The 144,179-nt window shown below is 35.3% G+C and overlaps 6 protein-coding genes and 1 non-coding gene across 7 annotated transcripts; 5 read left to right on the top strand and 2 right to left on the bottom strand.

Annotated features, from left to right (window-relative positions):
• The first annotated feature begins 4,721 nt into the window (after positions 1–4,721).
• LOC133301607 (zinc finger protein GAI-ASSOCIATED FACTOR 1-like) lies at positions 4,722–7,725 on the top strand. Its single transcript, XM_061501254.1, has 4 exons — positions 4,722–5,046; positions 5,139–5,535; positions 5,625–5,845; positions 6,423–7,725. Exons 1-4 carry the CDS (start codon positions 4,923–4,925, stop codon positions 7,202–7,204), a joined length of 1,524 nt encoding a protein of 507 aa, XP_061357238.1. The 5' UTR covers positions 4,722–4,922; the 3' UTR covers positions 7,205–7,725.
• Positions 7,726–23,762: 16,037 nt separating this feature from the next.
• LOC133301609 (probable protein phosphatase 2C 55) lies at positions 23,763–28,520 on the top strand. The gene is made up of 4 exons (XM_061501255.1): positions 23,763–24,493; positions 24,880–25,204; positions 25,707–25,856; positions 26,558–28,520. The coding sequence occupies exons 1-4, from the start codon at positions 24,195–24,197 to the stop codon at positions 26,867–26,869; spliced, it is 1,086 nt and encodes a 361-aa protein (XP_061357239.1). The 5' UTR covers positions 23,763–24,194; the 3' UTR covers positions 26,870–28,520.
• Positions 28,521–51,359: 22,839 nt separating this feature from the next.
• Positions 51,360–53,607, top strand: LOC133301610 (scarecrow-like protein 15). Its single transcript, XM_061501256.1, has one exon. It carries the CDS (start codon positions 51,448–51,450, stop codon positions 53,122–53,124), a length of 1,677 nt encoding a protein of 558 aa, XP_061357240.1. The 5' UTR covers positions 51,360–51,447; the 3' UTR covers positions 53,125–53,607.
• Positions 53,608–75,113: 21,506 nt separating this feature from the next.
• Positions 75,114–80,895, bottom strand: LOC133301605 (G-box-binding factor 1-like). The gene is made up of 12 exons (XM_061501252.1): positions 80,595–80,895; positions 78,533–78,695; positions 78,402–78,449; positions 78,206–78,295; positions 78,033–78,119; positions 77,668–77,834; positions 77,505–77,562; positions 77,238–77,286; positions 76,929–77,140; positions 76,607–76,684; positions 75,615–75,740; positions 75,114–75,494 (listed from the first exon to the last, which is right to left on the bottom strand). Exons 2-12 carry the CDS (start codon positions 78,587–78,589, stop codon positions 75,444–75,446), a joined length of 1,023 nt encoding a protein of 340 aa, XP_061357236.1. The 5' UTR covers positions 78,590–78,695; positions 80,595–80,895; the 3' UTR covers positions 75,114–75,443.
• Positions 80,896–105,228: 24,333 nt separating this feature from the next.
• Positions 105,229–107,101, top strand: LOC133301611 (uncharacterized). The gene is made up of 4 exons (XM_061501257.1): positions 105,229–105,450; positions 105,696–106,309; positions 106,471–106,696; positions 106,772–107,101. The coding sequence occupies exons 1-4, from the start codon at positions 105,229–105,231 to the stop codon at positions 107,099–107,101; spliced, it is 1,392 nt and encodes a 463-aa protein (XP_061357241.1).
• Positions 107,102–123,891: 16,790 nt separating this feature from the next.
• LOC133301606 (homeobox-leucine zipper protein ATHB-40-like) lies at positions 123,892–125,919 on the bottom strand. The gene is made up of 3 exons (XM_061501253.1): positions 125,826–125,919; positions 125,393–125,709; positions 123,892–124,131 (listed from the first exon to the last, which is right to left on the bottom strand). The coding sequence occupies exons 1-3, from the start codon at positions 125,908–125,910 to the stop codon at positions 123,892–123,894; spliced, it is 642 nt and encodes a 213-aa protein (XP_061357237.1). The 5' UTR covers positions 125,911–125,919.
• A 16,491-nt stretch (positions 125,920–142,410) lies between these two features.
• On the top strand, positions 142,411–142,517 carry LOC133301613 (small nucleolar RNA R71). The gene has a single exon (XR_009750227.1). It is a non-coding gene; the product is annotated as a small nucleolar RNA R71 (small nucleolar RNA).
• The last annotated feature ends 1,662 nt before the right edge of the window (positions 142,518–144,179 follow it).

Below are 144,179 nucleotides of genomic sequence, written 5' to 3'. Positions count from 1 at the left end.
AGCACTGAGTTCACTACAGTGCCCAGCGAACTTGCCCATGTGGCATATTGAAAAATAACATTGTTCGCATGGCATTTAGGTCAAAAACTTGATAAACAGTGGCATTTTGATCACTGTTCCGTGAAAATATACTCCAGGACAACATTAGGAGTTAAAGGTGAGTGATTATTCAAAGCTTTAGAGAGCTCAAAAGTATATAACTAATCTTCGAGCTCAACTTTTGATGTATGACCCTCTTTGTCCTAAGTCTCTGGACTGCTTTTCTAGAAATATAAGTTCTCTACTCTGTGCTCTCTTATCTAGCAATAGCAGATTGTTTGAGGTAGAGAAGTAATTTTTTTTTTCTCATATGATATGTATGCATGAAATGTGCAATGCACAAACAACCTTGATGTTGCAAAGTATAAATAGCTCATATGAGGTCAGATCTTTGCTTGCTTGGATTGAAGTATTAGGTAGTCAAATCATGCAATTTGAAGGATTAGGTATACTTTGATATTTTGGAATTGAACTTCTCTCGTGAAACATGAATTTTTTCAAAATAAATTATTTATTCTCAAATTCCAAAATGATGTTAAGAGAAACACTAAATTCATCTTTTAATATCAGTCATGTCATATCTGCTTGAAGTAATACTAAAAATAAAATATTATCATCTAAAAACTAATCAATTTTTAAATCATGAAAAATATAAATTAAAAAAGCAGCAAACCTAGAAACCGCCAACCAAAGCCTTTTCGACCATAATAAAGTGTTTCACCAAAAAATATACTTGGTTAATGAACCTCTAGTCGAAACTCATGGAGAAAAAGATGAAGAGTGAGAACTTTTTCACTTTATTATGGTCGAAAAGCCGCCCATAAAAACAAGATAGATATTCATGATGATAGATGTAAGTAATCTCCTTTTTTATGAGAATTTGATATTATTCTTTTGAATTGAATGGTTTATCATTAAAACTAAATGATGCCAATTTATAATTAATAAAATAGTGAGGTGTGAATTGTTTTATGAGTATTGATTTGTCATGCACAAAATAATAGAATAATATCAAAATCGAAAGAGGTAGCCAGCTTCCCCTTCCACTGTAAATACAGTGTCTACACCCAAGTTTGGACCGAGCTACTAGCTATTTGCTAGCCAAGGGGAAGGGGGCGCATAAGCTGGCAGATCCATGTGCTGCATTGACAAAGAGAGAAGCATTTATGAATGCCATTTTCCCCCACCTTAAATTTCTATTTGTTCCCTCAACTCATTATCACCAAAGGTACGTAACAGCAATGTATTGGCATTAACTCCATGTTTCATTAGTTTATTTTAAAGTTACTTTTTATTATAATTTTATGATAAAACGTATAAAAAAATAGTAATTATTTTTTGAGAAATCATTTTCTCATGCTCTATAAGAAAAATTATCTCATGTAGCATAGACCTATGTTGCACCGACACTGGCATGTGATACGGGACACGACACGACACTCTGACATGTTAATTCTAAAAAATATTAGATTTCAACACGTTAGGATACGTTTTAATATTAAATAATATATTTAATTTATGTAGTGTATATTTATATTTAATATTCAATAATTTTAAAAAAAATGAAGCTAAACTTATAATACCTATCAATTTTGTAAAGGAATATAAGATATCCCAAATATTTATATTATACTCAATAAAATGGTAATCGTAATCCAACAAATCTAATAGTTAGAACTAAAAATGCAACGCAACGTAAACTTTGAACCTTCTTTTGAATCTATGCAATGCGTGTTAAAGTGTCGGGCACGATACGTCAGAATTTTTGAAATGTCGATGCATTATACGCAGAGACAATATTACAAGCGAGACCTATAGATAAGAAAAGAGAGAGAGAAAACATATGTGTGACCTACCTCTGTTTTATGTGTATAGGAACTTGACTTCTTTCACGTGAAATGAGAGAAATATAACTCTTATTTTTTTTAGTAAAAAAAGCTTTTCCAAGCATGCTTTTAAATGTATCATCTTTATCCAAAAAAAATAATGTATCATCGAATATAATCTAATTCCAATATTTCATGTCCCTAAAAGAAAGAAAATTAAAGACCTCATTTCCTTTTTTTTTTTTTTTTGGGTCTATGGGATGCAACTCAAAGTTAATAAACAAAATTTATGTTTAAGTTACGAGATATTGGACAACAAATTCCAGCTTCTGGTGTGTCAAACAAGCTTAAGGTAGGAAGGGAACAGAGCATGCAACATGGCTCTCATCTATTGACGTCAGGGTATACGAGAAAATCAAAATATAGACTGAGATAAAGTTAAGAATTTTAATTTTAAAGGGACGAAGATCAGGCAAAACAGAGATATGTATTTAAAGATTTAATAAAGGAAATGAGACATTTAATAATAATAATTATATGAATATAAAATTATATGTGTGTGTGTGCTTATAACATCATTTAAAAAAATCTTCAAGAATCCGAAGAGTAGTTAATAATTGAATTTTTAAGAATTTGTTTAGGTCATGAGTTTAAATTTTATCTCAAGTAAATTCTTGAAAAATTGTTGGAGCAAGGGGATATGTCTCTTTTTCTGAATTAGTCTCATTCTTTCTCCGATGACAAAATTTAATGCACCCCTGTTTTAATGAGGGATAGGCAGTGGAAAATTTTTAGGGATGAGAGAATGTGTCTCATTCCTCGAATGAAGAATTAGGGTGTGCATACAACTTTCTCGGAGTCAATTTTTTTTTTAATTTCTGTTTTCGGAAACAGAAATGGATAGAAAACTCGTTTGTTAAAATCGGTTTATTTTTTTGTTCCCGGGATGAACCGATTTAATTTTTGTGCTGGGAAACAGAAAAAAGAATCAAATAAGTTCTGCTTTTTGTTCCCGGGCACAAAATGAGAAACATTTATTTCTCTCAATTACTCTCCACCACTATCATCAATATCATCACCACCACCATCCCGTTACTACCACCGCCACCATTCGCCGGCTGTCGTTGTACCACCAATATCGTCGTCACCACCACCATCGCCATCACCACAACGCCACATTCACTAACCACCACTACCATCGCCGCAGCCACTGCCATTACCACCACCACCGTAGCCACTGCCATCACCACCACCACAACTGTCACCAACCACCACCACCACCGTAGCTACTGCCATCACCACCACCACCACCATCGCCAACCACCATTATCGCAGTCACTGCTGTCACTACCACCACTGCCGCCACCAACAACCACCACCATCTTTGTAGCCACTGCCATCACCGCATCCACCGCCGTCACTAACACTACCATCATCACGCCACCACCACCGCAGTCACCAACCACCGTTATCGCCGCCACCACTGCCACCACCACCATCTTCGCAGCCACTGCCATCACCGCCACCACCATTACCACCACCACTATACCATCACCAATATCACGATCATCACCGCATCCATTGTCGTCATTACCCCTACTATCACCACGCCACCACCACTACTACCACTGTTGCTGTCACCACCATCGCCATCATTACCACCACCACCACCACATAATACGAAAAGAAAAGTGATAATTCAAAAAAATTATGCTTAATAGGAATTATTTTTTATTATATTATTTGTTGTGTTATCAAACACAATTCTTATTCTCAGAATAAAAATAGAACTTGTTATCAAACACAATTTTTTTCTCAGAAACAGTTCCAAGGCACATAATAGAAAAGAATTATTTCTTTTCAGAAATAGTACCTGGGAATAGAATGATTGTCATACACACCTTTAGTCTCATTCTTTTTCGGTGGCAAAATTCGATATATATGTTGCTCTAATGAGGAGATAGGTTGCACTCCGAAAATATAACGACAGGAGGAAATTGAATTGTATATTTTCAAGTTATAAAAAAAAATAAAAAAATTGAAGCACATGCAAAATAAATAATAATAAGCAAAAAGGAACGTGCAATTCCCGTACCGGTTGTAAAACACTGAAAGCTTTTGTTTCTTTCATAGATTAAAGTTCTTTGACTTTATTTCTCTTTGAAAATTGGTTTTAAACAATATTTTATTGATTGTTCTGTTCGAGGCCTGTCGGTCTCTGTCGGTTTCTACAGAATACGGATTCAAACGATAAAGACTCAAAGAGCAAAACGACACAGTACCAAAAACAAAAAAGAGCAAAACGACAAACATGGGAGTAAACACCCGTCCACCACTGTTCCGTGTGCCTACTAAGCATTTGACTCGACAAGTGGAGGCTACGAATTTAGACACCAAAAGTTTTACCCAGCAAAGCCTCTGTCTCTCTCACTCTGAATCCTTCTTCTAATTTCCACGACCGAATCCAGAAAATAAAGGAAAAATGTCATAACCATGTTCATTACTACTAATTAATCAAACTCAACACCTAATTTTTATTGCCCTGCGGCTTTCCCATTTTCTGCCCTCTGAAAAAACTAAGTTAACTTCGGATAAAGAAAGAAAGGAATACAAGGAGATTGAGGATCCTGTCTGTGATGTTTCAATATTTGATCTTTGGGTCACATTATGGTATTGGAATATTGGGTTTAAGGGTTTGAGTTCTTATGCTAATGTGAATTTTGGTGTGTTTGTGTGTGTGAGAGAGAGACAGAGAGTCATTATTGGAGTGGTAGGTGGTGTGTGTAAATGAGAGAAACGAGGTGAAATAAAAAATAACAATAAAAAAAGAAGAAAACTTTGCAGGTTGACCGGTGGATATAGATATAGATATAGAAAGAGGAGCTAAGAAGATAGGAGAGTGGAATAGAAACCCTACAAAACAAGAGAGGAAAAAAAAAAAAAAAAAATCAAAACTTTATTCGAAAAGTTTGCTTTGGGATGCCCCTAAGATTTTCCCTCTTTGTCAATAGATTTGGAAGAAACCCCTATTCAATTCAAAGTTGTAGCTAGGTTCCCATGCCTGTTGATTTTGACAATGTTTCCACAGCTTCAGGGGAAGCTAGCGTTTCTTCCTCTGGCAATCACATAGCACCTCCAGAACCCACTACCAAGAAAAAACGAAACCTTCCAGGAATGCCAGGTAACAACAAATTAACCATATTTGTGAACAAGCTTTAATTTTATTATATTAATCATCTCCCTGTTTTTTTTTTTTTTTTTCTCATTTTTTAGATCCAGAAGCAGAGGTGATTGCTCTATCTCCGAAGACCCTTTTGGCGACGAACCGATTCGTGTGTGAAATTTGCAACAAAGGGTTTCAGAGGGACCAGAATCTGCAACTTCATCGAAGGGGTCACAATCTGCCATGGAAGCTGAGGCAAAGGTCGAGCAAAGAGGTGAGAAAGAGGGTCTACGTTTGTCCTGAACCAACGTGCGTTCACCATAACCCTTCAAGAGCATTGGGTGATCTCACTGGAATCAAGAAGCACTTCTGCAGAAAGCACGGCGAGAAGAAGTGGAAATGCGACAAGTGCTCCAAGAAATACGCTGTTCAATCAGATTGGAAGGCTCACTCCAAGGTTTGCGGCACCAGAGAGTACAAATGCGATTGTGGAACTCTGTTTTCGAGGTTCTTTTTTCTTTTTCTCTTCATTTTCCACTCTGTTTCTCTCTGCTGTGGTTCTGAATTTTTTTTTTTTTTTGGGTTCTGATTTGAAGGAGGGATAGCTTCATCACGCATAGAGCTTTTTGCGATGCTTTAGCAGAAGAGAGTGCAAGATCTCAGCCTCAGACTTTTGTGAAGGCTAATTCAGAGTCTGACTCCAAGGTTTTCACTGGTGATTCATCGCCGCCTGCGGCGGCTCCGGCGCCGGCAGCGGCTACTACTACTACTCAGTCAAACAGTGTCATGTCCTCTCCTTTGCAGACACAAAACCTAGGTAGATAATATCCCGAATCGGGAAAATATACAATCTTTTCTGGTTCGGTTTTTTTTTTTTTTTTTGTCCCGTGTGATGTGGTTAAACTAGACAACAAAATTAAACCTATGCTTTTTGTTGTTTCTGTCTCTTTGATCTTGGAGCTTAGTAGTTATTTGTCTGGTATTGTCTTTTGGTACCACTTGCCTGTTTGTATCATAAGTCATAATAGGATCAAGTGATCTAAGATTCGGGAAGCTAATTAAGTAAAGAAAAGAAACCACATAAAAGGTGTTCTTCGGGACTGTGGATTGTAAATTATGCAATTTTTGACAAAGAAAATTCAAAGATTCAAAAGCTACAAAGAGGAAATATTTTTTTTTTGGAGTGTTGGGGGTGGATTTCAAGAGAGGAGAAAACTATTATTTTGTTCTTTTCTTGAACTTTAACATAAAAAGTAAGGCACCAACTTTCCGAGTCTATGTGTTTTAAGTGGCTGCTTTTGCTCTTCTTTACTTCTCCTATTAATTAATAATAATTCATTATAATAATGTTGTTCTTGCTCTGCTTTTCCTTATTCTCGGTTCTGATGTTACAGAGTTGCCAGAAAACCCCGAACAAATCATGGAGGAATCACAAGCTACCACTGCTTTAAATGGGAGCTGTAGCAGCAGCACCAACTCAACAAGCAATAGCGGTGCTACGAGTACTACTAGCAGTAGTGTTTTTGCAAGTTTGTTTGCTTCCTCAACAGCATCAGGGAACCTACAATCTCAAACACCAGCATTCACTGACCTAATTAGGGCCATGGGGTGTCCAGATTCTGGTCCTTCATCATCGGAGGCAATTTCTCTCTGCCTCTCCACCAATCATGGATCATCAATTTTTGAAACAGGAGGGCAGGAGTGCCGTCAATATGCCCTGCCATTACCACCACCACCGCAACCGGCTATGTCTGCTACTGCATTGCTGCAGAAAGCTGCTCAAATGGGTTCAGCTGCCACAAATGCCTCTTTGCTTCGAGGGTTTGGAATTGTATCATCTTCGGCTGCATCTTCATCAGGCCAGCAAGATAGCCTGCAATGGGGTCAGGGGCAAGTAGAACCAGATAGTGCTTCTATTCCTGCAGGGCTTGGACTTGGGCTTCATTGTGATGGTGGCTCTGGATTGAAGGAATTGATGTTGGGGAATCCTTCCATGTTTGGTCCTAAACAGACCACTCTTGATTTTCTAGGATTGGGTATGGCTGCTGGTGGCACTGCTGGTGGAGGCTTATCTGCACTCATCACATCTATTGGCAGTGGTCTTGATGTTACTGCTGCAGCTGCATCCTTTGGTAATGGAGAGTTCTCAGGCAAAGATATTGGGAGGAGCTCGTGATATTTTGCTCCAAGAACTGTATTTATCAAGGCCAAGAGTTTTGGTTGTAGAGTTACATGTTGTCTTTTCGTACAATCTGAATTCTGAAAGTTGCAATGCACAGTGCAGATAGACTATTAGCAATATGCACCGAGCAATGCAACAGGCGATTCATAAATGAGGCTATTTTTGGATTGTCTTGCCCCCTCTAATGCGAGGGATAAAGACAATATATTATATAGAAAAAGAAAAGGTGGCATGCACAAGTTACAATATGCTTGATCCGAACGATAGGCTGTGGTTAACTAAAGGGTGTCTGTGCAAAGGGTTTGATATGATGCCTGTGTGGTTGTCGTAGGTTTAAGTGGCGCGTTTGAATCTTTTGGCTTCTTGGGCATCTACAGTTTCGATCAAATTATGAATACTTGCCAATGGATGATTTGGTCCGTTGCTGTAGACATAAATCGGGAAAGTTGATGTAGTTTTCTTCAAGTTCTGATTTATTGTTACGAGGTGCTTTTCCACGTTTGCAAATTGTTTGGTAGTTAATGATTGATTGAATGTTGGTAAGTAATGTCTTTGTGTAAATGTTACAAAGAATTGTATTCCTTCCCAATTTTAGCTTTATTTAGTTACCGAGTAGCATTACAGCATATAATTCTTTATAAAGTTTTTTCTTTAAAAAAGATCACAAGTTAATAACGTGTTAGTTATATTTACTTGACCTTGGTTATTATTACAATTTTTTTCCCGCTTAGAATGCCTTAGAAAGAGCATGTATTGGCGTAAAAGTTCAAATGAATAAAATATTAATAAGCTTAAGTTATTTTCAAAAGTAATATATCAAACTTTTTGTCTAAAATGAATATATATATATATATATATATATATATATATATGAGGTAAAAAAATTTGATACCAGTGTCAAATTTAAAATTTGATACACACATATATATATGAGGTAGGATCTTTTGACACCGGTGTCAAATTTGAAATTTCACACCTCATCTGATAGCCGTTAGATAAAAAAAGATCAATAGTATCACATGCTTATAAATTAAAGTCGGTGATCTTTTTCGATCTAACGGCTCTCAAATTCGGTGTCAAAGGATCCTACCAATCAATATATATATATATATATATATATATATATATATATAGGGGCAGGATATTCTTACACCGGTGGAAGAGTTAGAAGTCTTACACTCAATCTTGACCATTGATCCACTTGTATCCAATGGCTCACATTATTAAAAAATTATAGCCCTTAGATATAAATGAGATCAACAGACAAGATTAAGAGTGTAACTTATATTGGTGTAAAATAATCCTGACCCATGTATATATATATATATATATATATATATATATATAGGGTTTGATTTTTGTCATTTTAAATGACATAAGTTATGTCATTTAAAGAGAGATAGACACAAGAAATGAAAATCATGAGAGAGAAAGTGACTGGTTTTTTTTTAATTTAAATTTTAAATAAAAAAATATTATTTTGCGTCAATCACTCTTAAAATTACATAAATTTATGTCATTTAAATTTAAAATGGCAGGTGCATGGTTACGATTCCTCACATTTAATGCTTTCATCCTTTGTATAGTTATGATTCCCCGCATTTAATGCTTTCAAATATATATATATGGCAAGAATTTGATTGCTGCACGTACAACAACTCTGCAGAAATGTAAACCCCTATATATATATATATATATATATATATATATATATATATATATATGGTAAAATCATTTCTGCAGCTGCTTTACGTACAGCTAGGGGTGAAACTGGGCCAGGCCGGCCTGCAGGGGCTTACGGCTCGGCCTACGTCAGGCCATACCTGACCTAGTATATTTTGTTAAATAGGCCGGGCTTGGGCCTTGAAAAAGCTTGTTTAATGAAAAGGCCGTAGGCCCACTTTCACAATGCCTGGCTTATAAGCCTACAGGCCGGCCTATATTGTATTATTTATTTTAAATAAAATAAAATAGAATAAGTATGCCTTGAAGAAAAAATAAAAGATATAAATTCAATCAATTGCAGTTATTTATAACTTAATTATATTCGATTATGTTATCAGAAAAAAAAAAATTATATTCGATTATATCTTAATAGAAATCTGACTTTATTTCTTATGTAGGAGGAGGCAACATCTCAACATATTAGATTGTGTATATGAGTATATTAAAAGGTTTTGGGGAGAGGTTATACTTACTACAAGAATTATGATGTGTTTGTTGAATTCATGTAGTTATTTTAATTTACATAGTATGGATTTGTTTGTCGGATCTGATGAAATATATGTTATTTAGTTTGAACATTTTTCTTTTGAAAGTGACTTAAATGTACATTGTATGAGTTTTGTTGTGATTCATGATTCTGTTTGGACGTTGAAATTATGATTTTTGGTTTAGCAACGGAATTTGAGTATTTTGTAAAGTTTGATTCATGGTTCTGCTTTGAAATTAAAAATTAACAGTTAATGGTTAGGCCAGACCATTTGTTTTTTTATAAATGGGGCAAGCCAGGCTATCAGTTAGACTCATACAAGGTTTGAGCCAGGCCAAATTAAAAATTTTTGGCGTAGGCTTGGGCTTTTCGGGGCAAAGCTTGACCCAGCCTAGCCCATTTTCACCCCTACGTATAGCAACGACAGGTGTATGGTTATGATTCTCCGCATTTAATGCTTTCAAGTACATATATAACAAGTATTTGATTGCTTTACGTGCAGCAGCTGCAGAAATGTAAACCCCTATATATATATATATATATATATATATATATATATATATGAGCCTTATCGTTTCTCAAGCTGCTTGAGACAATGTTATCTTCGGCTACTAAATCATAACCGTACAAAGTTGGATCAATGGTGATAAAGGAAGAGAGAGAAAAAGGGAATCATAACCATTCAAAGGTGAATCAATTAATATAAGAAAATAAATAAACAAAACGACGTAGTTTTGGGGTGGCCGAAGATAAACTCAAGCAGTTCGAGAAATGTTTTCCCATATATTTATATATATATATATATATATATGTATATATATATATATATATATGGATAGCATCTTTTGATACCGGTGTCAAAGAATATGTTATCTCTCTATATATATATATATAGGTCAAATCATTTCTATAGCCATTTTACGTACAACAATGATAGTTGTATAGTTATGTTTTTCCATATTTAATGCTTTCACGTATATATATGGCAAATATTTGACTGTTGCCTGTACAACAGCTGTAAAATTGTAAACTTATTAATTACTATTAATTCCAATAAATGATAATCATTGATTGGCGAAAACCAACGGATATGATTTGGTGTCAAATTTCAAAATTTGACACCGATGTCAAAGAATCTTGTCACACACACACACATATATATATATATATATATATATATATGATTTTGATCATTTTATACCAGTGTAAGTTACATTCTTAATCTTGACCGTTGATCTTATTTATCTTCAATGGCCCTAATTTTTTTAGTAATGTGAGCCATTAAATACAAGTGAATCAAAGGTTAAGATTGAGTGTGAGACTTCTTACTCTTACGCAGATGTAAGAATATCTTGATATATATATATATATATATATATATATATATATATATATATAGGGGAGGTTTACATTTACAACTTTTTTTGTTTACAACTCTTACAACCTCAACTATGTCAAATGATCATATCTCTCTCTATATATATATAGAGAGATATGATCATTTGACACCGATGTCAAACTTTGAAATTTTACACCAAATTCTAATCGTTGATTTTTGTCAATAATTAGTTATCATTTATTAGGAATTAATAATTAATTAATAAGTTTGATTCCCAATAAATGTAACCGTTATTGGTGAAAATAAATGGTTAGGATTTCATATCAAATTTTAAAGTTTGACACCAGTATCAAAAGATGTTTGCCCTATACATATATATGTATATATATAGCTAGGATTAATTTCACCAGTATAAATAATAAATTTTAACCGTTGATTTCTGTGAATCAAAATGTCGTAATTTATTGTGTCACACTTATTAATTATTAAATTTTTAAAAATCATAATCGTTAGATACAATGAAACAACGGTTAAAATTTAGTGTAAGACATAGTATTCTTATATTAGTGTGTGTGTGTGTATATATATATATATATATGGTAATATGGATAAACTATTCTTATGTTACATGAGGTAAGTTTTTCTTCTTACATATCTTTCGATAATTGTGCAGCTTTTTTTAAAAAATTCGAATAAAAGCACTCATATAGTTTACCAAAAAAAGAAAGAAAGAAAAAGCACTCATATATTTATGTTGAACCAAAGAAGTTTATTGACATTTTAATCATTTATATTTTTACTCATTTTCAAAAGAAAAAATTATAATTCTGATGCATTTTAAACTTATAAACATACTCAAATATCTAAAAATAAATGAAATTTTTTTCAAATATTTTAATATAAAAATAAAAAATCACATATTATTATCCAATAAAGGATCAAACAAAAATATAATGATCGTGATACGGAACTTCAGGTTCTGTAAACGACACCTCTAACTATAAATTAAATCAAATTTTTCTGCTTTGTGCATAATTGAGATAATATTTGTGTTGTAGGTACATAACTTATGTAAGTCAATAAGCAATAAAATATTCAAATATGTCCATTATTATTATTATTTTGAAAAAAAAATTGGAATTTTTTTATGGGATCGAACCGGGTCACCGGTTTTCATGAAAACCGGCCGGGTCGCATCGGTTCTTATGCATGGCCAGTCCGTTACTTCAATCGGACCGGTTTATCGATTTTTGAGTCAGTCCGATTTTATCAAAATTGGTTATACCAAAAAAAAAAAAATACAAACCTTTTTCCCTATTTTTAATGGGGAATATTATTCTCATGTTACATAAGAGTAGTTCTCTCATGCTATAGAGTGAATCCAAATAGGGCCCACCAAACTCAATATGATCACAATGGGCTAGTTAAAATAATACAATTGGAATATTCATTAACCCAATTAATTTTAAAAACACAAAACTAATTAATTAATATTGGCCACATAAATAAAATTTTCCAACATTCTCCCACTTGAGCTATATTAATTAATTTGATATTATTTTGAAAATAAATTTATTTTAAAAAAGACTTTTTTTTTTTTTGATAACATTAAAAAAGACTTTATCGGGTTAATAACTAGAAATTATTTTACGTGGCCACGATTTAAAAAAATAATATTCCAATTCCAATTCCAGCATCTCAACACAATTCAATTCAACATAACCTTATCATAGGAACGTGGTGGTCAATATACCGAAAATATCATAGCATACAACCTTCCATACTCATATACAATAGGTATTACATCTACATGAATCATAAGCCTAGTAGTGTAGTAAGAATTAGTGCCAAAATGTGATCAACGATATAACACACTAATTCTTATCGGTCCTCAATATAATTTCTCAACAACATGAAATTACATTAATACAATTTCCAAGCAACATGAAATTACATTCCATAATGCAATTTCTCAACAATATGAAATTACATTACCGCAATTTCTAACATCATGAAATCGCCTTTTCAATCCAATTTCTTAACAACATGAAATTGAATTAACGCAATTTCCAAGCGACATGAAATTGCTCAAGTTAAATAAACCAACATGTCACAATACAACATAAGATCTCAAAAGTTGTGACATACAGACACCTTTAAGCTCATAACATGCTTAAAGATACTATTTCATACATATATTTCTCAATTGACAGGAGAAACAACAATAATGACCATCAATAAAATTCAAACAAAAGTCACAAAATAATCATCAGTTTGCATACAAAAGTGACAAGAAAAGCAAATTGATTACAACTTACACTGATCAAGGGAATCAAAATAATCTAAAATACTCAAAATAAAGCCTCAACTACAACTCTCACTAATTAAGGGAATCAAAATAATTTAAATTACTCATGTTCTATATACAACTACTTCAAGATATTTTCTATCAATGCTTTTAGATAAAAAGCTCTTGTTTCATTCACATCTTACTGGAAAATAAAATGTCATTTACATAAAGTACTAAGAATATACATCTACTCCTACTTACTTTCATGTGAATGCACTGGTCAAATATATTTAAATTAATTTAAAGGAATTAACAAAAGATTCACTGTTAAGGAAAAATGAATGCATTAGAATAAACTATAGGGCAAAATACAACTTTAATTAAAGCAAGTTATTACAATGAGGCCAACAAAACAATACATTCCCCTTGGGCATAATACACATACCAAGGTTTAAACCAAGGACAAACCCTCAGATGAATCAATCAGTAAGCATATATTGGTTTAAGAGATCTATCCCCTTTGGACAGACAGATCACCTAGACCAATGCATCCCCAATAACTTTACTGTAGACAAGCTTCTAATTAAAACACATAATAACCCCCTTTGGACAGGAAATTGCATGAAATAACTAGAAGCTTCCTCAAATTTACAAAGAAATTTCCATGACTAATAAACCAATCCCACTTTGGTGGTAATCACCTATAGTAATTCGCATAAACTTTTACAAATCTTGCTCAAAATCATGATGCATTCCACAAGAAGGTGTAACACCTTCACTGATCATGAATTCAAATACAATAACATTCTCTAAAAAGGTTTTGCTCTTAAACAGTTCAAGCGGAAGCATATAACTCAATAAATAAATATATTCTATAAATCATACATCTCCATTTTTTATTATTTGACATAGTCAATAACTCAACAATGGCATGGTTGTTGTTAATGGCAAAAATAACTAATTAACATACATAATGCAATAAGATTAAATCTGGGCAACAACAAAATAATTTATATATCATAAACCCCCTTTGGGCAAGGAATATAATATACAAATATTTCTCATCACATGAAGATTTGAACAACAAGGAGAATTATATACAATTATAAAAGTTTATCCCCTTTGAGCAGCATATTTCTTCATAATACCACATGCAATTCAAAAATAATTTATTCCCTTTGGGCCGATAAATATTTTTAAATCACGTATTCTCATCAATAATTTCTTCATGCAAGTTTTCAAATTATTATATATAACAATCCCTTTTGGGCAGATAATTAACATATAATAATTTAAAATGATAAATCAACAAATAACGCCCAACAACGTGAAATACTTCACTACATGTGTTTCTAACAATATGAAACATTTCACAACATGTGTTTCTAGAAATTATATTGCATTTGTCAATCCAACAAATTTTGCCATAAATTTTCAGCATTTAACATTAAAGTATAAGACAAAAATTACTAATTATGATTAAGTAAGAGAGAAACAACAACCTAAGTCAATTTGAGGAAAGTGAATATTCTCATCAAGTTCATCAATCAACATAATATTTCAATAATTTAGATTCTCAAAAGTCAGGCGCGCGCGCGCACACACACATATAAAATTAAATATTGAACAAAACATAATAATTCCAGAAAAAATATTGAGTAGAAAAATTATAACAAATATACCAAGATTTCACAAATATTCCAAGGATCATGCTGTTAAAATTTCATGAACTTTTGTTTAAAATTGAGTGCACACCTCGAGTGGGATTTAGTAACAAACTGAAATGGGTCTGCTTGTTCTTTTGGCGGTCGACCCAGCGAAAATTGGCTCCAATATTTTTTTTATCTTTGAGGCTAATCTCTAGTTAAATAAAATTATATGGATCACTCAACATTAAATTCCAAACCCAAATTATTGCTTTAAACCATAGACAATAATATTAATTATCGAAATACTCAAATTATCCATCTCATCCAATTTTAATTTCTCTTTAATTGCCAACAACATATCCAAAGACCAAATGATACAAAAGTTTAATAATATAGATGCCCAATTCAAAGTTTAAACATAACTTTAAAGACAAAGACCCAATTCTAACAAATGATAGTAGCGAATCAGTAACGCTATTAATGTTGAAAACTTGATTCCCGAAATTGAAGCAACAATGAACTTCAAAATCTGAAAAACCAAAAGTCCATATCACGGATACCAAGTATTTCACTAAAAGCCCAAATGTGAAACTAATGTGAAATTGGACCAATTCAAAAGTTTTAACAAGACATTATTTCACTAAAAAGCCAAAATCATCAACTCGTTTTAACTAATGAAATATTGGAACAAAAATAGACAAATTTTAACTATGAACAGTACCAGTTTCAAGAATTTCAAAATTTAAACAATACATGAATAGTACTAAGGTCCAAATAATATAAAATGTAGAGGCCCAATCCAATGGAAATAATAATTCACTGAAAGATGCTAACAGTAACATCACGTGAAATACCAGAACAACCGATGAATGACAAGAGTGGTGCAGTATTTCAAGTTGACAATGGGAAGTTAAATAAATAAATAAATAAATATTTACCAAAAAAAATAAAAAAATAAATAAAAACACAGCTTCAAGTTGAAATGAATGACATTCAGATTCCAAACAAGAAACAAAATGCAAAATTTGTACCATGGAATCATGGAAGCTTAGGACTTGATTAGTTATAACATTATAAGTATTGTGCAACCTAAAACCTCAGCAAACAACTTTTGGAAACTAAAAACATATTTCATGTTTACAAACTGGTAAATAAAAAATTATACATTCCGAAAAAAGTGAAAGTGACATTGACTGCCAACAAAGACACGGGAACTTCAAATATTATCTAGCATGTACACATGCACAAATGCCCCTTTGCTTGGCTGAAATTGCAAGAAATCATTAGCCTATTTCATACATAGCCACGTGCCTCATATAGGGATACACCATAACTTGTATTGTATGCATTGAGGTCCTTAACCCCTACTGGAGAAACCTTTACAAAAAACCCTCTACAGCTGTCAAATAATAATCATAATTTGATTGCTTGCTGCATAGGCCCCCATCTAAGAAAAAACACCATAGAAAATAAAATATCTAAAACCAAACTCAATATCATAAACCATATAGACCTGACAACCACATACAATAACCTTACACATAAGGAAAGAAAACAAGAGAATAGTGATGTCTTTCAATGGTTGTCCATGTTCGTCAAGCTGATAAAGCATTTAAAACCACAAGCTTCTTTGACTAAACTTGGATTAAATTTCAAATATTATACAATTGCATGGTTCAATATGTCGGACATGGTTAATTAGTATTTTTCACATTAATAAACCGCCTTCCAAAAGTTAACAATTTCTAAAGCTAATAAAACCTGACAGCTATAAGACATCACATATATGCACAGAGTTCCGCAAGCAATTATGGCGCACTGGATTTAAAAGCAAAAATTGATTACTAAAATTTGAGAATATAAATTTTTCTTCAATATTCCACAAAAACACACATAATACATCAATGGAAGGATCTTGACATGAAGAATAAAAAGCCCTAAGTTTCTCAATTCAATTAAACAAGTTCATGAATTAATGAATAAAATTTCAACCTTTAATAAAAAATCCCAATTTCTTTGATTCCATTCAACAACACGGAATCTATAATCATATACACATAAGGCTATTATACTAAATGAAAGAATTAATTTTATGGATTCGTGTATATGATTAAAAAATATCAAACAATATGAAATCAAAGTTGAGATTGTGCTTATCTTGTTGGATCATCACAATACCAGAGGAAAGAAGGGACTACATGCAAGGATCTTCCTCCTCTGTATCACCTATTCCGAAAGTGACAGTCTCAACGATGGGAGCATGATGGCTCATTGGGCTTAACCCCAAATATAAATAGGCTAGAGATGAGACCTAGAAAAATACCCTGAAAAAAATATTTGTGTCCACTAGGTTCACCCATCACGAAAAATCAGGGTCACACTAAAGCCTACACTACTGTCTAACTATGCTTAATACCAACAGATGCCATAAGCTTCACTCAATATGATCACAATGAGCTAGTTAAAATAATACAATTGGAATATCCATTAACCTAATTAATTTTAAAAATACAAAACTAATAATTAATATTACTAACATAAATAAAATTTCCAACAAAAATATATGCTCTCACACCATATTAAAATTATAAGGATTTAGGTAAAGAGAAAGAAAGAAATAATAAATATTTTGAATAATATACTCGTGTAAAATGAAATGATATAATGTTACAAATGACAAATTATTAAACTTTATTTATATAAATAAAAGATTCTTAATCCTTCTTAAATAAAAGAAATCATAAAATATAAGAAATATGAAAATTATTCTTCAAAGATAATTTTAAAATATTATAAACTATTTTTAGATACAATCATAATATAATGACATATCATTTACATATTCTAATATCAAAATGTTAATATATTTAATTAAAAATAAAAAATATGAAAATAAAAATATTTTCATTCCTTTCAATTTATTAATTCTTTAGATAATTGAAAATATCATTTGAATAAATAAACAAAAAATATGCCATAAATATATTTCTTTAATCACACAAGTTCATATATAATTTAAGAGATTTATGAATATTATGTTATATGATGAAGCTTACATCATGCTACACTCACAATGCAAGTAGGCCCCACAAGTTTTTATCAAAAAACAAAAAATAAGAAAATGGTGGGGCCCACTTGCATTGTGAGTGTAACATGTTGTAAGCTTCGTCATGTAACATAATATTCATAAATCCCATAATTTAAATAAGGGAAAAAAGTATCTAATGTTACTTTAGATAATTTTGTCTAATGTTCATTAAAACGACGTCGTTTTAGAGTTGAAAAATAAAAAATTAGAATGATAAAGACTATTATAACCTTGAAATAAATTAAAATTACAAAAACACCATGATTTCCGCCCCAAAACGACGTCGTTTCGGTGAACATTAGATAAAATTATCTGAAGTAACTTTAGAAAAAACAAACCCTCTAAATAAATATATATTGATCCTTGTGAAGATGATCAACTTGAAAGTTGTAAAATGTCAAATTTAAGTAACACAATTACTTTAGTGGCTAATGTTAGTCAATTTCAATGAAAAAAACCTAAATAGTAATGGCTTTATCAAGCAATATACTAAACTCATACAAATATATTAAAAAAAATAAAAACAATTCCCAATTCAAATTAACAAGAAAAACAAACTAAACTCACCTTTCAAACAAGGCCTTAGAGAAAAGAGAATTTTACTTCTCAATGAAAGATACATCATATATTAGGTACTTTATTTAATATATATATATATATATATATATATATATATATTAAATAAAGAATAAATCTATTAAGGGGTAGATGATAACGTAGGAGAAAATAGCTATACCATTTTCCACTTGAAGAAAAGCTCTGCATCTCTCTGGTTAACAACGTTCATTTGACTCTCTAGCTTACCGTTGTGTGGAGAAAAGTTCACTGTGGCAAGATCAAAACCTTGGTATACATAAAGCTTTTTTGCTGTAATGTTAGTATCACCATATTCCATCACATGAAAACTGATAACATAGTTGTTAAAATTTGAAGTCCGTTTATTTATTTATCTTTCTCTTTTATTGATCTATTTTTATTTTCTCTATTTATTTATTTCATTATTTTTTTCTATCATCTTATTTATTTTTATTATTTCGTTATTTCATTACAACATACAAGCAGAGGAAAAGAAATAATTTGACAAAATCCATTTTCAACTCTTTGGGTACTGAAAACAAGTAAAAGTTTAATTTTCTCACCTGCATTAGAATATAAATTTTTATTCAAATATTAGACGAATTAGAAGAATACCTGAAGGTAACACCGATCATTGCATGGTTTCTTGTCACCTTCAGGCTCAGACCAAACTGTTTGTTTTCCCCTCTATGAAGTAAACCATCCAATTAACTTTATGTATGAAATTTTGGAGACATAAATCAATTATTGACCCTGTCGTGCTGAGACAGGAAGGGACATGAGAGGCCCATCAGGAGGCAGAGGCATCTGTCCATGGGGGACGCATGAGGCAGCCGGTGGTAGAGATTGCTAGGTCAGCAAGACCGCCTATGTTTGACCGAGAGATCAGAGAGCGTATGTTGAATGCTTTCAGGAAGCATTCCCCACCTCACTACAAAGGTGGGAGAGACCCCATAGCCGCACTAGAGTGGCTCCAGGAGATGGAGCATATTTTTTAGGTTATGGAGTGTGAGGCCAACATGAAGCTTCTGTATGCCGTGTATATGTTACAGGGAGACACCGTAGATTGGTGGAACACCGTCAGGCACCCACTTGAGAGCCAAGGGTATGCCATTACTTGGCCACTTTTTGATAGGCATTTTCTGATGAAATACTTCCCTGAAAAAGCTAGGGAAAAGAAAAGAAGTGAATTTGAAGACCTCAGACAAGAAGGCATGATAGTGGATGAGTATCTGAACAAGTTCAACAGGTTAGCAAAGTATTCTTTGTATGGTAGAGCTCCCCTCACTCCAGAAGACAAATCCTATAGATTCAAAAAGGGCTTGAATGAAATAGAAGCGGTTGCATGAGATCCAGTTTTTGGGTCACGTCATTTCGTCTGCAGGAGTGGTTGTTGATCCGAGTAAAATAGAAGCGGTGTTGGATTGGGAGAGACCCAAGAGTTTCAATATGTCGACGAAATTTCTACGTTGCAAACGACAAATTTTTTTTCACAAAATTATTTTTTCGTCAGAATATTTTTCGTAGAAAAGCGACGAAAATTTTTCTCCGATAAAAATTTTCTCAAAAATAAATTTTCTATCTAAATTTTTGACAAAATTTAGTTTTCGTCAGAAGTTTTGACGAAAATGATTTCCTGCATCAAATGTTTAAAACGAAAAAAGAATTCCGTTAAAAATTTTGACAGAATGCTTTCCGTTCAAAATTTCGATGGAAATGTGTTATGATAAAAATTTCGACGAAAATTGTTTTGTCAAATTTTTTAGGAAAATGTTTCATTCGAAACTTTTGACGAAATTTATATTATGTAAAAAATTTTGACAAAATATTTAGTCCGTCAAAATTTTTTACGAAATAAATTTTCAACAAAATTTTTTACGGAAATATTTTCTGTCAAAATTTTTTGACAGAAATGTGTTCTGTTGAAAATTTTGATGGAAATGTGTTTTATCAAAAACCTTGACGAAAATATTTTTCGTCGAAAATTTTTGATGGAAATGAGTTTCGTTAAAAATTTCGACAATAATTTTTTTTGTCAAAAAGTTTAACGAAATTTCTGTCGTAAAATTTTTACAAAATTTTAATTCTGTAAAGAATTTTGACGACATTTTTTTTCTGTAAAGAATTTAAGGTGGAAATGTGTTTTGTTGAAAATTTTGAGGAAAATATTTTTCGTCAAAATTTTTGATGAATATGTTTTTTGGTTAAATATTTTAAGGGAAATGTTTTGACGAAATTTAGATTTCTTAAAGAATTTTGACAAAAAAAATTTCCTTTAAAATATTTTACAGATATGTTTTTAGTCACAATTTTTAAGGAAATATTTTTCGTCGGATATTTTTGCGAAATATTTTGTTGAAAATTTATTTCGTAAAAAATTTTGACGTAATTATTTTACGTCGAAACTTTTCGATGGAAATGTGTTTCGTCAAAATTTTGGATAAAAATATTTTCGTTGAAAGTTTTGACGGAATTTGATTTTATCAATAATTTTGACTGAATTTTTTTCCGTAAAAAATTTATGTCACTGATTATGGCAAAATTTGGTTCCGTCTCTAATTTCGTCTTTAGTTTTGATGGGAATTTTTTGACGTATATGATTTTCATAAAAAATTTCATCACTATTTTTGACGAAATATTTTTCGTCGATAAATTCTATTAGTATTTTAGACTTTTCTAATAATGTCACATTTAAAAATGATTCACATTTATGTAGTTTTTACAATATAATGCTAAGGGTAGATAAGTAATTTTTAATATTTTTCCCTTCAAACCCCACAATTTGGGAAAACTTTAATTTTTAAGAAAAAAAGAAGGTTTCAGAGGGTTTAGTAAAAATTCCTAATTCCTTCCTCTCATTTTTTAAACTCACAAATAAAAGAAGGACTTTCTAAAACTCTCATTTTCCTTTCCTTTCCCTGCTAAAACCAATTTCCAAACAAAGCCTTAGTGGAATAGTTGGCTAGTTATTTTATTCTTCATTCCTTGTAACTGTATTATCTAACTGCACGAACTGAACTTGGTTGTATTTTCCTATTTAAGGGGACTATTTATTGGAGTAAAAGACATCAGATTAAGCCTTATTTCTTCCATCGTTTGAATTCTTTAAGCTTATCCTTTGTTGTTTAAAAGGAACATATCTTGTTATCAAAAAAAAAAAAAAAAAGAACATATCAAACTCGGCTTTTTGACCCTTATAACCCTTTATTATTAATTAATTACCGATTTGACCTTGATTATAAACTATTTCAAAAATTTAACTCCCTCAAAAAACATAACACTAATCTGCCCCTGTTTGACCGTTGACCACCAAGCCTACCCGGGTACACCCCTCCCTACCCGGGTAGACAAAATTTTTCAAAAAATACCCGGATAGGAAGGGGTGTACCCGGGTATTGTTCTTCGCACTGAGAAATTGCTTGAAGTTTTTACCCGGGTAAGGAGGGGTGTACTCGGGTACAATCAACTTATCACACCACTTATATTTCAAGAATGTTCACCCAAGTTCCATGATAGAAGAACGAAGCACAAAAACAGAGGTTATAGGGTATACCATAGAAGGCACCAAAAAATGGAAGTCACTAGCCAAGATCAAGGTAAAATAGGAAGAAACCCTCGTTTTTCTTCTATTCTCACCACAACTTCTCGAACTTTGATCTTCTACTAAGCAGACAATGCATCCTTTTATTGCTTTCACGAATTTTGTTCAAGGAAAGAAAGCTATTAAGAACGATGTGTAGACCAGTGGGTTTACTCAAAAGAACTTGAAGTCTCTAGAATATTTTTTAGGAATGGCGTAAAACTCTCAAGAATTGTTTCACTCAGTCACGGTATTTGCTCGCAAAAAATATACCGAGATGATGATTCTTGAAGAACTCTTAGGTTTGTTTGATGACCTCTTTGTCTCATCGTGGTGCCATTGAAGATGTGGTGGAATTGTTTAGTTTAATGGTCGATGAAGGTCTTATGCCAGATGAAGTAACCTTATCCACCACACTTAAGGCATTGTCGGTATCTGCTTCATCAAGCTTCACGAGCTCCCAATTACCCGGGTACACCCTTCCTTACCCGGGTAAATAATTCAAGCAATTTCTCAGTACGAAGAACAATACCTGGGTACACCCCTCCTTACCCGGGTAGATAAAAATTTTCAAAAAATACCCGGGTAGAGAGGGGTGTACCCGGGTAAGCTTGGTGGTCAACGGTCAAACAGGGGCAGATTGGTGTTATGTTTTTTGAGGAGGTTAAATTTTTGAAATAGTTTATAATCAAGGTCAAATCGATAATTAATTAATAATAAAGGGTTATAAGGGTCAAAAAGCCTATCAAACTCCCACCCATGGAAGCTTGGATAAAGGCTATATTTCTACTTTTTGGCTCAGAACCTCATCAATGATCCTCCAAGCTAGAGCCTTATGTAGCCTTTGACCATAACTCGGTCAACGGTTTAAATTCAACAAAGAGCTTGTTTGTTTTGATTTCTCAAAAAAGTAACTTTTATCTTTTTCTTATTTTTGAAGTGATTTTTTACAAAAATCAAAGTTATTTATATTTTTATAAGAATATTTATATTTTTATAAAAATATTTATATTTTGAAAAAAAAAATTTGACTTTTGACTTCTATTTTTTTAGAAGTTAAAATTTTTAACTTCAGAAAAAAAGTAAGTATTTGACTTTTTTTGTGATTTCTATTTTTTAAAAAATAAACATCTAAATGAACTAAAAATAAAAAGTGATTTTTTTCAAGAAAAAAATAGCTTTTAGAGAAAAAAAATCCATCCAAACGGTCCTCTAGTACTCTCACAATGTGTCAATCTAGGCATAAAATTTTTTCTCAAAATGGGAAACCCTTAACTTAATCTTAGTAGAAATAAATATTAGATACATCAAATAAAAAATGCTAGAGACAATTTCAATAGGCTGTAATCCTACTTAGGAATAAAGCTCATCATTAAAAAAAATAAAATAATAATAATAATTATCACCAACTTTCCTTGAAAACTAAAGAACATGAACGAGGCAAGTATCTTCACTTTCTTTCTCTCATTAACATGTCTAGGTCTAGAACTCACCCGGCCTTAGTTTGAAAATTTTGCATGAACATCTAACACCTTTCGTGGGGCCTTGGTAAAACATTTCCCAAGCCTTAGTCATATCTTCAACAGAAATTTTCAAAACAACATGGTGAGAACCAAAGCCTTCAAATTTCAATATTGGTGAAGTAGGTAGAGAAGAGTAGGAAGACCACAATAGCCCGCTTTTATAGCACCTCGCAGCGACAGTGGACGTTACAATAAGAAAATCAACAAATATAGGAACAACTTTTACAAATATTTATTCTCGCGAAGGCAAGAAAAAAAAAAAAAAAAAAGACATAACAATTTGAAATTTTAATTTTGAAAAGAAAATAAATACTCACCGGTATATTCGTTGAGCATTTGGATTACAAGTTGAAACTCTATCTCCCACGCATTTTAGGTATTTGCGGAAATCTGAGAAGAAGCGCCGAAAAATCCCATTCCTTCTATATCCCATATGTCCACCTCTACCGTGGTTTATCTTAGATCTCAGATTCTCAATCTCCGTTCTCTGCTGTCACTATCATTATCTGGTAATTCTGAATTCCTCTTTTACCAAATTTGAAACCTCAATTGCTAAAACAAACCCTCCCTCCGAATTTGTCTTATCGATTTAGGAATCAGGGTTCAGTAAGATGCCATCTGGCATTCTCCCAAACATGAATGGTGCCATATTTGCTCTTGGATTCGTGAAGCAATAACAAGGAGGGAATTTAGCTCTGTCTCTAATCTTTGTATTCAACTTCAATCAATGGCTGCTTCGGCTTCGAATGCATTGCTGCTGGGAGATGACGTAATCGCCAAGCCAACTGGCGTTTACTTCAGAGACCGAACTCGTAAAGGATGTTTGAGAGCTACCGTGAATCTCAGAAGATCACAGCCGTTGATTAGTGTTGTGAATTTTATCTGTTCCACGTCAGATGCCAGTTGGAGGATTAGCAATTTGAGTTCGCTTCATCAGCTCAAGAACTCTTCTTTTGCTTGCTATTCTGCTGAAGCAGCTCGTGATGTTGAACAGCTTCCAAGTTCAAACTTTTCAATTGACCAGCAGTATGTGTTTATGTTGTTCTTTTTTGTTATTTAATTCTGCATAAACACTTGTTTTAAAACAATTCAATTTATATGCTCATAGAAGATGACCACATGTATGTTGTTTAAAATTGAAGCTGATGATACTGCAGTGAACCCCAAAAGTGAGTCTTGATGTTATCATTTCCACATGGAATCCAATGTTTCTTTTTTCACCAGCTAAATGAATAGCATGGTAATGGAAGAGTGTAACATTGAGTGGGTATATATTAGGTAGCCTTACCTTGTGTTTGTAAGAGGCTAACTACATGAATAGAACATGTGACCTGGGTGGAAGAGTATACTTATAAATTAGTTTATCTTTCTCACAGCTACTGCTTACTTATCATTGGTAATGTTTTTTTCAGAACCAATGTTGGTCGAAAGAGTTTGACGCTGTTTTCGGGGTCATGTTACCTACCGCATCCAGATAAGGAGGATACCGGTGGAGAGGATGCTCATTTTATTTGCACAGATGAACAAGCAATTGGTGTTGCAGATGGTGTAGGTGGCTGGGCAGATGTTGGTGTTAATGCAGGATTGTTTGCCCGAGAACTTATGTCCAATTCAGTTAGAGCAATTGCAGAGGAGCCTAAAGGTTCTATTAATCCGGCAAGGGTCTTAGAGAAGGCTCACTCAAATGCAAAGGCCAAGGGTTCATCAACAGCTTGTATCATTGCCCTTACGGATAAGGTATAATGTTTTTCATTCTATGGTTTTTTACAAGCAAAATATTTTTCTCCATTTTCTTTAGAACTAATTAGCGAGACATAAAACTAGATACTTTATCATGTCTGTATTGTTAGGTATCTATAAAAAAAAAAAAAACAAATATTATACAATAAAACTAGATACTTTATCATGTCTGTACTCTTAGGCTCTTTTTTTTTTAAAAATAAAATAAAATATTAAGGGTGTGTTAAGATAAGCTTTGCCAGCATATTTTTCTCTGTGTTGATGATATTTTTCTCTACTGTGCCCATGGACCCATGAGGGCACGAGAACTTGCACCCACATAACTAATTCTTATGTCACCTGCTCCTAAGTTCTTAAACTTGATGTTTGATTGGTGTTTTGACCTGCAGCTAGTAAAATTAGTTCTGCTGGTAAATTTGGGTAGTTTTCTTTCTTGAGTATAAAAGGAAAAGTAAATTCACATTAATTTGCATTCCATGTGTTTGGTCTCTTGGTCCAGGGACTACAAGCTATTAATTTGGGTGACAGTGGGTTCATTGTGGTTAGAGATGGATGCACCATTTTCAGGTCCCCTGTTCAACAGCATGACTTCAATTTTACGTATCAACTGGAGAGTGGCAATGGAGGTGATTTACCCAGCTCTGGTGAGGTAAGTTCTCACATGTCATTTCACATAAGACTTACTTCTAGTGCTCTTTGCTTTTACTTTCTGTAGGTGTAAGGAGGAAAATATTACATTAACAATATGGGAATCTCAAAATTAAGGCACAAATTTGTTGACAGTACATTTTTACCTGTTTCTGATAGCATCCATACCAAGGAATACTTATTCAGACAGTCCAGCATTACCTGTTTCTGACAGTATAATAGTACAGGCATGGTGAAACACACAGTTCACAGCCCTTTCCTTCAACTTCTCATGATTAATATATGCAGCAACAGAGAAAATAGATTGGCATTTGAAATTTCTTTTTCATCCTATTTTGTGATAATGGAGAGGTTTTTTTTTACTCATTCATACGCAGTAGAGGGGGTGAAAATTGAAAGTAAGGTGCATCTCATTTTCAACATATCCTTATTTTCATATATTAAGCACGTGTAAGATGATTTGCAGATCAAAATTTTTACAGCTCCAATTATTCTATTCTACTTTAATGTATACGTATCTAATACAATGAAATTGTCTGATGGACTATTATTATTATTATCATTTTTAGTCTCGCCACAGTCATGATCCTATTATTATTCCCTAGGAAGCCACATAGCAGATGAAGTTTCTTTCTTTCCAAATAAGTTTATATATTTGAGGAAAATTAAACAGACTAACAGTTGTCGCAATAACATATCCAGGTTTTTACGATACCTGTTGCCCCCGGAGATGTTGTCATTGCTGGAACAGATGGATTGTTTGATAATCTGTACAATAATGAAGTCACTGCAATTGTTTTACATGCAGTTAGAGCTGGACTAGAACCCCAAGTAACTGCTCAGAAGATAGCAGCACTGGCTCGTCAGCGAGCACAGGACAGGAATAGGCAGACACCATTTTCTACTGCTGCCCAAGAGGCTGGGTTCCGTTATTATGGTGGGAAGCTTGATGACATAACAGTTGTTGTGTCATACATAACCAGCTCAGTAAGTGTGAGTTTTTTGCAATCTTAACTTTGCTACATTTTGTATATTCATATCTGTTCTACAGTTGCTGCGTCACCAACTTGTCTGTCATTTTTTACCTGAATGCACTGCCGGTTCTAATTTTTTTCTAAAACTTGAGTTGCTACAGTAATCATAAAAAAACGTGGGCCATATGACCTTCATTCCTTCCTGCTTTGCATTTTATACACCCGCTTTTTTTCTTTTTTGGCTATCTGCCATTTTTTTATGAATATAATGAACTTTAATGTGAGGACCAATTATCCCCTCACTAACAAAAGCTTCTAAAACCATATTTGATAATTTATGGAAGTTACAGATGGACCCTTTGGCCGAGTCAGAACCTTTAAACAAGATAGTGGGTTAATGAGTTGTGCTATTATTTATTTATGGCAAACCAGCCTTCTTGGGGTATGGTTAATTGAAACGTAACCCCATTCATACCCAAAAATTGCATTCCACCCAGCTGAATGGATGGCATTAAATGTGTTGTTGGTTGATACACCATTGTTAACCCCATTCACCTCCTTGATGCTGGGGCTGGCTTGTGATGGTGGTGTCATGGCTGGGTAGCACAGTGATGATGGATAAGGACAATGGTTCTGTGGCACGATGTGGGTTTGGAGGTGACTGATGGTGGTTTGATCATGCTGTTCCATGGGTGATGTGGCTTGGGTGGTTGGGCAATGGATGCTCATGGTTGTGCATGGCTAGAATGGTTAGAGGAAGAGGCTGGTGTGTTCGTGAAATTGGGGCTAGATGGGTTTTTGATTGCTGGTGGTAATGGTGCAATGAATTTTGAGATCTGTTGGTTTGGCCTTGCGGTGGAGGTGATGGTGCTTGCTTATGATGAGTTTGGTTGCAAATGGTGTTTGTTGCCTGGAAATAGAGGTTTGAGTGTGTTGGAGGTTCAGAAAACTTGGGTTAGTGGAGGTGGATGAGGCTGCTTCATGGTGGCTGTTCTGGGGTGGAATGGTGATGAATGGGGGCTCACGAAGGAGTTGTGCATTTTTTATTTTTTATTTTGGATTTAGCTATTTTTGGAGCTTGTTCATGATTTTGTTTGTATTTAGGCAGAGGTTTGCTTTGCTGGGGTAATGGTATGTAGATATTGTTCTGGTGAGTATGGTGGGTCTGTTTTAGTGCACTTTGGGTGGTTATGGCTGAGGAGTTGTATGCATTTTATGATTCTGTTCCCGGGAAGGCTCAAAAGCAGGGGATTGGAGTGGGTGTGTTTTGAGCAACCTCTCATGGTAATAAACAGGGGAATGTTGGTAGAGATATGCAATGGAAAATTTGGCAGCTGCAACCACAGTCTAGAAAGAAGCATAACCCTTGGTCGGTTGGTTGTGTTCTTGAACACCCAGGCCGTTGAAGAAAGCCTCAAATGGTTCTTGATTTATTTTTTCATATTCTGCGTTAAACCTTGATTAAGCGAGAATATTTCATATGAAGTATTTTCACAAAACAGTTACTGCTATTAATTCGGTAGGGGGAGTGCAATTTTTGGGTGAGAATGGGATAATGTGTTAATTAGCCAAACTTAAGGTAGTTTGTAGTATTTGCCCGTTATTTATCTATTGAAAGATTAAACAAAAAGAAGGCATTAAGAGAACTCTTCTGTTGTACTTATTTATTTTCTCCCTCTCATATTGTTGCTAAGGCCGGTCATGTTTCCTCCGAACTTCGAAGTCGAAGTCTGTGTCTTTCAAGGTAGGTATGTGTGTGAAAAAGTAGTGAAGTATGAATAGCATGTATGCAGCTTAGTTGGTTTCATGTTGATTATGAACAAGAAAAAAAACACAAGAACAATGATTATGCTAATGTCATAACTACATAATTTTGTAAAAGCTTCTTGATGCATCGTTGAGGTATTGTTTTTACCATCTTTAAACCATTTCAAAAATTAAAAACTAAAATAAAGTGATATTCTTACAATTGTTTGTGAAGATAATATTAACTGAAAATGAAACAGAAAATAAACTAGACACTCTTCCTAATTTCTTCAAACTCTCATGCAAGCCAAAGATTTGGACTGGACATTTAAAAGTGCAACATTCGCCCAAGGTGGAAAACATGGCATCAATTAAACCTTTTGCTTAGTCATTGCCATCAATCAAATTTGCCTTTTGTTTTCCTCAATGTGGGATACAACCCAATGACCCATTTCATACACATTCTAAAGTCACCAGCGGAGTGGACATCTGATATGGGAGGCCCAAATCTCATACTTTCAGTTTATACTTTCACATTTTTTTACTAGGTGTCTCTAAATTACGCTATTTTTTAACCATAGGTCATCTGATATGGGAGGCCCAAATCTCATACTTTAAGTTTTGCATTTTTGTTAACTGGATATGTATAGGACCAATAAAATGTTAAAGGGATACATATAGGAGGACAAAAGGTGTCAGGCCCGCAAAAAGAGAAAATATATCGAATTCTATAAGCAAATTATTGAAATAGGTATATAAATTAAGGAAAAACATTTTCTCATGTTGCATGAGAATTCCATTCTCATGTTGTGACCCTTCGACTTGCGTGCAAAGCTTTTTTTTTCTTTTTCTTTTTTTAATAAATGTGGGACCCACCTCTAGTTGAGTCACAACATGAGAATTGAATTCTCATGCAACATGAGAAAATCAAACCCCATAAATTAACTTAAAAAAAAAGCCTAACCACATCTTTCTACTTTTAATTTTTATATTTAGTGAAATAGTCTAATACTTTCAATTATTTCATTTCAACCATTCAAAGTTGACTGTAATGATAATTGAGAACCACTTTTAGTAAAAGAGCAAAAGTTCAAACTCTCAAGAAGACAATTGTTGAGACCATGCAGTCGCAATAGTTCTGACTAACTTCTTATCACACATAAGAAAATGAATTTATACTAATTATTAATATTAGTAAAGATAGATGAAAATAAACTAATACAAATTTGAATGGTTAAATTACAATTACTAAAAGTAGAAGATTAAACTTAAATCACTTACTTGAATTCTAGAGACTAAATTAAATTAAATTTTTGCATAAATTAAAGAAGAAAATTTAGACTATATTCTTTGGGTGCTTATATACGGTACAATTTTATAATAAAAATATATTATGCTTATATCTTAACTGTAAAAACTTTTAAAAAAGAGTAAAATAATAATAATATACTATACATGGAATTTTTTTTTAATAACACCACAAGCATCTAAGAATTTTATTTAAATTTTGTCCTAAATTAAAATATAAGAAGTTGCACAACGCATCAATAGTGAGTAAGTGACCACTAGTGGTCCAGTTTTTTTTCTTTTCTTAAAGGAAATTGTTTTTTCTGCTTCCTTTTACAAAAGAAAGAAAATTAAAAAAGATGGTGGTGGAGGAATCTAGTATGTGGCAGAAATTTGGGGTGACAAAATAAGAAAAAGAACACTATCAACTATCAAGAGAGGTACGGTTTTTTACTCAAATATTTTCTAGCTTTTTAAAACTTATCGGGAAAAAAAAAATTAATTGTTTTAAAATATCACTTTTTTGTTACGTAAGGTTTGGACAATGTAAATTGACGCAATCTACATAATAAAAAGAACACTATTTTATTTAAAAATGTCTAAAATATATTATTATAGATAACTACAAAAAAAATTGTTATAAAAAAAAGATAACTACAAAAATTATTGAGTAAAGAACACTTGTTACGATTCATATTCCAGAGAGGTGCAGCAGTGTGTGTATTTGGGTACAAAAAGCGACTGGAATTGTGTTTGTTTGTTTCAAATTAATGAATCATTTTGTTGAAAAAATCGATTGTCAGAAAAACACGATACGTTGCACTATCAACTATTAGATTGATTTTCATCATAAAATAAAATAAAATAATTCTATTAATAACTATTAGAGTAAATATTAATTTTAATTCCTTAAATAAATACATGATATTACAGTATTCTTGTATTTTTAAGTATATCAAATTAGTTTTCTAGTGGTATTCATGTGATATGGACTTACATGCAAGATATGAGGCTCAATTCATAAATGCCGCAAGAGGTACAATAGTCAAGTTTTAAAGGCTAAGGAAACGTGTTCATCCAGTGTTGATGTCATACTGCACGCATACTATTGTAGTATCAACAGTTCATAACTCTATAGCTATCCTAATAGCCTATAGTTAGGGGAAAGACACTGGTTTCAGCCACACCTAAAAGATATAACCCACAAATAGACATTTCACACACAGGATAGCCAACAAGCAACATTTTTGCCCATCGTTGAGGATAAATGTCGCTATATTAAGGCAGTATAAACAGGACAATCAATAACTATATAATAGATGCTTGAAGCCTATGTATGAATATTTAATTCATCTTGACAAAAGCTCATTGTTCATATACTAACTTGAGTATTGAAGTGCCTTGCAGGTACTCCTCATATTTGTCTTAACTAAACAAAACAACTCGATACTAGACTCTTCACGAAAGATCTCGCTGAAGTATTAGAAATATCTCTCCTCACTATCATATTTCTATTGGATTAAATTCAATTATGTGTGATCTAGCCCAATTTCTATTGGACGGATCAACATGACATCAAATTAATTTCTTTTTGTCACATTTGTACTATCACATTAGTTTCTAAAAAAAATTAATTACATTAAGTGTTATTAAAATGACTAATTTGATAATATTTCTAAATGAAAAACTAATGCAATATGGTTTGTATTTTTATAAATACTATTATATATCATGAAAAAAGCTACACCAAACAGCAAATCCATCGTGATCAAATTAAGAAAAGAGTAATTTCGAAAATAATTACACCCACTCATTATATTTTATCAGCAAATTACATTAGTTTCATAAACATTTTACAAGGATGTCTTATCGCGAAAATTAGCATATTTCATTTTTATGAAATGACGAAAACAAATATTTACATTAATCATTAATTAATACTAATAGTAGAGATAATAGAAAAGCAAAAGAGAGAAAACAAAATCGTTACATATGCAGGCAGGGCTGTCTTATCTCCAATCCAATGATCTATTTGTGATTCGTACGACAAAAACTTCTTTATGAAGTGAACCATTCGAGTTGATAACGTCACCAATTGAAGTAGCAGAACCGGTGCCCGTTCCACAAATCTTCATGACTTTTACCTTTAACCACAAAGCTGTGTCATAACGTCTCACGTCAACTAGTCTTGAGTTCCAAAGAAAAATGATTACGTACATAAAAATGCGAAGGAATCCCATGCAGGAAATGTCAAAACTACACCGTTCCCTAAATTAAATCATTAATCTTTTGGGCTCCATTTTAGAACACCATATATTTTTTTTTTTAAAGTAACACATTAATTAATAAAATTTTAGATTAAATAACAGCAATAAATAGTTTTTATACTATTTACTATAAAAATATAATTTTGAAAAAAAAAAATACAAAACTCCTTTTTCTTAAGAAGAAAAAGACCGAAGTGCACCTCTAAGTTTTATATTTCTCAAAATAAGACATTTCCTTAAGGATCGTAACCCATGGTAGAGCTTTGGGTGTGCCACTATACTACCATAGAGAAGATAGAAGATACCCCACTATTATTCCGACAAATGAAAAATCACATCCTCCAATTCCCCAACACCCTTTAGCCTTTATTTTTTTCTTTCTTTCTTGCAGAGTGGGTGAATGGAGGCCTCTTTAAATGACCCTGACCCATGATAGAAACCAGAATCTTCCTTGCACTCCCATTTCTCAACTTTTGTATTCCATAAGCTTCCCTATGGTTTTCTCTAAGTCGCGTCACTCCCGTGTCCTTAATTCCTTCCTCAGAACCTTAATGGCTAAGTATATTGATGCGAGATATGATACTTTGATTAATAATTGTTCCGTATATATTACTATTTTATTATGCATGCATTTGTTTTTGCAACTCATTATTAAACAATAAATTTCATCAGCTTTTTACACTGTCTTTAAAAATACTCAATTCCAATGATTGGCTTTGATTTTGAAATCGTAATGGAAAAAATATATATCGATCGAGAGTTGCTTAATTTCAATCTTGTATTGTGCATCCATGAGTAATGAACTATCCAAATTCTTGAAAATTGAAAGAAGTTTGGTTTTGATTTATTCTTTTGTCTCTTTATATGCTTTTGATTTAATTCATTTCTCTTATTCACTTATTCTTGCTTGCTCCCGATGAAACTTACGACCTGTTTGATTCTATTCTGCTTTTTTTTTTTTTTTTGAAATTATATTGTAGAGTAGTCAATAAAATGAGTGTTTCCTTTTCTTTCTTTTTTTGAAATTTAAGAGTCAAAACACAAAATAGAAACAACTAAAATATATTTTTTAAATTTGATTCTAAAAACTAAAAAAGTAGATATAATTTTTAGAATTAATTTTTCAAAACAGGTTTTTTTTTATTCTGAAAATTAATTTTTTTTTTGGAAACAGAATTAAAACATACCCTAATTAGATTTTGCAATCTTAGATCTACGTTGTTATGGTTGCAAACTTTCTTTTCCCATATATTAATAATTTAAAAAATATTTATTAGCCATAAGGTTTCTTGATAAATGTTTAGATTCATTAAATATAACAGGTAACTACAATAAAAATAACAAAATTGTAACTAAGTATGTGTAACTAATTTGTATATGAATTTATTAATCGCTAAATCTTTTTTAGTTATTATCTTCACGATAAATGTTTGCATAATTAAATATAATCCATAAACTATTATGCGATAATAGCAAATTTGTAATAAAATAGTATTATAATAATAATAATAATAATAAAATAATAAAATAAATAGAAATTAATCAAGGTGTAAATATAAAGAAAATATATATGTTAGAGTAAACGCGTTATTTTTTATATTTAGCAAGGTAAATCCACAGTAATCAATGTTATTGTTATTTTTATTAAGTTAATTTTTGTATACATATTTTTATTAAGTTATTTGTTTTGTCTGAAATAAAGTTTTTCTATTTCATATATTTGCATATCAAATATACGATATTTGCATCCTACTTTTGTTATGCCTTTTACAGTAATAATTTTACAAGTGATTGACTGTTGAACCGTACATATGATTTCATAGAAGAAAAAAGTTACAATATGCTTATGTATAAACTAATATTTTAGTTTCCAAAAAAAAAAACTAATATTTTACGGGAGAATATATTGTAATGTTTTTGTATAAACTACTTTACAAAGGTCAAAATAACGTCTTGAAAATAGTTATTAGTTAAGCCATTTATGTATGTTCTATTTTTTTTTTCTTTTTATAGAAAAGCTTTGTTATATGTCTCAGTAGTTGTTTTAACGGCATTTTACTTTGGGTCTTAGTCCGAAAGTTGAATTTTAAGCGTTTTACACAATTTTGCACCAATAATAATAATATTATTTTCTATTTTTTTTTTGGTGCACTAGAATGTTAGCTCTGTTTAATTATTTAAAGGGAATTTTCTAAAAACAACTTTAACTCACTGCTTGGCTAAGGCATGGGGCTTACATTTATGATTAATTTTATGCTCATTTAATAAAGGGATTAATATTTTTTTTATGTTGCAGAGATAATTTTATCTCTTATATACACATAAGAGTGTGTGAGACTCATATTTTCTTTTTTTTCTCTTTTCTTCTCACATGGACCCGTACACTTTTATGTGTGCAAGAAATAAAATCATCTCCTAGACTCGTACAACATGATAAACATTAATTGCTTTAATAAAACTAGTTGAGATATATAGTATATATGTATACAAATAATTTGTGGTTAAAGCTATATATGATATATATGAAGTATATTGAGCCTTGCATATTATTGTAAAAGTCTGGTTGGGCAGTGTAGATATAATGGGTTATCATCTACTCGTTCGATGTTACTGAGGTTTGTAAGATGATCAAAATCAAGATTGAAGAATTTGTAGATTCAACATATGATTTAGGTGAAGGTGACGATTTCTAAATGACCAAAGAGTGAAATCAGTTGCGCATAAACTTAAAAGAGATGGATTTTTCTTGGTTAAACACCTTACAAAACAACCGTCAAAGACAATAATGGAAATAATTTTAGTAAGATGCATGAAAATGAGACGAAAAGATTATTTAGAATATTTTCTCATTTTTAAATTCTTGGTACAGTAGACACTTTCCTATCACGACTGAAAGTCATAAATGTTTGGTGTTTAACAAAGAGAAAAATAAAACTAAAATTAAAATTTCTTGCATGCATACAATACGACCATAGATAGCATTGGATTCCTTATAACTAGATTGTATAGTATACTAGCTAGCTAGAGTAATGTTTTTTACTTTAGTTAAAATTAGAAAATCCAAAAAGACTGCATTAGTATACATTATTCTGAAAAGTTGATTATCAAACGCATTATCTAAGTAAATGAATTGTTTTCTTTGGCTGTGGAAGAAGAATATACAAGACCAGAAGAGAGAAAAAAAAAGTTCTAACAGATATACGAGAGCTAGCTATAGGTGGATTCTAGCTAGAGTAATCGTCTACCCCATGTGTCCTTTTACTTAACATTACAATATGTGATTAAATTAATATATAATTCTGAAAAGTTGATTATCAAACGCATTATGTAAGTAGGGACAAGTGTTCTCACACGCCTACATGCATAAAAAAGCATGCACACATCCGATTACGATTCGAATATCAAATGGACATAAAGACACTTTATTTTTTAGGTGGCCAAACTTTCTGTTAAAGGGCCATTCCATTAACAATCTTAGCCCAAAAAAACAAGAAAAAGAAAAAACAAAAACAAACAGTCCAACATTATTAACAATAATGGAGGTGGTAGATAAAGATATGTGCGGTGTCTCTGAGTATGTAAATGAAGGGACGTATAAACTTAGAAAAATTGATGCTCTATCTGTCACGTAATATATCATATTATCATACTCCCGAATATATTCCTTTCACATTCATAGAAAATTAGAAATTTAAACAACGGGTCCACTTGCTCATTTATTTAACGACTAAATACTAATAGCATTCATGCAAATATACCACCAGGTGGGTCCACCAACGAGTCAGCTGTCGCCAATTACATCATTATTCCACGTCACTTAGTAGGAGTCACTTGAGGAAAAATTATTGATTAACAATTATTTTATGTATTATACGAATTAAATCCCTCACCACAATATCGAATCATGAATGAAGAAAGACATGAGATAAAAGAAAGCATATTGACTATTCATAGTGAGATCACAGTATTAGAGAGGATCGAACACTTCTCACTCCAAACTGTTCTGTTCTCTAGCACCAACTGAATTACTACCATTTGATTATATAGGTTTACACTATAATATTGTAAAAACTCATTAATAACTTAATTTTAACTTATCTATTACCCGAGTGACCTTTATAAACGAAAATGTTGATAATTAATATTATATAAATAGATAAAATACATATTATCGTAACTTAATTCTATGTATTTGGTATATATAATTTGTTTTAGACACATGTGATTCCCTTAACTATATGGTAATGTGTGAAATTGTTGAATAGGGTGTTAGATTCATCGAGAGAATCATTAACTAATATAAATAGCACTCTTGATGTTTAGTCTCGTGTTTAGTACATAAAATTCATTTTTAATATATTAACCCCTCAATGTGACACACGCGTTAGCTTTATGTCAAATCCAACATCTTATTTTACAATTTTATAATTTACTCGAGATCAAATATTCTATATGATACAAAATAAACTTTTGTACACCAAACATTATCATGGACAAAATTTCAAGGTTTGAAATATGTTAGTTACCCAATTAATTTAATGAAAAAATTTGTGTAAATTCCTTTCCCTAGTGTAGTGTGAACGCTACTGGATTCTTGAAAAGTACGCTTATGTTGCCTTCCTCATTTTGTTTTGGTTCGCCCATTAAATATAATAAAATGATCCTTAATTAACTAACATAATATATAAGATATTATATAAATAAAATAAAGAAAATTAGGCCACCCCAATCCCCAAAGCCGAGGCAAATAACACGAGTATTCTTTACTTTATGTCCAAGTCAAGAAATCAATATAATAGAAGAATATAGATATGCATATTCCAAAATGACTAACATATTTAGGTTTACATACAATTGTATATATATATATATATATATAAATGGTAAAGCAAGTTATACACACGAGTGACACGACTGTAGCAATTCAATTCTAGAATTAGGGAGAGAGAAAAGAAGAAGGGAAAGATAGAGAGAATTGAGAGAGAAATTTGGAATTTTCTGATTACCTTATTCAAAAGGAAAACCTACTACTTATAGTCTTCTCACATTACTATAATATTAAGGGCTTGAATATAAACTAACAATGATATAAAACTAGGCCCAATAGTCTTGGAACCTCTTAATAAAACTAGGCCCAATAATCTTGGAACCTCTTAGGTAGCTGACTAATTCGTTTGGGCCGCATGGGCCTCGCTACATTATTCCCCTCATCAAGGTCGGCCTTGTCCTCAAGGCCCACTGGAACCAAGCCCACATGCTGATGATCTCCAGGGTTTGAAGGTGTAGGTAACGGTTGATTTGGGAGCAAAAGTTGGTGAGGTGGCATAGTATTTAATGGCACATGGGGCGGCATCAGAGAAGTAATTGGGGTCTGTGATAGTGGTTGGGAAGAGATAAGAGATGGGCCATTCTCATTGGCTGAAAAACCATGCGCAGGAATTTGATTGGATGGTGGGGATAGAGGCTTTAATGGCGTGGGCAGAAGCTTTAATGGAAAGGCAGGGGTTTGGGTAGGTGAGTGTGGTATACTGGTGTGTGGAAGGGTGTGAGCGGACTCTAAAGATGACTCTCCCAAAACACCCTTCTGCTTGCTCAAAATTTCAACTTCCTCAGCACTCTCCCACGTTGAGCATTCCGGTGGTAAGTCTGACCACTGGACTAAGACCTGGTCAACCTCTTTGCCGCGTTTCCATACTTTTCTGGACGCGATAATGGCCACCGGAGTATGTGTTGGTGGCGTCTTCTCTGTGCTTTCCGGCAGAGGGTGAAGGACATACTGTCGGTCCGAGAAGAAAGGCTTTAACAGCGACACATGGAACACGGGGTGCACACGGGAACCATCTGGGAGTTTCAGTCTATAAGCAACCGGACCTATCTTTGCCAAAACTTCGAACGGTCCATAGAACTTCAGTCCCAGTTTTGCAGAAGATCTCCGATGGACTGAGAGCTGTCTATACGGCCGGAGTCGAAGCAAAACCAAGTCACCAATCTCAAAGGTGATGTCTTTTCTCTTCTGATCAACATAATTTTTCATGAAGTTTCGTGCTTTTTTTAAGTTCTCTTTTAACTCCGCAAGAATCTGTGCTCGAGTGCGAAGATCTGAGTCCACAGCTTCGAGTGCACTGGATCCAAAAGAGTACTGCAACACACACGGCGGAGATCGTCCATATGTGGCTGTAAACGGAGACGTGCCCAGCAATCTGTTAAAGGCGGTGTTGAAGTGATATTCGGCACAGCTCAGATATCTCGCCCAAGTGGACGGTTGATCATACACATAGGCTCGAAGGTACTGCTCTAACACTCGGTTTGTTCTTTCGGTCTGTCCATCGCTTTGGGGGTGATAAGCAGAGGATAAATTAAGAGTAGTCCCTTGTAGTCTGAAAAGGGTAGTCCAAAACTCACTTAAAAAGAGTGGATCTCTGTATGAGACTATAGATCTAGGAGTACCATGTAGTTTGCCCACTGTGTCCCAAAAAACCCGGGCAACCTTAGTTGCTGTGTACCATGATGGTAAAGGGGCAAAATGAGCTCCCTTAGTCAGTCTGTCAGTTACGACAAAAATGGTTGTGTGTCCGTTAGATGGGGGTAACTGAGTAATGAAATCCATCGTCAGATCTGACCAAATAGATTCTGGTGTTGGTAGTGGTTGTAGTAGCCCATAAGGCGCATGGTTGGTTGCTTTGATCTTTTGGCAGACTTCACAATTTTTAACAAAATTTCTAACATCTGTCCTTACTTTTCTCCAGGTAAAATTGGCACACAATCGCACCAATGTACGATGTACTCCCGCATGACCACCCAAGGCTGAGGAATGGTACTCGGAGAGAAGCTGGGGTATCAAAGTGGAAGCTGATGGCAGGAACAGACGGCCATGGTGATAGAGTAGTCCATTTTTATATTGCCATTGTGGCCATTGATTTATGGATGACTGTAATCCCCTAATAACCCCCATAGCATAGGTGTCTGCTTGTAATTATGTCTGTAATATGGTGCTGTAGTTAGAAATGGGGCTCGTAAGGGCCTGCAATTGGGGAGAGTTATCCGGAGAGCTCTCTGCAGGTAATCGTGACAGTGCATCTGCGACACGATTTAATTTACCAGGCTTATAAGTAATACAATAATCATAACCCAGTAACTTGGCCAGGAACTGTTGTTGTTCCGGAGTCTGAATCACTTGAGTCATAAGGCAATGAAGACTCTGGTGATCAGTACGAATGACAAATTTTGCACCAAGTAAATATTGTCGCCACTTAGCAACCGCAGCCGTAATCGCAAATAACTCGCGAATGTAAGTAGATTTACTTTGCATGAGAGGAGAGAGCTTGCGACTAAAGAAGGCTATAGGGTGCTCGGCTTGGAGCAAAACAGCACCAATGCCAACTCCTGAAGCATCTGTTTCAATAACGAATGGTGCTGTAAAATCAGGTAGGGCTAAGGTAGGAGTTGTAGTAAGTGACTCCTTGAGTTGCTGGAAAGCAAGATCAGCCTTTGGAGACCAAACAAACCCATCGCGAGTAAGTAAATCAGTTAATGGTCCAGCAATGGTAGCATACCCCTTAATAAAGCGTCTGTAGTAACCTGAAAGCCCCAAAAAGGCCCGTAGTTGTGTCTGGTTAGTTGGTACGGGCCATTCCTTGATAGCCTGTATCTTAGAAGCATCAGGAGAAACCCCTCTGGAGGAAATAACGTGGCCAAGAAATTCGACAGTAGGTTGCGCAAAACTGCATTTAGATGACTTGACAAATAGAGTATGAGTCCGAAGAATCTGCAGAACTTGGGAAAGATGCTGCAAACGGGCCTGCAAAGTTGGGCTATAAACTAAAATATCGTCAAAAAAAACCACAACAAATTTTCGTAAAAGAGATGTGAATATTTCATTCATAGTGGCCTGAAAGGAGGAGGGAGCATTGGTAAGCCCAAACGGCATAACCACGAACTCAAAGTGACCATGGTGAGTTCTGAAGGCCGTTTTATAAATGTCCTCTGGGTGCATCTTGATCTGATGGTAGCCAGAGCGAAGATCTAACTTAGAAAATACTGTTGCTCCATGTAACTCATCTAATAGTTCATCCACTGTAGGTATCGGGAATTTGTCTTTAATAGTGACAGCATTAAGGGCACGGTAATCAACACAGAATCTCCACGTGCCATCCTTCTTCTTAACCAACAAAACAGGAGAACTATAGTCTGAGTGACTGGTGCGAATTACACCACTTGCAAGCATTTCTTGAACCAGGCGTTCAATTTCAGATTTCTGGAAGTGGGGATATCGATAGGGGCGGACTTGGACTGGTTTAGTATTGGGTAGAAGATGAATATGATGGTTGTGGGTTCTGTCGGGAGGGAGATGAATGGGTGTAGCAAAAACATCACAATAGCTGGATAGTAATGTTGCCACGGTAGGTATAGGATGGTTGGATAAGGATGAATTTAGTGTAGAGGTGTGTTGGGATTCAGAGGTTGAGGTGGAGCTTAGGTACATCAAGCAAGATGTAAAACCGTCATGAGAAGCCAACTTAGATAGCTGAGCTGGTGTAATGGCACTTGGTGAAATGGATGTGTCACCTTGTAAAACTATAGCAATGTTAGAGCGGTGGAATGACATAGTCATAGATGCATAATCGGTGAGCACAGGACCCAACGTGGCTAACCACTGTATGCCCAATACCACGTCTGCTCCTTTCAAGTCTAAAAGGAATAATTCCATGGAAAATAAGTGGGATTGCATAAGCAGAGGAACTGCTGTACATACAGCCTGGCAATGCATAGAATCACCATTTCCAATCTGGACGTGAAAAGCAGAAATGGAATGTAGTGTAAGTGACAAATGTGAAGCCATACGATGAGAGATAAAATTATGGGTACTCCCCGAATCAATTAGAATTTGTACATTCTGCCCATGGATTGATCCTTTTAAACGAAACGAATGAGAGGAGTGATGTCCGAACATAGCATTTAGGCTAATTTCAGGTGTAATTTTGGTGGGTATATCTTGTTGGGGTAGTGGTGTTTCGGGTTGTTCTGGTTCTCTGATATCATCATCCTCCGTACCAGCTAAATATAATAGTGTTGCCTTGCCTTTGCACTTGTGACCGAATGTATAACGTTCATCACAGTTATAACAGAGATTTCGGTCTCTCCTAGCTTGCATTTCAGCAGGGGTCAATTTCTTGATAGGAATGGTAGGGATGGAATCTGGAGGTTTTGGTTTAGGGGGTAACAGTGTAGAAGGAGGGGGAAGATTTGTTGGTAAGGGTGATTTTGTCACCCAGGGGCGAGTAGAGCGTTCCTCTGTAAATTGTTCTTCAAATAAACGGGCCAAGGCAAAAGATCCATGTAAATCTACCGGCTTCATGGTCAATACCGAACGCCTAATTCGCGGTTTCAGTCCGCTAATAAACATGCTCTTAAGAAGTGCTGGTGTAAGATCAGGAACTTTACTAGCAAGGTCCTCAAAACTGATCTGATAGTCATTTACAGTGCCAATCTGAGTCAGTTTGGTTAACATACCAGCAGAATCTTCGAAATCTGTAGGGCCAAAACGTTGCTGCAATGCAACTGTAAAAACACGCCATGAAGTACAAAGGCCATCTCGATTCAGCCCTTGAAACCAGCGAGCAGCAGGAGAATCTAGGTGAAACGAAGCAAGTAATAACTGTTCACCATCAGGGATTTCATGATAGAGACAGTAACGATCCACAGCAAAAAGCCAATCTGTGGGATCGCCTGACGCAAATCGTGGAAAAGCTAGTCGTGGCCGCTGTGCGCGAGGTTGCTGTGTCGCCGCAGAAGAGGAAGATGCAGTTATACCCGGTCCAGATCCAAGAATACCAGAAGAAGATATTCGGACAGATTCAATCAGATTCGTTACTTCAGACTGCAGATCAGCGCGCAGACCTTGTATCTGTTCTCTAATCAGATCTGGAATCTGGAGCTGTTGTTGTTGTAATTCTTGCAACTGATTTTGCATATCTTTGTAACGTGTTTCCGCCATGAGCGATGTTTGAGTAGCATGAACTCAATGAAAGCACCAATGTAGCAATTCAATTCTAGAATTAGGGAGAGAGAAAAGAACAAGGGAAAGATAGAGAGAATTGAGAGAGAAATTTGGAATTTTCTGATTGCCTTATTCAAAAGGAAAACCTACTACTTATAGTCTTCTTACATTACTATAATATTAAGGGCTTGAATATAAACTAACAATGATATAAAACTAGGCCCAATAGTCTTGGAACCTCTTAATAAAACTAGGCCCAATAATCTTGGAACCTCTTAGGTAGCTGACTAATTCGTTTGGGCCGCATGGGCCTCGCTACAACGACTGTGTATAATTGTTATATAAGTGACTAAACTCATTATTTCACATTAGAAAAAACTCACATTTATTTTCATGTCAAATATAGTTTTTATTTTTTTATAGATATAAATATAATGGTGATATTAAGTTTCAAACCTAGGACCAACTACCCAAGTATCTGACCAAGGCTCACTCCTGATAACTTAAGTCAAATATACTTTTTAGCACATAGAATGCTCTAATTATAAGTTAAACTACTATGGATTAAGAAGCTCCAAGCAAAAGATGTACCTGATTAAGCTTTAGACTAAAAGGATCGTTGAAATAGAACGTCAAAACGAGGCCATGTGGACAAGTAAATGCTAACAGTACGTAATTCAACAGATATGAAGCCGTAATGTCATGAAACCTGCCACATGGCTCATGCATGTATTTCCACAAAAGAATAAAGTACTTTTTTCCTTTGTACCAACAATTCGATTTGAATGGAACATGAGCATGCAAATCTGACATGCTAATCAGATATACATTAGCATGATACTAATTCCCAACAATTTTTACTGTTTAACTTTGTTAAAAAAAAAAAGTTAGTCAAAAGCGCCTTGATTTGGAAAGATTTGGAGCCCAAGTTGTTTACCTAGCTTGAATATTTTTCACGTTAGATATCGTGGGTTTTGTGTAGTACAACTCGCTTAAATGTGTTATATATATATATATATATATATATATATAGGTAGGATCCTAATACACCGGTGTCAAATTTTAAATTTGACACCTCATCTTATAGCCGTTAGATTAAAAAAGAACAATGAAGTCACATGCTTACAAATCAGAATCGTTGATCTTTTTTTATCTAATAGCTATAAGATAAGGTGTCAAATTTTAAATTTGACATCGGTGTCAAAGGATCATACTTCTATATATATATATATATATATATATAATCATTTTGAAGTTGATTCAATTGTAATTTAATCGAAATTTAGACGTATTTAATTAAACTTTTCGAATAAATTCTATATAAAGTGACTAAATGTTATTTTTTATGGTGAAAAAATAGTACGTAGCTTTTCAATTATTTTACAGTCAATAATATAAAATTAATTTCAAGAAATAAAATATAATTTGTATTATATATTTAATTCAATTTTATTGTATAATATTAAACTTTTCTAATTACTGGTTCTTTTACAATGAATGTAAGCTTCGATGGCTAAATTTTCCCTGCATTGAAAGATAAAGCGGCTAAACCATGCATTCCCAACCACACCCCTCCTATATAAAGTAGTTAATGATGGACCTTTCCCTAAACTTCTTTTTTTAGGGGTATATATAAAGATGGGTGGTGCTATATAGTGCTTGTCTAGGGTCCATTCAGAACTTTTGTGGGTCCAATTTGCAGAAAGAAAGACTAAACTTGGAGCTTTAACACCCGCTAATTGACCCTTTTATCATTTCATAATCAAAAGATATATCTTTTAGAAATGTAGCATATAGTTTTGCCTTTAGGTTAGTTTCTTTCAGCAAGTGGGGAAAAAATAGTTATGTTCACGCACGAAAGTTCAGGAGTATTTGAATTTTACATATTGTTATTACATAAATACATTTTAATTTTAATTTTAAGATTGATCAGAATTTATGGGGTTGAATATAAATTAAACTGAATTATATTTCTTTGCAAAAAATATTTATCATTTTAAATTGTTGGGAATAATCGGTTCCCTCAAGCTCGGCTAAGCAGCCTTTGTGCGGAAGTCAATCAACAAGATCCTGATCTCGGATCTCGGCAATACCTCGGCCTGAACTTCACCAGGTCGGGCAGCGCAGCGGAAAAAATCAAAACAAAAACAAGAGAGAGAAGAAGAACACAACCAGATTTAACGTGGGAAAACATTCTTGAATGAAGAAGTAAAAACCTACGGGACCTAGTCCAGATCAGAAATCCACTAAGAAAATAATGGTTACAAATAATCAAATACACCAATGTGGTTGTTAACTCAACCTCTCCAATAATGGTGATAATCAAACTACCCTAGAGGTGTTTCACTCAAACTCTCTCTAGAGATCTCTCAAATGCAAAGCATAAAGCTTTGCTCAAACAATCAAATAATTTTTCTCTCAAATATGTTCTGTCAAATCAGACCTAGCCTCCACCCTCAACTAATGAGTATATATAGAAGATGTGGAAATTAGGGTTAGGGTTTTTAGGAAACCCCTCAAATGGGCTTGGGCTTAGCATTGAAGGAGGAAGCCCAACAAATCTCCCCCTCCGACTTCAATGCGTCGGCTTCAGCATCAACCCGGCTCCTTCACAGTAGTCTTCAAATTTTCTTGCTGGAACCGGCTTTGTCATCATGTCGGACCAATTTTGGTCAGTGTGCACCTTGACGAGTTCGAGCTCTCCACCTTCCACCACATCCCGGATCCAGTGATACCTCACATCAATATGTTTTGTGCGGGAGTGATAGGTAGAATTCTTTGCAAGATGGATTGCGCTTTGATTGTCACAACCCAGCTCGTACTTGTCTTGATCATGGCCGAGTTCCATGAGGAACTTCTTCATTCACAGCATCTCTTTGCTTGCCTCAGTAGCGGCAATGTACTCAGCCTCAGTTGTCGATAGTGCAACACACTTCTGAAGTCTTGATTGCCAAGAGACAGCTCCTCTGGCATATCTCATCAAATATCCTGTAGTCGACTTCCTCGAGTCGGCGTCTCCCCCTAAATCAAAATCCGAGTAGCCTTGCAACTCGGCTTTGCCTTCTCCAAATCGGAGACAAAAGTCTGTCGTACCTCGGAGGTACTTGAAGATCCATTTCACTGCTTCCCAGTGCTCTTTGTCGGGGTTTGACAAATACCGGCTTACCATTCCAACAGCATACGCCAAGTCGGGTCTAGTGCAAACCATTGCATACATCAAGCTTCCGACAGCGGATTGGTACGGGACCTTCATCATCTCATCTTTGTCTTCATCAGATCTCAGACATTGCTTCTGGTTCAGCTTTATGTGTCAGGCAAGGGGGTGCTCACTGTTTTGGCTTTGTCCATGCTGGATCTCTTCAGAATCTTCTCAATATATTTCTCTTGACTTAGCCACAGTAGCTTATTCTGTCTATCTTGGATGATCTTGATTCCGAGAATCTGCTTTGCAGGGCCGAGGTCCTTCATTGCGAAGGACGAGCTCAACGCCTTTTTCAGGGCAGCTATCCTTGATTTGTTTTTCCCTACAATAAGCATGTCGTCAACATATAACAACAAAATCAAAAAATCTCTGGCCTCATACCTCTTCACAAATACACAATGGTCGGCATCTGTCTTTTCAAACTTATGACCAATCATGAATGATTCAAACTTCTTGTACCACTGCCGAGGTGCTTGCTTCAAGCCATAGAGGCTCTTTTTCAACCGACATACCAAGTCTTCTTGGTCTGGAGCTTGGAACCCTTCTGGTTGCTCCATATATATCTCTTCTTCTAAATCACCGTGAAGAAATGTCGTCTTCACGTCCATTTGTTCTACCTCGAGGTCCATCGAAGCCGCCATGGCTAACACGGTTCAGACCGAGGTCATTTTCACAACTGGAGAAAAAATCTCCTCAAAATCAACTCCTTTCTTCTGATTGCAGCCTTTCACTACAATTCGGGCTTTGTATCTCGGCTTTTTCCCGTTCTCTTCATTCTTGATCTTGTAGACCCATTTATTTTTCAAAGCTCGTCTTCCTTTAGGCAACTCGGTCAGCTCATAAGTCTGATTCTCGTGCAGAGACTTCATCTCGTCTCGCATTGCCTTTTCCCATTCTTCTTTCTCTGAGCTCATCACAGCCTCATCATAACTCTGAGGCTCACCGTCTTCAGCAACAACGGTGTATTCATCTGATGGGTATCTTGTAGAAGGTCTTCTTTCTCGAGTTGGATATCTCGACTGTTCTTCATCTTGAGAACCCGGTTCATCATTCTCATCCCGGATCTCATCATCAACTCGGACCTCAGTGTCTTGGTCATCTTCAGCTTGTTGCTGATCATCATTTTCTTGATTTTCTCCCCCTGCTTCAGCTCGGACAGGAGGGATGGGTTCTTCACGTCTGACAGTAACCCGGATTTGGGCTTCGAGATGTCATGAATGTTCTCATACTCATGAAAGATCACATCTCGACTTCTCACGATCTTCTTATTGATTGGATCCCAAAGTCGGAACCCGAACTCGGATTTTGGTGAACCCAGATAGATGCATTCTTTTGTCTTTGCATCAAGTTTGGCCCTTTCATCTTTAGGGATATGCACGAAAGCTCGGCATCCAAACACCTTCAATTGATTGTAGGCCGCTTTCCGACCTGTCCAGACTTCTTCTGGAATTTCTCCTTCAAGTGGCCTTGATGGTGAGAGGTTGATCAAGTCAACAGCTGTTTTGACGGCTTCTCCCCAGAATGATTTCGGTAACCCGGCATTGGATATCATGCTTCGTACCTTCTCTTCAATTGTTCTGTTCATCCTCTCAGCCAGTCCATTCAACTGTGGAGTCTTGGGGGGCGTCTTCTCAAGTCGAATCCTGGCCGCTTTGCAGTATGCATCAAATGGGCCGCAATACTCACCACCATTATCAGATCGGACCACCTTCAATTTCTTTCCAGTCTCCCTTTCAACCATAGCATGGAATTCTTTAAAGGATTGGAGTACCTGGTCTTTAGTCTTCAACAAATATACCCACACTTTGCGGGAATGGTCATCAATAAATGAAACAAAGTACTGAGCTCCTCCAAGGGATCTTTCCGACATGGAGAAAACATCAGTATGGACGAGGTCAAGAATATACCTGCGTCGTCTTGGTTGATCCGGTCTCACAAAAGAAACTCGGTGCTGCTTTCCAGCTAGGCAGTGCGTGCAACTCTCCAACGCTTGGCCTTTCAACCCGGTAAATAATCCTTTCTTGTTCAGGATCTGTAGTCCTTTCTCGCTCATGTGGCCGAGGCGCTTGTGCCATAGCTCCAAGCTAGGTTCATCTCGAACAGAATTGGCTTCTCCGCCATTGATCTTTCCTTGCATCACGTACAAGGAGACTTCCTTCTTACCTCGGGCCACGACCAAGTTTCCCTTGGCCAGCTTCCATCTCACACTACCGAAGTAGTTCACTAACCCGGCATCATCAAGCTTGCCTACCGAGATTAGGTTCAAACGCATATCAGGTACATGCCTCACATCCTTCAACACAAGTCGGCATTCGACATCTGTGGTCAGAGTTACATCGCCAACACCAACAATCTTGTTGGTCACTTGATTTCCCATCTTCACGACTCCAAAATCACCACCTCGATAAGAGGAGAAAAAACCTTTGTGTGGAGTAACATGGAAGGAGGCACCAGAGTCAACAATCCAGGTGCAGTCATCATATGCAACATTCAAATAATTATCTTCACCAAGGAGGAATATCTCGGCATCAGGGTTTGCAGCCACCGCAGTGGTGCTCTTGTCTTCCCTCTTCTTGGGAATAATCTGATCCGGCTTCACAGAGTCGTTCTTTTCATCATTCTGTAGGGTCCAGCAGTCTGGCTTCTTATGGCCTATCTTTCCACAGTAAAAGCACTTCAACTCATATTTCGGCTTTGACCGACCTCTGGACTTATCTCGTCTGTCACGACCTCTACCTCGGCTTTTGCTTCTACCGCGGGAGTCAGATTTCCCTTTGTTCTCAGCAACATTGGCCTCAGACGTACTCGAAGTACCTCGTTCTCTTCTCCTGGATTCTTCGCCCAGGAGGCTGTCTGTCACGACATCCATCTTCAATTTTCCATCTGGAGTCGAGTTATTAAGGGTCACCACCAGAGTATCCCAGCTTTCTGGCAGCGAGCTCAACAGCAACAATGCCTGCAATTCTTCATCAATTTTCATATCAGCCTTTGATAGCTGATTCACAATACCTTTGTAGGTGTTCAGGTGTTCAATCATGCTCATGTCGTCCTTGTATTCAAGCTTAACAAGTCGGCGAACCAGGTGTGCTTTGTTCCTGGGAGTCTTCTTCTAAATCATGGACTCTAGCTTCGTCCACAACTCATACGCGTTCGTGAATTCGGACACATGCTCAAAGAGGCTTTTATCAATATATTTCCTGATCGTGGCTATCGCCTTCCGACTCAGGATCTCCCACTCCTTATCAGTTTTGCCTGCCGGTCTCTCATCAAGGATAATGGGCTCATGCAGATCTTTGCAGTAGAGATGATCTTCCATCATCGGTCTCCAATAAGTGAAGTTGTCTGCGGTCAACTTGAGCATATCTCCATCATGAGTTATGCCACTGGTCTCCATCTCGTCTCCCTCAGAACCCGTCGAACTTGGGCTCTGATACCACTGTTGGGAATAATCGGTTCCCTCAAGCTCGGCTAAGCAGCCTTTGTGCGGAAGTCAATCAACAAGATCCTGATCTCGGATCTCGGCAATACCTCGGCCTGAACTTCACCAGGTCGGGCAGCGCAGAGGAAAAAATCAAAACAAAAACAAGAGAGAGAGAAGAAGAACACAACCAGATTTAACGTGGGAAAACCTTCTTGAATGAAGAAGTAAAAACCCACGGGACCTAGTCCAGATCAGAAATCCACTATGAAAATAATGGTTACAAATAATCAAATACACCAATGTGGTGGTTAACTCAACCTCTCCAACAATGGTGATAATCAAACTACCCTAGAGGTGTCTCACTCAAACTCTCTCTAGAGATCTCTCAAATGCAAAGCATAAAGCTTTGCTCAAACAATCAAATAATTTTTCTCTCAAATATGTTCTGTCAAATCAGACCTAGCCTCCACCCTCAACTAATGAGTATATATAGAGGAGGTGGAAATTAGGGTTAGGATTTTTAGGAAACCCCTCAAATGGGCTTGGGCTTAGCATTGAAGGAGGAAGCCCAACATAAATGACATAACTTTGCGTCATTTTAAATGAAACGATATTGTTTTGTAGATATTTATTGTTCTTTTACATTCTCTTTCCTCTACAAATTTAGGAGGAGAGTGAAAGAGAAAGTAATATAGAGGAAAGAGAATGTAAAAAATCAATAAATATGAATTGAAACACTATCGTTTCAATTAAGAGTGAATTGTTTTATTTTATTTTTTTACGAAAAAAAATGACACAAAATTATGCTTTTTAAAATGAAAAATATTTTTCCTTATTGCTAAATGTATTGAAAGTTTTGTTGCACTAGATACGAATAAATTAAATTTTATACTAAAATTTGTTCACTCTTAATTTTCTTGTTAATAAATATTCATTAAACTATATAAAGCGTCTACTAGAATTTAAATAAATAAACGTAAAATAATTGACATAGAATGAAATTAATTTAGGATGTGAGATGCTTGAAGAATTGTTGAGTGATTATTATATAGGAAGAAGAAGAAACTATATCAATGGCAGATCCAGAAAATTAATGAAGGGTGGCCACTCAATAATGTCTGGTCTGAAACGCGACTTGCGAGTAGCTGTCGATTAGCTGGGACTGGTTTAGATATATATCTAGACAGATTGCGACTCAATTGGACGGCTGGGACTGGTTTAGATATATATCTAGACGGATTGCGACTCAACTAGATCGATAATGGAGGAAGAAGCAAATGTTCCAACTTCCAATAATGGAGGTTGAGGTGTGAGAGGAGATGAATCAGTATGTAGATGCAAACGATGAGTGTCGAATAGAGCTCTATGCTGTTAGGTTTGGATAATGAAGATGGAAGAGAAAAAAAACTCACGGGAAAATAAAATAGAATGAGAAAAATTAAAGGGATAAGATATCGTAACAACCAATTAGGATTATTACCAATTAATTTCACCGTTAGATCGAATATGTTGATCTAACGGTTATATTTATTTTTATCTTTGTAGGGTTATGATCCCCGTATTTACATAACCATACAAAGATGAAAATAAATATAAAGTATTAAATATGGAGAATCATAATCATACAAAGATGAAAATAAATATAACTGTTGGATCAACATAATCGATCTAACAATAGAATGGATTGGTAGTAATATTGGTAGTAACCTTAATTGATTGTTATAATATCCTACCCCGAAATTAAATTGGGAAAACTTAAATTTTAAGATAAGGATATTTTTGTAATTTTGCATCATATTTTAAGGGTGGGCACTTGCCCCCCTTCTCTTCAACCTATATCCGCCTTTGTATATATGTAGTTATACATATAGTAATTGTACAAATTAAATTCATTTGACTGGAATCAATTGTTTCACAATCATCTGTTTCAAATTTTGTATGTAAACTATCTCATGTCAAAAGTACATAAATGTACAGTTTAATTTTATGGAAATGTTGCTTGTACAATTGTATGCAATCAATGTTATTAATATTAATATAGCAATATGTACCCTTTGAGAAGCCATACACTACAAAAGAATTAAAGTGATCACTTCCTGAATCATGAGTGAACATATATCGCGATGTAAAATCCCAACTTTCTTCGTATTGGGAGTGAATAGCCATGTATACTCTCCCTTACTGATAAGAACATCCAATGTTGCCTTATGAAGTCTTATTTTCAATTTGCTGTATTTGTGATGATTTTAAAAGTGTATATAGGGTAAAAATTCAAAACCATTTCAACTTTATATTGTTAACTAGTCATCCAATATATATGAGAAAGTAGAGTCATAGATATATGGTTAAACATATGTCATATCCTTCTTCATGCAAGAAAAGCAAAGACAAAAGGCAAGGCAAGTCAAGCGTGGCTTCATGTAGAAGCTCCACAACGATAAAAGGTTACCCTTTTTCCTCTCTCTGACTCATGTCGAGCATAGTGATAGAACATGTATGGCACCATTCATATGTTACCCATACATGGCATAACAAAAGAGATATGCAAATGTATCCTACAAAGCACTGGTTGCAGGCACACACGCAAAGATAAAAAGGCGACCATCATAGCAATCAAAAGCCCCCTCTCACTCTTCTCACTTTCACCACCAAGCAAGGTATAACAACAGCTTTTATTAGCTTTAGCCTCTAGCTAGAGATGAGAGTTCCCATTTCCTCATCCCCACAGCCAAACCCAAAACTCACCCCAAACGTTGTCATCCACACCCCACCCAACATCATCATCAACAACAGCAACAACAACAATCATAATAATCCAACCTTGTGCTACGAACCCACCTCTGTTCTTGACCTCTGCAGGAGTCCTAGCCCTGAAAAAAAACCAACTGTCCCAAAGCCAGACCCAGAAGACCATCTAGAGCTGGAGGATCATGTGTTGCCTAATTTGGATTGGTGGGATTCCATCATGAAGGACTTGGGTTTACATGATGACCCTAACACACCCCTTTTGAAGAGTACTAACACTGATAACCTCAATTCCAATCCATGCATCCCTGATTTCCCACCTTCTCAAGACCCACCCTTTGATCACACACCAGATTTCACCACTCTCTCTGAAATTTACTCCAATCATAACCTGGCCTACAACTACAATAATAGCACTAATAATAACACTTTGGACCATTTGGTACATGACTTCAATCACCACCACCACATCAACAACAACAACAACAATAACAATAACAATAGCAATTGGGATTTCATTGAAGAGCTTATCCGTGCAGCTGATTGCTTTGACAGCAACAACCTACAACTTGCTCAGGCAATCTTGGAGCGGCTTAACCAACGGCTACGATCGCCTTCGGGTAAACCGCTCCACAGAGCAGCGTTTCACTTCAAAGACGCACTCCAATCGGTTCTCTCCGGTTCGAACCGGACGACAATTCCGTCGCGGCTTTCTTCCATGGCGGAGATCGTGCAAAACATCAAAACGTTCAAGGCGTTCTCGGGAATCTCACCGATCCCAATGTTCTCCATCTTCACAACTAATCAAGCACTCCTGGAAGCTCTCCATGGCTCATCCTTTATGCACGTCGTCGACTTCGAAATCGGCCTTGGCATCCAGTACGCTTCTCTCATGAAAGAGATCGCCGAGAAGGCCGGCGGAAACAACAACTCGCCGCTCCTCCGCATCACCGCCGTCGTGCCGGAAGAGTACGCCGTCGAGAGCCGCCTAATCCGTGAAAACCTCAACCAGTTCGCGCACGATCTCGGGATTCGTGTCCAGGTCGAGTTCGTGCCGCTTCGTACCTTCGAGACGGTGTCGTTTAAGGCCGTGAGATTCGTCGACGGCGAGAAGATAGCCGTACTGTTATCCCCGGCGATATTCTGCCACCTCGGCTCCGGCGGCAGCGGAAGCAGCACCGCCGCTTTTCTGGCTGACGTCCGGAGGATATCTCCCGCCGTGGTGGTGTTCGTCGACGGCGAGGGGTGGACTGAGGCTGTGGCGGCGGCGTCGTTTCGGCGCGCGGTGGTGAACAGCCTGGAGTTCTACTCGATGATGCTGGAATCGCTGGATGCGTCTGTTGTGTCAGGGGGAGGGGGCGATTGGGTGAGGAGGATCGAGATGCTTCTGCTGCGGCCGAAGATCTTTGCGGCGGTGGAAGGCGCCGGAAGAAGGGTTCCGCCGTGGAGGGAGGCGTTTTACGGCGCCGGAATGAGGCCGGTGCAGTTGAGCCAGTTCGCGGATTATCAAGCAGAGTGTTTGTTGGCGAAGGTGCAAATCAGAGGCTTCCACGTGGCAAAGCGACAGGCTGAGTTGGTGCTCTTCTGGCATGAGCGGGCCATGGTTGCCACGTCAGCTTGGCTCTGTTAGAAGCTTACAGTGCAGACAGAATTTTAAGCATCAATTTTACCTGTATTAGATATGAACTTTAATTTCAAGCTCGCATTAGCAAGAATGCAGCTTTAACTTTAATTTTGTTTATTACGGAAAATTAATGATACTAAAAAAAAATAATTATACTCATAATCACTTTTTTCTTATCATCTTTTTCAAATACTTTTATTACAATTTGATCAAAATCAAATCAATGAGTTTCATTTAATATCATTTTGTAACTATTGATTTGATTTTGATCACAATAGTAAAAGTGATTGTAAGTTGTAAAAGAAAAGTGCTTGGAAGTACATAAACTTGTATTTGTTACGGAGCGTTTTGCTTTTGTGTAATATAGATATTTTTTTTAGGGTGTCTTTTAATTTGTTAGAGAAGAGATATAAGTACCAAAAAAAGAAGAAAAAAAAAGAGATTTGTAAGTCTGCTGCTTAAAGTTCCATCTTGTTATCTTAATGAATATCGCTGGCTTTTCAATCAAAATATTTGGGAAACAAATAGCTCTTTCTATCTCTATGCGTTGTGGTATGGAGTATTTTGCTGCAAAAGTGAGATATCGAAATTCACTACCATATATGATAGGCATATTCAGTATGGAATAACAGTTGTTAATCCACTTTGGCTAATTGTAATGTTTTTTCTCCACTCCATAGATTTCTCGTTTGGTTATTAACGGTATGTAATATGTTCTCGAAACCAAACTTCCAGGGTTGTTCGACGTGACATGATCACATGAAGATCTATAATTCTGGATAAGAACATTCTTTGGCACTTCAGGTGTTACTCAAGCATCTGGAGAACGCAAAAGGAAGAAAAAGAAGCATCCCCAACGATTTGTGCTGGTAGCCTGATAGTTTTATGCTTTCTGATTATGTGAGGAGCATCACTTCCAGAATTATCCTTTATTTTTTGAATTTCTTTTACCATGTTGTTGATAGCAAAATTATACTTTTCTGCCAGATGAGGGTTTTGAAAATTTCAAGATTTTAGATTGGACTTCAAAAAAGCAAGACAGTAGTATTTCTCATAGTTATTAAAACCGGAACGACCTGGCCGAGTCGATCCGGGAACCGGTAAATCGGTCATATATCCGGTCCGGTTGAAGTAACGGACCGGTCATGCATCAGAACCGGTGCGACCTGATCCGACCCGGTCGATTTTCGTGAAAATTGGTGATCCGGTCAGTTAACCGGTGACCCGACTCGGTCTTTAAAAAAAAAATTCAAATTCTTTTTTTCAAAAAAAAAATCATAATGGATATATTTGAATATTTTTTTACTTATTGAGTTACATAAGTTATGTACCTACAACACTAATATTATCTCAATTGTGCATTATGCACAAAATTTTGATTTGATTTATAGTTAGAGATGTCATTTTCTGAATTTAAAGCCTCGTATCACGATCATTATATTTGTATTTGATCCTTTATTGGATAATAGTATGTGATTTATTATTTTTTATATTAAAATATTTGAATTTTTTATTACTTTTTTAGATATTTGAGTATATTTATATAATTTTAATTAAATTATAAAATTGCATATAATTACCGAGTCATGCGGTTGAACCAGTGACCCACTGGTTGAATCAGTGACCCACTGACCCAGTACATCAACCGGGTCAATGACCGGACCGGTTTTAATAACATTGGTATTTCTAGTTTTCTACACATGTACGAACTCGAAGACGCCTGAAGTGATAGATTTAAAATTTCAGGATAATATATATAATCATAAAATATGCAAACAATACCAAATCAAAATAGAGATTGCGTGTATCTTGTTATTCTATCACAAAATCGGAGAAAAAATGAACTATATGTCAGAATTTTTTTCTCTACGACTTATTCCAAAAAATGGCAGCCTCCATACATGACGGCTCATGGGGCTTTACCCCAATATAAATAGGCTAGAGAGAGGACCTAGCCAGATACCCTGAAAAGAGTTTGTGTAACATCCCGTAGTACTCCGGTTGTTAACATACATGATATTTAGCATACACAACGGAAGACTTTATTTTAAAAAACATAATAAAGCGTCTTATAAAAATACAAGTAAACTTTTCCAAAATATTTTCTAAAACATTTTCAAAGCGTTCATCTGATATTTTGCATTAGCGTAACATTAACATCTAAGTCTACTACTTAAAGCCATCGGCCATCACTAGTGGTCGTTGACCATCCGAATATGACCTCAAGTGTCATTCCTGACGAAGTCTCACGGACAGCATAACGGTTGTATTTCGGATAACTGGGAACATGGGTCCCACACATACAATAACATTATAGATACAGTAATTAAACAAACAGCTCGCAAGTCCCACTCGGACTGCGTTCCCCTCTCAAGGTCAATACAAACAATAAGGCTCCATGCCCAAATAACTGAATCCATACATCAAGCCTAGATTAACTTCCAAAACGTCTAAGCATCAGTAAATAATCCATGGCTCTAATACTACAGTCATGAGCCTAAATAAATACATACTAGAATCTCAACATAAGATAATTGGACATGCTAATAATTATACATGCCATCACAAAGTCTAATCATAATATAAATAATCAGCATCGTCATCCACTACTCCAAGGCGGGGGCCTTGCCCCTAGAAGTATCTACACTACTCTGAGTACCTGAAATGATGTCCCCAAACGGGGTGAGATAACACATCTCAGTAAGCTCAAGGTTCATAAAGGATCTTCTAATCCCCTGAGCCCACTTCCTGCATGACAAATCAGATATAAAGTATATAATACAGGCATACAACATAAACATAGCATCATCATATCATCCTTGTGTAACCCCAGGGTCAAAGCCATAGACGGTTACACATGTGTGACTCCAGGGTCAAGCCATAGACAATCAACACAACCTCAATATGAAATAGCTCCCAGAGTCAAGTCATAGGTAGCCTACATACCATGATCACTGGCCAGGATTCTCATAACATATATCATCAGTGCATCATCATAACATCAAGAATCATATAACATCTATATGAATGTGAATGAATGCACATATACATTACACCACATACTTTCATACAATACAACCATAATGCCCACCATCATGGTGGGGGCCACAAGAGAGAGGAACAACCAGAACCAGGAGCTTACCTCATTGAGCTTATCACAAGCCCAACTCCAACAGTAAAACACGTATGCTCCAATAAACCCTCAAGTGCCAAGTCCTCTAGGCAAACCTAGAGCAGGAATCATTTACATCATTAATACTCAATCACTTAATGATTCCACATTTCATTCTTACATGTCAATATTATACTCATTACAAGTCTAGACCAATTATTACATAATTATGTATTTTAGTGTATTATTACAAGCAATCTCCATCTTCAATCACTTACATAACTTAGAATTGGCCAATTGTCACAGCCCTCCTACCTTAGCAGGGTAGGATTCCAGGCATTGGGATTTTTAACTGGTAGTACAGTTCAACCCATATCTACTCCCTACCCTCGTCAGCACCCGGATGTTACGTACCCATCAACTTCCGCCTAGTTCGCCCTTGAACCACACTGAATTGGGAGAAAGGCCCTACTTTGATACCACTTGTAATGCCCTACCACTTGCTGGATCAATAACTATCCCCACAAACCAACACATGAATTTTCAGTATACTTTGTCCTCACTCACACACTTCTTGATAAACTTCGCAGGAGGTCACCCATCCTAGAATTGCTCGAAATCAAGCACGAGTAACTATGAAGTTTTTAAGTTTTGGGCTACCGAAAAGCATATGTATCTTCTTAGTATAGGTAGTACATATTAAATCTTTTAAGTTATCCTCAACTGTACAATCTCATACCTGCACAACCTCTAGATCTCTCTCGTTCGGGTGTTGATTCAATTCATTCATGTACCCTTCTGGTTGGAAGCCTACTAGGAGCTTATTGTCACAGGCCTCCTATCTTAGCAGGTCTGGACTCCAAGCACTGAGATTTGGATTGGTAGTACAATCCAACCTATGCGCCAAAAGACTATCTACTTCCTGCCCCTCACCAGTGCCCGGATGTTACATTCTCCTCCCTCCCTCACTCTTATGCTCACCCCATAATCTCTTTTTCCCTCAAAACTCCACCATTTTCATTTCCTTCACACCATACTCAATCGACTAAGAGAGAAGGAAAGAAAGCAACCATAACCTTCATCCCTTCTTGTAGAGTGAACCATTGTAAGAAACCAAGAAAAAACCTAATTCCTCTCCTTCTCCATAGTTGTGCCCCACTTTCTAGGGGAAGATAGAGTTTTCCACCATTAAAGCTTAGGGGTTTTGGTTTCTACTAGCTTTGGGTGGTTTGAGATAAGATTCCATGGTTTCTTTTTAGGATTTTGTTGGATTTCATGAAATGGAAGTTAAGATTTTGATTATGTGAAATTAGGGGTTTTGGTGTTGTAGTGTGAAAATGATGAAATTGACACTTGAATCCTTATCATGATGTGTAGGAGTGTTATTGGTTGTGTAGAAATTGGATTGAAACAACCTTTGATCTAGGATTAGGTGTTCTTGAAATCTCAAGAAAAGGGTAAGTTCTCAAAGTCTATGCTCTTGAGGAATTATGAGTATTAACTTGATGATTTGTATAGTATGTGTGATGTGAATTGAATTTCCACCTTGTGAATAGTTGAATTAGTGTTGATATTGACTCACTTGGACAAGGAAAGTGTTAGAGAATATTGATTCAAGAGATAAACTCTTGGACCTTGTCCCACTTGTTGTTCCACCATGCTCATTTGGAGATGGTTATGTTTATTGGATGATTGGTTGATTATTAGTTGTATGGCATAGTTGCATTCATATAGAGTTGTTGTGCATTGGTGTACGGACCAATATACAAGCACTAGGGGTCTAGATTGCAAGATTAGTGTACGAACTAATATACAATTGAATGCTTATTGGATGAATTGATTGTTTAGTTCTTTGTCCATTTGAACATATATATGAACTTTCCTTGGAGATTTATCCTAAGAGGTAAGGCTCTTGAAAGTTCTATATGGACACTAGCTTTGAGGTACGACTCATTGGAGTAGTCGTAGTGTACTGAGTTCACAAGTTAAATCAATTTTGTATTGACTCTATTTATATGATGCTTGTTATGCCATGAGTATTAACCATTCATGCAGGAAGTGAACTCAAAGGTGGATGAATCCTCCAAGGATCCTAAGTTTATTAAGATTATTATCTCACCCTTTTTAGGGATTATGTTTTAAGTGCTCCAGGTGAAGGAGTTGGGACTTAATAGGGCAAGAAACCTGTATACTGCTTGGTGTAGCACCTCGTCTGCACCCGGTGTATTATCCTGCAAATGGTATTAAGCGCAATATATTTAATCAAATAAATGCGAAAGCTAAACTTAATTGAATTATGTCTATTCTTATGTCAAAACATGAATAAATTTTTTCCTTTCCTAGTGCATTGCAATTCATCAATCATTTCTTGTCCAATTAAAACTATATGATACTTTCTTAAACCTCACGTCTTTAAAAATAAAACGAATCACATCTCCTTTGTATTTAGAGGCTTTGGAGATTATTCCCAAATAGTAAAAGATACCTAATTAACGGTTATAAAATTTCCATACACATTCCAACTATCAACTAGTCCAACATATAATCCATCCATGGATTACAATTAATAGGCTTTATGCCTTTTCTTTTAATTATTAATAATTATGCATCAACTTCCAAAAGTAACATGAAGATAAATACTGAATAACCTCTTACATTCATTCTTGATATACATCATGAATAAATTAAGGTTTGCATACAATCCATATATATATCTCAAAATAACATATCATAATAGCAAGGCCCTATACATGTTCCTCCAAATAAAAGATACAAGTCTTGTACAAAATAGGCATAGACACTATTTATGCTCACCAAAATATATACCCATGTCATATACAGCCAAGGAAAATCAAAATACAATATCCCCTATGAGTCTCTAACAAAATGACTAAGCAACATGCAAAAAATATCATTCCCTACACAAGCCTCTTACCTAGGGAAGGTCCAACTCCATCAACATGTGTACCTGAAATATGGTCCCCACACAGGGTGAGATAACAATCTCAGTAAACTAGGGGTCCTTGGAGGATTCTTCCACCCCTAAGTTTGCTTTATGTGTAAAAACACTAAAGCAGATATAATACAATATTTATCAATGCAATAAATCACAATCTCAACCAAGTTATTCCTCAGGACACCGGTCGTCACTAGAATGCTCATATGGCATTTCCCAAATAACTCCCCAAGGGCGGGCTCTATAACACCTCGTATTTCTAAAACGTATAATTATATATGAAAATGTGGATTAAAGGGTAGGATTAGGGAAAATCCTAAATTTAGAACCAAAATACGTAAAAAGGGTCAAATTAGGCCCATGATATGTCAAATTGAAGCTTGAGGTATCTAGTTTACTATATAAAAATGTGAGAGCAATTGGTGGAGTAATTTTCCAGAATCGTTGAAAGAGTAGAGAATGTTTGGAGCCCTGTTTGAGGTTGGCTGGCAGCTTTGCTTGTCCAGCTTTAAATGCTGATAAACGGAGCAAACGAGAACTTTATGGAGCGTGTGATAGCTTGTTGGAAATATAATTAAGTCTAGAATAATATACTAAAAGATGGGAGGTTCGTAGCATGCAGATCTCTCGCAATATCTAGATTACTGAACCATGTTCAGTTATGTAAAAACCTTAAAAGTGAGATTTATGCTAAGTAGGTTTATGGGAACCCCTTAGTGACTTGAGAGAAGCATTATATGATAGTTAGACATTATTTATAATTATTCCGCGTTTATATTTCAGTTATGATCATAACTTTTACTCATTACGTTTTATTCCTATTTTAAATGCTCGCGTAATGAAAAAGAAAAAGTTTCCTCGCATTTTCATAAATGAACTGATGTGATTGTAACTGCGCTTAATATCATAATCAATGTTAACAATACTGGTGCTAAGGGAAATCCATATTATAATGCTCATATCTAGTTTTACCCACTTAGTATTGCGTCCACATCACTCTGGTACTAAGGGAAATCCATATTATAATGCTCATATGGCAACTCCAAGAAGAGTCCCAACATGCTCCTTTTCTCAGGTTTTGACCACTTGGAATTGCACCCACGTAACTCTGGTTCCAAGAGAAGTCCATATTATACTTTGCAATAGTGAGATCAACTTCTCAAAGTAATTCAGAAAGGCATATCACCTTTTAGGCATTAAACAAATAATACAAATAATCTCCTGGCCAGGGATCCAATCAAAATGCAGCATAATAAAGGTATCACACCATTATGCATCCAATAAAGCATATAAATATAATATGCATTATATCACATCTTAGTGCAATTACATACACCACTATAAAACTATTACTCCCTCAGAGTATGTTGGAACAAAAGGGGGATAAATCCCAAGATCCGAAAGCTTACATCAAGTAGCTTCCTATGCAAAGATTTCTTCACACATGAAATCTATCTAATCATTGCTTTATGTCCAAAGCAATAACAAAATACATTTGCTTCTATCAACACTTATTTCAAAGGTAATAATACAATCATTCATATATCAAATACCAAGCCAACAACCATCATTTTACCAAGAATATAAGGTTGGAAACTTACCCTAATTCTTGAATAACTCAAGAATTAAAAATTAAATCCATAGGTTGATCCAATAATTGGCCTTCACTTGAAAACCAAAAGGGATCAAACTATGTCATCAAACAACATGAAATATCACCATTCATATTCATTCTCAAGACTCAAAACATAAGAAACCTACACTTTATTTTTGGTCCAATTTTGAAAATGATTAAATTGATGGGTTCTATAACATATTTAACAAAGGAACACATATCCACATTAACCTCTAACTACTCAAACCATGACTTTCGTAGTTACTATTCACCCAAAACATGAAATTTCGAACAATGAATTAAATGGTGGTTTCTTTGCTTTTTCTTTTAGAGGAACAACTCCCTAATATAATTTGTGAAGACATATACGTTCATTCTAACAACTACGCATTCTACCATGAAAACCCTATTTGAAATAACCTAAAATCCTCAAATATTCATGAAACTTAAGAGGGGGTTATGGTTTGGCTTACCTCAAGCTTTAAACAAGAGGAAATCAAGCTTTTAGAAGACAACACTCCTCTTCCAAGCTTCAATCTCCATTTCCGCACATGTGGGTGTAGTTCTTAATGGATTTTTCCTCAAACACAAGCTTCTATAAGATGGTGGTTGATGAGTGGGTGTGGGTCTTTATAGAGTGTTTCCTGAAATGGGTGAAGATTTCTCACCCATTTTCCTTTGCTTGATCGGCGATTCTTTGAGAGAGAGGGATGATGCTTCGGTTGTGGGAAGGGAAAAGAAATAAAGAAAGTGATGAGGGAGGGAGAGAGAGACCGTGGATGATGAGAGAGAAATTTGAAAAAGTGAGAGACTTGATTTAGTAAATATCCAATGTTATGAAAACCGAACCGGCCGGGTCGACCCGGAACCCGGTGAACCGGTCATCTGATCGGTCTGGTTATCACATTAGATCGACCAAGTACCACACTCGGTGCGACCCGGTCCGACTCAGTCAGTTTTGGTGAAAACCAGTGACTCGGTCAGTTAACCGGTGACCCGACCTGGTTTATTAAAAGAAAAATTCAAAAAATTTCATAATTGACATATTTTAGTGATTTGTTGCTTATTGACTTACATAAATTATGTACCTACAATACTAATATTATCTCAGTTATGCACTATGTAGGGAATTTTGATTTGATTTATAGTTAGAGATGTCGTTTACTAAACATGAAACATCAGTATCACAAGCATTATATGTTTGTTTGATCCTTTATTGGATGATAATGTATAATTTATTATTTTTATATTAAAATATTTAGAATTTATATTCTTTTTTTTAGCTATTTGAGTATTTTTATAATTTGTTTAATATAAATTATAGATTTATAAATAATCACCGGGTCATGCGATTTAACTAGTGACCCACTGGTTGAACCAGTGGCCCGATACCTCAACCGGGTCAATGACCGGGCCTGTTTTAATAACATTGTAAATACCTACAATGGGTAAAGTCTTATTTACCCTCTATGGTTCCCACACTCTCACCCTCAACTTGAGATATCTAACTTATGATTTTGGGCTCTTTAAAATTTGTCGTGTAGTCTCCTCTAATTTATTTTTAAGTTTTGGGTAATTTTTCCTACGTGCTTTTTTACCCCAAAACTTTCATTATTCACACTTACTCCGAAAGTGACTTAATTTAAATAATTAGATTTTTCATATAATTAACTTCTTTTAATTATTAAAATATTTCCTGAATACCCAATTTAATTATTTTGGTTATTATACTCAGTAGTTACCATTCATTTTGGGCTTGGCTTATGTTGATAATTAGTAACATGTTAACCTTTATTTGGAAATGTATATTTTGATGCCATAGTTGATGAAGTGTACTTGTGGTCAATGGTATGTACATGTGAAGTAAAGCCGAGTGTACTATTAACTTTGATTTTTGACTACGCAATGGCAAGATGTATATTGTAATGAAATTGGTGAATTAATGCCAAGAATAGTGAATTCGTGGTTAAAATGCATGCATTAATGCTGGATTATTTGGGAAGATTAGTGAAATGGTTCATAGGTACTTGATGTATGCTTATGTCCTTGAAAAGTGGTCCAACGCTTCAAAAAAAACCTTTCAAGTTCGAGACTAGTGCATTACAGAGCGCTAAGAACTTTTCTTTCTATGTGAGAGGGATAAAGTGCGCTTGGGAATCAGAAAAATGGTCACTCGAGCGTCCTACAATGCGCTCAATAGTGCTAAATCGCGCTTTGAGGCAATAAGCAACCATTGGGAGTGCTGCAAGTGAAAATACCTATTGTGCGCGCTAGAGCGCATTACTACGTGCTAAACAATACTACGTGCTAAACAATGCAAGTTACGTGCATCAACGCGCTTTTAGGCGCTAAAGCGCGCTGACCCTATTTCTTAAATTTGTGTTTTAGCCATTTTTGGATTATGCGAACCACTTATTATGGGGTGATAGATTTATATAGGATACTTCTAATCCGAGTAGAGCTAATAATAAAGGAATTATGAGTGAATGAACATGAAATGATTTTATGTGAAAAAAGAAAAAGTTTATTCACAATTGTACGTTAATTACTTTAATTCCTAGTTTTGCTTAATATCATAATTAAGATAATAAATCGGGTGCACACGAGATGTTATAGTGGTGGTGGCCAATGGCGACAGTAGCAATAGTGGTGGTGGTAGGTACAATGGTTGTGAGTGGAAGTGGTGGTGGTGGTGACAATTGGTGATAGTGGACATTTGTTATCCTTTCTTTTCAATCTCTAACCCAAGTCTCCCCTTAAGAAAGTTTATCCTACTGCAGACAGGATAAAATGAGCCAACATGTTGGTTTATTAAACAATAGATAAGAGCAGGAGATGATAGTTTATCCTATTTTGTCCTCTCTATCGTGACCACTAGATAAACCCTAATTTTCCATCACCCCTCAATATGACTCGAAGTGAGCTATGTTTGAGACAACACATTCAGAGTTAGTTGTTACCCATGACTTTTTTAGGACGGTTCTTTACACAGGACACATGGCAATCAATACTTGGGGTCATTATTTTCAACAAGGCCCTTTAACACGACACGAGAAATTTGTACTTAGGTCAAACCATTTTTATATTTATGTTGTAACATCCTGTAGTACTCTGGTTGTTAACATACATGATATTAAGCGTACACAGCGGAAGTCTTTATTGTATTAAATATAAAATCATCTCTTGAAAATACAAGTAAACTTTTTCCAAAATATTTTCTAAAACATTTTCCAAAATAGTTCACATGAGATATTGCGTCAGCGTAAATCTAAAACATACAACTACTAACTAATCCCCTAAGCCATTGTTAGTGGTCATTGACTAACCGGATATAACAACATGTGTCATTCCTGCCAAAGTCTCACGGACAGCATAACAGTTGTTTAACGGATAACTAGGAGATAAGAACCTCACTCCATAATACAATCCTGATAGACAAAGTTTATAACTAGACAGCTCACAAGTCCCACACGGACTGTGATCCCCTCAATGAGTTAGTACATACATAATGACTCCGTGCCCAAATTAATAAATCCATACATCAGGTCTATGTGTCTTCATCACATGCATCTAACATAACTCATAATAAATACATCCATAATCCAGAAGCTCAAATAATAACAATCCTGAGCATTATTACATACATCAATATAGTCTCAAAATAATCTAACTAGGCATGCCAAAACACTACGCATGCCATATAACAAAATAACAGCGTAACATAAACAGCAGCATCAATCCACTAATCTGTAGTTGGGCCCTTTCCCTTAGAAGACTCACTGCTACCATGGGTACCTGAAATGACGTCCCCAAAAAGGGGTGCGATAACAACATCTCAGTAAGCTCAAGGTTCTTAGAGGATCCTCTAATCCCCCGAGTTCACTTCCTGCATGACAAGTCAGATATAAAGTATATATAACAAACATACAGCATAAACATAGCATCATAACTCATCCTTTGGTTAACTATTCAAGGGCTCTCCCCAAGAATAGCTAACTGACATGTCCCACATGCCTAGTGTGACTCCCACGGTCAAATCATAGGCAGTCAACACAAATTGTAGTATGAAATAACTCCCAGGGTCAAGCCATAGGCAGCCTACATACCATAATCACTGGTCAGGATCCTCATAACATACATAATCAGTGCATCATCATAACATCAAGAATCATATAATATCTATATGAATGTGAATGAATTCACATATACAACATATCACATACTTTCATACAATACAACCATAATGCCCACCATCATGGTGGAGCCACAAGAGAGAGGAGCAACCAAAATCAGGAGCTTACCTCAAGGAGCTTAGCACAAGCCCACACTCCAATACAAATACGTATGCTCCAAACAATCCTCAAGTGCAAGGTTCTCTAGGCACACCTAGAGTAGGAACCATTCACATCATTAATTACATATTAATTAATCAAGTTATCTCCAAGACTTAATATAACACCTCACAATTTTAAATTAAGTATTTAAGCCATTAAGTGTGTAATCAAGTGATGGATTAGTGAAAATCATAAAGATTAGGCCAAAATACAAAGAAAGGGCAAAACGATAATTAGCCAACACGCAACCCTAGGAAGATAAAAATTGAGTTGAAGGTCTCATATGGTAAAAATAACACTGGAAATGGGTTCAGAACGAAAAATTAAGTGGATAGGCAAGTTTCAGAAAAATCAGTGAATAGTGTTTTTCGCGGGTAAAAATATCGCGTTACGATTGCACCGTAAAATGTGCCAGTTGAATTTTGAGCTATAGGTTTCAAATATGAGTTACAAATGGTCTAATGAGTTAGGAAATATGATTGTTGATAAAATCTGATGAAAGTAAGTCATTTTGGGGAAACGTGCCAACGGCGCGCGCGATAGCTTAAAAATAGTGTTTTCTCCGAGCGAATGGAGGACTCTAAATTCATCTGATCAAGCCTAATTAAAGTGGAATATTTAATGCTAAAAATTAGAGTTTCTAAATAGGCTTTGAATTTACGGACGTTTAGTGAGAGTTTTGACGCGTTTTGAATCGCGTGAGGTGGCGTGGGACCCACCCCACTTGAAATTCACTTAAGACACATCATCACTACACTATTCATCACCTCCTCCACTCCCCATCAGCCCTCAAACCCGCGCCTCCCTCTCTTCTTTCCCAATTTTCTTTCAAACTTTCTCCTCACTTTAATCACTCATTTCTTCACCAAATTCAACAAAGTTTGTGTTGAAATTTGTTGGAGGGAACCTTCTAAACCCATTGGTACCACTCTTGAGCCTTGAAATCATGTGTGTGAGGAGATCCTGCCCATTCTCAGCCGCGAATTGGAGGAGAAATTTTGCGTTCATGGAGCTTTGGAATGCTCCAATGGTGGAGTATGTGTAGGAGGAGCCCATTGCCTAGCATTTGAGTGAGTTGTTACACCTTTTTATTGGTTGATTCTTGTGATTGAGTTTTGAAAACCTAAAGCTTTGAATTTATGAATTGTGATGTTAGAGAGCTCAATTTGAAAATGTGTATTAGATGATAATGTGTTAGAATGATGTATTAAAGCTAGAAATGCGATGAAATTTATTGGTGAAAATTGATGAATTTAACTTAGAAAAATTGATGATCATGACTTTGGACTTTTGAATTTTGGTGTTGAGACTTTGTATGATGAATTGTGGCATGATGGTATGATGATATAATAGGTTGTGTGAAGGTTGGAGTGATTAAAATTGAATGGAAATTCCTTGGAATGTCATAGGACAAAATTCGAACCTTTGGGGAAAAATGAGTGAATTGATGTTGAAAAATGATTTGGATGATGATTTGTGTAGTTATATGGTACTTAGATGGTTTGTGTTGTAGTTGGAAAGTGTTTGAATCAATGGGAAAAATGAATTGTGTTTAGAGACCTAAATGAGCCTAGAGTGAAATATTTCGCAAAACGATGCGTAAATGTCGTAAAACGGAAAAACGACGATTGAACTAGCCTCTAAGCAACCTAAGGAAGCGTTATAAAATGAGAAAGAAAATTTAGAAAAATAAATCCCCAAATAACACTTAGATGGTCGAACCTTCAAGGAGAAAAGGGGGGATTTTGCGGTTTTCGCGTTCTGATGTAATTCGACGCGAAAATGACGAAACGGCACTTGAATTGGCCTCTTGACAACTTAATGAGGCGTAACAAAATGAGAAATAAAATTTAGAAAAATAAATCTCAAATTAATACTAGCTTGGCCGAACCTTCAAGGAGGAAGGGGAGGATTTTGTGATTTTTGCGTTTTGAGGTTATTTGACGCGTACTGATGGATGTACGTAATTGTATAGGTTGTCGTACGTTGACTTGAACCCCGAAACTTGAATCTGGGAGTTGCCTTTGGTCCTGGACCAAGTGGATTGAGGTATGTAATTGGTTCAATGCATGTATAATTGTAAATTAGCATGTATTGTTTGAATTATAAGAGATTGAGAATGTCCTCTGTGTAGGCATTCTGTTGTGTACCAAGTTGAGGGATAAGCTGCTGCAGAGCTAGTGAGGAAATTACTTAAGGTAACCTCTTGGTACTGGGGCTTGTTCCCCTTTTCTGTTCCATCTTTCCAGTTGATGGCAACGGTAGAAAATGTGTATGAGTAGTATAGAACACACGAGCATGCATGCATTATTCCTATGGGTACTTATGTACCGAGTCTCTGGCCAGTAGACAGTTTTATTAGCCTGCAGGCAGTTTTGGACTTCCGCTGGATAGGTCTCCGAGAGGGAGTTTCAGTTGACCGTAAGTTATAGTGTGTGATCCGGATAGGAGCACACTAGGAATGTCTCAGGTGTTATGGATGGTATGGGTACCTTGGTGGTAGTGATCTGATCACACCTTGGATTATACCCGACGGAATGGGTACCGGGGTGGTAGTGATTTAATCACACCTTGGGTGGACCCGATGGAATGGGTACCAGGGTGGTAGTGATTTGATCACACCTCGGGTGGACCCATAGGCTTATATATGCCAGGGCGTGCGTGGTATGGGTAGCTACCATCCCGTAGCGTCGTATTTTGTATTCAGATATTTCCCCAGTTTCTCTAAATCCCTTGCTTTATCCCGTTTTCAAAGTGGCTGTTTTATTCTATTGATATGCATCGAAGTGAACCATTGGGTGGAGTTTTCTCCAGAACCTCTTGGTTACTGAGATATATTCGTATATCTCACCTCGTCTCGGGGCATTTATTTCAGGAGGTAGCAGTGGAGCCGGAGCAGCGGGCAAGAGGCCCGCGGAGTGAGCAGTGGAGTGCTTCACATTTTGCATTTTGTTGGACGTGTGGCCTAGGCTAGACTTAGGGCATGGACATCTCATATGTATGTGGCATGAGCTTCATTAGCATATTTGTTCATGTCATTTTGCCCAAGTCTAGTAGTTATGTATTTGGTTATGTTGTCATTTGAATTTAAGTTGTAATATTGGAAGAATGTAAGTTAAAGTTTAAGTTTCAAGTTGTAAGTTGTAAAGCAATATTGTAATCGGATTTGATGCATGTCTATTTATGATGGAAGGGCCTTAGGCCTATTTTAGGGTATGATTACATGTATGATGAAAATATGCATGAAAAAGGTGTTAGTGATTGCAACTACTTAAGGATGATTAATATGAACTATATGCCTAATAACTATAAACTGGAATGAGTTGTAAGTGCCCCAAGGCGTTGTTGGTCCTTGTGTGTGCCACCCATTGGATTATTACTCTATTATCATGTGATTATTAGGTACATTTGAGGCTTGAATGATCTTTTACAAATTTGGGATTTTCGGAAAAACAAAGGAAACTCTGGCGAATTTTCTGTAGAATTGGCAGATTTTAGGCGAACTTCGGGAGAGCATATCTCCCTCCATAGAGGTCCAATAGGGACGTCCCATACGCCATTTTGAAGGTTGAGATGTCCTCTACATTGTGTCAAAATTTGAGGAAAATCTGGGTTGATATTCGGCCTGGAAAAAATGAAGAAACGCGGACTGCTCCTATGCCACTGCATCTGAGGCAGTTCTGGACCTGATTTGGGAAATTAATTCCCGCTTCGTTTCGCAGTCAAATTAAGCTTGTGATATATCAAAATGAAGTTTGAGATGTATAGTTTGTAGGATAAAAATTTGAGATCAAATGGATGAGTGGATTGAGTGCAGTAATTCGAGTAATGTGAGTGGTTTGGAGCTGTTTTTGGGGTTGGTTGGCTATTTGCTTATCCAACTTCAAACGGCGATAACCGGAGCAAATGAGCTCCGAATTGAGCGTGTGATAGCTTATTGAAAAAGAAATTAAGTAAGACAATTATATAATCTGATAAGAAGGTTTGGTTGCGAGCGGTGTGGTCGCAGAAAAATTAAGAGTGAAACATGTCTGAATAGGTAAAAATGTAAAGTTTGGAAATTGGCTAAGTGGGTTTATTGGAACCCCTTAGTAACTTATAATAAGTAAAGTAAGTTATAAAAATAGTTTAAATAAGTCTTCCGCAAGAGTTTACGGTTACGGTCACAGCTTTTAATTATTACGCTTTTTATGTTTTAAATGCTCGCGTAATAATCGAAAAAAGTTTATTCGCATTTTTATAAATGAATTGTTGTGATTGTAACTGCGCTTAATATCATAATTAATGTTAACAATACCGGTGTACAACGGGCTGTTACACTTAATCATTTAATGATTTCACTTTTCATACTCATATGCCAATAATATAGTCATTACAAGTCTAGACCATTTATTACGTAATTACATAATTTCAGTGCAATATGAAGTGTTAACTTGTTACACTAGCAACCACATAGTTCAAACACCTTCCTTAACCTTAGAACCACACTCTATGGCCACTAAGGTAACTTAGATTTTTTTTCAACACTTCAAGGTCATCATATTCCCTCATGGCCGAAATTATATGCTTAGGCAAGTCCTAGGTTAGATTCTCAATTTGTGAGTTGATTCAAGACTTGAACACACCTTAAACCATAAATCATCCTTAAATGCAATTTTTGCACCTAAAACCTTAATTATCTTACACATGGCCGAATTGTATAGGTATCATTCCATAGGATTTTCTTTCATTAAATTACATGATCATGTGTCCATAAAGTAGTCTTAAGCCTAAGTTGTCAACTAGCTCCATAATTAGGTTTAATTAGCTAACCCTAATTATGTTTGATTAGAAACCCTATGTCACTTTAATTTTAAGTTTTTTCCATTGTTAGGTCACTTATGCATTCTCACATAGTCACATTAGGTCTTAGTTCATTAAGTTCACTAATTACATAATTAGTGCTTCTAAACACTAATTAGGTTCATTTTTAGGGTTTTATAATTAATTAAACCATTATGCATGGTCCACCTCACTTTAACCCTTGATTAGTATCCTAATTAGGTCTTAACATCAATTTTTACATACTAGCCCTAAGTCATCCTCCATTGACTGAATATGGGTTTTTCACTTGTTAATTCCACCATTTCTTAATTAATTAATTCTACACTTAATTAGTTCACTAATCCACTATTTAATTAAATTTTAAACATAAAATCCTAATTATACTCATTAGGGAAGATTTGACATGATAGTGTCATTAGGGTTTAAATCCCCTCCTTAAGCAAGATTAGTGTTCTTAAGCTTAAAGATTATATTTTTAACATTTTCCTTGGTTCCACTTATAATTTTCCACCCTTTACAACATAAAGAACCCATTTTTATCAAATTCAAACATCAACCCCATAGAAACATCATGATGGTCGAATTGCATAGTGAAAGGGAGGAGGATTTTGTTCATAATTTCTCCAAAGATTCATGCTTACATCTTCAAGTTACCTTCAAGGCTTCAAGCTTCCACTTTTCTCAAGCAAAGATGCATCTTTTCCACAAAGAACACACCTTTAAGAAAGAATCAAAGTTAGAACTCAAGAACACAACTCAAAGGTAGGATTTTTCAAGAAGAGAATTCAAGAAACTTACACTAAAACTCAAAGAAACAAGCACCAAAGGAGTGTTCTTCCAAGATAACTCAAACCATCATCTCCATGGCTTGAAGATACCCCAAAATCGTGGCTGTATGTGAGGGTTTCCACCACGCAAATTTGGTTTCCAAGAACAAAATAGGAATGTTTGTTGAAGAGGAGGATGAGAGGAACAAGTTTTGTGAAGGAAGTTTGGTGATTTGATGGAGTTTTGATGGTGGAAATCTAGAGAGAAGGAGGAGAAAGTTTGAAATTAAAAAATGGTAGAGAGAGAGAGAAGGAGTCGCTGAATGGTGAAGGGGAAGGGGTGCCCTAGTCTTCTAGGGTTTTGACCAAGTCACTTAAGTGACTTTCTGTCCTTTAGTGAAACCCGATGTAATTTTTATTTGAACTGTTATCAAAATTCTACCCAGAAACACCCAAAACTCCAACTTTAAGTAATTAGTATTAAATTTGTTTAATTATCATGTTCTTAACTTAAAAATTTGATTAGTATACCACAGATCCACTTACTGTTGTTTAATTGTACTGTAGTCTGTACTAGTGTTCTTAACTGTACCCGGAATTCATAATATTCTTAACTTTAACATTATTGGTCTAATTATGACTTGTTGGGCATATATTGGTCTTTCATTCCATTTTCTCATCTTTTTCCCTTTTCGGGATTCTACCAGCTGCTTCTACAATAGTACAAAATACCCGGCAGAAGTGACTTTTCCAAAATACTCAAATATGAGTATCAAGCTTCATCAAATCATATACTAACCTCATATATGATATTCATATCATCAAAATAGCTCTCCAACTCAAATTGTAATGTGTTGCTAATTGATGCATGTGGGATCTGGGATTCAATATGATAACAAATTTGGCTTGGTTATTGCTTTATTCCTATTTTCTTGCTGCTATTATGCGTTTCAAATCCTTCTTGTTTTGCCTAATTATGTACATATGAATTTATTTTTAAATATCAAAGATAGGTTACCTTCCTCTCTTTCTTTGTTGAAGATCCAAGCTACTGTCCTATATTGGAAGGAAGATAGAAGAATAGGTTAGGGAAACATATGTCAAAGATTTCTCACATCCCTACCATAAGAATAAATGAAGAGGTGATAATATAGCTCGTCAAGTGAAATAAAGCATGGAAAACTAGAATGCAAGTCCTTTAATTTTGTCCAACAATGCAGCTTAACTGTATATTAGAAGTTAAAGTTTGTTTATCCTATCAGAGAGGGATGAGAACATTTCTGCAGGCTAAATCACATTTGAGATTTTGTATCTATGACTGAATATTTGTAGTTTCCATACAAATCTACTAAAATATGAAGTCATGTTTCATTTGACGGACACATGACGTGAACCTTATGTAATATGAAAGGTTTTGCATTTATCATTGTTCTTTTTGCACTGAGAATGCTGGGTGCGTACTGATAAATACACTGATGCCTTTATCATCCTTCGTTTGTGTTATATCCTAGGGGCTAGACAGGTTGAGGCTTCTATGCCGATTTAATAATTCTAATATACAATTATATTTCTATATACTTTATGGTAATAGAGCAGAGTTAAAATAAAATGATTGTAACTACTGCATTTGTGTGTGGCACCTACAGACTGCAAAGGCAATTTGGTTTGGCTATACTTTTATGTGAAAATTATAAATAATGAAAATTATATGGATGTAAATGTAATTAATTACACATGAACATAAAAATATATTTTATTATGTAAAATCTCTTTTAATTATACATGCCTATGTTAGGATATCACAAAAGAATTAATTTCAAATTAATACAACTATTACTAATTAAAACAAACCCTAAATGTTAATAACAAATTAATTATTCTAAATTACATTATTCAAATACTAAATACAACTCATCAATGACCAATTATTATGTCAAATATCTAAATATAAAAACATTATACACATCAACATAAAATATATTTTGTTATATAAAATCTCTATATATTAATTATACATGCCTATGTTAGGATATCACAAAAGAATTAATTTAAAATTATAACAACTGTTACTAATTAAAACAAACCCTAAATATTAAAAACAATTAATTATTCTAAATTACATTATTAAAATACTAAACTCTACTCATCAATGACTAATTATTATGTCAAATATGTAAATATAATTAAGTACACATGAAAAAAAAATTAATTATTATTTAAAATCTCTATATATTATTAATTATTCATGCTTATGTTATTAGGATAACACAAAATAATTAATCTCAAAAATTATAACAACTATTTCTAGTTAAAAAAATCCTAAATATTTACAAATTAATTATTTTAAATCATATTATTAAAATATTAAACACTACTTTCCAATGACTATTTATTATGACAACTATATAAATATAATTAATTGCTCACATGCTTGTGTTAGTAAAAAAAACTAGTGTATTAGATTACCAAAAAAAAACTAGCGTATTCTAAATATTATTATGTCAAATATCTAAAATAAATAAAAAAAATAAATGATTTTAATTAATTAATAAAATGAAAATGATGTTAACTTATTACTTGCCTTAGAGCTTTTTTGCTTTGGAAGAGCTTGTGCTTCGCTTTGTTGCAACCAATAAATAGTATGTCTCTCAAAAAACAAAGGAGAATAGAATGCTACAAATGGAAAAAGAGAGAGATAGAAGAATGTTTACAGGTCTGAAATTTTGAAAGCGAGAACACAGAGGTAAAAAATAGGATAATGTGGGGCTCGTACGGCTGAGATTATGCCACTTAGCATGCCGTCCGAGTTCCCCAAGGGGTGGCGGCACAAAAAAAATTAAAAGATGCTTAATTTTAAAATGAGTGTCGTTAGGGGGATGGGTGGCACTTAAGTAATAAAGAATTAGTGCCGATGGGGTGGAGGCGGCACTGTCCAAAAAAAAAAAAAAACATCACATAAGTATCGCAAGGGATTGTGGGCGTCATTTAAAGTCGCTAGATCCCCCCCACCCCCCGGTCGCCGCGCCCGGCACTCAAAGACCCCAAACAATAATATCTCCCAACCAAATACAAAATAGGAAAATTTAAACAGAAATAACTCCAAATGGTCTATGAGCCCACCAATTCCTCCTTAACGTGATGACCTCCTTCTAGGCTCTACTATGTTGCATTTACGATCAAGAAAGCACCGACATGTTTTTTGGAAAAAAAATTGTGTCAGACATATGTCGGACACCGACACAATATGACACGAGATCAATATTTTAGGATACGCGGTCAACGATCTGACACATTCCAACACGTGTTTCTGACACGCGGTCAACACTCCGATACGTTTTTTTTAGATCAATTTTATTTTATTAACTAAAAATGAAAAATTAATTCATAAGTCAATTTTTTTCTATTATGAAATTTGGAAAAAAAATTAATAAGATATATGAAAAATTACTTTTGCTTTATATTTATGTTATGAAATTTGAATATTTAATTGATTATATAACTTATTATGGACTGTTATATGTACTAAATATAAATGATATTATATTATATTAAACAATAATGTTTAATATCAAAACTTGTCCCAATATATCAAAATACGATTTTTTTAAAATTAACGTGTCGACGTGTCGTGTTAATGCAATATAATTTACGATTCTCTTTACGTTCGTAGGATAATTCATTCAGCACGAGAGGCTGAAAAACAAATTGAAGAGGGAGATTCTAGTACGATTATTCAACTATTATCACCTTTGATGACACACCTTGTCACTGTTTATAATGGAGCAGACAATAGGACAGTGGCAGAACTCGAATAGTGGTAAGTTGATAATGAAATGGATACAAAAAGAATTGAAAACTACTTAGAATGGTATAAGGATTGTAAAATTTGGATGAGACGTTCAAACTTCGATGACATTATTATGTATATAAAAAAAAATGTATTTTATTATATTGTTGGATATGATTATCTCTTATTATAAACACATGCTGTGATGAAATCCACCACCAATTAAAAAAGAAAAAGAAAAATAATGACATAATTTTTTATGTGAAAATAACATAAAATAATTATGTCATGTAGAATGAGAGAATAATTCCCATAAAAAAATATTCATGAGCAATCTCCCATTCTTCTCTCTATCCTCAAATTCTATACTCGATTTCCAATCAGATTTTCCTTTTCTCCGCAAATCTTCTCCTTAGATTTTCTCTTTTATCTGTAATTTCTCCTTCCCTCCAAAATATTCTCCTCCTCCTCATTCTCTCCTTCATTCCCCAAATCTAAAATGTTGTTGCTGCATATACCCAACTTCATCGATCAACTCAATTATAGATATATAGGAGAATAAAAATATGACTCAATATTTAACACTTACGGCAGTGAAAATTGAGAAATTGAAGTTGGATTCTTAACATCAGTTGTAAAAGTAAATTCTAAACAGAAGAGCTCAAGTAGCCGACATTTTATGTTCTCCCGCATTGGTAAATATTACAAGAAATGACGTGTAAATCATAAGGGCAATTACAATTGAGGGTTAATGATATCAATTAGTAAAACAAGAAAAAAAAAATAAAAAATTATATCCTATTCTCAATTAGGAGACCTGGCAACTGATAAGAAAATTCCCACTGCGTATATATTCGTCTCAATTAAGAGTCTTATCAATTTTTGCTGTAGCCATCAAACACAACACTGAAGAACTAATGTGGCGTTGTTTCATCCAAGGTTAGCAACTGCTTCTGGCCCACATAACCGTTCCAACTCTTCCTGTTTAAAGCAATTATTTTCAGATGATAAAAATTTAAGGTTGTGACATGCCAACCTATAAATTGCACTGCATAATAAAACGCTATTGTTTGTGAAGGCAGAATGGTAAGAGACATCTACCTTGATAGAATTATTTTCAGATGTAATATTCTCGCATTCTTCGGAAAGTCTCTGAAGCTCTTCCCTGAGAGTTCGATTCTCACTTCCCAGTGTCTCCACCCTCTTTTGTAACTCTTCACACTCAGCCTGGTTGGTACAATAAATGCAAAACACTTCATTTTTCTTTTTTGTAAAATGTACTATTCACGACGATATATATATATATATATATATATATATATATATATATATATATATATATATATATATGGGCTTATAGTTTCTCAAGCTACTTAAGATAATTTTATTTTCAGCTACTAAATCATAACCGTACAAAGATGGATCAATGGTGATAAAAGAAGAGAGATAAAAAGAGAATCATAATCATTCAAAGGTGAATCAATTAATATAAGGTAATAAATAAACAAAACGACGTAATTTTGAGGTGGACGGAGATAAATATATCTCTCGGTGCTTGAGAAATATTTCTCTCTATATATAAATATATATATATATATATATATATGACAATCATTTTTCCAGCAGGGACGTCCAGCAATAAATCACTGTTAATTAATTATGACTCCCTGCATTTAATACTTTTACCCACTTTGTATGGTTATGATTCCCCAAATTTATTTGCTAGACGTCAAGCGGCTGGAGAAAAGTAAAGCCATATATATATATATATATATATGGGAAATGTGTTTTTCATTTTAAATAACACAACTTTGTGTTATTTTTTATGAAACGTCATTTGATGTGTTTTTTGTATTTTTTTACATTTTCTCAAAAAATTAAGAAGAAAAAGAAAGTGAAGGAGAGAGAATGTAAAAACATACCAAAACAAGGTAGTTTCGTAAAAAATGACACAAAAATATGGCTTCACCAACAATCACTGGTTCAAGTGACAAGGAGCTTTTTACCCTTTATCATAGGTTTTGAGTTCGAGTTATGTGACTGGAGAAATTGATCTTGGGAGAGCAATACACGCGTAGAAATTAGAAAGTTACCTGTTTTCGTAGTCTTGACCTCCTAGCTGACTCTCTGTTGGACTGTTTTCTCTTCTGTCTTTTCAGCTCACGTTCATCCTATCAAAATACAGAGGAGCCATTAGGGGGTCAGATGAAGTTAATGTAAAGTAAGGAAAAGTAAGGCTTGGCCAGATAAAGACAGCTAACACAAGAATGCAAATGTTAGATATATGATAATGGATGTACAAATGTGGGAACAAGTAAGATGGATGTACAAATGCATAAGGATATAAGATGTTGACCACGAAAAGCAATACATGCTCAGAACAATTCTTAAGAAAAACAACTGAGGGACACGTACTTGTACCCACTGTTCACCAAGTGCAACTTCACGTCCCATTATGGTTGAAGGAGCAACAGCTCCCGGGGCACTAGATTGACTATGTCTCATTTTTGCAGCTTCTGTACCAGAAGAAGATGCATTCCATAAGTCCATTCCAATATTACGATTTGTTGCAGCCACTGAGACAACGGGATTTCCAGGCACAGCAGAATTGTTCTGTGCATTGGCTCCTGAAAAAGTTCATGGGAATACTAATTTCAGCAACCGACACAAAAATTAGAAGAAAAAAAAAAAAGCCCGTTTATCATGAATGCAGGTGATGCATACCATCAACAAGCATCTGGTCAAAGCTTCCCTTCTTGTTTGTAGCTGATTCCTACAAAGATAGAAATCATCATACAAAAGCGCAAAACAGATAGGAAAAAGATCAACATGCTTTTAACTATAAATCAATTCAATCGTGAATATAAAAGAAACAAAGACAATAGACAGCTAATTGTAAAACAAAAAAGGGGGCAAGTAGATTTCAGTAAGGTTATTATTTTCTAAAAAAGCAATTGAGAGCACATGTACTGATGATAATCAGTTATATACCTGTTGGTTAGTATTCTCATCACTAGCATTTGATGAACCCTCGGAACCACTTTCAGCACTGTTTAATGATTTTTTTTTTAATATAGAAAATCCATATTAAGAAAGCAAATTGAAGAGAAATAAATCTCAAAAACATTTCAAATTAACCAGTGGTTTGTCAAACCTTTGTGAGATGCCATCATTGCCTGAACCTGAGCCTGCTTTTCCACTCTCTCCTGCTTTGGAACCTGTATTTGCAGAAGTTCCCTTCAATTTTTTGGATGAATCCCCATCTTTTCCATTAGGTACCTTCCCTTCATACTCTGTACTTTGCTGCATAGCACTTGGCGTCTAGCAAAATAATTAAAAAAAACCAAAACGAACAAAAAGGGAAAGATTATTAATTAAAATGCCCAACTATGATAAAGGTCACAAACAAAATTGCCTTGCAACATGTGAACTCATCCTGTATAAGCAGATGATAAATTCATATTCTTCTGCCCAGGCATAGAGGTGTTGCAGGGATTAGAGGGTGAGCAAGTGTTTTACCATTGCCATGCCAGGATGAGCATAGACACTCCCAGGAGGGTATAAAGCTGGATATGGGACTGGAGTCCCATATGGTGGCATTAAATGCTGGAAAATTCAACAAAACCATAAATGATAAGATTCTCTTCTAAAGAGTATGATTGCATATATCCCAAATGATATATAAAATTTACCTGGCTTCCCCACAAATAGGGATGGGGAGTTGGGGAAGCAACAGTTGTGGCAAAAAAGGGAGGTGGAGTGCCTCCAGGAGCATAATAGGCCTAAAGAAGAAGCTGATGCATTAGTTGCTAATATAATTTATCTGCATAAGAGCTTTCAGCAGATGGTGAAAGAATGATGAAACAAATCTATCATAAATTCCACTACCTGCATGGAGGTTGACCAATCAGGATATGAAGGTGCTGTCGGTAGCTCCTGTTAATTGAAACAGATGATAAGGACATGTAGGAGTAGGGACATGCAGTGGAAAAAGTGCAGGAAGATAGTAGGGAAAAAACCTGAGTTGACGAAGATTTTTTAGGAGGTTTAGCTGTGCTGTCTTCTCCAGTTCCCATATAGATTAGTTTAGAAACAAAGCCCTTTTCTAGCACCACCGAACAAAAAGACCTATGATCAAGTGCTGATATCTGTGGAGGTCATCAGATCAACTTGAACAGCTACCTGTGTCAGAAAACACACACTGAATACAGAAATATAAATTACATTTCACTAACATGACTCAGATTAAATAGCAGCAAGCCAGCAACTATCAAATCTAATGCAAGATCATAAAGTAAATGAGTTCAAAATATTATTTTGAGTGGTTTTGTCCTTCAAAGAAATAAGTAATTCAGCACTTCTTTTACAATGGAAGAGATTTACATCATCAAGGTGACAAGCCTACCCTTCTCTTGGTGAAATTTGAATTTTTGATCTCCCTCTACTTAATAACCAGTTCTCTCCTCTAGCCAAAACCCAAGCAAGCATTTTTAGTTGGAAAAATTGATGCTCGCAGAAACTACTCTCAATAACTTGGAAAGATGATAATTAGATGGATTTCAACATCAACTACTAGAAAACTAGTGCAATGAACAAATAGCAAATAACAACCTTTTTAACAGTTTTTTTCCCCCTTCTCTTTTTGGTGGTAACAAAGAGGTGTGTGGGGAGGAATAAGCTAAAGTGTAGGCAGAATGGCCTTCGAAACAGGGGTTCAACCTCAGGATAAAGCAATCTTCAAAAAGACTCAGTTAATTGAGTAAGGGGTCTTGGGTACATGATGATCTTTTAATTACAACTGTATAGAGGAAGCATAATTACACAATTCCAGAAACCAAGTTCCATAATTTTGAGTACATTCAAAAAATGACTTTACTATATCCCATGTAGTATTGAGTCTTTCATGCATAACCATACTTTAACTAATGATCAAGAGAAAATGGCTCAACTATCTTCTGTTTGAGTGCACCGATGGATGTTTATATGCATATAAATTTATAAGTGCAATTTTAGTGATGTGAATGCAGAATTGAAAAAAATACTGTTACTATTTTTGTTTTTATTTTGGTAAGCAAAACTGTTGCTATTTATCAAGAGACAATCATGCTTAGGTAATTTAATGAGGTTTGTTCTAATCTAAACTATCAACTGTAGTACCTTGCTTTGGCATTCTTAGATAGCACAAATTTAAGAAATAAAATGAGTATTTTATTATAATATACTATCACCTATCTACCTTGTCATCATACTGATGTTTGTTATTTTTGGACCATTCTGTTTTTCATTTAATGAGATAGAAAACATACGAATGTTTCCTTCACAACGATATCATTTATTTCCTTCTCTACACCCAATCAAACAAAGCCTAATTTTCCCCTTTGCGCGTAAGTTCTTATCCGTAGATGATACTATATTTTTATTACACTATATGTTAATTCCTTTCCTCTTTTAGATCAGAGAACCAAACCAAAACCTACTTTTAATCCAATATGCGAAAGATAAATCTTGGTGAAATCGGTTGGAAATTGCAGCAAGCATAAACACAAGCAAGTCCTCTTCCAATTAACTTGCTTTTGTTTTAGAGAATGCCACAGCAACTCAACCAAAAATACTTTCCTTAGCAAGCAATAATTACAAACGTATAATTGTTCAGATTCTTCGAAATATTTTATCATTCATCAAACTATATTTCCTTCTCCAGCTACCTCTTATAGATTAACGAATAAGCTAATTAAGGAATAGAAACAAAAGCAAAACAAAATTATCAAAAAGAGGTAGAAGCAGAAAGAGCACGAAATAACATTATGATAGTTCTACATAAAATTGGAATTGTATTAGATGTCATATGGTGAACCAACCCCAAATACCAATAACCAAAAAACGGAAAAAATAAAGAGAGCCTTGTAAATTGGAACCAAAAAAAAAAAAAAAAAAACTCAGGAAAAGCCAAAGTTAGAAAAGGTTTAAGATATAATAAAAAGGAAAAATACTAATTAAGCAAAGCTCAACAACGCTCCAACATGGATCTTGCAGAAATTGATATTTAGATATATAGAGAGAGAGAGAGAGAGAGAGCCTGACCTGTTTTCATGGCGTTAAGAAAGGGTGAGGTGGAAGTCCAAGTGTGGATAGGACAAGGCGGTTTTGAAGTCTACACTAACTAAACTATGCTTTGGTTTGTTGTAGTTGTGGTGTCACTACCGAAACTCAAACCAACCAAACTCGCTTAAGTTGTATTGTGTTTGGGGTCTTGTAGCTTCCACTAAGGTACAACAGTAATAATAGTAAATGTCCCAATTTTCCACACTAGTTGTCAATGTGTATGTGTGTGTTGTAGCGTGCAAGTACGTGCTTGAAAAAGTGAAAGTTGGAAAGTTGAGAGAGAGGGTTGAAATGAAACCCAAACACAAGAGTGAAGGAAGAAGGGAAGGTTATAAGAAAGAAGGGTGAGTTGGATTGAGTTTAGGGCTTGACGGTTGACACGTGCGAAGAAGAGGGTTACAGCTGTGGGCTGTCCATGTCTCACTGGATTAGCTTTCAGACACGCGATGACTCATCTGACAACTATGTGCTTCTCTGGATAACCTTTATTATTATTTATTTATTTTTATTCCCTATTACGCTTTATCTTTTTATTTTATCATAGTCATTCTCCATTGCCGCATCTCTCTCTGTGTCCAGTTATCTGCCTCCAGGTTTCTATTATTCGGAAAAAGAATTATCTACAGACTAAAGTTGAAAAACATAACTGCATTTGGTACAGTAATTTGTTTAAGGGTTCACTTGTGTTTATATAATCTTAACAAAAAAAATTATATACTTTTAATAATTAGAATCATGTATAGTCTCTTTTTTATTAACTATAGACTAAATTATTGTTGTGCACATTTTTTATGTTATTATTATTTAAGATGAATTAATAAATATTTATTGAATGTTAATTGTATTTAATAAACTAGTATTTTAACCCGTGCAATGCACGGAGGGTTATAATAAAATGAATTTTTTTTGTAGATATAATGAAATAAATTTTATTATATATTGATATAAATATTATATCCTAAATATTTATTGTAATTAGTCTTTTAACTTTTAATCCTTAATTTAACTAACTTTGTTTTATATCAACGGAGGCTTAATGCAAGTTACATAGCCTTGTCATTGAGTCCAGGCTAATCGTATAAACTAAAGTAATTAATGATTAACATATTATCCTTTTATAATAAATAATTAGATAATTCTTTGTACTATATAATTATTTTATATTTAAAATATTAACTTTTAATTATTTATTTGCTATCTGTTCGAGTGTTCGTTGGATAAGTTAGATTGAATTTAACCTAGTCTAGTCCTGATCAATATTTCGGACTTAGACCCGAACCCAGTCATGACTCAATTATTGACCAAGTCAACTTCAATCATGGATTTTTTTTTTTTTTACTTTTTACTAGTGGTATTATTTAAAAAGTATCAAAAAATGTTTATATCAGAAATCTTGAGTTCGAGTCGTGGAAATGAAAAAAATAATTTTGGGAGAGACATCTCCGTTTTAGAGTCCACCTTGGTTAATCAAGGCAAGTGATGTAGTAAAGTCCCCTTCTAGATGAACCTGACGGTACCCATGCTCCCAGGCTACCTCCAAACCTGTAAAAATGCCCCACACTTCAGCCATAACAGAACTCCCACGCCCAAGATATTTAGAGAAACCAACTAGCCATTTACCAGTAGCATCTCTGATCACACCACCACAACTAACTAGGTTATTCCCATGAGAGCAAGATCCATCCACGTTGACTTTCACCCAATCATCTAAGGGGAAAGGTTATGGTGAGGACCTTCTATTATAACCTCAGCTACATACAGGGAGAGCTGAGGTCCTACGTCTTCGGTGTGGACATAGTTATGATGACTCTGATATGGTTGGAGCTTTTAGGCTACGACTTTGATGGTCATCTCACAATGGAGTATGATACGGATAGCAATGTTACACTTCTTGGATTTGTGTGGGGTGATGTTATGGCAGAGTCCAGGAGGCCTGATATCAGACATGGGCAGACTCTTCATTATATTACTGGTTTGTTTAGTGTTGATGCTCGTATATTGCACTACTTCATCACCCACATATTGTTCCCGCAAGCTTTCAATCATTCGAGGGTGCTGGAGGGTGACATTCCTATTATGTGGGCTATCTGTCATAGCGTACAGGTGAATAGGAGGCACTATATTTGTTGGATGATGGTTAAAGCCAAGCATAAGGGTGCACTTCCATATTCCTTTCTGGTTCAGAGGATATTGGAGCTTTTTGGTGTTCCCATAGACATTGGCCGGCTGAAGACCCGCACAAGACCTAATGCCAAGCTTGGGAAGCTTCTATTGAAGCAATGCAAGATCTCCCAGAATAGGTAGGGTGTGTGGCAATTCTCAACACAGGGTGAGATTGAGGTCCCTAAGGTTGCCCCAGATGAAAATATGGTTGAGGCTAAGGCTAATGATGATGATGATGATGATCATGCTGACACAGAGGAGATTATTGAGCCTGAGGGTGGATTTTTGTTTCGTGGCGTCATGAAAGGCATCTCAGCCACACTTAAGAGGATAGGTAAGCTGGAGCTTAATTAGTAAAGAAGGTGGAAGAGCCACATACAAAAAGAGGATGAAAGGTTTCAGAATATTCAGGACGACTCAAGGGCTTGGAGGAAAGGCTTGGTTGTCTAGAGCTTGCGCGAGGACAGGAGGCTGAGAAGGTAGCAAAGGAGGGGGTTGATGTCTCAGATGAAGAGGAGGAGGAGACCGAGTCAGATGAGGCGGAGAAGTAGATTTATGGTTGTCTAAGTTATATTATTTTGTTCATGTAATTTGTATTTATTTTATGTATTTTCTCTATGTACTAAACCTTTTATTTAATGAAATGGATGTCTATTTGGTTTATGTTATTGAAGTCGTAAAAAATGATGACAATTTTCGATGTTGGTACTATTGTTCATGTATTGTGATATGAATTGTTCATGTATTAAAATGTTCATCTCTTTTGCAATGTGTTAATGTGATGTATGCAAAAAATTTCGTACCAAATGAACAAGGCCTACAACTACTCCTAATATACGAGTACATATGAAATGAATCAAGTTTATGTATTTAAAAACACTAAATAAGGTTTTGGTACACCAAAACCAACTTTAATGGAAAATTTTGTAGATTTAGGGAATCGTGTTAGCACATATGTATTTTAGACCACTAATCCCTTCCCCAAGTCACATTTACTAAGTTCATGAGTGTTGAAACTCATTTGATAAAAATAAACCAGTGTTGTGAGCCACATGGTTCTATTTCCACGAGTTTTATTTTTATCAAATAAGTTTCAACACTCATGAACTTAGTAAATGTGACTTGGGGAAGGGATTTGTGGTCTAAAATACATATGTGCTAACACGATTCCCTAAATCTACGAAATTTGCCATTAAAGTTTGTTTTGGTGTACCAAAACCCTATTTTGTGTTTTTAAATACATAAAATTGATTCATTTCATATGTACTCCTATATTAGGACTAGTTCAATTCATTTGTGGGCCTTGTTCATTTGGTACGACAAAAGTTGCATATATCACATTAACACATTGCAAAAGAGATGGACATTTCAATACATGAACAATAGTTGCATACACTACATTGGCTTACAAATCACAATACATAAACAATACACGAACAATAGTTGGATACATCACATCGGCTTACAAATCACAATACATGAACAATTCATTACAAAACTAACTGCAAAAGACAATTTAAGTCTGTGTATTCCTCATTGGACATGTACGTATGTTATGACCAACTTGCTTGCACTATGTTGGGTACTGGTGCTTTGAAGGACGTTCCTTTACTTAGTCTATCAAGAGAAAACTCACTTGTTCTCAAGATATTGACCCAGTTGCGCAAGTGCACGCATCAAGTAATAAGGGGGATTATTAATGCCCAAATTATCGTTCTCATGAGGATAGTAACTCTAAATAATATTTTGAACTAATCTAAAAAGAATTTGAATTGAATAAAATAACAGTATTGAACTGTTTGGCCTTTCGTTCCCTAGTACCTTAAAGACGTTTCCTTAAGATAATAGGTTCAAATTGACTCTAAACAACTCCTCGTCGATATATTAAATCTTTCCTGATTTCAGGAGGAACAAAAAAATCGTGGGAGGTTTGGTGTTGTGATAACAGAATATTAATTGCAGAATTTAAAGATGACAATAATTAAGAGACAAAAAGATGAAATGATTGACAAAAACAACTTTTAACACAAGGAACGGATCCACTGCTTCATTCTTAAATAGCTATGCTCTCAACTCAAGACTTAATCCTTCTGAATTTGTTCAGGTCTTTTCACTGCCAATTCTGATTCCTCAGCTCATAGACTAAATAGCTCACAAGTTTTCATATTCCTATGGCTCCCTTGACTCCAACAGTTACTAAGCTCAGAACCTTTAGGGAACGAGGTGGTTCCTTATTCCTAAGGCAACCAGTATGATTGTTTCCACAATTTTACCTTCCCCCTATGATTAAGTTGTTTGAAATCCCTCCCTTAACGAAGTTCCTTTCTCAGTTTGCATTGAATTTCCATTGATACTCAAAGAATTAAAATTACTTGAATCATAGAAATACAAAAGGTTCAGTACAAGAGTTTTGAACATAGTTCTTTAAGAATTTCACAGTTTTTTCATTCCATAATTACTTAGCCCATGGCTGAAAACTTAAACATAGTTATTTCAATTTGAAATCTCATAGACCCAAGATTCAGGTTGAAGATAACGAGTAGAAGAGAAGAGAAATAACAAACACATATTAATAAACAACAAGTTTTACAACACTGAGAAATAAAATGGAGAAATATGGAAATTTCTCGTGAAGAGTCTCATATGGTGATGGAGAATGGGGAAAGGGTTGTTGTCACTTAGATATTGTTAAAACTATACAAGTTATAAAACAGAAACTTAAACTATGAACTATATGATCCCTTCTTAAAGAATTCGATCGTTTTCTTCGTCTGGGGCTCTCCTATTTATAGGCTGAGGGAGAGGATGGAAATCTTGTGATTCCTCTTCAGCTATTCCGTGATTGTATGGAAATGCGATGAACTGGTGCTCTGACAAGTGAAGCAAGTTGCTTGATTAGATGGCTTAGGGTTGAATTTTTCCTTTAGATTCTGAAACCCACATACCTTTCTTTTCTTTAGACCAATGAGCATTATTCCTTGTCTGCTGTGCACGCTTTCTCTTGCTTGATTGTTGTACTCTCTCTATTTTTAGAAGCTTCTTTTCAGAGTTTTCCTGCAAACGGGTCAAAGGAGAGGTTAATGGAGCATGTGTACAAATAAGTCAAATTGTTCTCCTTTTTCCTTCCTCTATCAGTTGATTATATCTTCATCCGTTCCCTTTTGGTATTTTTGTTCCCAGGATCTGGGAACGTCTTTTAGAAGCAAAAATGAGTGTTAGGTAACAGAACGAATGAATTTTTATCAGTAAAATAAGCTCAAATGGGAACGAATTTTTGTCCCATCACACTGCCTATATTTATTCGGACTGCTTGAGGGTTGAGACTCTACCCAATCCATCTCATTTTGTATCCTCGAAGACTTTAGTCTTCCCTATGCGCGAACCAAATTTGCATTCGGGATAATGGTTTGGGTCATTACCTTGTAGAGTCAACAACTCATTTCCCATCGGATACCACTATGCAACATAAACCTGAGCAATGTGTGGAATGAAGAATACAGGGTCAACATAATCGTAGTGGTTCAATTTTTATTCCTTGCACACAGCTAAGACATGGCTGCAAGGATACCTTCTAGCTGTGAACTTGTCACATTGACATTTGCGATTGATCAATCACCAACATCATGTGTAGATTGATTATAGGCGTTCTCAACCTTGACCAATTGCAAATCCCTATCATAAACCCACACACGGAAACTCATTGATCATTTTTTGTAATCGCATCCACAACCTTCTTTGAAATTCTCCTACCTTTTGCCAAATTTTTTCTGGATCTTTTCATGTTTCTTGACGAAATATTCAACAAGTCTACTGCAGGTATGTTTAATCAATGCTGTTATGGGAAGATTACGTGCACCCCTTAGGACCTTATTCACACACTCAGATAGGTTAGTCGTCATGTGACCAAACCTGTGTCCCTTCTTATCATAAGACCTGCACCATTGCTCTTTTGGGATCAGATATATCCAAGAAGCAACTTCTGGGTTATTGTCGATAAATTTTTGAAATCTCATGTCAAAATGAATCTTTGAACTCATGTACCCTGCAAAACAAAGAGTTTTAATGCATTAGGGGGTTTATTGGATTAGGATTTTAAAAGACTTTTTTGAGATAAAAAATCTTATAGATTTTAATAGACTATTTAGAATTGGAGAGACTTCAAAGACTTTTTTTACAATCAAGATTTCATAAGATTGAATTTTAAAGGACTTTAATAGAATTTATAAGATTTGAAAGGAAAATATGGATTTATAAGATTTTAAAATATGGAGTCAATAAAAAAAATAAAAAAAATTGCAATGAAATTAATAAAAAAAAGTAAAACCTAATATAATTTTTTCAATCAGTAAAACATAATATAATTTTAATAAACATTCAAAATTACTAAGCAACAGTTCTCCACATATTTAAAGCTATACTAGTCCTCCACGCATTAGCAATTTCTCATTCATGCTTTTGGGTTTGACCAATGGGTTAAAAATTATCTTCTTCATTTGATATCAAAGCTATGCATATATAATTATAAGACCCAATTTTTTTAATTATTAAAATAATTCTAAATTTGTATATAGAACCTAAAGTTCATGATAAAATTTCGTTTGAAATATTTTGCAATTGATCTTGAAAATCTTGAAGTTTTTGTTCTACGTGATGAGAGTTTTTTAACTATATATCATATGCATGTTTTCATTGAATATTCTAAGAAAATTTTGAATATGAATTTCTGGATTTTATTACTTGAAAGTTTAGAAAATTTCTCAAATTTTTTCAATCGATACATTGAAACCTTAAATTACTTTAGGGCTTTTGAAAAACAAGTTTTTAGTTATCTATTGATACAAGAATTGTTTGAAATCGTTTCCTATAGTGAAGAAATTTTGTTCGTATTGTTACGAAATATGAGGTTCATATTATGAAAGTTTCAATCTTTCTTTAAATTGATATTGTTTCATTGATGTAGAACGAAAATTGATTTGAGGGTTTTAGTTTTCCTGTTATTTCCCACTCTTTTATGTTGTTTTTAATACAAAAATCACACCTTTTATGCCAAGAAAAACCGTGACCTATAGCTTGAAAAATCATTTTTTAAACTTCCAAAATCTTTCAAAAATGGCTAAAAAATATGCTGATTTTGAGATAGTTTATATTAAAATCTCGTTGGTTTGTTGTTTCTGGGTTGTTTTGTGATGAAAATCGCTCAAAAATATGCTTTTTTTGAGTTTTGACGAAGCTCCCATCGCGGAACCTGATTTCGAGTGGGTCAACTAGCCAAAGGAAGAAGAAAACACTGTAATAGAGAAATCTCAAGAAATCCTAGGGGTTAGGGTGAGATTGTGAGAGAGACATCCTATTTACATTTCTCACTAAAAAGTCTCGTGAAATCCATACCAATAGAAAATCCATTAAAATCGTTAGATTTTTGAATACCATAAGATTATTTTTTCATTGTTTAAAATCTTGATTGAATACCAACGAATTTGGACGGACTCTAAAATAATCTTTTAAAATCGTAATTGAATACACGTGACTTTTTTCAATCCTTTAAAATTCTAATTGAATACCAATGAAATTTTTTGTCCAAAAATCATCTATTAAAATCCTTTGAAATCCCAATCCAATACACCCCCTTAGAATATATACAATACATATACTCATTATCTACAAGAAGTACATATTAATGAAATTTTATACCTAATTTCATCAACGTTTTCTTCAATTTGACATCCCTAAATTTAGTATTAAAGTTATTTTCGATGTGACGTAGACAAAACACGTGATACGCAAATGGAGGCTGCCAACCGACATGATCATGGATCGCCCTTATGATGCTTCGGTGACGATCAAATATTAGACAAATACCTCGCCTATGTGTCATATGAAAATGTATAAGGCTAAGAAACCACGACCAATTTTCAACTTCTCACTTGGAGGAACAACAACAAAGGCAATAGGTAGCAGATATCCATCTCCATCCTATGTCGTCGCAATCAAAATAGTTCCTTTATATTTCCCATATATATGAGTACCATCAATTTCGATTATGGGCTTACAGTATTTGAAGGCCTCAATGCACTGGTGAAATATCCAAAAAAAACCCTATGAAAGATAGCCTTGTCATTATAAACTTGACGTTTGTAAAAACATTGATCCATATGAAGTTTGAACACGGAACCCATATTACACTGCGTCATGTATATCAGCCAATTTGGCAAGAATATATATGATTTGTCTCAGTCACCAATAACAACACAAATATGAAATGTTAAATAAAAACTTTAATTTACTAAGTTGCCACTGCTAACGGGGTCAACATGAAGTGGTGGCATGACCGGGGAACTCAGGTTTACTGAGTTCGTGTCAGCGTCAAAATCCCCATCTACGTCAGTATCTGAGGTGTCACCTAGTGGAATAACACTCTCAGGTTCTCCCTCCTCATCTTTGTCCATATCCTCCATCTCCTCCTCCTCCTCATCTTCTTCCCGCAATATTATTTGACTTAACACTTGTGCAGGTGCAGATAAACCAACGACACTGTCTTCTTGACCAAAATATTGTGGACTTCTTATATACATGGGTGCAGATGAAGATTGACCACAATCAACTTCAACATATATCTCAATAAAATTTTGAAATCTCCGGTCACCAATTGCATCTATAACACATTTCACATCTTCATCATCACAGATGTCATTACTAATGTAGTATATGACATTCTTACCAACTGTACTCTCTACTCTAGCTATCATCCGATGAATGCATTGGCTACCTTGTAGCCTAAATTTTTGGTGAATTCTCCCTTTAAGTTTGTTGTATGTAATGCCCCGTTTGATATTCATCATTTTCATTTTTCCTTTAAATTGAACACCATTGGGACCTTCAAAATGCCTCACATCATGGTAGGTCATTGTAACAAGCGTGTTTGAACTTGAGCTCATCTTTCCCATGAAATTGGGACTAGGGTTCAGATTTTTGGGGTTGGGTTCAGATTTTCCCAACAAAAAAGGAATATATAAGTGCAATGATAATAATTTCACAAGATTCAGGGTTTAGAGCTGATGAGATGAAATAGTCTCTTGATGGGTTGGATTAGATATGAGAAACGAGAGATTTTGGTGTAAAAAATGGGTAAAAGTGATATGAGACCAAGACATGTAGATATAGGGTTTCTGACGTTATTTAATCGATTAAGCACCGTGGCTCGATTAAGCACTGTGGCTTAATCAATTAAATCATGGGATTCCTGTTTTGTACGTTTTTTTAAATGTTTAATCGATTAAGCGCATGGTTTAATCGATTAAACAAGGGCAGATAGGTGGAATGTTTTGGGAGAGAGGCAAAATGATTATTATTTAAATGGAGGACAAAATGGTCAAAAAGCCGAAAAGGTAAATAAAATATTTTAGAGTAAATACCCTTTTGGATCCCTAACAAAAGACACGGTCTCCACTTTAGTCCTTTACAAAAAAAAAAATTAGTCTTGAGTTCCCTAAGAAATTCAAAATTTAGTTGAAATCGTCGTCCCTCACAAATTCAAAAAAGACTCAAATTTGTCCCTTAAAAGAACTAAAATGGGTCCATTTTAAATCTCTTAGGGACCAGACAACTAATTTCTTTTTATAAGGGACTAAAATGCGACAATATTTTTTGTTAGGGACCCAAAATGATATTTACTATTTATTTTCATTCAACACATTTTGTATATATCATATAATATAGTTAATAGAAAAAATATTTTTAATTTTAGTGCAAAAATATTTTTTTCTACCATACAGTCTCCACTTATATAAAAATGAGTTTATTACAAAGAGAAAAGAGAAAAAAAAATTCAACAACAGAAGTAAAAATATTAAAATTCATTATAAATACGCAAGATTTGATTAATGCTAACAATTTAAGAAATATTGGGCAATATATGCTTGTTGTTTGTGATGTTAGAAGTCAATAAATGTAGTGGAAATTTGGGAAATAATGAGCAAATATCTTGCGTCACGCGGAAGTCATTAAAAGAAAAAAATTAAGAGTAAAGTCTCTTTTGGATTTCTAAAAATATTGTCCCCATTTTTGTCTTTTACAGAAAAAAAAAATGTTTATAGTAGTCCTTTTTCAGGGATTAAATTAGATCTTTATGGAATTTCTGAGGGATCACATTTTCAAAGAACTTGAATAGTAGAAGTATCAAAAGTTGATTTTTTTTTGTAAGCGACGAAAATAGAGACTGTGCTTTTTGTTAGGGACCCAAAAGGAATTTTACTCAAAAATTAATGGAATTAAATGATGTGGTTTATCATGTTGGAAGCACGTATCCGTCAAAATCTTATTAGCGATAAAATTGAAAAATCTTAACAATAATAGATTTTAATGGGAAAAAAAGTCTCATCATGCATAATTTTTTCAATTTCATGTTATAGATATAATAAGTATGAGATTTATCTATTAAAAAAAAATGACACACCTTTTTATAGTGTTCGAAAAAATAGAGGTATAAATGAGTTAGCTTGCTTAATAATTAATAAGGGCTTATAGCTCGGCCTACATCAGGTTAAATTTAGCCTATTATATATAGTTAAAATAAAATAGACTTAGGCCTAAAAAAAATTATTTAAAAAATAGGTAATACAATTTCTTTTATATGCCGGACCTATAAATATTTATTGCAGGCATATATCATATTATTTATTTTAAATAAAATAAATAAATTTTTAGTTTATTGATTTTTAATAATAAAACAGTATTATTTTAATTATTTTTTTAAAATATTTAATGCCTATTAGACTTGAATAGGCCAACAGACCTATGTCAAGACTTTTATTTTTTTTAGTTAGATCAAACTTATAATTTGGACATACACAAGGCTAACAGGCCAGTTCAGGCCTAAAGTATTTTACACAAACATAACTTATTTAAATAGAAACATAATCTCAAAGAATTTGTTTTCTCCTATTACATAGAAAAACAAACCTTTTTAGCAAAAAATAAGGGAATCAATATTTTTCATATATGATCTCATATATTTTTTTTTCTCTTTTTTCCTCACATGGTCTCATATATATATATATATATATATATATATATATATATATATATTAGAAGATAAAATTATCTTATATAATATGAGAAATATTAATTCAATAAATATATTAACAAAGCATTTTATTAATTATTATAACTTTTTGTAAAATATGTTTAGATTTACCAATTTACTTTCGCATGAAATGCGCTACAACCACACCCCAAAAAGAAAAAGCACTATAAAATGAGTTTAGTATCTGTCATTTAAAAGGACACAAGTTCTGTCATTTAGTGATTTACAGAGAGTAACGATGGTCGTACTCTGTGTAATTCTGAAAAGTTACTTTTTTTCACTTTACACATCAACGATGTGATTGAGAAGAGAAAAAAAAAGCAACTTTTCAATTTTATACAAAGTACGACTGGTCGTACTTTGTGTAAAACACCTAAAATGACACAAGCTTGTGTCATTCAAAAAGATGCTTATTTTTTCCATAAAATATATAAATTTAACCCTGTCATATTATAAAAAAAACTACAAAAACAAGACTAACAGATAATGTTTGAAATCCAAAAGCTATCAATTCCCCTATTATAATCTCTGATATAATTTGCTTCATTGTCTTCAGGTTGCTGTCGGCCACAAAATTCCTGTGTGTCATCTCGCAGTTTCCAATCTGCGGGTCCACGTTTCGGTTTTCAATAATCACATACAAAATCGCTTCTCACATTATAATTCTTTTATGGGCTTTTAAGTGTACGCTGTTGTTGCAGGAAACACTTTTCTTGAAGATAGAGAAATTGTGGCCCATGAAATTTTTATAACAAAAAAATATAAGATTTTATAAGAGTTAGGTTGTAAGAGAAATGATTGTTTAATATTATAGAAATTTATTTTACGTGTCTTAATTTTTTTTTTGCTTCAAAAAGCACAAATCTCACAAAATATTATGTGTGTTGAAAATATTTTTGTGTTATGTGACATGATAGATACAAACTCCAAAAATATATTGTACAAGTTTCAATATAGCTGTAGTAGGAGAATAGTTTCTTCGTGCAGCTTAAGAAAATATTGTCCCTTCTTTTATTTGTGACAAACGTGGACGATCGACCCATCAATCATGATCTGCATTCAGTAGTGATCACTGATCAATACAATTCTTTAATAACGGATCATGCCCAATAGTGTCGACCGGTGATTATCAGGCACAAAATTAAAAATTCAAGCATAACGATGGAAATCAAATTCATGTATTTTGAACGACAAAATTAAAATTTAATTTAAAATTTTAATTGCAATTCTAATTTTTTTTCATATTTAAAATTATTTTATAATAGTAAATTTTATTTTTGGATAGGGCAAAGAATTCAGAAGTAAAAGTAAAAATTTAAGTGCAATTCTAATTCTATTTTTTAGGTATAAGATCTAAAAAACAAAAATTGATCATAAATCTGGAATTAATAATTTATTTAATTATTAGATTTTGGTATTTTTAATTTCATATAATATTAATGAACCTAATTACGTTTTGTGAATAAAAAAGATTGTTATAATTTTTTTTAGGAAGGTTATACTTACAACCTATTTTCATTTACAACCTCTTACAATCATATCTTAACCGTTGATTTATGTGAATCGAAAGTTATTATTTTCGCAAATCAAATTAATTAATTAATTATTAATTCGTAATAAATGATAACCGTTGATTGGCAGAAATCAACGGTTAAGATATGATTGTAAGAGGCTGTACACGAAAATAAGGATAAGTATAAACCTTCCTCTATTGTTTTAGTCAACAATTTATTTAAGTTAGAGAGCGTGAACTAATATTTTTCGGGTTGAGCACGACTTTAATCATAGATTCGAAATTGACAAATTTTAGGGTGTTCTAAATATTGAAAAGGGCTTAGACTAATTTTTTTTTAATTCTATGGTTGAACAAGTGTACGTAGTGGCTTACAATGTGTTTGATGCTTGCACTCCACAGCTAAGTTTTGTTGAGACGTTTTCACACAAGCTAGCTGATGAAGAATTCCATCATGTCACAGAGACACTATTACTCTTTCCTATAGACAAATTCAGTTTGAGTTTATAGCATGGTGGAAAGCTATGGAGCTTATAGCGACAATCCATAGTACTGTGACCAAGAATTTTGCAATGGGTACAAAATGGGCATTTTTGTGTTGTCCTTTGGGACGAACTTTAGATTTCATAGCAAAGGCCACAGTGCCTACTGTAGTAGAGGTGGTTAAAGAAGAGGAACCAATTCGATGTTGTTTTTCCTCTTGAGCCATCAAAGAAAACACATTGTTTATGGGTGGAAGAGGGTCATCGAGGAGGATTTGCACAAAAGATTCATTGAGTCCCAAGAGAAAAGTCATAGTGTACTCCATTTGATAGTGAGGTAAGATTACAAACACCTTCACAAGTGCACTTCCCACAATTGCAAGAAGGAAGAAAATTGCTAAGTTCTTTTCAAATTGATTTGAATTTAGTGAAATAGACACTTACATAAGCTTAGCCTTGAGCCAAATTAATCAAATCGCAGTGCAACTAAGAGATCTATAATTCATTGCTCTGTTGTAAGCGATCTGGAGGTCAATCCATATATCCATAATAGATTTAGAATAGAGAATTATCTCGAAGATGTCCTTTGAAATAGAGTTCAAGATTCAGGATATCACAATGTTGGTTTACTAATCTAGTAGCGCAGAGACACAACATCATATTCGCTACATTTAGGGATTGAACCATCAATGAATCCCAATTTTTCTTGACAAATAGAGCAATTTTCATTGCACGACTCCAGGTGTTATAACTATCACCAGAGGCCCTGTCTTATGAGGAAATTTAGGCCTATTGCTCTATGCAACACCGTTTACAAGGGTCTTAACAAATTCCTGGTTAATAAGATTAAGCCTTTTATAGGTAATCTTATCTCTCCTAATCATGTAAGTTTCATCCCTAAGAGGAATATCCAGGATAACATTATTATTGTCCAAGAGCTCATTCACTCCATGCATAGAATGACAGGGAAGAAGTGCTTCTTTTCAATCAAGATTGACTTAGAGAAGGCATATTACAAACTCAATTGGGGATTTATTAGATCAGTTCTTGAAGAAGTACAACTTCCTAGTGACTTGATTGTTGCTGTCATAGGCTGTGTTACCACCCCCTTTATTGAAGTTTTATGGAATGGTTCTAAAACTCCTGGATTTCAACCTCAAAGGGGAATAAGGCAAGGAGATCCCTTATCTCCTTACTTGTTCGTTCTTTGCATGGAAAAGCTTACTCATCTGATTATGGATGAAGTGGGAAAGAAAAATTGGCAACCTATTAAAGCTAGCAGATCAGGGCCTCAAATCTCCCACTTGATGTTTGCTGATGACATCATCCTCTTTGCTGAAGCTTCTCTGAGTCAATTAACTTGTATTTCGGATTGTTTGCTTAAGTTTTCCAACATGTCAGGCCAAAGTGTAAGTATGGAGAAATCTTGTATTTATTTCTCTAGGAATACTTCTCCGGAGATTAGTAGTTCTATTGCAGAAATCAGTGGATTCAAGGTAGTCAAGAGCATTGGCTGTTATCTGGGAGCTCTAATGAGGCATGGGAGGGCTAGTAGGAAGCATTATGCCAATATCATATCTAGAGTTCAAAATAGACTTCAAGGATGGAAAGCCAAATGTCTGTCTTTGGCTGGGAGAATCACTTTAGCCAAGAGTGTCATCTCAGCAATCCCAACTTATCATATGCAAAATAACACCCTGCCGATTCACATCTGGCAGGAGATTGAGAAATTGCAATGCAAGTTCATTTGGGGAGACTTAGATGAAAAAAGAAGAGCTCATTATGTTGCTTGGGATCAGCTTTGTAAGCCTAAAGAATATGGGGGTCTTGGAATTATTAAACTTAGATTCCAAAATGAAGCTTTCATGCAGAAGATTTCTTGGATGCTTATCAATTATCAAGACAGTTTGTGGACTAAAGTATTACTTGGCAAATATGGCAGAAAACAAGATCCCAGGAGATGTTTCATAGTTAGACCAAGTGACTCTCCTTTATGGAAGAGCATATGTTCTGCAAGAACTAAACTAGATCCTCATCTGGTATGGTAAGTTGGTAATGGAATCACTACACTCTTTTGGATTGATTGTTGGAGTGGAGGAAACATTAGTCTCTTTGATTTGGCATGTGTTAAACCCCTTAGTTCTGATTTGGATCTTAAGATTTGTGACCTTGTTGAGAATGAAATAGGTGGCTGGAAGTGGGATTATTTGAAGAAATATCTTGATGATAGCACTATTGGGAAGTTGCAAGGAATTCTGCCTCCTTCTCCTTCTGGCCCGAATGACAGACTTTGTTGGATCAGAAATAGCTTATCTAGATCTATGGTTCGTAATGCATATTGCCAGCTGACAGATCCTATTGTGGGGAAGGACAAACTATGGTCTATGATTTGGAAATGGAAAGGGCCATACAGAATTGCAACCTGCTTATGGCTAGCATGCTTGAATAAACTCCCCGTGAGAAGTATTACTGGTTTATGGAGTGGTGGTGTGACTTACTCTCCCAGTTGCTATGAAAATCATGAGACAATTATGCATGTTCTTAGGTATTGCAATAGAGCAAAGTTTGTGTGGGAGAGCTGGTTTGGAGGTGCAATTCCAGATAGTTTCATGACAGCAGATGGACTAGACTGGTTTCGGGCCAATATCTGTAAGTCCTTCTCATCTAGATTTTGGCATTCCTGGTATGAAATTTTCTTTGTCACTTGTTGGCTCTTATGGCGATGGAGAAATCTGTTGGTTCATGATGATACTTTTTCTTGGCCTGAAGATCCAATGAGTAAGATTCTAAACTTTCTAAAAGATATGAAAAAGAGCTGTAGCAGTGAACCCTTTTCTCAGGCACAGAAGGAACCTATTTCTTTTATTGGATGTGGCAATAGTATGCAGAAGGAAGCTGTCAAAATTGTAGTTGATGGAGCTGTTTTATTGAATACCAAAACAGGAGCTTGTGGAGGATTCCTATGTAATTCAAAGGGTGAGTGGATTTCTGGAGCTTGTACAATACCATACCAGCCTTGAAGCTGAGTTATGGGGAATATGTCAGGGGCTTCAGCTTGCAGTGGGTTTGAAAATCCAGGAGGTATGAGTTGGTTGTGATAGCCAAAAGCTTTATTATGTATCAATTCCTCTTCTGAGTCAGATGGCAATTCCTTGTTAGTTAGGAAAATTAGGAACTCTTTACAGTCCTTAGAGTATGCTTCCTTTGAGTATATTCCTAGAGAAAATAACTCTTGTGCTGATGGTTTGGCCATTTTAGGTTTGAAAGGTAGGGGTGGTGAGTTGAATGTATATTCATCTCCCCCTGCAAGTGTTTTTCCATTTTGGAATGATTTTTGTAATTTCTTGCTGATGGAGCATGTTTCTTTTGACATGCATCAGCTTTCAATTTAATTCATCTGGGCTAGGCCCTCCACTTTTACCAAAAAAAAAATAAAAATAAAAAAATAACTGTCACCAGTGAGCAATTATGAAATAAGAACAAGACCTGGACTATCGAAATGATGAAGAAAGAATAGTAAAGACAGATCTTCAACTTCTGGACAAACATGCAATAAAGAATTCATCTTGTAAGTGGATGAAGTCATGAAAACAAACCCTAAACGGTTGCAAACAGAGACAACAAAGGGAGATCGAGGAACATGTTACAATCGTAAAGGAGAACGAGGAACAACATAAATTGTTTGAAGAAACATGGAAAAATTGAATCATAAATAAGAAATAAAATTTGTCAACTCATACCATGTTACATCAAAGAAGAGTAAAGTTGAAAAGAGGGAATGCCCATTTAAGTGAAAGGCGAAAAGTACATAAATGAGTGTGTGACTAAGAAAAAGAATACAAAAGTATATATGAGAAACAAAAGTCAACTTAAGTTAGAACACAACTGACCCACTAACTAGTTAAACTACTTCTATAATAACTCTAATTTGTTAAATGCCTAATTGCATTAGATTAGTTATTTAATCATATATAATCAGATTAATTAAGGAGGGTGTATTGGATTGAGATTTCAAAGGATTTTAATGGATTATTTTTGGACAAAAAATTCCGTTGGTATTCGATTAGGATTTTAATGGATTGAAAAAAAATCATGTGGTATTCGATTAGGATTTTAAAGGATTATTTTAGAATCCGTCCAAATCCGTTAGTATTCAATCAGAATTTTAAACAATGGAATCACAATCTCGTGGTATTCAAAAATCCGATGATTTTAATGGATTTTCTAATGGTGTGGATTTCGTGAGACTTTTTAGTGAAAAATATAAATAGGATGCCTCTCTCACAATCTCACCCCAGCCCCTAGGATTTCTTGAGATTCTTCTATTACAGTGTTTTCTTCTTCTTTTGGCAGGTTGACTGTTCGAAATTGAGTTCCGCCATAGGAGCTTTGTCAAAACTAAAAAAAAAAAAAAATATCTATATATATACATATATTTGAGCGATTTTTATCACAAAACAACTCAAAAATAACAAATCAACGAGATTTTAATATAGTCTATGTCAAAAATAACATATTTTTGAGAAATTCTGGAAGTTTAAAAAATGATTTTTCAAGCTATGGGTTGCGGTTTTTCTTGGCACAAAAGCGTGTGATTTTTGTAATAAAAACAATGTAAAACAGTGAGAAAATAACAAGGAAACTAAAACCCTCAAACCAATTTTTGTTTTACATCAATGAAACAATATCAATTTAAAGAAAGATTGAAACTTTCATAATATTAACCTTATATTTCGTAACAATACATTCATGAACGAAATTCCTTCACTATAGAAAACAATTTCAAACAATTTTTGTGTCAATAGATAACTAAAAGCTTGTTTCTCAAAAGTCCCAAAGCAATTTAAGGTTTCAATGTACCGATTGAAAATTTTTTGAGAAATCTTCTAAACTTTCATGTGATTAAACCCAAAATTTCAGATTCGAAATTTTCTTAGAATATTCAATGAAAATATGAACAGATATATGGTTAAAATATTCCAAAAACCTCAAGATTTTCAAGATCAATTGCAAAAAATTCCAAACGATATTTTATCATGAACTTTAGGTTCTATATGCAAATTTAGAATTATTTTTATAATTAAAAAAATTGAGTCTTATAATCATATATATGCATAGCTTTGATACCAAATGAAGAAGATAATTTTCAACCCATTAGATATGTGAAAAGCTGTTGTTTAGTAATTTTGAATGTTTGTTAAAAATTATATTATGTTTTTCTAATTGAGAAAATTATATTAGGTTTTTCTTTTTTTTATTAATTTCATTGCATTTCTTTATTATTTTTTTTATAGGGAAGATTATACTTACAACCTATTTTTGTTTACAACTTTTTACAACCATATCTTAACCGTTGATTTCCGTAAATCAATGGTTATTATTTTCGCAAATCAAACTCATTAATTAATATTTAATGTGCAATGAATGATAACCGTTGATTGACGAAAATCAACGATTAAGATATGGTTGTAAAATGTTGTAAACAAAAATAGGTTGTATGTATAACCTTTTCCTTTTGTATTGACTCTTGTAATTTTGAATGTTTGTTAAAAATTCATATGATTTTTCAAAATCCTATAAATCCATATTGTCCTTTCAAATCTTATAAATTCTATTAAAATCCTTTAAAATACAATCTTATGAAACCTTGATTGTAAAAAAAGTCTTTAAAGTTTCTCCAATTCTAAGATGTCTTTTAAAATCCGTTGGATTTTTTATCTCAAAAAAGTCTTTTAAAATCTTAATTCAATACACCCCCATAAGTGTGAGACTTAATATAAATGTTATATTAAATATTAATTAATCATATTATAGATAGAATAAGTGAGACACTTAGTTCAATCAGTGTAAGGGTGTATTCATATGAGGAAAGACACCTTGGAAGAGAGCAAAGTGGGCTTAAGTGAGAGCTAGTGGGCCTTAATGGATGGGAATGAGCTTCCGTGTTAAAAAGGCCCTGTCTGAACGCTTCTCACTGGAGAGCTTGCTACAACGAGCGTGCAATATGCTCACTTGCGTTGCTCGTTGGAGCTTGGAGTCCAGCAAGCAGCGCGGGACTGTGAAAACACATATTTTTATCACTCTTTCTCCTCACCAACTCATTTCCGTTATATGCAACCCGAGGGAGGAGCCATTTATTGAGCATTTATGAACCTCAAAAATAACACCTCACAATTCTAAATTAAATATTAAAATATTAAGTGAATAATTAAGTGAAGGATTAGTGAAAAATCCTGAAGATTAGGCCAAAATACAAAGAAATGGCAAAACAGTAATTAGCCAACATGCAACCCTAGGAAGATAAAAATTGAGTAGAAGGTCTCAGATGGTAAAAATAACCTTAGAAATGGATTCAGAATGAAAAGTTGAGTGGATAGATAAGTTTCAGAAAAATCAGAGAATATTGTTTTTACAGGGTCAAAATATCGCAGTATGATTGCACCGTAAAACGTGCCAGTTGAGTTTTGAGCTCTAGGTCTCAAATATGAGTTATAAATGGTCTATAGGACTAGGAAATATGATTTCTGATAAAATTTGATGGAAATAAGTTAGTTTGGGGAAGCGTGCCAACGGCGCGCGCAACAGCTTAAAACAGTGTTTTCTCCTATCGACCGGAAAACTCAGTATTCATCTGATCAAGTATAATTAAAGGAGAATAGTTAATGTTAAAAATTAGAGTTTCTAAATAGGTTGTAAATTTTTGGACGTTTAGTGAAAATTCGGATGAATTTTAAATCGCGTGAGGTGGCGTGGGACCCACCCCCTTAAGTCCACTTAAGCCACATCACCCTCCCTCACCTTTCATCTTCTTCTCCCTCCTCCTTCCTCATGAAATCCGCACATGGCAGCCCCTCACCACCATGTTCACTCAAAATTTTCTTTTCTCCATAACTACACCATTTCTTAACCAAATCAAGTGATTTTTGTGTTGAAATTTGATGGAAACAACCTTCTAAACACATTGGTAGCACTCTTAAGCCTTGAAACCATCTCTTTGGGGAGATCCAAGCCAAAACCAGCTGTGAATTTATGGAGAAAAATGGAGGTTCATGGAGTCATTTGAGCTTGCATTGCTTGGAGGAGTCTTGGGTTAGCATCTAGCCTTGGTTGTGAGTATATTTCTATCCCATTTACATGGTTTGATTATAGTTGATATTCATGAACCCTAAACATTGATTTGTTGATGTGTGATGTTAGAGAGCTCAATTGAGAAAAGTTTGTACATGAAAGTGTCTTAAAATAATGTGTTTTAGCTATAAATGCAATGAAAATTTTAGGTGAAAAATGTGATTTTGTAACTTAGAATATTTTTGGAAGTTTCATGACTTGGATTTTGGAAAATGTTTTGAGATGTTATTGGTGAGTTGTTAGATGATTATATGTTAATATAATGGTGTTGTAAGAGGTGTAGAATGATTAAAATTGAGTGAGAATCCTTTGGACATTCCATGTGTGCAATTCGGCCATAAAGGGTGCATTAGGGAGTTGAGGTTGTTTATGTTGATTGAATGATATATCAAGTGTTAAATGGTATTAAAATGGGTTGTACGGTGGTTGGAAAGTGGTAGAATCAATGAAAAATAATAAATTGTGTTTAGGGTCTCCAAGGAACCTAGAGTGAGTTATTTAGCAAAACGGTGCTTAAAAGACGTAAAACGGAAAAACAACACCTGAATTACCCTCCCTCTTGGCAACCTAAGGATGTGTAATAAAATGAGAGAGAACATTTAGAAAAATAAATTTGAATTTTTGCCTTGTTTGGCTGAACCTTCAAGAAGAAGAGGAGGATTTTGTGGTTTTCGCGTTTTGATAGAAATTGACGTATACTGATGGTTGTACATGGTTGTATAGGTTGCCGTACGTCGATTTGAATCCCGAACTGTGAATTGGTGGATTGCCCTTGGTCCTGGACCAAGTGGATTGAGGTAAGTGATTGGATTATGCATGCGTAATTGAGGATTGGCATGCATTTTGTGAACTTTGAGTAATTGGGAACGTCCTATGTGTAGGCGTTCTGTTGAGTAACAAACTTGGAATCTAAGCTGTTGTAGAGCTAAGTGGAAGAACATTTGAGGTAACCTCTTGGTACTGGGGCTTGTTCCCTTTTTCTGTTCCACCATACCCGTTGAGGGTAATGGTAGGAAGTGTATATGAGTAGTGTAGAACAGCATGAGCATGCATGTAGCATTTATAAGGGTACTTATGTACCGAGTCTCTGGCCAGTAGACAGTGTAGCCTTCGGGCAGTGCGGACTTTCACTGGATAGGTCTCCGAGAGGGAGTTCCAGTTGACCTAGGGTCGTGGTGTGTCATCCGGGTAGGAGCACACTAGGAAGTCTCGAGTATATATGGATGGAAGGGGTACCTTGGTTGTGGTTCTTGGAACACGCCTTGGATTAGACCCGTAGGCTTATATGCCGAGGACGTTGCGTGGTATGGGTAGCTACCATTCCAGCTTCGTCGTATTTTATATCCCGATATTCCCCAGTTTCTTTAAATCCCTTGCTTTATCCCGTTTTGAAAGTGGTTGTTTTATATTGCTTATATGCATCGAAGTGAACCATTGGGCGGAGTTTTCTCCAGAACCTCTGGGTTACTGAGATATATCCGTATATCTCACCCCGTCTTGGGGAATTTATTTCAGGAGCTAGCAGTGGCGTTGGAGCGGTGGGCAAGAAGCCCGTAGGATGACTAGTGGGAGCATCTTTATCATTTTGCATTTTGTTGGCCTTGTGGCCTAGGCTAGACTTAGGGCATGAACATCCCATATGTATGCAGGATGAGTTTCATGTCATATTTGTTCATGTCGTTTTGCCTAAGTCTAGTTGTTTATGTCATTTGAGTTTTATGTTTCAAGTTGTAAATTAAAGCATGGAATTGTAAGTTGTAATTTAAAGTTTAAATTTGTAAGTTGTAATTTGTAAATGTACAAGAGATGCATGATATACAATGATGGAAGGGCTTTAGGCCTATTTTAGGTTTATGATTAATTGTATGTGGAAATTGCATGAAAATGGACTTGATGATTGAAACAAGTTAAGAATTATAAAGTGAGTTATATTGTGTAATAAATATAAACTGAGTTAGGTTGTAAGTGCCCCAAGGCATTGTTGGCCCTTGTGTGTGCCACCCATTCGATTATTAGGTACATTGAGGTACTAGAGAGCTTATGCAAATTTGGGGATTTTAAGAAAAACAAAGGAAACTCTGGCGAATTTTCGGTAGAATTGGCAGATTTTAGACGAACTTCGGGATAGCATATCTCCCTCCACAAAGGTCCGATAGGGACGTGCCATACGCCATTTTAAAGCTTGAGATGTCCCCTACACGGAGTTAAAATATGAGAAAATTATGGTTTTCATACAGCCCTGTAGGAGTCGTTGAACACAGACTTTCCAGAACCCCCTTATGCAGGGGCTGTTTCTGGCAGTTTTTGGGAAATGAATTCCCTCTTCGTTTCTCAGTCAAATTAAGCGTATGATATATCAAATTGAAGGTTGAGGTGTCTCGTTTGTAGCATAAAAATTTGAGAACAATTGGATGAGTGTATTTTCTGCAGAAATTCGTGGAGTGAGAGAGGTTTTGAGCTGTTTTGGGGTTGGTTGGCTGTTTTACTTATCCAACTTCAAACGGCGATAACCGGAGCAAACGAGCTCCGATTAAAGCGTGTGATAGCTTTTTAGAAAGGGAATTAAAAAAATATAACCCGAGAGGAAAGTATAGTTTTTAGCGGTGTTTTCGCAGAAAAATAATTAGTGAACCATGTTCGGAAAGGTAAAAACGTAAAGTTGAGAAATTGGCTAAGTGGGTTTATGGGAACCCCTTAGTAACTTATAATAAGTAAAGTAAGACATAAAAATAGTTTAAATAAGTACTCCGCAAGAGTTTACAGTTACGGTCACATCTTTTTTTTATTACGCTTTTTATAGTTTTAAATGCTCGCGTAATAAACGGAAAAAGTTTACTCGCATTTTTATAAATGAACTGCTGCGATTGTAACTGCGCTTAATATCGTAATTAATGTTAACAATACCGGTGTACAACGGGCTATTACACAAAACCTAGCTTCTTGGTTTCTTCATGGATTCAAGTGGGACCAAAGGCAATGTTGTTTAGTTTGGTTAGGAAAACATAACCCGTAGTTTGGATACCATTGTGGAGGCTTGTGTTGGGAGATTTTGGCTTGAGAGGGCCACAAAATTGAAGCTCTCATTGGAGCTTGGAGCTCAGCATTGTCTCTTGGGGAGTTGGAGTACATACCTTGAGGGATTGTGGGTTGATTTGTGGTAAGAATCCTTAACCCCTATGTGTTTTGAGTTGAAATGCAAAGATAGGGTTTTGTAGTTATGTTGGTAGATTGGACATGTTTTGGCATGTATGGGGCTTAGTGTATTTTGTGAAATATGCTAAGGATGATGTTTAATCGATAGAAATGTACTTAGAAAACCATTTAAGCAACCTTCCTAAAATTATTGGAAAATGACTTGATAAAGTGATGAAAATTCCTAAGTTACTTGAAATGTAGCTTGTTTGCTTTGTAATGGTCATGTTCACGGTGTTTCTAGGATTGAGACAAGTGAGTCATCATTGACAAATCAAGCCTTGGATGAACCAATGGAGTTGGACTTGAATATAGAGTGATGCTTGGTTAGGTAAGTCCTCCACTTGTTGAAGTTTGTTGGATTACCTTATATTACTTGTGAATGTATGTTGATATTCATATGATTGCTATTGATTGCATGGCACCTTTGTGTAGGTGTTGGTTTTAGAAAGTTATTGTTGTGGAATTGATAACACATATTTTGTTACACTTATTTATTACTCTTGGTTGGTATTTTTATGATTTATTTGAATTAAATAAAGGTCTTTTGGGTTAAATCATAATTCTAGATTCTGTTTCTGTTTCTTTAATTTTTCGTTTTTCTGTTTCTATTTTTTTATTCTAATTAGTGAATATTAACAGTAGATTAGATTTTGTTAGGATTTTGATTAGATTAGACTAGACTTTGTTCCCAATCATTCCTAATCTTTTGATTCTGTTAAGATTTTGTTAGATATTGTTAGATTATATTATATTTTGTTAGATTTTTATTAGATAGATTTGATTTTGTTATATTTAGTTTCCTTTTATTTTATTTTTTATTTTTTTTCATTTTATTTATTTTTATTTATTTATTTTATTTTTATTTTTATTTTGCTCTTTCTTTCCTTTCCTTTTTTTTTATTTTTTTTATTTTATTTTTATTTTATTTTTTTTAAATCGTTCAATAGTTTTTATAATTTTATTTTGGTTAATTTCTAATGTAGTTTAAATATAAATAATTTTTTTATGGGTACATTTTTTTTCTAGTAGTACTGTCATTAATTAAAAAAAATGAATAATAGAAGTTTAAGGCAATTGGCTGCACCAGAGGTTAACTATCAGCCTTTTTGCATTCATTATCTTGATCTTGATACTGGTTTTAAACTTAAGTCTGGTCTTATCCATTTGCTTCCCAAGTTTCATTGTCTTGCAGGTGAGGATCCGTATAAGCATTTGAAGGAGTTTCATGTAGTTTACAGCGCAATGAAATCGCATGGAGTTGATGAGGAGCAGGTTAAACTGAGAGCCTTTCCTATTCCCTCGATGGAGGAGCTAAGGATTGGTTGTACTACCTTCAACCTTCATCTATTGAGACTTGGAATGACATGGCCATATTGTTTTTGGAGAAGTTTTTCCCTTCCTCAAGAGCCACTTCAATCAGAAAAGAGATAAGTGGCATAAAACAAGCAAATGGGGAGAACTTGCATGAGTACTGAGAGCGATTTAAAAAACTTTGTGCAAGCTGTCCACATCACCAGATTTCGAAGCAATTGTTGATTGTCTACTTCTATGAGGGATTGCTACATATGGACAGGAACCTGATTGATGCTGCCAGTAGAGGAGTTCTTGTTGATAAAATACCTGATGAAGCTAAGGCGTTGATCTCAAACATGGCTGCAAATGCTCAACAGTTTGGAACGAGAGCCAATAGTAGTGCTGTGTACCAGATGCAAGCGACTCTGACCCAGCCTTCAGCAGTGGCATCAAGTACTGGCAATCAGAGAATTGAAAATAGACTTGATGAACTAGCAATCATGGTGAGACAGTTGGTAGTTACCCAGACAGTCCAGACTTCTGCTCCACAGTCCGGCAATCCATGTGGCATATGCGATGACCCATTTCACCCCACTGATGCTTACCCTTCTTTGCAAGAGGGCCCCATTCCTGCAGACCAGTCAGTCTCTGCAGTTTTTCCTGAGAAACCACAGTTCCAGCAGCAGAATAATCCATTCTCCAACACATACAATCATGACTGGAAGAATCATCCCAACCTTAGATGGAACCAGAATCAGCAATATGTTCTATATCAGCAGAACCAACAGTTCAACCCACAGCAGAGACAGAACTTCCAGCAAGCTGCTCCCCAACAGATGCAACAATAAAATAGTGGTAGTGGTCCTTCCTTGGAGGACTTAATGAAACAGATGGCCACCAACAATCTGGAGTTTCAACAGAGAACAGAATCCACAACCATAATTTGCAGACACAGATTGTGCAATTGGCGACATCAATGAACCAAGCCTAACCTTCCAGCAGCTCCTTTCCATCACAGACAGTTCCAAATCCAAAGGGAACCGGCAATGTTAGTGCCATTTCTTTCCGGTCTGGCAAGCAACTGGAAGAGCCAAACCAAGCTGCTGCTGAGTCATCCAAGGGAGGTGACACTAGTTCCAAGAAGCAGAGCACTGATACATCTGATATCCATATCCCTCTGCCATTCCCTCATAGAGCCACTCAGTCCAAGAAGCAATCAACAAAGGCTCAAGATAAAGAGATACTTGACACCTTTTGAAAAGTTGAGGTGAACATCCCTCTTCTGGATGCAATACAGCAGATTCCGAGATATGCCAAGTTTTTAAAGGAGCTGTGCACCAACAAGAGGAGACTGAAAGGAGATGAGCGAGTTAGCCTAAGTCAGAATGTATCAGCACTCATCCAGCCTATGCCTAAAAAGGGTCAAGATACAGGGACATTTATTATTCCTTGTGTGATTGGCAATTCTGTTTTTCATGATTGCATGCTAGACTTAGGAGCTTCCTTTAATGTTATGCCTGAATCTGTGTATAAGTCTCTTGGTCTTGGTCCTTTGCGTGCTACTAGTATTGTGGTTACATTAGCTAATAGGAGTAGTGTTCGTCCTTCTGGAGTAGTTGAGATATATTAGTTAGGGTGAACAATATGATTTTTCCTGCTGATTTCTATATTTGAGGGATGGAGGGTGAGACCCCTAGTAGTACAATTATACTTGGTAGACCTTTCATGAAAACTGCTAGGACTAAGATAGATGTGCATGCTGGTCTTTCCATGGAATTTGGTGATAGCTTGGTAAATTTTAATATTTTTGATGCCATGAAATTTTCTAGGGTAGAGCATTCTATTTTTTGTATGGATGTAATTGATGAAATGATTGATGATATCTCTATTGACTTAACTGCTGAATATCCAGAATTATCATCATTACTTGATTCTGATCTGTCATGTGGTTGTATCGATAATAGTAATTGTACTGCTTGTGCTGAGATAGCGTTGTGCTATTCCGATTTTTATCATGCATTGAATGCTGATTTGCACAGTGGTTCTGCATTGAACTTGAATTCTGAATCGCCTGTTGAAATCATTGCTGATTCTGTTTCTGAGAATTTGATTCCAGGCATAGATATTAATGTGTTTTCTGCAGAACCTGCACCCGCTAGACTTCTCCCATCCATTGAGCAGCCACCTAAGTTGGAACTGAAGGTTCTGCCTGAACATCTGAAGTATGCATATCTGGAGGAACATGAGCAGTTACCTGTGATAGTGGCCAAGAACATTCTACTCGAGCAGGAGGAAAAGTTTCTGACTTTGCTGAAAGCAAATAAGAAGGCAATTCGATGGACCTTAGCAGATATTATGGGAATCAGCCCTACCATGTGCATGCACCACATTTTGCTTGAGGAAGGTGCAAAACCAGTGAGGCAACCCTAGAGGCACCTTAACCCGCTCATCCTGGAAGTGGTGAAGAAGGAAGTCACGAAGCTTTTACAAGCTGGGATCATTTATCCCATTTCAGATAGGCAGTGGGTTAGCCCGGTTCAAGTGGTTCCCAAGAAGTCTGGAGTAATTGTAGTGGCGAATCAGAAAAATGAACTGGTTCCGGCAAGAGCTCAGAATAGTTTGAGAGTCTGCTTGATGTTGCTTATTCTCCTTAGGGAGTTCAGGGAGTTTTCTTCCCTCTTTTTCTTTTCTTTCTGTTATTTGCATTTTTATTTTTATTTTTCCTTCTTTCTTTTAGTTTTTGATTTTCCTAGGTAGATTTTCCTCTTCTTTCTGGTAATTATTGAGTGATACATGGAGTAGACTTAGATCACAATGTTTGATTGCATGATTCTTAGTTTGTTGGGCTCTGATCTCGATTCTTGGACTGCAATACCTGCTGATTGATTCTGTGCTGTTGATTGCATGATTTGGTTGACCTTTGTGAGGTTTTGAGCCTGTATACATGGCATACATCTTGTGGCCATTCTTTCTTTCTCGTGTGCTTCTGCTCTTGATCTTTGTTCTCTAGAACTTGCCGTGGTTCTTTTTGAAACTGCATTTTTCACTTTCATGCATGAATATTATTGAGGCATTCATTTCTTTCTTTACCCACTTTAGCCAGATAGTCATCCCTTACATTATTATCCTTTGGTGAGCCCCTCTGAGCCTTTACAAGCCTAAGTGAAAAACCAATTAATTCCACACCCTGGAGATTTACTGAGCATTGGTTTTACTGTGATAATGTGTTTAAGTGTGGGGGTGTCCATCTGATTCCTTTATGCTATGTGATTTTACTTTTCAAAAAAAGAAGAAGAGAAAAAGCAAAAATAAAATAAAATAGAAAAAGCAAAAAGAAAAAAATAGAAAAAAAGCAAAAAGAAAAAAAAAAGTGTTTATTTCTATCTTTTCATTATCTTTGTTTTATTTCCTTAATGTAATTTTTAACTTTTGCTCAAATAGATTTCTGGGTGTTTAACATTCTCTTCCATATTTCATCCATACCTTCACCTCAGCCCCATTACAACCTTGCATAAAGCCCTCTTGATTTGTGCATGCATGTGTTGGTAGCAGTGGAGAAGTAGAACTTGAGCAAGCCTATGGTACAATGATTTTCTTGAGTGGATTTGAGTGATACACTTATTACCCGATACACTTGACAGAAAAATATTGAGAGCATCCTGTAAAGAACCATTACATGCAATTGGCATGTACAGTTGAAATTAGTAGGTCTTGTGATTTGAAATTAAGGAATTTCTGTCTGATTGGTTTATCTGTTGAAGACTTGTGATCTTTGTATATTTTCTGTATGCTTGATAATTGTTAGAAGGAATTGGTTGATCTTAGTCTTTGCTTTTTATTTTAGTTTTTGCCCCATAGTGCAAAAAGATAAGTGTGGGGGAATTTGATAACACATATTTTGTTACACTTCTTTATTACTCTTGGTTGGTATTTTTACGATTTATTTGAATTAAATAAAGGTTTTTTGGGTCAGATCATAATTCTAGATTTTGATTGGGTTTAATTGATTTTCGTCAGATTTTTCCAGATATTTAGGCACTTGTTTTAGGCATTTGAGAGAAGTATTATAAGATATTTAGGCACTTGTTTTAATTATTCCGCAGTTAGTTTTCAGTTACGGTCACAACTTTTATTTATTACGTTTTACTATTATTTTAAATGCTCGCGTAATAAAAAGAAAAAAGTTTTCTTACATTTTTATAAATGAATTGCTGTGATTGTAACTACGCTTAATATGATAATCAATGTTAACAATATCGATGTACAACAGGCTGTTACAAGGAGTCTAGCGAGCATATGTAAAACGCTCGCTGAGCAGCTCGCTAAAGCGAGCAACCAGTCTTCAGAAAAATGAGAAATTAGAGTGTGAAACCTTTGGGAATCTCATAGTGGTATCCCTTAGGACTTGTATGATACTTCTAAGCGTATTTTAGTTATTCTACAATATTACCTGGTTATAATTACGGTATTGGTTATTTTAAATATGGTTTTGTTTAAATAGAAATGAACTACATTTTAAAAGGGAAAAGTTTATCCATGTTTTTAATTGAACCAATATGATTGTAATTGCGCTTAATATCATACACAATGATAATGAATCGGTTCTAGAACGGGGCGTTACTACTTCTAACCAAATACAAAATAACTAAAATACTTAAAACATGAAGAAGAACTTCTGCATTTTTCTACTTATGCCTTAGGAAATTTCAACTTTCTTCTTTCAAGATTGTTTTGGAGAGTTAAGGGATCAAGGATCTTAATTTTTGTTTTGTCATTGCTTTTATTTTGTTTTTTGTTCTCTTTTGGGCTTCAGGACCTCCTTATTTATTAAAAAAATGGTAGTCAATTTTTACATACACAATTTATTGAAAAATAAAAACGTAATTAGCCATATTCTAGTCACTAGGGTTCATTTAGAGACCGATAACAGAATATCAAGAAATGAATATTATCAAGTAATCAAACAATGTGCATTAAAAGTGTACCTAAAAAAATAAAATAAACATGTGTCCGATGGTCAAATGAGCCAACTTATTTATCTTATTGGCTAAATGGGGTGATCTAAGATTATGTGCCAAAATTATGGGCGATTAAAAAAATCATGAATAGGTATAATAGATTTGATCCAATAAACTTGATTTATTTAGATAGCCTTAATTTGTATCGCTTTATCCATAATATTAAAAAATATAGTTAAAGTGGAAGATAAATATGGTAATGCTATGAAAATCCTGAAGTGGATCCGGGAAAAATACCATCAATTTATTCAATGACATCAAATCCTATAGAGAGAGGATATTCAGAGTGCTTATTTTTGCTCAAGGGGCCAACTCAACCAATTCTTAAACCATTCCCTCAAATGGAAATGTATGGAAAAAAGAATAGACTCAATTCTAAGTGGTATGAATAATTTGGTTCTTGGTTGGAGTATAGTGTATCACAAGATGCATATTTTTGCTTGTATTGTTATCTATTTGATATGGAGGTTGGAGGCAGTGGTTCGACGAAGGAAACATTTGTCAGTGTGGGGTTCAGAAATTGGCAGAAGAAGGATAGAATTAGAGTTCATTTTGGAGATCATAGGAGTGTTCACAATAGATGTTATAAAGCTAGTCAAGATTTGATGAAGCAAAAACAACATATTGATATTGCCTTTTCAAATATTTATGAACAACAAAGAATTAATTATCGTATTCGGCTGGAAGCTTCTTTAGATTGTGCTAGATACCTACTACGAAATGGTCAACCTTTTCGGGGACATGATGAATCTGAAAATTCAAATCAACAAGGTTTATTTCTTGAAACTCAAAAGTTTTATACTAAGCCAAATAAAGAGATGAGTCATGTAAAATGCCCCCGATAATCACAAATTGACTTTAACAAAAATTCAAAAAGATCTTGCTTAGTTTGTGCTGATTTAACTGTTAAAGCAATATTAGTGATCTCGGCGATGATTACTTTTTCTTGCTAGTTGATGAAGCTCGTGATGTAGCAATTAAAGAACAAATGGCAGTTGTACTTCGGTATGTAAACAAAAAGGGGCTCATTGTTGAATGTTTTATTGGCATAATTCATGTTTTAGATACTACTGCACAATCACTAAAAGCAGCAATATATAGGCTGTTTTCTAAACTTGGTTTAAATTTGTCTAAATATCGCGGTCAAGGCTATGATGGTGCTAGTAATATGTGGGGTGAATTCAAACGGCTTAAGAGTTTGATTTTGGCAAACAACAAATTTGCATTATACATTCGTTGTCTTGCTCTTCAGTTACAATTGGCACTTCTGAAAGTTGCAAAATATCACAAAAAGATCCAAGAATTTTTTGACATGCTTCAAAAAATGGCTGCCATTGTGGGGAAGGGGGGTTCATGCAAGCAGAAGGAAATTCTTCAAATGAATCAATATGAGCATATAGTGGAAATAATTGCTCGCGATGAAATACCAACTGGAAAATGTTTAAATCAAGAGACAACCTTCAAGCAACCCAGAGACACTCGTTGGGGTTCCCATTTTGGTACAATTACAAGTGTTATCTCATTATTTTCTCTAGTAATTTCCTTGATGAAAATTATTGAATACGAGCCTAGAAATGATGCTGCAAGAACTGATTCAGGTTGCATTTTGTTTGCCATGGAGGATTTTGAGTTTGCATTCTTGTTGCATCTTATGCAACTTATCTTGAGGATTTCTTATGAATTGCACAAGCATTATAAAGAAAAGATCAAGAGCTTTTAAATGCAATTGGTTTAGTGAAGGTAGTCAAGTCTCGTTTACAAGAGGTGAGAGATAATGGTTTTGATTAGTTGCTTCAAGAAACAAACATTTTTGCAAATAAATATGATATTCACATTTTAAATATGGAGGATGTTTATTACCCTTAAGGGAGATCAAGACGGAGATTGGAATCATTCACATTCTTGCACTATTTTAAGGTGGAGTTATTTAGTGCCTGTTTGGATCCTCTTATTTTTAAGCTAGAAGCTACTTATAAGCATAAGCTAGGCCAAACAGGTTTTGGGAAAAGCTCTTATAACGAAAAGCTCTTTTTTTTATAATGAAGAAAAAAGCTGAAAACTAAAAGCTCCTAGGAGGAGCTTTTTTTTAAGCTCTTATCTATTTTTCTTGAATTGTGTGCTTTTTTTTTAAATGAAGAGTGATAAAGATAGAGAGAAAGATAATTTTCTTGAAATATGTGATTTTAAGTAATTTTTAAGCTAAAACTTTTATGTAATTTCCAAACAGCTTTTAGCTTATTTTTTTAAGCTCTTTTTTTTAGCTTTAGCTTATAAGTAGCTTCTAGCTTAAAAATAAGAGGATCCAAACAGGCTCTTAATAGAGTGATAGATACTCAAGTTCAAGAGTTGGGTGATCGATTTAATAATGTCAATATCAAGTTGCTTGAGTGTTTTGGTTGTCTTGATCCTCATGATTCATTTGCTAGATTTAACAAAGAAAAGTTGATTGAGTTTGCTAGATTTTATTCTTTGGAGTTTAATGAGCTTGAAGATACTCCTTTTCTTTCTTAAAGTTTAATGATTCTGATTTTGTCAATTTGAAAAGAATTTCTGACCTTGCTTTGAAGATGGTTGAGAAGAGAAATGATATTGTTTATCCATTAGTCTATTTGTTGATAAAGTTGGCACTCGTTCTACCGGTAGCAACTGCTAGTGTTGAGCGAGTTTTTTTTTTTGCAATGTTAAGGATAAGTTGCGCAATCGGATAAGTGATGCTTGGTTTAACGTATGTATGCTAACTTATGTTGAACGTGCTATATTTGATAATATTGATAATGAATATATAATGCAATATTTTCAAAGAATGTAGAATCGAAGAATGCTTTTGTAATCGTTTTACTGCCAATGACCTTTGGGTTTATGCTGTGTACTTTCCTATTAAGAATCAGAGTGAGGCCATTGATTCAAACTAACCCCACTTTTGTTAATTGTGATCATAAACCTTCAAGGTATTTACTTTTTAGCTTCTATTATTTTTGTTGTTATCTAGTCTTTTTTATTGTGTTGCTTTAATTTTTTTGCTTCATATATTCGACTCACTAGTCGGGTTTAATTGGGAAATGGCTTTTATATCTTCCAAAGGTAACATAGATATTGCTTTCTAATACTTCTTGTAATGCATGGGCTACAGTTCCACTTCATTTGCAGAAAGACTTGTTGCTTTTGCATGTATTCAAGGAATATCTTTCTAAGGAATGTATTTTTCAGCTTATAGGCTTTTTCTTTATTTCTTAATGTGAGTTATAATGAGTCTTGTCTAGGGGTGCTAAACAAATCAGGGGCCTCTGGCTCGTGAAGGCCTGAGCTTACATGTCTAAAATTGGTTGTTGGAACCAGGTTTGGACTTGTATAAAAGCTCGTTTAATAAAAAGGCCTCAGGCTCCAATTGAAAAGCTCGGCCTTAGAGCCTCTCAGGCTGGCCTAGTAGATTAATTTTTATTTTTATTTTTTATACTGCTTGTAATAGCTCTGCCTCTCTCCTTAATCCATTTCGCCTCATGTTTTTTTGTTAAACATACTTTTTGAATATTTTTTTCTATATTATGTTGTTTGGATATACATTGAATTTATGAATATTTATGGAATTACTAGTGTTATTGATTGTATATTCTGTTTGGATAAATTTTTGTTGTCTTATTTGTTTTAAATAGGCTAACAGGCTAAACCAGACTTTTAGTTTTTGTAAATAAGATAGGCTACAGGCCGATAATTATATTCATAACAACTACAGGCTTGGTCAGGCTGACACATTTAAACACAGGCTTAACCTCTTAAGACCAAAGCTCGGCTCGGCCCGTTAACACCGCTAGTCTTGTCCTACTTTTTGTGTGACCTTTTTTTTTAAATTGGGGTTTCCTTCACTTTGATTTTGCTTGCCTCCTATATAGGTAGTGTTGACTTTTTTATTCACCATTATAAATAGAATATATTATCACATTTGTTTTGAAGGATTGGTAAAATTTTGCAGGGGAGGGGAATGATTGGTCAAACTATTGCCTACAGCTTGTTATGGAAGCAACTAAATTTTGAGCGGGTTCATAACCTTGTACATACCCTTGTACATACCGCATAAAAAAATCTCGAGAACAATATGCAGATATAAATACAATTTTTTGGATCCGCCACTTAATCACCTCATAAGTTAAATTAAATCATCATGTACACCAAAGGGTCTTACCTAACAATGACTTCACATATTTTTCTTTGATATTTTTCCGGAACAGAGATGACACTTTCAGCCACACAAACATGCATGCATTCGGCAAAGGTACAAATTCAAAATTTGTAACAGAGTATGTAACGTTGTTTTATAACTTACTTTAGTTGATGATTTCCCGCTTCCTCAAGCTGGTTCTTTTGTTGATCACAAATCTTCCCTTCAATATTTTGTTCCCATTCTGATTAAGCTCTCTCTCCACAACCATAAACAGTGTAGCCACTGATTAGTTTGCTAGATGGTCTTCTCCCTTGGATCAACTGCGGAGAGAACAATGTTCAAGTTGACTGAAGAGTAAAAAGGGAGAATGACCATAATAACCTTAGGTGGGAAAGAGGGTGAGGTATTAACTTTTGGGATTTTCTTCCCTACTTCCATCATTTAATTAATTCTCATATTTATTAACACTATTGATCATGATTTATAATTCAAATGCTATTGATGTTATGATTATTCTGTTATTTTGTTTTTGTTTTTGTTTTTGTAAAAATTCTAGGTGTTACTGACAGACATCGAAATCGATGGGATTGTAACATAGCACGAAAGTGCATCATCGCTCTTCATCTGAACATGAAACTGAAATAGTAGTACTAAAGTCATGGTGAGGCAGAGTTAGGTGGTCATCCCTCATCCACTTGAACTTGTACGAAATGTTTTGTAATTGAGCCTTTTAGCCTAAAAGACTTAGAGCCTGTTTGGATGAGCTTTTTTTCTTCAAAAGTTGTTTTTTTTAAGAAAAAAAGCACTTCTCGAAAAAAGTCTGTTTGGATGCCTGCTTTTAAAAAGAGCATAAGTCATAAAAAAAAGTTAAAAATCTACTTTTTTCGGAAGCTAAAAATTTTAGCTTTTAAAAAAATGAGAAGTCAAAAGCCAAATATTTTTTTTCAAAAATCAAATAGTTTTTAAAAAATCTAAATAGCTGTAACTTTTATAAAAAGTACTTTTAAAATAAGAAAATGATAAAAAAGACTTTCTTAAAAAGCCAATACAAACGAACTCTTATGAAATAAGTTCTGATGAGGCCGAAAAAGCGTAGAAGTTAAATCCTATAGCAGCTATGAGGACAGAGCTGCCAACTGGGGAATCTCGATATGAATCATGATGCATTCTCTAATTGAGTCTTTAACGAGTGATTACTACTTTTATAAAATGCCGGACGTAAACCTAAAATGCCCAAACAATCTGTAACTTAGTTTATAATACCATCATTTAACCTTGAACAATTTTTTATTTAATAAGTATCATTGATTTATATTAATAAGAGGATGAATGTTATACTTACTACCAATTAAGTTTATCACTTTTTATCACTAAATTTTAACCATTGATTTCTGTCAATCTTGTTGGGCTTCCTCCTTCAATGCTAAGTCCAAGCCCATTGAGGGGTTTCCCAAAAACCCTAAACCCTAAATTCCACCTCCTCTATATATTCATTAGTTGAGGGTGGAGGCTAGGTTAAGAAGAGAGAGATTTGATATTTGAGAGAAAATTGTTTGAGATTTGAGAGCAAAGCTTTATGCTTTGTATTTGAGAGATCTCTAGAGAGAGTTTGAGTGAAACATCTCTAGGGAGGTTTGATTATCACCATTGTTGGAGAGGTTGAGTTAACCACCACATTGGTGTATTTGATTCTTTGTAACCATTATTTTCATAGTGGATTTTTGATCTGGACTAGGTCCCGTGGGTTTTTACTTCTTCATTGGAGAAGGTTTTCCCACGTTAAAACTGCTTGTGTTCTCTCCCTCTCCTTCTCTCTCTCCCAGTTTTCGTTTTGATTTTCCACTGCGCTGCCTGTTGGGTGGTTTGCTGATGGTGGAGAATATGTATTCTGATAGGGGACGTTCCTCTGTTCTAATTAAGTCAATGGAAAACAGAGTTGTTCCCTTACTTCCAACCCAAGTGCGCAAGTGCACGCATCAAGTAATAATGGGTGTATTAAGGGCCAGATTATCGTTCCCACGAGGATAGAGCTCTAAATAATATCTTAAACTATTTTATAAAGAATGAAAATGAGAAGAAAAGTTAGTTGTTGAACTGTCTAGTCAGACGTTCCTTACTGTCTTGACAACGTTCCTCAGGAACAGTAAGTTCAGTCTTATGCCAAACAATTGCTCGCTGCGTTATGTATGCGATCCTTCCTGTTTAGAAGAAGGTGAGATAATAATCATTGGAGTTTGATAGATACAAGATTAAACAAAGTAAAAATAAAACTGTAATGATAACTATAATCAAGAGACAACAAAGTGGATGGTTTGAAAAGCAGTTTAACAGAAGGAACAGATTCACTACTACATTCTTAAATATTTATTTCCTCTGTTCAAGACTTAGCACTTTTTGGCTTTGTCCCAGTTTCTCATCTGCCAACTCTGATTCCTCAGCTCATGGACTAGATGGCTCACAAGTTTCCATATTCCTACGGCTCCCTTGACTCCAACAGGTACTTAGTACAGAACCTTAAAATGGACGAAGTGGCCCCTTATTCCTAAGGTAACCAATAGTGCTTTTGCCAGGACACTACCTTCCCCCACTGGCTAAGCTGTCTGAAATCCCTTCCTTATGGAAGTTCCTTTCTCAGTATGTGTTCAATTTCCATTGATACACAATGAATATAGCTTACGTAGCCAGAGAAATACAAAAAGCTTCGTTCAAGAGTTTTGAAAATAATTCTTTAAGAGTTTTGCAGCTTATCCGTTCCACAGATATTTCAGCCCATGGCTGATACTTTAAACATAATTATTCTAAATTGAAGTCCCATAGACCCGAGATTCAGTTCAGAGATAACGATTGGAAAGAAAAGAAGAAACACTTATATTTAAATCAAACAAGAAAGATTACAACAAAGTATAAAATGGAGAAGATGGTTTGATGCTCGTGGGGAGTCTTAATGGATGATACAGAGTAAGGAAGAAGGGTTATACAAAATTAAACTACGAACTAATACTAGGTGATCTTTTCTTTTAGGACTTCAATCCCTCCAGAATTCGATGATGTTTTTGTATTTGGGACGTCCTATTTATAGGCAGAAGAGGAATGACAGTCTTGTAAATCCTTTGGCGTGAGTTTCTTGAATGAAAGGACGAGGCGGTGGCAACAGTGTTTAGAAGCTTTGCAAATTGCTTGATGGGACAATATTTGTTGATGATTAGCCGTTTTGTTCAGTCCCCCCATGCCTTGCTTTCTTCTTGGCCAATGAGAACTCTTGATTCTCTGCTTTTCACGTTTCCTGGTGCTTGAGTGGTGCACCGCCTTGCTTTTTAGAAGACGTTGTTTCCACGTTTCCTGCAAAATGAGCAGAGCATTAAATGAAGGTAGCATGTGCATTAAATGCTATCAATCCGTTCCCCTTTTTAATATGTTTTCAAAGGATTACGTCATCTTCCGTTCCCCCACTGTGTTTTTGTCACAAATGTGTAAAATAAGTGATTTTCATGCTGAAGTTGCTCATCAGATGAGGGAACGTCAGGTATTTTTCCATCAAAATGGGCTTAGATGGGAACGAATTTACCTCCCATCAATGCCCGACCTGGTGAAGTTCAGGCCGAGGTATTGCCGAGATCCGAGATAAGGATCTTGTTGATTGACTTCCGCACAAAGGATGCTTAGTCGAGCTTGAGGGAACCGACTTCCCAACAAGTGGTATCAGAGCCCGAGTTTGACGGATTCTGAGGGAGACGAGATGGAGACCAGTGGCATAACCAATGATGGAGACATGTTCAAGATGACCGCAGACAATTTCACCTATTGGAGACCGATGATGGAAGATCATCTCTACTGCAAATATTTACATGAGCCCATTACCCTTGATAAGAAACCGGAAGGCAAAACCGATAAGGAGTGGCAGATTCAGAGTCGTAAGACGGTAGCTACAATCAGAAAATATATTGACAAGAGCCTCTTTGAGCACGTGTCTGAGTTCATGAACGCGTATGAGTTGTGGACGAAGTTGGAGTCCATGATTCAGAAGAAGACTCCCAGGAACAAAGTACACCTGGTTCGCTGACTTGTGAAGCTGGAATACAAGGATGGCATGAGCATGATAGAACACCTCAACACCTACAAAGGTATTGTGAATCAGCTGTCAAAGGCTGAGATGAAAGTTGATGACGAGATACAGGCTTTGCTGCTGTTGAGCTCGCTGCCAAAAAGCTGGGATACTCTGGTGGTGACCTTGAATAATCCAACTTCAGATGGAAAATTGAAGATGGATGTTGTGACAGACAGCCTCCTGGGCGAAGAAGCCATGAGAAGAGAACGAGGTATTTCGAGCACGTCTTAGGCCAATGTTGCAGAGAATATAGGGAAATCGGACTCCCGGGGTAGAAGTAAAAGCCGGGGTCGAGATCGTGACAGAAGAGGAAAGTCCAGAGGTCGGTCAAAGCCGAGATATGAGTTGAAGTGCTTTTTCTGTAGAAAGACAGGTCATAAGAAGCCATACTGCTGGACCCTGCCGAATGATGAGAAGAAGGGCTCTGTGAAGCCGGATCAGATTGTTCCCAAGAAGAGGGAAGACAAGAGCACCACTGTGGTGGTTGTCAACCCGGATGTCGAGATATTCCTCCTAGGTGAGGATAATTATTTAAATGTTGCCTATGATGACTGCACCTGGATTGTTGACTCCGGTGCCTCCTTTCACGTTACTCCACACAAAAGTTTTTTCTCCTCTTACCGAGGTGGTGATTTTGGAGTCGTGAAGATGGGAAATCAAGTGACTAGCAAGATTGTTGGTGTCGGTGATGTGACCCTGACCACAGATGTCGGATGTCGACTTGTGTTGAAGGATGTGAGGCATGTACCTGACATGCGATTGGACCTAATCTCGGTAGGCAAACTTGATGATGCCGGATTAGTAAACTACTTTGGTAGTGTTAGATGGAAGCTGGCCAAGGAAAACTTGGTCGTGGCCCGAGGTAAGAAGGTGGTCCGATTTGATAATGGTGGTGAGTACTGCGGCCCATTTGATGCATACTGCAGAGCGGCCGGGATTCGACTAGAGAAGACGCCCCCCAAGACTCCACAATTGAATGGACTGGCTGAGAGGATGAACCGAACTATTGAAGAGAAGGTACAAAGCATGTTATCCAATGCCAGATTATCGAAATCATTATGGGGAGATACCGTCAGAACTGCTGTTGACTTGATCAATCTCTCACCATCACGGCCACTTGAAGGAGAAATTCCAGAAGAAGTCTGGACAGGTCGGAAAACGGCCTATAATCAACTGAAAGTTTTTGGATGCCGTGCTTTCGTGCATATCCCTAAAGATGACAGGGAAAAACTCGATGCAAAGACAAAAGAATGCATCTATCTTGGTTCACCGAGATATAAGTTCGAGTTTCGACTTTGGGATCCAATCAATAAGAGGATAGTGAGAAGCTGAGATGTGATTTTTCATGAAGATGAGAACATTCATGACATCTCGAAGCCCAAAGTCCGGATTACTGTCAGACGTGAAGAACCCGTTCATCCTATCCGAGCTGAAGCAGGGGGAGAAAATCAAGAAAATAATGAAGATGATGATGACCAGCAACATGCCGATGATGACCAAGACACTGAGGTCCAAGTTGATGATGAGATTCGGGATGAAAATGATGAACCGGGTTCTCAAGCTGAAGAACAACCGAGATATCCAACTCGAGAAAGAAGATCCTCTACAAGATACCCATCTGATGAATACACTGTTGTTGCTGAAGACGGTGAGCCTCAGAGTTATGATGAGGCTATGACAAGCTCAGAGAAAGAAGAGTGGGAAAAGGCAATGCAAGACGAGATGAAGTCTCTGCACGAGAATCAGACTTATGAGTTGACCGAGTTTCCTGGAGGAAGACGAGCTCTGAAAAACAAATGGGTCTACAAGATTAAGAATGAAGAGAACGGGCAGAAGTCGAGATACAAAGCCCAGATTGTAGTGAAAGGCTGCAATCAGAAGAAAGAAGTAGATTTTGAGGATATTTTTTCTCCTGTGGTGAAAATGTCCTCGGTCCGAAGCTTCGATGGACCTCGAGGTAGAACAAATGGACGTGAAGACGACATTTCTTCACGGTGATTTAGAAGAAGAGATATATATGGAGCAACCAGCTCAAGACCAAGAAGACTTGGTATGTCGGTTGAAGAAGAGCCTCTATGGCTTGAAGCAAGCACCTCGGCAGTGGTATAAGAAGTTTGAATCATTCATGACTGATCACAAGTTTGAGAAGACAGAAGCCGACTACTGTGTATTTGTGAAGAGGTATGAGGCCGGATTTTCTGATATTGTTGTTATATGTTGACGACATGCTTATTGTAGGGAAAGAAAAATCGAGGATAACCGCCCTGAAAAAGGCGTTGAGCTCATCCTTCGCAATGAAGGACCTCGGCCCTGCAAAGCAGATTCTCGGAATCAAGATTATCCGATATAGACAAAAAAAGCTACTGTGGCTGAGTCAAGAGAAGTATATTTAGAAGATTCTGAAGAGATTCAGCATGGACAAAGCCAAAACAGTGAGCACCCCCTAGCCGGACACATAAAGCTGAACCATAAGCAATGTCCAAGATCTGATGAAGACAAAGATGAGATGATGAAGGTCCCGTACCAATCCGCCGCCGAAAGCTTGATGTATGCAATGGTTTACACTAGACCCGACTTGGCGTATGCTGTTGGAATGGTAAGCCGGTATCTGTCAAACCCCGGCAAAGAACACTAGGAAGCAGTGAAGTGGATCTTCAAGTACCTCCGAAGTACGACCGACTTATGTCTCCGATTTGGAGAAGGGAAAGCCGAGTTGCAAGGCTACTCGGATTCTGATTTAGGGGGAGATTCCGACTCGAGGAAATCGACGACGGGATACATGATGAGATTTGCCGGAGGAGCTGTCTCTTGGCAATCAAGATTTCAGAAGTGTGTTGCACTATCGACAACCGAGGCTGAGTACATTGCCGCTACTGAGGCAAACAAAAAGATGTTGTGGATGAAGAAGTTCCTCATGGAACTCGGCCATGATCAAGACAAGTACGAGCTGGGTTGTGACAATCAAAGCGCAATCCATCTTGCGAAGAATTCGATCTATCACTCCCGCACTAAGCACATTGATGTGAGGTATCACTGGATCCGAGATATGGTGGAAGGTGGAGAGCTCCAACTCGTCAAGGTGCACGCTAACCAAAATTGGTCCGACATGATGACGAAGCCGGTTCCAGCAAGGAAATTTGAAGATTGTTGTGAAGGAGCCGGGTTGATGCTGAAGCCAACGTTTTGAAGTCAGAGGGGGAGATTTGTTGGGCTTCCTCCTTCAATACTAAGCCCAAGCCCATTGAGGGGTTTCCTAAAAACCCTAAACCCTAAACCCTAAATTCCACCTCCTCTATATATTCATTAGTTGAGGGTGGATGCTAGGTTAAGAAGAGAGAGATTTGATATTTGAGAGAAAATTGTTTGAGATTTGAGAGCAAAGCTTTATGCTTTGTATTTGAGAGATTTCTAGAGAGAGTTTGAGTGAAACATCTCTAGGGAGGTTTGATTATCACCATTGTTGGAGAGGTTGAGTTAACCACCATATTGGTGTATTTGATTCTTTGTAACCATTATTTTCATAGTGGATTTTTGATCTGGACTAGGTCCCGTGGGTTTTTACTTCTTCATTGGAGAAGGTATTCCCACATTAAAACTGCTTGTATTCTCTCTCTCTCTCTCTCTCTCTCTCTCTCTCCCTTCTAGTTTTTGTTTTGATTTTCCGCTGCACTGCCCGACCTGGTGAAGTTCAGGCCGAGATATTGCCGAGATCCGAGATCAGGATCTTGTTGATTGACTTCCGCACAAAGGCTGCTTAGCCGAGCTTGAGGGAACTGAGTTCTCAACAAATCTAACAGTTATAATTTATTAAATAGTAATTCTTAATAAAGTATAACAATCATCTTGGCAAAAATCAACAGTTAAGATTTGGTGGTAAGAAGTGATAAACTTATTTGGTGATAAGTATAACCTTCTATTAATAAAAGTAGTATTTGGCTATTTGCTAACTAATATTCTTATAACATTTATTAAGGAAATTGAGTAGAAAATATTAAATAAAAAGTAAAAAAGTACTGTAGCGAGACATATTTAAATTTTTTTAAATAATTATAAGTATTTAATATAATATATAAATGTTAGCAAACCTCATAAAGTATAAAAATAAATTATTTACATATAATGTTATTGATGTAAAAAAAAATCGTATTTAATATGACAATAGAGGCACACTAGAGTACAACTTCTCAATAATTAATAATTGTGATTACCAATTGTATTCTTTGTTTTAGCTATCCCGCAAAAAATATTAGTCAGCATCCGAATAACTAAGGGAAGCCGTAAAAAAAATTGAGAAAATTTAGGTAGCGTTTGAATTTTATTTTTTATTTTTTTAGTTTGTGTATTTTTATTAATAATTATAAAAAAGTCACGTTTTTTTATTTTCAATATTTTATGAAATAAATAATAATAAAAACAAGAAAATAAAATTTTCACTATATTATTTGCAATTTTAAAAATGGAAAAAAAGTAAAATAACATTCTCATAATTATTAATGAAAATATACCAATTGAAAATAAAAACATTGAACTACAGTCTGTTTAGCAATATAGCCAAATTTCTTTATTCATAGTCTGAGAAAATATACCAAAATTCTTCAAAATCTTTTCTTTATTTAGCAATAACGCCAAAATCATTTTCAAGAAAAAGCTCTCTGAAAAAGAATGCAAAGTGAATAAGGAATTTCTTTATTATTACATTTCCAAAAAATAAATTTGAATAATCATTTAGGTTCTTGCAAAAATAAAGTGACAAGTTAAGTTAGTTTTTCAATGTACTAGTTAACTACATGGCTAGCTATCTAGCTTATCCAACGAATATTTTATTTTTGATCTTTGATTTTATAGGACTTCGTCTTTGTTTTTGTTTTTATTTTTTAAAAAAGGATCTCATCACTAAGGTCGGCTAGCTCTATAAAGTGTTAATAGAAAACCCAACAAGAAAGAGGATAAGGAATAGAAAAGAGGCAAAAATATAATTTAAAGATAAATTTCTACACTTCATAAGATACAAAGAAACACATACATGATCACTACACATATTTTGTGGTACTTGCTTGCAAGTCTCATCACCTAGGAAACAAATTTACATAATTTACATTAGATTATTCGCATTATCTACAAAATGCTAAGTTTCTAGTGGTTCACATGGACATATAATTAATCCATTCCATGCCATTGATGTAAGGGATCTCTGGAATGTAAAACATATCACCATCATCATATTCTTCCACCCTAAACTCCCCAAGAAATGGTGGGTTCACAGCTTCCTTTGACTGTGTCTGTGAGGAACTGAAGCTGTTGCTTGGAGCTCTATTAGCACAATCTAGTAGCCGTTGAATCTCCTTCTTTGCCTCCAAAAGCTGCTCCTCGAGCTTCAGCACCTACCAGCAATGACGCCACACCACAATGGTTAATTTCCTACCAAAACCAGAAATAAAAATGCTGTGTATTTGAACCCATTCCAAACTTGTAAGGGAGCCTTGAGCTTCTTCAATTCTTATATAGGTTTCTTTTATGCTCAGAATAAAGATCTACTATGATTTTTATTTGCACATAGGACAAACACTGATACTACCTCTTTTGTTAATTGTTACTACTTCCCTTTTTTCTGAATTTTTCATTATATATTATTTTATTTTTTTCATTTTATTGGTCTAACGTAAGGAGGAATTATAAATTATTCTAAATTTACATGGCACGTGCCTTCTTGTAAGTGGACCTTGAGCAATGCCCAATTAGAGCCCACAAACAATATTGTACGGACTCTAAGATTGAAAGACTGTCTTTCGTTGAATACAAAGGTGGCAGTTTGCTGTTCCATGTCAATTGTCAATGTATCATTCTAGGGTTTTATACGTATCATTTTGTAGGAACTTTGTAGAGTCATGTTACTCTCACAAAAAAGAATAGTCCCACCTTGTTTTTTGTTTTTTATTTTTTATTTTTATTTTTAGTGGAACCCACATCAAATGTATTAGAATAACATGACACTAAAAGTTTCCTACAACGTAGACATATATAAAACCCATCATTTTAAATAACTTTCTCTTTAACTTATCATAAAGACAACAACTTGACAAACTTTCCTTCCCTTTTTTTTAGTTCCTCCAACTCTTTCATGGGTTTATATTCCCCTGAAGAAATCGGCTACCGGTGCTTCTCTTCATTTAAACATTTACAGTATTAAAACTAGGCGATAACTTATTTAAATAAAATATAACCCAGAAGAAGAAGCATGCTTAAGCTTGCCAAAAATTGACGTTATTGTTGTACGAGAAAAAAGAAAAGAAAAGAAAAGATAGCTTAAACTGTGTTTGGCCACCAAGTCCGTACAGGTTTTGAATTCGAGTGTTGAAAATTAAAAAAATAATTTTAGAGAAACTGCCTTGACGATGAGTTTTACAATATTTGAGTCGAATAATCAATAAATCAGATGATATATCCAAACTCAGAGCGATGGTTTTCACCATCTATTTTATTCCCCCAACAATTTTTTTCAGTACAAGAATGGTTACTTAAACACGATCTCCTGTTTTAAAATATAGTTAGTTACTTGGTTAAATTATCGGATTGTAAACAATAACCTTGATATAATGAAAAGCAATAATAAAATGGATATGTAAAATGAAAAAGTAGGTGTACCTCAGTCTCAAGGTGGCATTTCTCGAGCGTGGTTGTTTCATGGGCATTTTTGAGATTAGAGTACTCTTCCTCCAATTTTTTGTTCTTCCAACGAGATCTTTTATTTTGAAACCACACTGCAACTTGTTGAGGATCCAAACCAAGCTCCAATGCGAGCCGGTCCTTCCTTTTAGACTCAAGTTTATGCTCACTGCCGAAGTTTTGCTCAAGAATATTAGCTTGCTCTAAAGTGAGCTTTCTCTTCTTGATGGCGCCCACAGCCCCATTTTCTCCTCTTTTATTCTTTTTACTTCGGCTGCGTCGTGGCTTTTTCACCCCTGAATAATATGCATAGATATGAAAAATTTAATCTAAAGAAGGGTGTTCAATTTCATGCCGTAGATACTGACAAATACTTGAAAAATGTTAAACGTTTTTGAGTATGGAGGCTGACCTTGTTGACGAGTTATTTGAGTTAATGCATCAGGGTAGAGCTGGGAAAAAAGCATCATGTGGTCTTCGATAGGTTGATGATTCATGTTGGTATCGCTATATAATTCTCTCTCTCTCTCTCTCTCTCTCTCTCCTATGTTCTCTTAAGATGAGGGAGATGTTCTACTTGAAAGGATGAGATTCTTTGGTGAGAAAACAAACAAGACTTCCATATATTTATGTGGAAAATGACGTGTTGAAGAAGACCCTGTTTCAAAATACCCCCAAGTTGAGTTTGAATTTGCAGGTTAGTGCCATTGTTTAGTTTTTTCTTTATTTCATATTATACCTGCCATGTCATGGTTCACACCAAGCAAAAACTGTATCACAATATATCATGTAGCACAAGAGATGCTACGTTATGTATTTATGTAATTATACACTATGATTTTTTTTTCCTTCTAAAAAGTAAAAAACATAAAGGAATTTACGTACACTCACATATATATAGTACATAGGTAATAATTTAGTGGTGAATAAAGAGTTATCTGAACGCTAGTACACACCAAGGCACCAAGTTATAATCATGAAACCCACATGCATGCCCTTCTGATTTAATAATTGACAAAAGGAATGACCATATTCAATATAAAATGGATTAATATTGAAAGATAATCGAACAGATAATGTTGTTGTTTGTATTTAAGTGGTAACCATCCCGATGTTAGGCTTTCTTAAGTGACTGCCAAAGAAAGAGATTACCATAATGTGAAGAGAATATATGACCCCAAAGGCACACTCATACTATTTTTTTCTTTTTTAACATGGATGGGGTTGGGATCCCAAAGCTTACCACCTCGACCTTAATAAACAATGAGGTGCAGTTAGTTTCATGATTTTTTTGTTTTTTATTTATATTTAAGTCACTTTTGTTGCCCAATTGGGTGGTTTTCACTTCTATATCTAGCAGCTAAGCTTAGCTATAAGGCTTTGAGGTTTAGGGCATGCGTGGCTCGAGATGAGTGTAGAAGATCTGAGACTTTCATGTTTTAAGAATTGGGAATTACATGCCCAGAAACAACAAATACTCAACTATCTGAGTCATATATTCGAGTATATGTTTATAAGACTTGATATACTTAAGTATATGGTCATATACTCGAGTATATTGCTCAAATATGAACAGATTGATATATAATTTTAGAACGGAGATAAAATGGTATTTTTTAAATGAAAAAAGAGCACCATGGTCAAATAGCCTTCACTGAGGGTAGGTAGTTTTTGCTATTCGAGGATAAGGAATGGCGCAAAATATGGATGAGATAACAAGATTGGTTACGTAAGTTTCTGATTCGAAATGTAATTTTACGGATATGGTATATAAACTACGATGTGGTGTTATGTGGACCATATGGATTAAAAAAATGCTAACAAAAGCTTGCTTTTAGTTTGGTGGGTGATATGTAATATGTTGAAACTGGCTTACATTATTATTGAAAATACTTAATTGTTAATTTCTCTAATTTTATTTTTAGTTGAAAATATCGTCTATGCTATCATTTTGATGAGTTCTGTCAGATTTCTAAGTATCCAAAAGTACTAAACATGTCTTAATAATAAGAAAATAATCTGAGAACTGTTGATTTAGTTGCAACATACAACAACCCAAACTTTTAATAATTGATTATGTATGGTTATTATGGATATAATTACATAGGTATAGAAATTATGGAATTTCATAGTTATATTATGTAATTTTACGGTGAATATGTTACGGAAGCTAGAATTGATTTGTTAATCATCCGATTGACATGAAATAAATTATGAAAATATAATTTATGCCAAGCAAGTCAATTTCGACCCTTATAGTAATATTTAAAATATTTAGGGGTCAAAGTTTAATCATGTGAAAGTAGAGGGACCATTTTGCAATTAAGCAAAATTTAGGTCTGAACTTTAATTAAATGATATAATTAAATTCTATGGAATATTTTAAGGGTTTTAAGTAGTCTTAAACTATGATACTTATGTCTAGAATAATTACATAAAGCTTAAAAAGGTCAAAAAAAAAAGTGTGCTAGATATTTCCTATGCTATCTAGGTCGGTTTTGGTTTCTCTTTAAGGACCAAAATCTGATCTTATTTCTTCTCCATAACCGTGGAAGTCATAGGAGGAAAGAGAGCTCAAGAACTTGGTCTTTTAGTCACAAAAATGCATAGTTCCTTTGAGAGAAAATCTTCCTATTCATCTTGTGAGTAAAATCCTAATTTCTAATCTTTAAAAGAAGCTTTGTGTGCCTTGTTTTCTCCTCTTAAAATCATGGACTAGTAGTTGCAATCAAGGAAAAATTAGGGATTTTGAAGCTTGTTTGAAGGATAATTGATGATATAGTCTTCTTGAAGTGATTTAAGGTATTAAACCTAACTTTTGATGGTTGTTTCCTTCAATATTTGGTTTAGGGTTTGTGTTTACAAGACTGATTTTGATGGATTTTTATCATGTTTATATGAAGTGGTTTGAAGTCTAAGTGATGGATTTTTTATTCTTTGGTGGTTGTTGTTTAAAGATAACCAATTGGATTGTTAAAAATCAAACTATAGGATGACCTAATGGATCCTATATGCTTAGGCCTATGCATGAAAAATTACGAAAGCTAAGTGATTGTTGTAATGTCAAGATGAAATTAGAGTTATAAATTGGTTTATTGAAGGTTCAAGCAAAGAAAAATGTAAAGGGTTTTGAAAGAAAATCAATGAAACCTAAAGAGCCAAATCTGCTCTGTTTTTGAAAAATTCATATATAGAATTATAGAACTCCAAATTAAGTTTGGTTTGGTGCAAATTAAAGCTGCACGTGTCTAGTATAATATACTAAAAATTCAGGGAAATCGAATAAGAAATGGATTTTTCGTGAATTAAATGGTGCGGACTGTCCAGGCTGGAAACTATGTTACTATTTGTCATAATGAGTAAAAAGGGCTTTGAAGCTTATTGGCTTATGTTTTAAGGATGTTTGGTATAATAACCCTAATTACATGATTTTTAAATTAGAGGGTTATAATGAGGACCTTATGGTCATAAATAGAATGAGAATGAAATTCTAAGAATTTAGATACCCATATTAAGGGTATTCCAGTCAGGTGAATCTTCATCTGCTGTTTTTGACTGTTGGCGTAGTAATAGACTGTAGAATAGCTCAAGTACAGTGAATTTAAGTTAGAGAGCTATCCTAATGATATGAATATAATAAATGATGTAAGTATAACATTTGATGAAGTTTGATACCCATATTGGGGGTATTCTGAACAGTTGAATTTTCAGCTGTCGTTTTTTTACTATTGACGCAGTAACAGTCTGGAGAATAGCTCCAATCTAACAAATATGAGTTATAGAGCTAGTCTAATGATATAGATATCATGAATGAGGTTAGTATATGAAATGGTGAAGATTGATACCCGTATTGGGATATTTCTGAAAAGTCACTTTTATAGGATATTCTGTACTGTTGTAGCAGCAACCGGTAGAATCCCGGAATGGGAAAACGATGAAATAATGGAATGAAAGGCTAATATATGCCTAATAAGTCATAATTAGACCAATAATGTTAAAGTTAAGAAGATTATGAAATCCGGGTACAGTTAAGAACACAAGTAAAAAATACAGTGCAATTAAACAACTGTTAGTGGATCTGTGATCTACTAATCAAATTTTTAAGTTATGAACATGATAATTAGACAAAATTAATGTTAAGTACTTAAAGTTAGAGTCTTGTGGGTTTCTGGGTAAAAATTTGACGACGGTTCATATAAAAATTATACCGAGTCTCACTAAAAGACAAATGTCACTAAAGTGACATGGCACCCCTAATTAGGGCACCCTTCCCCTTCTCCCTCATTCTGAATCAGCCCCCCTTCTCACTTCTCTCTCTCTAAATTCAAACTTCAAACTTTTCTCTCACTTCTCTCTAAGATTTCACCTCCAAAACCTCTCCAAATCACCAAATCTCCTTCACCAAACTTGCTCCCCTCACCCTCCTCTTCACAACCATACCATTTTCATGGTGTGGATCAAATTTTCGATTTCCTCACACCACCATACAGCCATGGTTTTTGAGAGTTCAAGGACCATGGAGTTGTGTTCTTGAGTTCTCTTGAAGAACAACACTTGGTTGCTTGGTTCCTTTGATTTCTAGTGTAAATTTTCTTAAACTTTCTGGAAAAGTATCATCTTTTTCTCTTGTGTTCATGAGCTCTAACTCTTGAGCATGTTCTTGAAGGTATATTCTTGTTTAAAGGAGCATTATTGGTGGTAAAAGTTGAAGCTTAGAGCTAAAGGTGAGAGCTTGAAGATGTAAGCATCACCTTGGAAAAAGATGATCCAAAAAGCTTCCCCTCCTCACTTTAATGCCTCGAATTTGTGTTGTGGGTGGGGTGTATGTTGCCAAAAAAATTTAAAAAGAAAAGGTTTTAATGATTGTTCTTGAGAGTCTGTGAGTTTTGAACCAAGAAATGGTTGATTTGATGTGTAAAGGTGCAACCTTTGGATCCTTGAGTGGATTTCATGAAAAAGGATGAACATGAACTCTAAAGGAGACACCTATGATTCAGCCATGTCATGGGATCTAGGGTTTGATGACTAAAAATTTTTATGAAGTGATTAAGTGTGAAAAAATCCTAAGAGGAACTAAGAAAGATTAATTAAGTAGGTTATCTTTAAGTGAAACCTACTAATCTTGATTAAGATGGCTAAAAACCCTAATAAATATAATTAACCAAATCTGCCCCCTTTGATATAATATGGATTTGTTGTGTTAAAAATAAGAAAATCATGGATTAGTGGATTAATTAAGTGTAGGTACTAATTAACTAATGAAACGACTAAGAAATAAGCTTAAAAATACTAATTTAAACACCTAAGCAATTCGGCCATATGTGATTAATTTAGGGTCACTATGTTAAAATTAACATTAAGACGTAATTAGGACATTAATCTAGTGGTTAAGTGAGATCGACTATGCATAATACACTAATTAAATATTAAACCCTAAAAATGAACCTAATTAGGGTTTAGGAACCTAATCATGTAATTAGTGAACTTGAGGTATCATGGCATAATGTGACTAAGTGGAATTTCATAATGTGACCTAATAATAGAAAAAAAAATCCAAGAATTAAAGTGACTTAGAGTTGCTAACCATAGATAATTAAGATTTGATAATTAAACCCACTTAGGGTTAAATGATCAATTTTTAGGCTAACTTGGGGAGGGCATATCTCCCTCCGCATAGGTCCTATAGAAATTTGCCTTATATCATTTTGAATCATGAGATATTAGCTATGTGGTGTCAAAATTTGATACCATTTGAAGATGTATAGCGCTCTGTAGGTTCAATTGAGTGGAGACTGCCTTGGGAGGCCATGTGAGGGGCTGTACATGGATGCAATTTCCACGAATTGTTTCTCCCTCATTTCTTACTCAAATTAGGCTCATAATATGTAGAATTAAAGCTTAAGGTGTCTAGTTGTCTGCAAAAAAGTTAGAGAGCAATTAGTTTAGTATATTTTCCAGAATCGCAGAAATGGTAAGGGATATTTAGGGCTCTGTTCGGAGTTGACAGGCAGCTTTGCGTGTCCAACTTCAAATGGTGATAACCGGAGCTAGAGAACTCCAACTGAGGCATGTGATACCTTGTTGGAAATATAATTGAGTCTATATTAACATACTAAAAGATGAGAATTTTATAACGAGTGGGTTGCGTACAGAGAGTAGAAAACAGCAGCATGTACAGTTATAGGAAAACTGTAAAAGTGATATTTAGGATAAGTGGGCTTATGGGAACCCCTTAGTAACTTATAATAAGTATATATATGTCTTGGATGATTGAAAATAATCTAAGTTACTTTAGTGATCCTAGAGTGTGATTCTAAAATTATGCAAGGTGCTTAAACTACGTAGTTGATTGTGTAATAAGTGAACACTTCATAATACATTAAAATACGTAATTATGTAATAACTGGTCTAGACTTGTAATGGGCATATTATTGGCAAGTAAGAATGAAATGTGAAATCATTAAGTGGTTGAGTATTTATGATGTAAATGATTCCTGCTCTAGGTTTGCCTAGAGGATTTGGCACTTGAGGGTTTATTGAAGTATACGTATTTTACTGTTGGAGTTGAGCTTATGATAAGCTCAGTGAGGTAAGCTCCTAGTTCTGATTGCTCCTCTCTCTTGTGGCTCCACTATGATGGTGGGCATTATAGTTGTATTATATAAAAGTATGTGGTATAATGGATATGTGCATTCATTCACATTCATATAAATGTTATATGATTCTTGATGTTATGATGATGCACTGATGATATATGTTATGAGAATCCTGGGCAGTGATTATGGTATGTATGCTGCCTATGACTTGACTCTAAGAGCTATTTCATACAGAGGTTGTGTTGACTATTTATGGCTTGACCCTGGAGTCACACATGTGTAACCGTCTATGGCTTTGACCCTGGGGTTACACAAGGATGATATGATGATGGTATATTTATGGATTATGCCTATATTATATGCTTTATATCTGACTTGTCATGCAGGAAGTGGGCTGTTGGACGTTTAGCAAGTGCACTAGTCGTACAAGTAATAAAATGATGAGTAAAGATCGTTACCACGAGGAATTGTGTTCAAACACCAATATACCATAGAAAACTAATTTGAATCAAATAAGAGTTTGTAAAAATCATGAATAATTTGTCACCAGAAAATTGATTTTGTGTAAGTTGACACAAGTAAATATGGATTAGGAATTAATAAAAACAACAAGTAGTCAGAAAACAACTTTCCTCCATGATAAACCATATAAGAATTGATCATATGATGAATTCCTTTCCATGTGGTGTTAATCAACCTTTTACTTATCATCAAGATGTAATCCCTTACTACCCTGATAGAAACATTAATCAGAAACCCCAATCCCTTGGTGATTTCTTTCTTAATACATGCATGAAATACTAAGGTTTTAAGATTACATCAGAACTCTAGCATCAATCCCTTGAGTACTAGAATTCTGATGTTGAGATTATCAAATACAGAAGTCATATAAACATCCATGTTCTATACTACTTCATTGATAGAAATAATTAACTCAGAAAATCTCAAATCAGCACATGAAAAATACTTCATCATATTAATCAAATCAACATAATATTATCATGGAGTTCCATTGCATTCAGACTACAAAGACTCTACTCAGACATGACTAAGGAATAAATAAGAGAAGAAGAAGCAAACTTCATTTCCATGTTGAAAGTCTTCAATCTCCAACTATTACAAGGAAATCCTAATACAAAAACTAAAAGAATTTAGGGAGAAGTCAGACTAAGTTTAAGAGAGAGAGAGAGTTCAGATCCCCCAAGATTCTCCTCTAAGTGTCAAGGCTTTGCCTTATATAGTGTTACAATTAAAAACAGAAAACTGATGTGGGCGCTAAAACGTCCATAAGTGGCCGTTTTAGCGTCCATGCTTTACGTATGCTAAACTGCTTTTAACTGATTTCAACGCTAAAACGTTAAGGAACGACCGTTTTAGCGTCCAAACTTGGTGAATGCTCAACTAACTTTAACTGACTCCAACGCTAAAACGTTTGATTTGGACGTTTTAGCGGTGAAGACCAGAATCTTTTTCCACTTTAGGGCGCTAAAACGCATATTGCAGGCCGTTTTAGCGTCCAAGACCAGCAATTTTCCATCTTCTTAGTGTAGTAGCGCGCTAAAACGCTCTGTGTGGACGTTTTAGCGCTCATCACCAGCAAGTTTTGGCCTCTTCCTGTAACAGGGCGTTAAAACGCTCAGTGTGAACATTTTAGCGCTCAACACTTAGGCAATTTTTCTCTTCTTGAGCTCCAGAATCTTCTTCCTTCTCCAGTTGTCTTTCAAGCTTGCTTTTCCTACAAGAATCATACAAATTTCCAATAAAGCTCTTGAACTTGTAATTGAGGACATCTTAGGACATTAACCTTGTTTTTCATCATTTAATCACACAATTTGATCCTAATTCCTGCTAAAAACCATGATGAACTAAGGGTTCATCACAATTCCCAGATTTGAATATTGCTGTCCTCAGCAATAACTTTAAAGACAGAGAAAGACTTGAGATTCTTTACACATGAAATTTATGAGGTTGGATTGAATATGACAGATCAACTTTCCAAGATACAATCTAACAACCCAGCAATCTATCTTTTACTATGACTTGCTTAACCTCATTACAATGACTTTCAACAGATCAGTAAGATGAAATGCAGAGACCTTCAACACAGAACACCCCCCACTTGGAACTTCTCAAAAATTGTGAGAATAAACTCTCTTGCACTCTAGTGTCTAAGGGTGTACTCATCACGCAATCTCCACTGCACTCAAACTACTATAAGCTTGCCCATCTTCTCACTTCCCATAGTTACAGTGATTCATAAGCAGAGCAAAAGAGGCTTTGGTAGTATGACTTGACTAAGAATAGGATTCTGTATAGAAAAAGGAAAAATGGCTTGACATGTAGTTGGCTAAAGGTATGATTTGATGTTGCAGAAGGTTAGATAAATGGATCAGATTCAGATAAGAGGAGGATCACTAGTGAATTTATCTATGTACTCTTTAATCCTTCTCATTCTCTTCTTCCTTTTCATTTGCTCTTTTCACCACCTTTTCTACAACTTTTCTTTTTCTTGAACTTCCTTCCTCCTTTTCTTCCAACTTTCAACACTTTGTGTTGTTTTGATTTCCCTTTTTCCTCATTTCCTTTTTCTTTTCCTTTTCCAAACCAAGCACTTTGTGCCTTTACTTCCTCATTTCCTTTTTTTTTTATTGCATTCTTCTTTTTCTCCAAATTTCCAACACTTAACACTTAATATTTTTGTTCATTTCAGAAACACCTTTCCTACAGAGCCTTCCTCCTTACCCCTTATCTGAACACATAATCTGAAAATTTAGGATCTGGAATAAGTGCAGGGCTCTTAGTTTTATCACAAAAATTCTGGCTTAAGGCTTCCATGCAATAAGAAAATTTGGTTCAAAAGAAAAATGCCTCAATGAGCTCTACTTTACAAACCATGAACTATTTCAAGTTAGAAACATGGCAAGTTCTAGAGTTACTCATACAGTGAAGTGCTCTCTGAACAAAAATTTCTCTGTATAGGCTCAATGTCTCACAGTTCAGAGTGCATGCTTGAATTCCTCTATATACATCAACCTGATCTCTCTACTCCTCACATAACATGAGTCATGCAAACATATCATTTAGCACATATGCAGGGATTTCAAATTGCATCAACAAATGTTTAATCCATCATGTAAAACTTTGATCATCCTATCCTTATAAAATTCACATCATCTCAACTCTAAATCCAACCTTTGTACATATAAAACACTTCCTAAACTACCTAAAACTATATTCACAAGAATTTTAAAAGAAATGATTGAGATGTTTCCCTGTTTGTGGCTCATCAACTGTGTGTCATCATCAACTGTGTGATTCCACCATAATCATGTCATTCATTCACACCCCATTCCCAGATTTAAATGTTGCTGTCCCCAGCAACTAATTTAAATCTAAAAAGCAGTTGACAAATTCTGAAACACATACACATATCAACAAATAGCATCAGTACTATTTTAAAGTGCATCATTCAAACAGAGAATCTCAATGTACTAACAAATATACAAAATGAAAATAATACCACAATCAACTAAAAATATCCAAAATAAAACCATAAAACAGAAAATGTATAAAAACAAAATGAGAAGTCTAATCAGTGGACTCGTCATCATCACTAAACACCAAATATGATCCTGCATCAACAGTAGGCAAGGGGTTGTACTCAGGATCAACACTCCTGTCCTCATCCATAGCACCAGCATCAGCAGCAGCAGCAGCAGCAGTGGTCTCTGTGGTAGTAGCATCGACACCAGGCTGTCTCTCTGGAGTGGGTGCAGCATGAGAAGATGTAGCACCATCAGTAGGCGCAGCTCCATCCACATGATTAGCATAGTGAGTCCGGGCCATTGCCTCAAAGGCTTCTTCCTCATCAGAATGAGGGTATACAGCAGGCTGATAATCAATAACATCCAAGCCCTGAGCCTCACATATAGATTTCAACATCGTCACCATGTATATCTGAAATGAGTGCTGGCTGGACTGCATAAACCGGAGACGCCTGCGCAAATGTCTCATTCGGAAGTCAGTGTTCACCATCCATTGCTCCCCTGTCCTTAGCCTTTCTTCAATTTCATCATCACTTTGAGTTGTAGATTTCCTACCAGGAGTCAATCTTGTGACCTCCTTGGTGGAATTTCAATATTCTGCCAGTTTCTCCTGAACTCACAACTGGCATTGTGGATATAGTCACAGAACCTTATCTTCAGCAGCTTTTGGATAGTGTGAGCATCATACTTCACTTTCTTTCCCCTCACCCAGCTAGTGAAAGTCCTCTGGCCTCCTTGATCACCATTAAATGCATTAGCAAAGAATTCCCTTGCTATGTTAGGACTGCTATCACCCAGTATTCTTCCAAAAGTTGCCCAATCCCTGGTCTTCAGCTGAGACTGAAACTGGGGATATTCATCCTGTTCTAGAACAAATTTTCTTTCTCTAACAAATGGCCTTTTGGAAGTCTTGTCAGTATACCTTTTCTCATGTTCCTCACTTTTCCAAAAGTGAGCATCAAACTGTGGGGTAAGCTCAGCTTCAGTATCTCCTCCTTGATTCACTCGTGCTCGCTTCTTAAATCTTTTTTTTCCTTTTGTAGCAGGAGCTGGATGAGAAGGAGAAGACATTGTACCTACACAACAAGAGAAAATCAGTCCAAATGTCAAACAATTACATATCATGAATCCAATTCCACAATCCTAGATTTAGAACTCTTGTAGTGGAGAATTTTGATCAAAACATGTATGAATTACAACCCCACAATGCCATAATGTAGACCCTCAATTTTGTATGAAACAGGTCCTGGGCGCTAAAATGGTCGTACTGAGCGTTTTAGCGTCCTGGCCTTAAACGTGTGTAAAAACTGGACGGGCGCTAAAACGGTCGCACTGAGCGTTTTAGCGCTAGGCCAATTTTTGGGTCAGGCATTTCCACGAACACCTTGTGTGTGTGTACGCTGGGTTGTTGTTTGAAGACGACTGAGAACCAACACTCACTGGATTTGTTGTCTCATTCCCAAAATACCAGTCAAAAGTAAAAGTTCAGGAGAATAATACCAATAAAACTCAATCAACATGCAATCCTTCGAAGATACAGGCAATCAACATGTGAATGCCCTAGAAAATGCCCAATAAATGCATGTTTCAGATATGATAAGTGAGATGAAAGGAATTGAGATGAGTTACATACCTTGATGATGATGAGAAGATATGGAAGAAGCTACGAAGATGGATGATACACAATGGGAGATAAAGGATGCGTTATGGAAAACAGAGGCAGAGTATAAGAATGGAAGAGGAAAAGAGAAGAGGAACTCTGTTATATCGAATTAGTGACAGGGCGCTAAAACGTGGGCTTACCAGCGTTTTAGCGTCCTTGTCCAGAGAAAAATACACACTTTGTGCAGCACAGCGCTAAAACGGTAAGACTTAGCGTTTTAGCGCTGTTGGCCAGAGTGCATGGATTGGTGTTGTCAGTGAACGCTAAAACGCTCATGATGAACGTCTTAGCGCGCACAACCAGAGAGTTTCATAATGATGGAACTCTGGGGACGCTAAAACGGTCATGGTTGACGTTTTAGCGCCCAGCACATAGCAAAAAATTTCTCTTTGATTTTTCAAAAAAAAATTTCCTTTTTCTTCTTCCTCTTATGGATATGGTATGAACATGGAATTACATACCTAGTACAGTGGGTTGCCTCCCACTCAGCGCTTGTTTAACGTCACGAGCCTGACGGTTATGATCTATTTTACCTCTAATAGAGCAACTGTCAGTAGTTGCCTATCAACAGCACTTCCAACATATAACTTCAATCGTTGACCATTGACTGTAAAACTTCTGTCCGAATCCAAAGAACTGATTTCTACAGCCCCATATGGTTTCATATCCTTTACCACAAACGGTCCAGACCATCTAGACTTTAACTTCCCTGGGAACAGCTTCAACCTGGAATTGAACAGAAGTACTTGATCCCCCACCTTGAAGTCTCTAGGTGTGATCTTCCTATCATGCCATAGCTTTGTCTTCTCCTTATACAAACTGGCACTTTCATAAGCAGACAAACGAAAGTGCTCCAATCCAACTGGCAAATGGCATGCTTTTCCAAACAGCAACTGAAATGGAGACATCCCAATAGGAGTTTTGAAAGCGGTCCTGTATGCCCATAAGGTGTCATCAAGTTTCTTGGACAACTGGGTCCTAGCATTCCCAACAGTCTTCTCCAATATTCTCTTCAATTCCCTGTTGGAAATCTCAACCTGACCACAAGTCTGTGGGTGATATGGAGTGCTTATTTTGTGCCTCACTCCATACTTAGCCAAAGCATACTCCACCATCCTATTATCAAAATGAGTGCCCCCATCACTAATGATAGCTCTAGGGACTCCAAATCTTGAAAATATATTATTTCTCAGAAAAGCAATCACCACCCTGGAATCATTGGTTGGTGTAGCTATAGCCTCAACCCATTTGGAAACATAATCAACTGCCACCAATATATACTTGTTAGAGTAGGAAGAAGGGAAAGGTCCCATAAAATCCATACCCCAAACATCAAAGATCTCCACTTCCTGGATATTGTTCAACGGCATTTTATGTCGCCTAGAAATATTCCCAGTTCTCTGACAGTTTTCACATGCCTCCACAAACTTCTTTGCATCCTTGTACAAAGTGGGCCAGTAGAAGCCACTCATCAAAACTTTTGCTGCAGTTCTCTCACCTGCAAAATGTCCACCATACGCAGAACCATGACAATGCCACAACACATCCTTCTGTTCTTCCTCTGAAATACGCCGTCGGATCACACTATCTGAACATCTATAGAAAAGATATGGCTCATCCCAAATATACCTCTTAACATCATGCAGAAATTTCTTCCTCTGTTGCCATGTTAAATCCTTAGGCATCAATCCAGCAGCTTAATTGTTGGCAAAATCAGCAAACCATGGTGGTGTACTGATAGATAAGACTTTATCCCCAACCAAATAGTAACAACCAGCGGAGCAACCTGGGTTTAGCATCCTGCTTACTCAACAAATACTTTAACGCTGCATGGTCAGTGTAAACAATAACTTTTGATCCTAACAGATATGGCCTGAATTTGTCAAATGCATACACAATAGCCAGTAATTCTTTTTCTGTAGTAGCATAATTCTTTTGTGCATCATTTAAGATCTTACTGGCATAGTAAATGACATGCAACAATTTATTCACTCTTTGGCCCAATACCACTCTTACGGCATAGTCACTGGCATCACACATTAATTCAAATGGTAATGAAAAATCAGGTGCCATCATGATAGGTGCAGTGGTCAACTTTTCTTTTAAAACATGAAATGCATGCAAACATTCATCATCAAACAGAAATTCTTGATCCTTAACTAATAACTTGCATAAGGGCTTAGCAATTTTTGAAAAATCTTTTATAAACCGCCTGTAAAATCCTGCATGACCAAGAAAACTCCTCACACCCTTAACATTTACAGGTGGAGGAAGTTTCTCTATCACAGAAATTTTTGCCCTGTCCACCTCAATTCCATTCCTAGACACCTTGTGTCCAAGAACTATACCTTCTGTCACCATAAAGTGGCACTTCTCCCAGTTCAAAACCAAATTACAGTCTTGACATCTTTTCAACACAGAATCTAAATTCCCTAGACATACATCAAAATCAGAACCAAATACAGAAAAATCATCCATAAAAATTTCAATGCATTCTTCTATCATATCTGAAAAAATGGAAAGCATGTACCTTTGAAATGTGGCAGGAGCATTGCATAAACCGAAAGGCATCCTCCGGTATGCAAATATTCCATATGGACATGTAAAAGCAGTCTTCTCCTGATCCTCTGGTGCCACAGCTATCTGATTGTACCCTGAATAATCGTCCAAGAAGCAATAGAAAGCATGTCCTGCCAACCTCTCTAGCATCTGATCCAAGAAAGGAAGTGGAAAATGATCCTTCCTGGTTGCCTTATTCAGCCTCCGGTAATCAATGCACATTCTCCAGCCAGTGATTGTCCTTGTGGGAATCAACTCATTGTTCTCATTTTTCACCACAGTCATCCCCCCTTTCTTGGGCACGGTCTACACAGGACTCACCCAAGCACTGTCTGAAATTGGGTAAATCATCCCAGCATCAAGCAACTTCACCACCTCCTTCCTCACTACTTCCTTCATAGTGGGGTTGAGTCTCCTCTGTGGTTGCCTTACTGGTTTGACCTCTTCTTCTATCAATATTTTGTGAGTGCAAAAGGAAGGATTAATACCCTTGAGATCTGAAAACTGCCATCCAATAGCCATTTTATTCTTCTTGAGTACATTAATCAACTTCCCTTCTTCCTCATCAGACAACATTGCATTAATGATTGCTGGATATGTTTGATCATCCCCAAGGAACACATACTTCAAATGTGAAGGTAATTCCTTAAGTTCTACCTTAGGTGCTCCTTTTGGAATGTCATCAATCTTCTTCTCAAGCTCTTCCACTTCTGGCTCTTCTTGGTAATCCTCTGTACCTATCTCTTCTTCTGATCTTTGTTCCTCAACTGGGAATTCTTGTTTTTTATTCACTTCTTCCACAACCTCCTGTATCACATCCAATCTAAAACAATCCTCCACATCAACAGGATGCTTGATGGTTTCGAATACATCAATTGTAACTGTTTCCTCATCCACCCTTAGCAACAACTTTCCTTGTTCAACATCTATCAAAGATCTTGCAGTTGCTAAAAAGGGTCTTCCTAACAATAAAGGACTTTCTGTATCCTCTTCCTCCATGTCAAGAATCACAAAATCCACTGGAAAAATAAACTTGTCTACCTTGACCAAGACATCTTCAACCACACCTCCAGGCCTCTTGATAGATCTATCTGCAAGATGAAGAATAAGATTGGTCTCCTTTAAAGTGTTAATTCCCAAAGCTCTACATACTGTCAATGGCATCAAGTTTATACTGGCTCCCAAATCACACAATGCCTTTCCCACCTCCACATCTCCTATAGCAATAGAGATACTAAAACTTCTTGGATCTTTCATTTTTGTAGGAAGCTTCTTCTGGATTAGGGCACTACATTCTGCTGTTAGGGCCACTGTCTCACCATCAGTTAATTTCCTCTTCTTAGTAAGAAGATCCTTCATGAATTTTGCATAGTGAGGCATATTTTCCAGTGCTTCAGAAAATGGTATGTTAATTTGTAAATTTTTTAAGATATCCAGAAATCTTGCATAGTGCTGCTTCTGAATCTCTTTCGTCAACCTCTGAGGGTAAGGAACTTTAGCATAGGGAGATAAACTAACTGGCTGTTCTTTCTTGTTAGCCATCTTCTTCTTTTCCCACTTCATCATCTTTTATGGGGAAGCATTTTTACCAACTTCTACCTCTCCTTCATTCTTATTGTCCTTCCCTTCCTCTTCTTTGTCAACTCCAACTATAACATCTCTAACAACTACTTCCTTCTCACTTTTCTCATTTCTCATTTTCTCTCCTTCATCATCAGAGACTACATCTTCAACCACAACCTCTTCTTCATTCTTTTTATTTTCCACCTTCTTTTTCCCTGGTTGAAGTACCAACCCACTTCTTGTCATAATTGCTTTACAGTGCTCCTTAGGATTCACCAGTGTATCACTTGGAAATTTCCCTTGTGGTCTCTCTGATATCTGTCTTGATAATTGACCAATCTGGGTCTCCAAATTTCTGATTGATGCTTCCTGATTTCTAAAAGAAGTTCTGGTCTCCTGCATAAATGCAGTTGTCTCTTCCCTGAATGAAGTAGAACCCTGAATATAATCCTGAGTTGTCTTAGATAACTGAGAAACGCTTTCTCCCATGCAGCAGGATCACTTGACTGCTCCTTCATATGTGGTGGTGGAGGATGTAATGGTGGATTCAATTGGTGGTTGGAACTATAGCTGAATCCCGGGTGTTGATTCTTGTTTTTCCATGGTGGCATATAAACATTCTTTCCCTGATTGTTGTAGTTCCTTTGATTATTCTGATCATACCACACTTCATTCACCTCTGCTTGTTCTGATGATCCCCCATAATCACACTCCTCTGTCACATGGCCCTTACCACAGATAGCACATACACTCTTTGTTTCCACAGAAGCTACCTTTTGTGAAGAGAGTTGCTTAATAAGGGTATCTAATTGTTGCTGCTGTTGTCTCTGTGTCTGCATCAGTTGATCATTCCTTGCCAACAAAGCATCATACCCATCCAACCTGATAATTCCTGTCCTTCTGTCAGCCACTGGAGCATTATCAAATTCTTGAGATGCTAATGACTCAAAGATATCCAAGGCTTCTTGAGGGGTCTTGGTAGTCAATGATCCACCAGCAGTGGCATGCACCAAGGTTCTAGTGTTAGTGGTCATTCCTTGCAGGAAGATTGCTGCTTGTTGCCATGCCTCAATTCCATGCTGTGGACATTTCCTCAACAAAGTCTTGAATCTCTCCCAAGCCTCATAAATAGATTCTGACTCTTTCTGCTTAAAGCTTGTAATTTCATCCTTCAACTTGGCCCTCTTGGATGCTGAGAAAAACCTTTGCAAGAACTTGGTTTGCAAATCATCCCAAGTTGTTATACTTCCTTGTGGCAATGATTGCAGCCATCTCCTTGCATCATCCGTCAGTGAATGAGTGAATAGTCTCAACAGAATTGCATCTCTTGTGACACCGTTTATCTTCACAGTATCACTCAACAATAGGAAGTTCTCTATGTGCAAGTAAGGGTCCTCCGCACTGGTTCCAGCAAACTGATCCTTCTGCACCAAATGTATCAAAGCAGGCTTCAATTCAAAGTTGTTGGGCTCCACTGTTGGGCGCACAACACTCCCAATTGGAGGAACCATTGCAGGAGTCATGTACTCTCCCAGTGTCCTCTGTGGTGGTGGTGGTCTGTGATTCTCTGCCATTATATCTTCCTGATTAACCGTACTTGATTCACCAATTTCTTGCAACTGCCTCCTTTGCCTGGCTGCCCTTTTGTGCTTCCTCAATGTCCTTTCTAATTCTGGATCATACAACAACAAATTTGGATCAAGTGTACCTCGCATGTACCAGAATCAAAATTGACCAGAATTTTAACATAAACTAAATTACTGAAAATAAAAGGATTCAATCTCAGAATTCTATAGTATCAGTTAGTGTTGAAAAACAAACTCCCCGGCAACGGCGCCAAAAACTTGTTGCGGATCTAGCAAGTGCACTAGTCGTACAAGTAATAAAATGATGAGTAAAGATCGTTCCCACGAGGAATTGTGTTCAAACACCAATATACCATAGAAAACTAATTTGAATCAAATAAGAGTTTGTAAAAATCATGAATAATTTGTCACCAGAAAATTGATTTTGATTAAATTGACACAAGTAAATATGGATTAGGAATTAATAAAAACAACAAGTAGTCAGAAAACAACTTTCCTCCATGATAAACCATATAGGAATTGATCATATGGTGAATTCCTTTCCATGTGGTGTTAATCAACCTTTTACTTATCATCAAGATGTAATCCCTTACTACCCTGATAGAAACATTAATCAGAAACCCCAATCCCTTGGTGATTTCTTTCTTAATACATGCATGAAATACTAAGGTTTTAAGATTACATCAGAACTCTAGCATCAATCCCTTGAGTACTAGAATTCTGATGTTGAGATTATCAAATACAGAAGTCATATAAACATCCCTGTTCTATACTACTTCATTGATAGAAATAATTAACTCAGAAAATCTCAAATCAGCACATGAAAAATACTTCATCATATTAATCAAATCAACATAATATTATCATGGAGTTCCATTGCATTCAGACTACAAAGACTCTACTCAGACATGACTAAGGAATAAATAAGAGAAGAAGAAGCAAACTTCATTTCCATATTGAAAGTCTTCAATCTCCAAACTATTACAAGGAAATCCTAATACAAAAACTAAAAGAATTTAGAGAGAAGTCAGACTAAGTTTAAGAGAGAGAGAGAGTTCAGATCCCCCAAGATTTTTTTCCTCTAAGTGTCAAGGCTTTGCCTTATATAGTGTTACAATTAAAAACAGAAAACTGATGTGGGCGCTAAAACGTCCATAAGTGGCCGTTTTAGCGTCCATGCTTTACGTATGCTCAACTGCTTTTAACTGATTTCAACGCTAAAACGTTAAGGAATGACCGTTTTAGCGTCCAAAC

This window comes from Gastrolobium bilobum, unplaced genomic scaffold (assembly GCF_033153095.1).
Source record: "Gastrolobium bilobum isolate Gb01-03AN ecotype WA unplaced genomic scaffold, APGP_CSIRO_Gbil_v1 utg26694, whole genome shotgun sequence".
NCBI classification, from domain to species: domain Eukaryota; kingdom Viridiplantae; phylum Streptophyta; class Magnoliopsida; order Fabales; family Fabaceae; genus Gastrolobium; species Gastrolobium bilobum.
The sequence above is the reverse complement of the archived record's forward strand: the minus strand, read 5'-3'. Positions and strand labels throughout refer to the sequence as shown.

Coding starts and splice junctions, on each gene's coding strand:
- LOC133301607 (XM_061501254.1), top strand. CDS start 4,923: ATGCCTGTTGATTTTGACAATGTTTCCACAGCTTCAGGGGAAGCTAGC. Junction 5,536..5,624: donor TGTGGAACTCTGTTTTCGAG/GTTCTTTTTTCT, acceptor TCTGATTTGAAG/GAGGGATAGCTTCATCACGC. Junction 5,846..6,422: donor TTTGCAGACACAAAACCTAG/GTAGATAATATC, acceptor CTGATGTTACAG/AGTTGCCAGAAAACCCCGAA.
- LOC133301609 (XM_061501255.1), top strand. CDS start 24,195: ATGGCTGCTTCGGCTTCGAATGCATTGCTGCTGGGAGATGACGTAATC. Junction 24,494..24,879: donor AACTTTTCAATTGACCAGCA/GTATGTGTTTAT, acceptor TGTTTTTTTCAG/AACCAATGTTGGTCGAAAGA. Junction 25,205..25,706: donor TCATTGCCCTTACGGATAAG/GTATAATGTTTT, acceptor CTCTTGGTCCAG/GGACTACAAGCTATTAATTT.
- LOC133301610 (XM_061501256.1), top strand. CDS start 51,448: ATGAGAGTTCCCATTTCCTCATCCCCACAGCCAAACCCAAAACTCACC.
- LOC133301605 (XM_061501252.1), bottom strand. CDS start 78,589: ATGGGAACTGGAGAAGACAGCACAGCTAAACCTCCTAAAAAATCTTCG. Junction 77,835..78,032: donor CTCATCCTGGCATGGCAATG/GTAAAACACTTG, acceptor TTATTTTGCTAG/ACGCCAAGTGCTATGCAGCA. Junction 77,141..77,237: donor TGACCAGATGCTTGTTGATG/GTATGCATCACC, acceptor GAACTTTTTCAG/GAGCCAATGCACAGAACAAT.
- LOC133301611 (XM_061501257.1), top strand. CDS start 105,229: ATGAATAATAGAAGTTTAAGGCAATTGGCTGCACCAGAGGTTAACTAT. Junction 105,451..105,695: donor ATGGAGTTGATGAGGAGCAG/GTTAAACTGAGA, acceptor CCACATCACCAG/ATTTCGAAGCAATTGTTGAT. Junction 106,310..106,470: donor CAAGCTGCTCCCCAACAGAT/GCAACAATAAAA, acceptor CTAACCTTCCAG/CAGCTCCTTTCCATCACAGA.
- LOC133301606 (XM_061501253.1), bottom strand. CDS start 125,910: ATGAATCATCAACCTATCGAAGACCACATGATGCTTTTTTCCCAGCTC. Junction 125,710..125,825: donor TCAAATAACTCGTCAACAAG/GTCAGCCTCCAT, acceptor CATATTATTCAG/GGGTGAAAAAGCCACGACGC. Junction 124,132..125,392: donor AATGCCACCTTGAGACTGAG/GTACACCTACTT, acceptor CATTGCTGGTAG/GTGCTGAAGCTCGAGGAGCA.